Source organism: Artemia sp. Qi Xiang Cuo, chromosome 18, assembly GCF_049724085.1.
Source record: "Artemia sp. Qi Xiang Cuo chromosome 18, ASM4972408v1, whole genome shotgun sequence".
Taxonomy (NCBI): Eukaryota; Metazoa; Arthropoda; class Branchiopoda; order Anostraca; family Artemiidae; genus Artemia; species Artemia sp. Qi Xiang Cuo.
Genome location: NC_142811.1, coordinates 46,951,510 through 47,095,688, shown reverse-complemented (window position 1 = coordinate 47,095,688; position 144,179 = coordinate 46,951,510). Strand labels below are relative to the sequence as shown.

The 144,179-nt window shown below is 35.7% G+C and overlaps 1 protein-coding gene and 1 pseudogene across 2 annotated transcripts; both read left to right on the top strand.

The window, feature by feature from the left end:
• The first annotated feature begins 41,653 nt into the window (after positions 1–41,653).
• LOC148941571 (beta-1,3-galactosyltransferase 1-like) lies at positions 41,654–46,519 on the top strand (annotated as a pseudogene).
• LOC148941570 (uncharacterized) lies at positions 45,285–140,615 on the top strand. 2 transcript variants are annotated; one of them, XM_089104322.1, is made up of 3 exons: positions 45,285–45,312; positions 84,622–84,791; positions 139,941–140,615. In XM_089104322.1, exons 2-3 carry the CDS (start codon positions 84,631–84,633, stop codon positions 140,083–140,085), a joined length of 306 nt encoding a protein of 101 aa, XP_088960448.1. In that variant the 5' UTR covers positions 45,285–45,312; positions 84,622–84,630; the 3' UTR covers positions 140,086–140,615. The 2 variants fall into 2 exon arrangements, with proteins under 2 accessions (XP_088960448.1, XP_088960447.1); XM_089104321.1 differs by lacking the exon at positions 45,285–45,312 and adding an exon at positions 60,781–60,914.
• The last annotated feature ends 3,564 nt before the right edge of the window (positions 140,616–144,179 follow it).

The following is a 144,179-nucleotide window of genomic DNA, read 5'->3' as shown; positions in this document are numbered from 1 at the left end:
CGTGTTCCCTTTGTTTTGGCATCCCTGCGCTGCTACATTTGAATTTCTAGGAAACTCTTTCCCACGTTAATCTCTTCATCTATAAGATCAAAATTTTCTTCCCAACCGTTAATGTACATGTGAAAACTTTACCCGGAAACAATTCTCTTTGGAAACAACATATTAATTCCCCTTTCGTAAATCAACAATTCCCCTTAAAAACAGCAAATTAACTCCCCTTTCTTGAATCAATAATTCACCGTAGAAAAAACGAATTATTTCCCTTTCGTGATAAATCAATTAACCTTGACATCACCTGTTAATCTCATCTTGGTTTTATCTCTATTATTCAAATCCTCATTAAGAACATTCAGAGCAGAGTTGTGCAAATAGAATACCTTTTCGCAAATTGAGTTAGCTTAATGCAAATGAGATATCATTTCGATATCTCTAATAGTGTATGCGATACTAGACGAGATCTCAAATACCTTTAAGCTACAGATTATTAACCGGATTCCATAGCTGCAATATTCATCGCACCATACGTTATGTCTTGTAGAATAGCATGGGGATTCCTATAGCTTCAAGCAAAGTATTTCCGTCTTGTAGAATAACATCTGTCAGATTTTCTACTTGATATGTGTAGCCTACTGCCAGGAACCAGTGGGGGGATCCTCGCTCATAATTGCTAATCATTTTAACCCTTTTTCTCCATCGTCAAGTACATGCTCCGGAAATATTTTATTCAGAGATTTCATGTTAAAAAATTATCCAATCACTAATTACCCCTCTTTTTTTTCTTTTTTTTCCACCTTAATAGGATCAAAATCGTAAATCCTACACTCCAATTTGCAAATCTCATTACCCCTTTTTAAATGTTGAAGCATATAGTATGGGAATTCCTATAGGACCGGTAGAAGTAAAATGCCATGTGAGAGGATACTCTCTCTCTTTGAAAAGGTGTATACGTCTCGTAGAAATGTTTACCTATAGGACCGGTAGAAATGTCTTCCTATAGGACCGGTAGAAATGTCTTCCTATAGGACCGGTAGAAGTATAAGTTAACATACTACTCACTTTGACTCTTAAATAGAACAGTAAAAATTCTGATTACAAATCTAATGAGCCCCCTCCGAAGTATACGCGACCACCCTTTCTATAAGAATCTTATATGCCCTTTAGGCAGAACTTACAACCCTTGCCCTGAGGGCTATGGGGGGGAGGATTGTAATGCTCAAATGCATAATTTGCAGACCCTTCAACCAGGTTGAAAAAGTTACTATCTCAAAATTTTTTATTGGATATGCTTAAGGAAATGATGAGCAGGGAGGGCTGGCTGCTCTCAAGTCACTTTTGACTCTTAAAAAGGACACTATTATTTCCTATTTACAATCAAATGGACACAATCTGAAGTTTATACGACCAGACATTATATAGAAACATTATAAGCTCCCAGGACATAACTTATAACACTTGCCTCAGGGCTCTGGGGGCTGATTAAACCCTGTAGGCATTTTTATGTGTTCTTTTAACTATTTTGAACCAAATGGCTATTTCACAATTTCAATAAAATACGCGAGGTAAAAATAAGAGTAGTTGGGGGGGGGGCTAGTTGGCCTCCTTCACTTTTAACTCTTAAAAGGGAATCGTTGCCCACAGGCTATGGTGGCTTGTATTAAACCCATAAGCATTGATATATGATCTCTGGACTATTTTGAATAAAATTGTTATCTCAAAATTTATATTGGACACATATCTAATGAGCCCCCTCCGAAGTATATGCGACTACCCTTTCTATAAAAACCTTATATTCCCCAAGGCAGAACTTAAAACCCTTGCCCTGAGGGCTGTGGGGTTGGGGGGGGGGGTGAATTTTCATTCTCAAAGGCATAATTCGCAGATCTTTCAACTAGGTTGTAAAAAGTTGAGAACTTTTTCTACAACTATTTGAAAAAATAATCTGCAGTTTATACGACCACCCATTCCATAGAAACATTATATGCCCCCAGGACATAACTTATAACCCTTGCCCCATGTCTCTGGGGGGTTATGCTAACCCTGCAAGCATTTTTATATGTTTTCTGGACTATTTTGAACAAAATTACTATCTCTCAATTTGAGTCAAATGCGTTTGGTGAAAAAAGGGGTGTCGTATTTTTTTTGGGGGGGGGGGAGGATAGTTGCCCTTTATTCCTTTTGACTTTTAAAATGGAACTATAACTTCTAATTTTCAGCCAAACGAGCCTTTTCTTAAGTTTATACAATCATCCCATCCATAAAACCTTAAATGCCCCCAGGACATAACTTATTACCTTTGACCCCAGGCTCTGTTTTTTTTCTAAGCCCCAAAAGCCTTTTTATATGATCTTTGAACTGTTTTAATTAAAATGCCTATTTACAAATTTCCGTCGGACGAATTTCGGAAAAATATGACGTCAGGAGGAATAGCTGCACTCCAATCACTTTGACTCTTAAAAAGTACATTGAAACTTCTGATTACCAATCAAATTGACCCTTCCGAAGTTTTTACGACAGCCCTTTATATAAAAACCCTTTATGCCTCTAGGGCATAAGTTATGACCCTTGCCCTGAGGGTTCTGGCGGGAGGGGGTTGTCGTCCTCAAAGATATAATTCAAAGTTCGTTCATTAGTGTAAGATTAATGTAAATTATTTGAAGCTGATTTAGGAATGGTAACTATTATTTGGTTTAACCTTATGGTAGCAGCTTCTTATGAAAACAAATTTGCAAAATTTTTGAAAATCAGCCTGATAGTCCAAAAAAATGTGTCAGATTGAATGGAACCTGAACCATTCGAATCACCATTAGTATTGGGTGATATTGGATATCTTGACTTGACTTGCTTTATTTACTACTAATTAAAAAATAAACTATATACAAGCAGCCGCCCGGGAAAGGCTCAAAAAGCCTGATGAAGGACGGCTGCAATCCTCCAATTCTCAACCTTTTACAAATTTCAATAAAAAAAAAAAAAAATGAGCACTCAATTAACCATTAATAACAAAATCTATGAAGAAAAAAAAAGAAAAAAAACTGAGATTAAGAATAATAATGACAATAATAATAAATTATCTCCACTCTCCCAATAAATATTTTTTATTTTTACTCTAAACGACCCCAATGTGCAGCTTCCTGAGCTCCAACTGGGATATCATTCCAAATAGCCGGAGCCAAATACAGAGTTCTGAAACCTGCACGTGTGGTGTAAAATTTTCCGCTTCTCTAGTCACATACCTGTGGAGTGAACTATTTACGCGAAAAAAATTGTAAAGACTGGCAGACATATATCATTCCAACATCTATAGGCAAAAATAGCAGCTTAGTAATCGCGAATCTGACCAATGTTAAGCACACTTAATTTTTTAAAACATGACGCGGAATCATTCACATTTTCTATACAATTCCCAAGAAGACGTACTGTTTTGTTTTGTAAAATCTGCACGGTTTTGTATCAATATTGGTATATCGAATTATCGCACCAAATATCGATATCGAATATCAAAAAATAAATATCTATATCGAAAACGATATTATTTTGGCCTTTTTCTGGTATTTGAACATCCAGCAGAAAAGATACAACATAGAAAATTGTTTTGCAAATGGCAGAGAAGAAGAATAATCTATTCAATATACTGACTCATATATTAAGATACACAGCACGCATAGCTGTATCCACAGGAAAGCATAGCTCTTTCTGAAACTACATTCAGTGAGGTTGGGCTCTCAAATGATGTTGACAACCTCCAAAAGCTTGGCTAGATAAAATACCTCCTAGACTTGTAGGCCTTGATGAGATCACACTCGTGAAAACCGCCACATACCTCAATCCGCGTTTCTAGAAATTATAAATTACCCCTGACGATCCTCTCCAAGCTGAGAGTAATATAGCAAGGGACAGGGATTTGGCCTTTCTGATATTACTGTAAATTCCTAACAAATATAGTTGAAATAATCATCTATATAATGATTCCTTTTATTACTTCAGTTACTATGTGCTACAGTTTGTTCCTTAATGTAAACGTCATGACATCAAGAAGAGGTTTAAATTGTCTGCGTTAAGAAGACAAGCGACAATGAGAATCAATCTACAGAAGCCTGTCGCGTGCCACATACCTTTGTTAAAAGAAAAAAAAGTTTCGGAAATATGTATTTCATAATGAAGAAAGATAAGCCGAGGTGTAACGAACCAAACAATTGAAAATGATAGCGATGATGATTGGGTTTTGGATTTTTACAGGGAAAAAGTCATCAATACCTACCATACTTTTGAAAATCAAAAATATGGACTGGATAAATCATTGGAAGAAAAAGATATTTTTGTCGCACCACCTGAACAATTAAAAAAAATAAAAGGTTTGCCGATAAGTCTTTCATATTGAAAAAAGACAAGCCAAGGCAAAAAAAGAAGTTTTTGTACCATCATCTGAGCAAGTAAAAGAAATAAATGTTGTCGTCAATGCCTTCCATACCTTTGAAAATAAAAAAAAACCTGTACTAGATAAATTGTTGGAAGAAAGAGAAGTTTTTATCCCAACACCTGAATAATTGAAAGAAACAAAGGTTCGGCAATTTTTTCTTCATAATAACAAAAGACAAGCAAAGGCAAAAGTTAAGGTTCCAATAAAAAAATGCAATTTTACAAGGGCAACACTTTGTGAGAATGTGGGAAAGCCATCATAACCTGACTAAATTGTAAAAATAGCAAACTATGACTTTTGAGTAATGATAAAAGTAACGAATTATTAATTTTCTTTGTGTAAGGAAAAAAATAACATTATATTTGAATAAGAGTACCCTTGATCCAACAAGGACCATAAAATGTAAATACAAGACCAGACCCCTTCAAACTCGAGGGGTCAACGACAAGAGATATTACGCAATTTGAATCACATGACAGAACAGGGTTTTTCATAGGGAAAGCGGGAACTAACTTTTTGAACAAAATAAATATTATTAGGATTACATCAAAACTGGTCTCTGGCCAATAAGAGACAAAAAATGACAAACTAAGACAAAACTTAAAGTAGGGATTCGGGAAGGAAAACGGGGTAGTCTTTTTTGGACCTCACAACGAGTAAGTGTTTTACTTTGTAATTAAGGTAGACTACCACTGTCTGTATGAATTCCCCTTGGAGATAAAAGTTTGAAGATAAAATTAAAATAAGAAGAAAACCTCTAAAAGATTTCTGTCAATTGGAGATCACCTTAATACCTATTTAGGAGAAAATAATAAAAACTAGTGCTGAAGTCTAAGATTTTACTATAAGTTGGTTGGGTTTATAATTCGGTAGTATTTTCACTTAGCCAAGACTTGAGCTATTTGGACAAAACAGCATTTTAAAGTTAGAATAAGCAACAAATAAATTTCTTCCCAGGAATTTAAATTTGTAGAAATTTAAGCTTCAAATAACTGAGGGTTCAAAGAGGAAAGGAACTTTAACCAAGAAGTCAGCGTTAGAAGAGCCCTTTGTGCTCCCATTTTTCAGCCTAGAGTTTCTTGGAACTTGGCTTGACTTTATAAAGACTTTATATCCGAAAATTGGAATTATCAGACAACAACATTAATTCTCTCCCCACCCTTGTGCAATCTTCAGACGTTTATACGAAGGAGAACACTGTTCCCTTTTTAATTATTCTTTAATTTCGTTAAACCCGTACTGCATGTTTATGCAAAGGTGGCCTCGATTTTTATACAGATAGGTTAAGGGAAAAAGGGAAAAATATTTTCAATTTAAGAATTTCCAGATCTTTATGTCCAGATATATCCAATTGAGAGTTTTCCCTGTTAAAGTTAAAGCTTACTAAAGGTTCAAGGAACACAAAGCCCTTTTAAAGAAATAATAAGAAGATCTCTTGGTTTGGGCTAATGTAAAGTAGAATAAAATCAAGTACGGTTATTTCCTAGCTTAGCTCAGCAATACCTGAACTAAAGAACTTTAACACCCAAAAACTCAAGCCTTGACTAGCTATTCAAGTGTAACTCTTTTAAGTAGAAACATTCGATAGCCTAGAATTAACTTAATCATTTTCTTTTCGGTAAACATTGGTGGATTGAACAAGTAGACCATAGACATTAGACCTAGAAGAGGGTTAGAAATATTCAACATAATCAAAATTAGAATAATTTTCTTTTTACCTTCTTTTGTAATAAATATCAGTTGTCACTGAATTCTGAGTACCGATTTCTCACCCAAAGCCTTTGTTTGTAACACGCTACCAAATTTATTAGCCCTGATAGTAGGAGCAGCCTTTACAACTGGTTGCTGTGGTACTCAAGTTCGGTGCAACTTTTGTTTAAGTGGGGGAGGATTAATAAAATTTTTAAATTTTGGTAAAATTTAGTCCTCTGTTCCTCACAAGAAAGTCTGTGTTCAATTTTTCAAACCTATCAGAGATAGACAAGTTTGAAAAAAGGTTCATTAAAGAAATTTTTAACCTTAAAGGGAAGTTCAAACCACCTTTTAGTTTCCTAAGATTCTTTCTTTCCTCTCTGTTTGTTTCTCTTTGTTAGAAGTTCTAGTGTCCGTATCATCTGTAGCTTGCTCAAATCCTTTTTAACACTAGTGTCATAGTTTAATCATCTTCAAAAGAGTAATCATACTACTAGCCTTGAGGGTTAATTTAAATCAAGATATTGAGCTAATTCTTACGCAATTTATAAACTAACTCATTTTAGTAGTTTAAAACAATTTAAAGGTTCAAAACGTTTCCCATTATTAAAAGTTTATAAGGATAGAACAATCATGAGTTCAAATGAAAACAAAATCAAAGAGTTAGAAATTATACCATAACAAGCGCAGTCTAGAATAAATGCTCTAGAAGGGCAATATAGAGATGCCACAGTCACAAGTAGGGTTCAAAGCCTATTTGTGGAACAAGCGCCTCCCATCTCGTTACAGACATATCCAAATGAAATCCATTCATGGATTACCACCCTTAAACAAATACAAAGGAGTTTAGGGAAAGATGATATTGCTATGATAAATCAAGCTATTTGTTATACAGGGGGAGAAATACAAAGATTCGCAACAAGCTTAGACATTCCTAAAAAGAAAGATATGTCAAGACCAACTAGGGGTAGTTATTCCAGGAATAAATTTAGTGAAAGAAAAAACGATCCCATAAAATGCTGGACTTGCGGGGGTCCAAAGAAACAATCGGAATGTGAAAAACCTCCAACCTGTATCCGCTGTGGTGAAACTGGACACAAAGCAAAATATTTTTTAGCTCCAACACCTATAAACCAACCCCAAGAAATTTTTAGGGCAATTTTGCCGAAAACACTGCGGCCTCCAAGTGATGGTTAGGGAACCACCGGAAGGCAGATGCCCAGATTCCATAGTTTTGCAGTAGGTTAACCGTTAGGAATAGACCTAGTGTGACTAAGAGTCACGAACATGTCATGACAGGGAGTCATGTACTTCAGAGGGATGTTGAGAGGACACCTCTCAAGGATACAAAAATGGGTTGCGTCAACCTCTTAATGATGCAAGAAAGGGTTGCGCCTACCTCTTAAGGAAGCAAAAAGATGTTTGCATCCATAGGGATACGAAAAAGGGTTGTATCCCAACGTGCAAAGGCTGCAAATGCATATACTAGAATCATTAATGACGGATAACACAAAACGAAACAAACGGATTCTATTACGATTTTTGGGACTAAATATTGTGGGTCAAAGGACTAGCAACGGAAAAAAATATAGAACAATTCTTCATCAAGTAGAATATTTAACAAAAAAAATGAAAAGTTAAGACACATATCCAACCGATCTATATCATTAGTGAGTGACCTCGACAGAGAATTAAGAATGGAAAGAGACAAAAGATTAGAAATTTTGGGAAGGAGTTCCAAGCGAATTATCGAATATATATCCAGAGATATTAATGAGATAAATTTCCTAAAATTATAGATAAACAAAGAAATGACAAAAAGTTCAATCCAAATAAAAAAGTTAGTAAAGAAAATAGAAACAGTAATCTTTTCTATTCTTCAAGCAGAAAATAAAAGTTTCCCATTCATTGTTACAGATCTGGCAGCCATGCTTAGAAAAATTTTCGAAATTGAAAATTCACTACCAATAGGCTATAGAATATCGGTTAATTATAGACGTTACGGCTTACTGGCACTTTATAAATCGACTAGCTGCAATGTGGCGACACAACAATTGAAATTGTTGATTATTAGTCATTTCTCAATATAAAATAAACAAGATGGGTTCAGAATGTTCGAAATGTTCAGCATTCTATTCCCAGTGTCAAACACTTTGTATTTCTTTCAAATAGAAAACGAGTTTAAATATTTTGGGTTGAGTAAAGATCAAACGAGATATTTCTTGGAAGCTTACAATATTGAAAAAGATTGTAACTTAAAGGGTATACCACTATTTTGCAACCACCAATTTCTTGTTAGAAGAACACAATTGAACACCTGCAGCTTAGTAAACTACATGGAAAATAATGCATTAATTAATAAAGCGTGTGAAACCAAAATTATAAAAGAAAATAAAATCTTAATCAAAACAATTGGAAGGGAAAAGTATATAATCACATCTCCTTTCAAAGAAGAAATAAGAATACATTTCGAATGAAAAACCGAGAAAAACAGTAAATTCACATATATAAAGGGCAGCTCAATAGTGGAATTGCCAGAAGAATGCTCTCCAACTGCAGAGTTGTTAAAAATAAACAGGATATTTAGGGGACAGATTCCAAAAGAAATGGCACCTTCAAACATATGTATAATTAGCCTAAAAGGGAACATATCTATGCTGGAATAGAATAGAAAACGCTATTCTGTCACTTCTTGTTTCGAAACAAGATTTCTGTCACTTGAAGATAACTTTAATACGTATGTAGGAGAAAATAATAAAAACTAGTTCTGAAGTCTAACGTTTTACTATAAGTTAGTTGGGTTTATAATTTGGTAGTATTTCCACTTAGCCAAGACTTGATCCATTTGGACAAAACAGCATTTTAAAGTTAGAATAAGCAACAAATAAATTTATTCCCAGAAATTTAAACTTGTGGAAATTTAAGCTTCAAATAACTGAGGGCTAAAAGAGGAAAGGAACCAGAACCAAGAAGTCAACGTTAGAAGAGCCCTTTTTGCTCCCCTTTTTCAGCCTAGAGTTTCTTGAAACTTGGCTTGGCTTTATAAAGACCTTATATCCGAAAATTGGAATTACTGGACAACAACATTACTCCCCCCCTTGTGCAATCTTCAGATGTTTATACGAAGGAGAACACTGCTCCCCTTTTAATCATTCCTTCATTTCGTTAAACCCGTACTGCATTTTTATACAAAGATGGCATCGATGTTTATACTGATAGGTTAAGGGAAAAAAGGAATAATATTTTCAATTTAAGAATTTCCAGATCTTTATGTCCAGATATATTCAATTGAGGGTTTTTCCTGCTAAAGTTAAAGCTTACTAAATGTCAAGGGAACACACTTCCCGTTTCAAGAAATAATAAGAGGATCTCTTGGTTTGGGGCCATGTGAATTAGAATAAGATCACGTACGGTCATTTCCTAGCTTGGATCAGCAATAGTTGAACTAAAGGATTTTAATACCCAGAACTCAAGCCTTGACTAGCTATTCAAGTGTAACTCTTTTAAGTAGAAACATTCGATAGCCTAGAATTAACTTAATCTTTTTCTTTTCGGTAAACATTGGTGGATTGAAAAAGTAGACCATAGAAATTAGACCTAGAAGAGGTTTAGAAATATTCAACATAATCAGAATTAGAATATTTTTCTTTTTATCTTCTTTTGTAATAAAAATCAGTTGTCACTGAATTCTGAGTACCGATTTCTTACCCAAAACCTCCGTTTGTAACACGCTACCAAATTTATTAGCCCTGATAGTAGGGGCAACCTTACAACTTCTAATTTAAGGTCCATTTGGACGTCATGACATCAAGAAAAGGCTCAAGGTGTCTGCGTTTAGAAAACAAGCAACAGTGAGAATCTACATGTAGAAGTCTGCCCCGTGCCGAGTGCTGGGAGCCGGTGACGACGCCGCAGGGCTTCCGGTACTTGGCGCACGGCAGGCTTCTATAAATGGATTCTCTTTGTCGCTTTACTTCTAAATGCAGACAAAATGAGCCTTTTTTTGATGTCATGACGTTTCAAATAGACCTTTTATTAGCATCAGTGCCTTTGGTAAAATTATGTTTTTTTCTTATTGGACCTTTAACTTTTTCCTCGGCTTGTCTTTTGTCATTATGGAAGACATTACGCCGAACCTTTGTTTCTTTTAAAAACTCAGGTTGAGGTAGGTATGGTAGGCACTGATAATAAAAAAAACATCACTCTAACAATAAAGAGTTACGTTGGTAGTTGTCAGAGCTTCCTTCTAGAATTCATTATATGTTCTTCGTCATTTTCAAGTAGTAGCAGAAATTTTAAGCTACGTTGTTTTTTCACAGGAGAGAATGCAACGCATAACATGCCATGATTAAAAACTCAAGTACTAAGGTCGGCGCCCACAAATTGGAAAGTTTGCCCTTGCGACTTATGTATAGTCATGGGAAATGCGGTTCGAATTCGAAATTGATGTCGTTGAACAGTACATCCAAGTTTACCTTTACTAGAGTCCACTGTAACTCAGGATATGTCGACTTCTTTTCCTGACTTTTTCCGAGTAATTATATTTACCTTAATTATGTTGTTACATAATTCAGTAATAATAACACGGATCCCATTACACATCCCTTCTGAAATATTATTTGAAAAAAACTACGTTTTCTGAAGAGTTAAAGAGGCTGAGTTACAAGGTCGAACCTTAAAACGTACAGGGATTAGAAGGCACAGTTGGGGGGCTGCCGCCCCCCACAGCCCCCGCTTTTGCAGCCTCTTTTGTTAAGTTTTTTTAAGGTCTCCCCCCGCTTTTGCTCTTGCGAAGAACTGGTTTGCAGCACAAACGACAAACGAAGCCTGCTGTAGTTTTTTACCATAAAAACAACTATTGCATCTTTTATCGATGAGGGCTACCGCCCCCCGGTTTTGCCCTTGCAAAGTACTGTTTTACAACAAAAACAAAGTCTACTTGAATTTTTTACCACAAGAACACCCTTTTGCATTTATTTGATTAAAAACCCGACTGAGAATTTTTATTTTCCGTTTCCTCAGGAGATTTTTCCCTAACCAATAACAAGTTATACTGTGATGAACTTTAACAATTTTGAATAGAAAAACAGGGAGCAGAAGAAGGGCTCAGAATAAACTAGCAGTTCAGGTTCATTTATTTTACCATCTTACATGATGACACTGAGTACATAACACTACCTGGCACAGAGACAAGTTTGTAGTTATAACTGTAACAGACTGACTAGTCATTACCAAATCCTCAGAAGATATTAAAAAGATGCCATTGAAACAGTTTCATTCGTATTGGTACGACCAATTGATTGCAGGGTACAGGACTTAAAAAACCTTAACAAAAATGGCTGCAAAAGCGGGGGGTTTGGGGGGCGGCGGCCCCCCAACTGTGCCTCCCTGTACGGTTTAAGGTTCGACCTTGTAACTCAGCCTCTTTAACTCTTTAGAACACGTAATTTTTTTCAAATAATTTCTGCACGTTTTTGTACAGTTTATTACTTATTATTGCTTGACTAACTGTTAGATGATTATGTAACATTCTTTTCTTTCTCGACAAGGTGTTTTCAAGAAGCCTTTTGCTGAAATTGGGAAATGTCAATTCGGGGGATAATTTTTTCGGTCTGAAACTATCAAAAGGCCCTACTGGGTCGAATTCCGGTTCGACTGAGTCTTCATTCACCCGGATCCGTTGCCAACTGTGGCCTGTAGGCGTGGCTGATAAAAAAAAGAGAAATGAACATTAAGTGGCTACATTTGTTTTTTGGAAAACAGGGAAGGAGTGATTGGATTGAGCTGAAATTTAGAGGATAAGCGGATTTATAAAAGAAACTGAGTTTCTTTTTTAAACTTTAAATTCAGTATATAAAAAATTGTCTCTGACAGGCAATCGAACCCGGATCTTCCGCCTGACAGTCAGGAACAGCGACCATTGTACCACAGAGACACTTGTTATATTATTTCAGTCTCCCGTATCTATCCCGTATTTTTGACGCAAGCAAATCCCCACAAAACTTGATATTTGGTTTTTGGAAAATAGGGAAGGAAGGATCGGATTGAGCTGAAATATTGAGGATAAGCTCCCAAGTTCCAGGAAAACTTATCCTCGAAATTTCAGCCCGATCGGCCAACATTAAAGGGGGCTGTGGTGGGAAAAATTAACATGGGCTCTTATAGGAAAACGAGGTTTTTCTTAAATGTAAATTCGGGGGATATTTTTTCGGTCTGAAAATATCAAAAGGCCCTAAAAGGTCGAATTTCACTTCGAATGAGTCCTCATTCACCAGGATCCGTTTCCAACTTTGGCCTGTAGGCGTGGCTGATAAAAAAAAGAGAAATGAACTTTAAGTGGAGTAGAAAGACCTTATTGACTCCGACGAGTACAATACCCCTTCGAATCCCGATCCGGACACTTTTTTTTAAAATTCCCACGAGTACACCATATATGAGCATGGAGCCCCTAGGGAGAACACCTGTGCTGTCAGTCCTGACCCTACACCAAATATGGGCATGGAATCCCCAGGGAGAATGATTTACATAATCGAGGGGAAGGTATTGATTCACGAAAGGGGAATTATGGGTGATGGTCAATTTATTTGATGTTTTTCATGGATGTCAACAGCAATTCATGTCTGTTTTATGGTTTTTGTCAGTGAGAATGAAAAAACAGCAACTTTCTCACATTTATGGATGTCAACAGCAATTTATGTCTGTTTTATGTCTGTTCGTTGTCAGTGAGAATGAAAAAACGGGAACTTTCTCACATTTATGGATGTCAACAGCAATTTATGTTCCTGTTTTATGGTTTTTTTCAGTGAGAATGAAAAAACAGGAACTTTCTCACATCTATGGATGTCAACAGCAATTCATGTCTGTTTTATGGTTTTTGTCAGTGAGAATGAAAAAACAGCAACTTTCTCACATTTATGGATGTCAACAGCAATTTATGTCTGTTTTATGTCTGTTTGTTGTCAGTGAGAATGAAAAAACGGGAACTCTCTCACATTTATGGATGTCAACAGCAATTTATGTTCCTGTTTTATGGTTTTGTCAGTGAGAATGAAAAAACAGGAACTTTCTCACATTTATGATTCTCAACAGCAATTTATGTTCCTGTTTTATGGTTTTTGTCAGTGAGAATGTACATGCTCGACACGAATGTTATGAGTTTCCAGGAAACATTTAGATCACGTGTTTCCTTCTCAGCCAATCAGCGAGTCGGTTACATATCCTTTCTCAGCCAATCAGAGGGCTTGCTTACATATTAGCGGCGGAGGGAATATAAGAAAAGGATTTTTGCCAAAGTTTTATTAGTCTGTGAATAGAATTCAAAGGAGTGAGAAGAAGAACAGTTTGACTTTACTCATTTGGATATATATTTGTGATGGCGATAAGTGGAATGTTTACCCTATTAGAAGTTGATAGTGGAGTTGATGATAATAATACAAGAGCACCAAATATTGCAGTGGAAATCACGAAAGGATCACGGCTTTGTCTGGAATGGGATGCAGTATATGCAAGATGTGTGATATCCTTGAGCAAATTTAAAATGGAGGATCAATTATGTTTCGCCGCTAAAGTTGATATAGCAATGTGAATAGACTTCAATGTGCTTTAAGTGCATTGGCGAAACATATTGAAGACAATAAACAGTATCGCTAATTGTACACGCATAGTATTATTGTTGTTATAATTATTCAATAAAATTGTTTCGAAATCGAAAATGTTCCCTTTCTTTTCTGGTCAGATTAGGCTAACGAATCAGGGTCAGTCTAGAGTGAATCCAAATGATTTACCAGCATTAGTGGTTCACGTCAGTTGCCTATACACCGAAGAAGAAGAAATCTAAAGTGAAGATTTAAAGACATTATTGTATATATATGCATTTTATCAATAAACAAATTAACAAAAAAACAATATTCAGATATTTATTCTATTGTGATATTTACCACTGTTTTTATGTATTCTATCTCAGGAGGTTCAATTATTTGAACATCCTCCTCCATAGGTATGATATTTATGAGGGAGGGTGTCTCCTCAGATTGAGACACCTCCGCATATAAATCAGCTCGCACTCTAAGTATAGGGTTCGGTAGTCGATCCGAAGACCCATGTCGCAATAGATCCTCTGATCTACATGTACATAGGAGGAGCTCTTCCTCCTCCTCAGGTGTAATCTCGATGTCATCTTTCCCATTACAAGCAGCTAGAAGCTCTTCCTCGTCCTCCATCGTAAGCACCCACACATGCCACACATCCTAAAAAAGATTGAGAACACTATGATGCAAATATAAATAAAAGCTTAAACAATGTTGTGGGAGAATGGTTCTTGGAAATTTTCGGTTTGATTTTGAAATAAGAAAATTTTTAAAAATTTGAAATTTTTTGCAATTAAAAACGAACAAAAATTAATTAAAAAAACTTTCCTAAAAATATGTTTTTAAAAGAAATTTAAAGGAATTTTTAAAATTAAGCTCGGTAGATACAAATACATTTTAAATTTTAAAATTAAAACGACCAGAAATTACTATGAAAGAATAAATGAAACCCAAAACGAACAGAAATTAAATAAGCAATCATAGCAAAAACAAACAACAAATAATAATATAAATGAATAAATAGATCTCAAAGCGAGTAATGCTTAGATTGAATATGAATATCAAGCTTAAAATGAAAAAAATATTTTCCTATTGAACTATAAATGAAACTTAAAACGAACAGAAATAAAATAAAAAATAAATGCAAACAAACATACAATAGATATTAATGTAAATTAATAAATAAATCTTAAAACGAGTGAAACTTAAATTGAATATGCAAATCAAGCTTGAAATGAACAAAAATAACTACAAACAAGAGTTTGGGTATGACCTCCTTCTCTCACTGTAAAAGTCTAAAACCTACTGCGTCATTGGCACTTTACTGAAAACTATATGCGTCTTGAACAGTATTGGAAAGTATGAACAACATCAAATTGAATATTTGATGAATAATGATATTAATTGTTGAAAGATCCATCAGTTCAAGAATTTATTTCACTGTAATTGTATTTTTATTTCAATACTGTAAGAACTGGAAAAGAAATATTTGTAATAGACCCCTCTACTCAAGACATCTCTCTTTACACAACTTTTTTTAGAATTTAAAAACAAAGATTATTATTATTAAAAATGTTGAATGAAACTTTTTCACTTGATTATCTGAAGCTTAGTTTAATGTTTTACTTTGAACAAACTACTTTACAAATACTTTCACGAAAAACACACGCCTTTGGGTATGCGATTCTTTCCCCTCCAATATGCAGTGAATTTCGGGATATTTCCTACATTTTTTTGTATTCCCCATGAATTCTCTATTCTTATGTTTTTATGCTATGTTCCTCCTTCTTCCCGAAACAAAATAATGAAATGGATTAATAGAAAACAATTCAGAATACTCTTTCAACAAGAGTTACTCTTGAAAATATATATTCAAATATGAATTCAAAACGCAAATTAAAATGATACAACTTGAAAAAGCATCCATCCATATTAAGTTCTAAAACAGACAAGTCAATGCTTCAAAAACTCAAAGGAACCTCCACTTGCTTCTCACAACTAATTGACCTAATTCAAATCAGGCCATTGGCACTGAAGGTTTCTTTACTGATTCCAAAGTAAGGAATACAGGAGATAGAAAGGTTTACTTCTCTTTATGAAGGAGCTTTTCAGCAAGTGCTGTGTATTTAAAATGATACTTAGTAACATTTTCGAACCATACATCACTGGAAAACAACAGGGAAAAAGTTGATATCAACATATTCTGTATCAAGCTCGTCAGACTGAAGGCAAAACTAAGAAATGCAAAAGAATAACCGCAAAGTAACTGGAGAAAAGAAGATCACGTCCCGAAAAAGTAGCTTTCCAAAATATTGGCTCCTAATTTTGAGTGATAAAATTGAATCATCTTAGTTATGGCTAAAACAGGTATGAGTAGGAGACAATCCCAACCACTTTGATTGGATAAGCATGATGACTTAGAGTTAAAATCAGTGAGCAAACAGAATATGGATTTGGTTTGCTCTTGCCTCAGGTCAATTCAAGCATAAAACAATCAGAAATTATAATGAAAAAAATCACGTCAGCCCCCCCTCAAAACCCCTAATGACTAAAGGGGCCTTTGTGCTTTAATGAAAACTAAACAGATTATTTCGAAATTCTCAATCGACCTCTCGATTTTTTTATTTAGTGTCCATTTTTTATGCTTGGCAACTAAATGGGAAAAAAACATAAGTTTGAGCAATAAAATAGATTAACATAACACTTTACAGTACCGAGTGTGAAGTAATTTTTTTCGTATCGTTACAAATATCTTTTTAATATAATATTATAACAAAGACCCGGGGCGTCGCTTCAGGGGGGGGGGCCGAGGGGCAGCCGCCCCCCCCAATAATCTGAAGAAAAACAGTTATATAGCCCCTTCTCCTTGACTATCCGGAGATGGACCCTCTTCCCCCCTCCCCCAATAAAAATTCTCGAGCTGCTCCCTTGCCAAGGATAATTATGTCTAGTGACCTTTATGTAGCAAAAGTCCATTTAAGGACCGAAATTCGTCCCAAGACTCGCTTTAGTAAAACCTAATTAAAAACGAAGCCATATTACGACGACAAAAAACATCGTTATCGTATAAACATCGTTCCATGAAACTTATAAAACTCAAGAATATATAAAGAATTTTAGGGGGAGTATTTTAAAGAGTTATATAATTTCTATACAATTATACAGTTTTCCATCAATTGGCTATCTCAGATTACTTACTTGGGGGCCTTTTGGCCATTTTGGGCTAAATTTGTTAATTGGTGCAATAAGCAGGGGCGACCCACGGGGGGGGGGGTGGAGGGCCCCCCCCCTCCCACCGAGTTGGCAGTCCGTAAAATTTTCGCTGAAGGCCAAAATGTTGGCACAAATTGTGGAACATCAGCCGCAAGTTAGCAAAATTCTTGATTCCTGCCGAAAATTCAGCATAAATCAGGTAGCGATTCGGTAAAATTTACGAAGATCGCCCCCAATAAAATGAGCCTCAGGACGCCCCTGGCCATAAGATGGTACTTTGTTGCGGCGAAATTCTTATTGTGACTTAAAAAGAGGGTGCTAGAACTTTTAATTTCCGTTCAAATGAGTCCCTCCATGATTACGTACGATCCATGTGTTCGATACGTTCACCGCCAAAGCAAAAGAAGGGGACACAACAGTCGTCTTACACATGCTAAAATGCGATTTGCCTCAGTTTTGGAGATGAAGAGCTATAAATCTCCAGTTCGGAATTTTATACCATGATAAATCGCTTGGCTATTTCATAATTTGCATTCTCTGGTATGTTGAAGCATTCTCTGGTATATTGGAGAAAAAATTATTATTTTGCAACACAAAATAGTAGAATACGACACTTTGCAGTGGTCAAAATATTTATTTACTTATAAAGAGCAGTAGATATTTGTATTTCCATTCAAATTAGTATTCTTCCTGGTTCACTCGTTATTATGTAGCAGTAGCTGCAACAGTGGGTTGCACTTAAGGCTGTAGCATTCCTCAATAAAGTTGCGACAGCCCAACTCTTAGCAGGGCTGACGCCCCCCTGCCTTCTGAAGACCAGAACGTAATTTGCACTTTACTGAAGAAAGAAAAAAGGAATGTGGATTGACAGCTTAATATACATATACTGATATTTATTCCTAAAAGTTTTGATAATTTTTGATTTATCAAGTCAAAAAAGCGTTAAGTTCTTAATATTTTTTTATTTATCAAAGCCAAAAAAGAGAAAACATTTAAAATGTATTTTGTTTTAATTAAAATGCACATTATATTCTAGTCTTTAGAAAGCATCGGGGGGGCATCAGCCCTACTTATGTTAATTTCCGCTTGTTTTGAGTTTGACTCGGTTATTTGTAGTCATTTTAGTTCGTTTCGGGTTTCATTTACTTATTGATCGTTATTTCCGGTAGTTTCACGGTTGGAAAATTATTTGACTTTATTTCTGTTAATTTTTGGTTTAATGGGGCTCTTTACTTTTTTTTGAAAAACTTTTTTAGCCGAAAAGTTTTTTTTTATTAGTATCAAACAATAACCTGCGTGAAAAAGGTAATTCAATCGCACTTTCTAGGGCTATAATTAAAGGCCCCTTTAGTCATTAGGGGTTTTGAGGGGGGGGGGCGGACGTGATTTTTTTCATTATAATTTCTGATTGTTTTATGCTTGAATTGACCTGAGGCAAGAGCAAACCAAATCCATATTCTGTTTGCTCACTGATTTTAACTCTAAGTCATCATGCTTATCCAATCAAAGTGGTTGGGATTGTCTCCTACTCATACCTGTTTTAGCCATAACTAAGATGATTCAATTTTATCACTCAAAATTAGGAGCCAATATTTTGGAAAGCTACTTTTTCGGGACGTGATTTTCTTTTCTCCAGTTACTTTGCGGTTATTCTTTTGCATTTCTTAGTTTTGCCTTCAGTCTGACGAGCTTGATACAGAATATGTTGATATCAACTTTTTCCCTGTTGTTTTCCAGTGATGTATGGTTCGAAAATGTTACTAAGTATCATTTTAAATACACAGCACTTGCTGAAAAGCTCCTTCATAAAGAGAAGTAAACCTTTCTATCTCCTGTATTCCTTACTTTGGAATCAGTAAAGAAACCTTCAGTGCCAATGGCCTGATTTGAATTAGGTCAATTAGTTGTGAGAAGCAAGTGGAGGTTCTTTTGAGTTTTTGAAGCATTGACTTGTCTGTTTTTGAACTTAATATGAATGGATGCTTTTTCAAGTTGTATCATTTTAATTTGCGTTTTGAATTCATATTTGAATATATATTTTCAAGAGTAACTCTTGTTGAAAGAGTATTCTGAATTGTCTTCTATTAATCCATTTCATTATTTTGTTTCGGGAAGAAAGAGGAACATAGCATAAAAACATAAGAATAGAGAATTCATGGGGAATACAAAAAAATGTAGGAAATATCCCGAAATTCACTGCATATTGGTGGGGAAAGAATCGCATACCCAAAGGCGTGTGTTTTTCGTGAAAGTATTTGTAAAGTAGTTTGTTCAAAGTAAAACATTAAACTAAGCTTCAGATAATCAAGTGAAAAAGTTTCATTCAATATTTTTAATAATAATAAGCTTTGTTTTTAAATTCTAAAAAAAGTTGTGTAAAGAGCGATGTCTTGAGTAGAGGGGTCTATTACAAATATTTCTTTTCCAGTTCTTACAGTATTGAAATAAAAATACAATTACAGTGAAATAAATTCTTGAACTGATGGATCTTTCAACAATTAATATCATTATTCATCAAATATTCAATTTGATGTTGTTTATACTTTCCAATACTGTTCAAGACGAATATAGTTTTCAGTAAAGTGCCATTGACGAAGTAGGTCTTAAACTTTTATAGTGAGAGAAGGAAGGATCATACCCAAACTCTTGTTTGTGGTTATTTTTGTTCATTTCAAGCTTGATTTGCATATTCAATTTAAGTTTCATTCGTTTTAAGATTTATTTATTAATTCACATTAATATCTATTGTATGTTTGTTTGCAGTTATTTTTTATTTTATTTCTGTTCGTTTTAAGTTTCATTTATAGTTCAGTAGGAAAATATTTTTTTCATTTTAAGCTTGATATTCATATTCAATCTAAGCATTAATGGCTTTGAGATTTATATATTCATTTATATTATTACTTGTTGTATATTTTTGCTATGATTGTTTATTTAATTTCTGTTTGTTTTGGGTTTCATTTATTGTTTCATAGTAATTTCAGGCCGTGTTTTATTTGAATTTTAAAAGGTATTTTTATATGATGATCTCAAGTTTAAAATTACAATTAAATCTATTTGAAAACTACTTCTTATGGAAGTTTTTTAATTAATTTATGTTAGTTTTTAATTTCAAAAAATTTCAAATTTTTAAAAATTTTCTTATTTCAAAATCAAACCGAAAATTTCCAAGAACCATTCTCCCACAACATTGTTTAAATTTTTATTTATATTTGCATCATAGTGTTCTCAGTCTTTTTTAGGATGTGTGGCATGTGTGGGGGCTTACGATGGAGGAAGAGGAAGAGCTTCTAGCTGCTTGTAATGGGACAGATGACATCGAGATTACACCTGAGGAGGAGGAAGAGCTCCTCCTATGTACATGTAGATCAGAGGATCTATTGCGACATGGGTCCTCGGATCGACTACCGAACCCTAGACTTCGAGTGCGAGCTGATTTATATGCGGAGGTGTCTCAATCTGAGGAAACACCCTCCCTCATAAATATCATACCTATGGAGGAGGATGTTCAAATAATTGAACCTCCTGAGATAGAATACATAAAAACAGTGGTAAATATCACAATAGAATAAATATCTGAATATTGTTTTTTGTTAATTTGTTTATTGATATAATGCATATATATATATACAATAATGTCTTTAAATCTTCACTTTAGATTTCTTCTTCTTCGGTGTATAGGCATCTGACGTGAACCACTAGTGCTGGTAAATCATTTGGATTCACTCTAGACTGACCCTGATTCGTTAGCCTAACCTGACCAGAAAAGAAAGGGAACATTTTCGATTTCGAAACAATTTTATTGAATAATTATAACAACAATAATACTATGCATGTACAATTAGCGATACTGTTTATTGTCTTCAATATGTTTCGCCAATGCACTTAAAGCACATTGAAGTCTATTCACATGGGCTATATCAACTTTAGCGGCGAAACATAATTGATCCTCCATTTTAAATTTGCTCAAGGATATCACATATCTTGCATATACTGCATCCCATGCCAGACAAAGCCGTGATCCTTTCGTGATTTCCACTGCAATCTTTGGTGCTCTTGTATTATTATCATCAACTCCACTATCAACTTCTAATAGGGTAAACATTCCACTCATCGTCATCAACACAAATATATATCCAAATGAGTAAAGTCAAACTGTTCTTCTTCTCACTCCTTTGAATTCTATTCACAGACTAATAAAACTATAGCAAAAATCCTTTTCTCATATTCCCTCCGCCGCTAATATGTAACCAAGCCCTCTGATTGGCTGATAAAGGATATGTAACCGACTCGCTGATTAGCTGAGAAGGAAACACGTGATCTAAATGTTTCCTGGAAACTCATAACATTCGTGTCGAGCATGTACATTCTCACTGACAAAAACCATAAAACAGGAACATAAATTGCTGTTGAGAATCATAAATGTGAGAAAGTTCCTGTTTTTTCATTCTCACTGACAAAAACCATAAAACAGGAACATAAATTGCTGTTGACATCCATAAATGTGAGAAAGTTCCCGTTTTTTCATTCTCACTGACAACGAACAGACATAAAACAGACATAAATTGCTGTTGACATCCATAAATGTGAGAAAGTTGCTGTTTTTCATTCTCACTGACAAAAACCATAAAACAGACATGAATTGCTGTTGACATACATAAATATGAGAAAGTTCCTGTTTTTTCATTCTCACTGACAAAAACCATAAAACAGGAACATAAATTGCTGTTGACATCCATAAATGTGAGAAAGTTCCCGTTTTTTCATTCTCACTGACAACGAACAGACATAAAACAGACATAAATTGCTGTTGACATCCATAAATGTGAGAAAGTTGCTGTTTTTTCATTCTCACTGACAAAAACCATAAAACAGACATGAATTGCTGTTGACATCCATGAAAAACATCAAATAAATTGACCATCACCCATAATTCCCCTTTCGTGAATCAATACCTTCCCCCTCGATTATGTAAATCATTCTCCCTGGGGATTCCATGCCCATATTTGGTGTAGGGTCAGGACTGACAGCACAGGTGTTCTCCCTAGGGGCTCTATGCTCATATATGGTGTACTCGTGGGAGTTTTAAAAAAAAGTGTCCGGATCGGGATTCGAAGGGGTATTGTACTCGTCGGAGTCAATAAGGCCTTTCTACTAAGTGGCTATATTTGTTTTTTGGAAAACAAGGAAGGAGTGATCGGACTGAGCTGAAATTTCGAGGATAAGCTCCCGGGTCCTAGAAAAGCTTAACCTCTAAATTTCAGCTTTATCGGACAACGTTAAAGGGGGGTTGTCGTCGGAGGGTCGAAACTTCCGGCCCACTTTTACCTATGAAGATAAAGTCGGAGGGGGTGAAATTTTGCACGTGTTTTAGTTGGAGCTTGGGCTACAATATGCGATCACCGCTGTCTCTCTGCGACCGCTAGGACTGGAAATCGTTTAACATTGTGGTGGGTCACCTCTTTATAGAGGCACAAGTGTGCCTCCTTGATAAATTTACCCAAAAGCATAACTATCGTATTTTTCTTTATTTTTAAGTCATGTGGTTGTAAATCTGCTGTATCAATTGAACTGAGGAATTCTGGAGTAAATTCAATTTCTCCTTTACCTTTATCTTTTACAGAGTCGTAACTTTTATACGATTTGTATTCTCCTGGAAGGTGATCGAAAATTTTCGCATTTAGTTGACTAACTACTTTGTTGATTGAAATTAAAATAACTCGATCCTTCATTAAATTGAAACTTTGTTTAGACAAACATTCTCCAAATACTTTCTCAATTAAATTTCCACTGGAAATTATATCTTCCGGTAATTCAATTTCATTAAGCTCATTTTTAGTAATATTTCCATTTCCCAGTTCGAGGGTGTACTTTGCATATGCTTCCTGTTGAGGATCGATCCGCATATTTTTCTCAAAGGAAATACGTTTGAAATTCTTACAAAAATGAATTATTTTATTGATAGATCGAATGTTTCACTGCGGTTACTTCGGGGTCGAACTGGAAAACACTGTCGGAAATCACTTCCAGCCAATACAATTTTCCCACCAAAGGGTAGGTTTGCATTTGTAATGGACCGCAACAACTGATCCATATTTTATAAGCCATACTTGGGAAGCATGGGTGTTTCATCAAGTAGGAAAACATCTATTTGAGCTAGTTCTAAACTTCTGCTTGAACAAGGTATTATACAGGAACCAGAATCTGAGGAAAGTCGAACTTTCAAGCCAAAGGTCTTGTGTGTTGTTAGTCCAAATAGCGTTAAGGTTTCTGCTATCCTGTATAAGCCTTACATTGTACTTTTTAGTTTTTTCCACACAGAATTTGATACGAGGTTTTATAAACAATTATATTTACCGGTGCCACCTGGTCAACCTATGAGAAAAACATTTTTCCCAAAAATAATTAGGATCATTGACAGCCAGTAGAATATTGTCAACTATTTCAAGCTGTTTCCCTTGTAGAAGCTGATACATACTATCTTCAGTAACAGATGACTCACTAGAATTGGGAAATTCCAAGCTTTAGTCATTTTCATAGGTCTCAAGGTTGTCCATGCCATATCGTTCCCCCAAAAAACTAAAATTGCGACCTTCTATTGTTTATCGTATTTAACTTCGATGCAATAATACAATAAGCACGCTTTACTACAAGATCTTTAAATAAATTATTTCGTCTTGCATGCAAAATGAGACCGTCTGTCAACTGATTTTTGAATGGTTCCCAAACAGCTTTTGGATCTGCAGGATTACCAAAAACGAGAATATGTGTGAAGAGTATTCGCATTACAGAAGGCATTTTGGACAGTGTAGATTCTTCTACGGTTTCGAACCACTGTTTATCGTCAAATTCAAAGCCATGATCAAGGCATGCTTTTTTGAATGTGGAATATACAACGTTGTCAACTGTTTTAAGATCTTCAAAACTTGTTGCATTCTTCAAATGATCCAAAAGTACTTGTTAATAGAAGTACTTGGTAAAAGCTACAAAATTTACGTTGTGAATTCGTCCAATGTAACTTAATAGACGGATTTTCGTTCCCATGTTTTGGTAATACCATTTCATTTATAGTGTTCAAGCATTTCCCAATAATAGACAAATTCTTTCTTTTTCATTTGTTTTAACTTCTTGTTGTGATGAAATACGCTTCCAATATTGAGCCTTGTTGACCAATATCTGCCATATCTTCTTGTGATTGGACGATATTTTGCATTAGATAAAGTCCTGGCAAATGAAGATTTAAACGTTGAACGACATGGCTCTTTTTTGTGACCCTCTCTCATGTCCACCATTTGCCCAAACACATCCAAACAAAATTTTGAGAAAGCCATTTTTTTTCACCGTAGTTGAGAGTTAAGGAAATTAGGTCTTTAAGGATAAGATAAGATAAGATTTATTGCTGAAAAATGGCTATCACAAGCCCAAAATGGCCGAATTCACACTTTAGCGTCAAATGCAGCGAAAAAATAAAAATAAAAACAAACAATCAAACAACAAGAGAAAATTATAAAAGGGTCAATGTCAAATACGTAAAAACGCTAAAAACAAAAACAAAGTACAAAGTAAACTCATAAAATTAGAAGGTCAATGTCAAGTCAGCAAAAATGCCCCCTTCAAAAAAAACTCGTAAAATTAACAAGGGGATAAAGTAAAATTAAAACAAAAACATAAGTTAGTTGGTGACTAACAAACATGTATATAAAACTCTAACTTTTCAAAATGGACATTAAAATTAATAACTATGAGGTAAATAGTGAGTGAGGGGGGGGGGGTAGAGGAGATTCAGTGGTTGAAAATGTCAACTATATAAGGGATAAAAGTTCTTCTATATATTTCAGTGCAAATTCTTATTGGGGCAAGAAGGAGGATTTTTGTTGACACAGAACGCGGGAGGCGGGGTCGAAGGGGTGAATATTGACCAGGGAAAAGGTGAGTTGTTCAGGGGTTATGAAGGGCATTGTTAGCAAAACGCAAGGTAATTTTTGCTCTCCTTTCCTTAAGGGTGACAAGATTAGCTCTCCTAAGAAGGGAAATATAAGGTACTTTACCCTCATTGATGATAATTCTTAGACACCTTTTTTGTACTGCCTCTATTCTGTCCGACAATTCAATGGAAATGCCAGGATGCCAAACAGGACAGGCGTACTCAAGGGTTGGGCGTACAATGACAGGAAAATCCTCAAACAGTGGGATTTAGGGCATTTAAATTTTTTAAAGAGTTTAAGGAGGGAAAATGCGGCATTTGCAAGTTTTAAGATGTCATTAATATGACAATCCCATTTTAAGTCGCTTGAGATGGTAACGCCCAGTAATTTCATAGTGGTAACAGACATTTTAAAGGGGATTAGACAGGAGAAAGAAGGAGGAGTTTTAAGGGAATTAATAGTAAGAACAGTTTACTTTAAAGAGTTGACTTTCATATCATCAGTAAGAGCTTCGGCTGATATCGATTCCAAGATGTACATTGGGTTGCCTTTGGAATTTTTGGAACATGTCTCTAAGACAGTTAGATCATCAACGAATTTCCATCTATCCGGGAAATAAACACCAAGGTTGTTTATCATTGTAAGAAATAAAATTGGACCAAAGAGGGTTCCTTGGGGCACAACATTATAAATTGGGAGGGGGTCAGAATATACATTCAGGTATTTCACGACTTGCGTTCTGTTAGAGAGGAAAGACACAATTATTCTAATTAAATAAGGGTCAACTTGAAAGTCATTAGATAGCTTTTCTAATAGTATATTGTGGTTGATTAAATCAAAAGCTTTTTGCAAGTCAAAAGCGATAGCATTGAGCCAGGTATTGGGTTTTTCGAGTGTGTTACATATTGTGTCCTTAAGGTGAACAAGATAGTGGGTAGTAGATGTAGAGCGTAGGTTTACGAATTGTCTTTGCTCAACATTTGGGATTATTTTTACTTTCAACCACTCAGCTAAAAAGCTTCCATATAAGTTTTACTTTTATAGCTTTAAGAAATCAAAAATTAATTTAGTTTTTAAGGAATATCAGCATATGCATATTAAATGAAATACACATTTTTTTCAATAAATTCATTTTAATTTTTTTCAGTAAAGTACAAATTATATTCTTGCTTTTAGAAAGTATGGGGTTTAAAACCCTAATCATATTAATTTCTGCTCGTTTTGAGTTTGACAGTTGTTTATTTTAATTTCTGTTTGTCTTGGGTTTCATTTATTTATTGATATTGAATTGTGGAAGTTGTATGCTTGGTAGATTATTTGATTATATTTTTGTTCATTTTTGGTTTAATGGAGTTTTTTACTTTTTTTAGAAGAACTGAAAAAAAAATTTTTAATTGATTTTTGAACGACCTAACCACATTAAAGTACATTTCAAAGGCGTTTCAAACCTTATTGAATGCATTTTACCGTGACCGCTGCTGAAACCAAAGTTATGGTGGGTGTCCAACCTCAATATAGATATTATTTAAGTAGTTAAAATTAGATATTTTGTATTATCCCAAAAAAATTGTATTCACTTTTAAACTTTTGTTGTTAAAGGAATAATCAATTTTAAACAAGTAAGTTTTCCAATATCCGAAGAAGACAAAAATAAAAAATAAAGTCTGATGTAATAAGGGAGCTCTGAGAAAATCATATGTTTTTAGGGAGCTGTAACCTGAAAAAGATTGAAAACCTCTGCTGTAAGCCTTCAATTAGTGTGATGAAAGGTGGTGCGAGATGTTTGCTGGATATTTGCCAGGATATAGCGCTAGATGTTTACATCACATAAAGCAAGTTTTTTTTCACAACTAAAATCGCTTAATATAATTTTACTTAGTGTACTTTTTACTTAATAATTTTTACTTATTATAATTCTTTTTCTTACCTTATTTAATATCATATAATTTTATCTCTTAATATAATATATATTCAATATATTTCAATTAATATATTCTGCTAGAATCATTATTCTTCCCAGTTTGAAATGATAGATTTAATAAGACAGGTTTAATATTGAAATGTTTAATAGTCAAGGCTCATTCAAGGTCTTTTCTGCCCCCTCCCCCTCAGTAACACCTTTAGAGCTAGTTATCTCCATTTTTTAATTATTCATATTCCCTCATACTCAAATATTCAAATGTTTAATATTCAATAATTTCACTGCTAGAGTTCAGTACTCAAAATTATAGCGTCATTGTCAGTGGCAAATTAAGTAATGAAGTTAGAAATATAGTACTATAAATGAAATGTATCATTTAGTCACAATTACTAGCAAATTTTTGGTTTCAAGAATTCTTTAAAGTTAAAATCAAGTCTTCACAAAATAGGCCAAGGTTTGCATGGGAAAATTTTGTCAGGCTAGTCTAATATAAGCTTGTAGGCTTAATGGTGATAGGTTTTTGCCTTTTAAAACCCTTCGATTCATTTTCAAATATCCAAAATGACAATTCTACACTAATTTAGGGTAAAAACGTAACGTCAAACGCTAGATGGTGTTCGAGAATTTTCTTTTCAACACTAGTGCCAGTTTCCATTCTTCATATACCTCCAGTTTTTTTCATACCATAGCTGTTTTGTCTTGAAGATCAATCTGTCATCTCTTCCATCTCTAGACTCTTCATAAAATCACAGAGGCCTTCATATCTCAGGCTTTTGTGAGGGGTGTGTTATTAAAGAACCCCAGTCATGAATTTGACAATTGAGTTTTGGACTTTCAGTTTAATTTTTATCCAGCAAAAGCAGATTATTTTTCATCATTTGGGCCTAAGCTAGATAACGAGGCTCTTTTCGAAAAGTACCAATCCATAAAATCTCAATATTTTCATGATTTTCCCAAGAATTCTCTATATTTTTCATACAATGTATTGGTTTTTGAGTTTTTTCCAGTTCCATTCTCCTTCCAGCGAAGTAAATTATGTTTTTAACAAAACATTGTAGAAACTCCGGGTTGTTTGTTATATCCTGGTTGGTGTTGAAAGAAAAAAAACAAATGACAATATAAAGAGCTTTTACAATTGCCGCTTAGTTTGAATATCTTATTTGAATTCCTTTCTTCTTATCCGTCTTAGTAATGATGGAATATTTTATCTGGAGTATTTTACCTGGAATATCTTCTTTTATCCGATAAAGGTTAAAGCTTTCATACATATTTTTTTTCAGTGGCAATACACCAAATCAATCATAATCCTTTAGCATTAATTTATTGGCTCGTTAAAATCAACTGATGCCTAATTTATGCAGGGTTTTTCATGCTGCTGCACTGGCTCTGATCACCCGGCTGCAGGCTCAATGCAAGATAGATATTGTTTTGAAAGCAGAGGATGGCGTAATCTCTTCTAATTGTCTTAGTTAAAAAAGGCCAAGTCCGTTATCTTTAATTTGTTTATAAACTTCTTATGGTGTTGAAACACTTGGGACTCTTATTACACTGATTAAGACATGGCTAAAGCATGAGGGTGTAAAGAGCAGGGGTATAGACTTAGTATTTGTTTTATGTTGTGCTAAGGTAACTTAACACTATAGTAAATTTTTATTTGTGGTATTAAATATGGTCCTTCGTTGGTGGTGCGAGCCCGTATTTAGGATTTTTGTTCGGGGAGGGGGAGGGGTTACAAAAAACCTTCGAAAACGCATCAAAATGTGTTTTTATTCATTTTTTTTATGTTTTACGCGTCAGACAATAATATCAGGGAGGGGGCTCTAATCCTCTAAAGCTTCCCCCTGAATACGGCCTTGAGGTGATGTAACTCTTTTCTTCGCCAAGGTTGCGGTAATTCTGTGTATTCATTTGAGGTTTCTTTCTTATCCCTTTTTATATCTTGAACTATTGCGCGTTTTAATAATAATATCTTTTATAATTTTCTTTTTATTCACTATATGATTTATTTTATTTTTAGATTAGTGACATACCATCATGGATGTTTTTGAGTTGGGACAAACAATTTTTTGCTTGGCTTCCGTCGAAGATCCAACAATGGATTACTCCTTTAGTAATCATGCTCTTTAAGGACTTCCGATCCGTTTTTGTATGCGGTTACAATATCAGTAAAGAAAGCTGGAATTACAATGTCAATCACAAGACCCACAAGGATTGAGTATCTTCTTCGGTCGTCTGCCCTTCAAAAAAAATTCCTTGATGCTTTGCAGCATGGTGGACTTCCTAGCGTTCTTGCAGAGACGTTTTTAGCTTCTGCCAAACGCACAGGAGACTTCGAAAAAGCTTACGATTTACTCAAAAACACGATATTCTCAGAGGGTTGTGAGACATGAGGTATATTATACAGAAAATTTACTTGCAAGTGGAAAGCCAAATTTACCAAAACTTTTAAAGATGAAAGGCCTACGATGAGTTCCATTAATCAGCTTGTATTGGATATGAAAAAGGAAAGTAAAAAAGCACCTCAGAAGTTTTTACTGAAAGATTTAAGCTCATGGCTAAGTGAATATAGAAGACTTGGGCTTTCTGAATCAAAAGAGTTGCCAGGGCAATATGGAAATGTAATGAAACCCATGCCAGAATACCATATATATATCGAATCCTTCGAACATGAAGTTAAGCCTTAACTGTTGGTCTTGTCACTACCTATTTTTATATTTCAACGCTATATTTTAATCTCACATGAGTTCACTCTAAATTCATGTGAAGTTTATTCAGTGGTGTAATTTCTTAAAATTCCTAGGGGGGAGCAAGTTGGAGCCAATTTCCCAAATCAAGTGAAAATGACAGAGAAAACTAAAAAATAAGCCGTATAGTACCATAAAGGCAAAGATATTCTAAGTAAAACTGACCCATTTCTGTAGATACTTGAATTATGCAGACTTATCTCAGTTTTGACAAGTTTTTTGAAGGAACTAAATTTCAGATGGGGAGGGTGGGGGGAACTTGGATCTTTGGGAAAGGTGCTCCCGTGCCCCATTGTAAATTATGCCCCTGGTTTTCTTTAAACTGACAAAATAAATAAACATCTGAAAACGGCGTCTGTACTTTTGGATTGCTGCAAATCGTTCTGTAAAATTTTCATTCAGAATTCTTATTAAAATACAGAGGATCAATTTCTGACGATTAAATAAAAAAAAACAAGTTTTTTAAACTGAAAGTAAGGAGCGATATTAAAACTTAAAACGAACAGAAATTATTTCGTATATGAAAGGGGCTGTCCCCTCCTCAAAGCCTCTCTCTTTACGCTCAAGTTTTTTATTGTTTTAAAAAATAAAGTTGTGAGACAGAGTCAAACTTTAGCGTAAAGAGCGAGGCGTTGAGGAGGGGACAGCCCCTTTCATATACGAAACAATTTCTGTTCGTTTTATGTTTTAGTGTCGCTCCTTACTTTCAGTTTAGAAAAGTTGTCTTTTTTATTTAATTTCTGATCGTTTTTTAGTTAATGCAGCTTTTATTTTGGCTCGCCGTCGTTGAATAAGTAAACAAAATTTCCATAAAAAATTTACTTTTCTTTTGCTAAATGGTTGTCTCTAAATTTGGTTCTGACGTAATTTACGAATTAACTTACGTAACGAACTTCTATATTCGTATATTTTTCTTCTGGAAAAAATACAAAGTTGCAGATTTTTGCAGATATGAGCTTGAAACCAATGTTATAGGGTTTTCTGATACGCTGAATCTGACGGTGTGATATTTATTAAAATTCTTTCACTTTTAGGGGATGTTTCCCCCCTCTTTAAGAAATCAGGTAAATTTTCTCAGGCTCGTAGCCTTTGATGAGTAGGCTAATACTAAACTTAATAAAATTCATATATTTAGAATCAGCATTATAAGCCCATTCTTTTGATACATTTATTGACATCAAAGTTCCGTTTTTAAAAGTTTCGATTGCTATTGAGCCGTATCGCTTATTTTTCTTATTGTTTTTTTTTATTACGTATATATTATTGCGTATATGATGGGTTTTCCCCTTAGTCAATACCACACTCTTTACGTTAAAAGTAAAAAAAAATTTAATTCACAAACCCCTGAATCACAAAGGCCGTTTAATTAAAATAGATAGCTCTTTTGAAAGCACTAAAAAAACTGTAGCGTAAAGAGTGAGGCATTGACTTGGGGGAGAGCCCCCTCATATACCTAATAATTTCTGTTTATTTTAAGTTTTAATGTTGCTCTTTACTTTCAGTTGAAAAAACTTGTTTTTTTAATTTAATTTCTGATCGTTTTTTAAATAATGCTAGAAAATACGGCGCCCCCTTCATAGAAATGTCCCTTACCCCAAAAGAAACACCCTCCACGGAAAGATTTTCCCAAGTTACCCCCTCCGCCAGCCCCCCCACCGGAAAAAAAATTCTTCCTGAAAATGTCTGTATACTTCCCAATAACCAATACAATATGTTAGCAATGGGCAAAGTTCATAACTTGCAGCCCTTCCCCTGGGAACTGTGGGGGATTAAGTCATCGTAAAAGACATATTTATTAGATTTTAGACTATGCTGAACAAAATGTCTATCTCAAAATTTTAATTGGGTGACTTTGAGAAAAAATGAGCGTGGGAGGGGGCCTAGTTACCCTCCATTTTTTTGGTCGATTAAAAAGGGCACTAGAACTTTTAATTTCCGTTCCAATGAACCCTCTTACGATATTCTAGGACCACTGGGTCAATACGATTACCCCTGGGAAAAAAACAAAAACGAAACAAATAAACACGCACCCGTGATCTTTCTTCTGGCAAAAAATAAAAAATTCCACATTTTTGTAGATAGGAGCTTGAAACCTCTTCAGTAGGATTCTCTAATACGCTGAATATGATGGTGTGAATTTCATTAAGGTTCTATAGCTTTTGGGGGGTCTTTCCCCCTTTTTTCGAAAATCAGCCAAATTTTCTCAGGCGCGTAACTTTTGATGGGTAAGATTAATATTGATGAAACTTATATATTTGTAATCAGAATTAAAATCCGATTCTTCTGATGTATCTATTGGTATCAAAATTCCGTTTTTTAGAGTTTCTGTTACCATTGAGCCGGGTCGCTCCTTACTTACAGTTCGTTACCACGAACTGTTTGACTATAATCTGAAAAATAAATCACAAAAGCTACAAATGGCTTACGATTAATCAATGAAAAGAAAGAACGGCAAATATGTAAAAGAAAAAGTTGAAAATAAAGATTCTACCGTGCTATTTAAAGATATTTTGTCTTTCTTATAGTTTTATTATCCAATTATTGCTGCTGTTTGTGAAGGAAGAGTGGAAGTGTCAATTAATTCGGATGCTAGAAAATACTTATCCATTTCGACTCTAAAGTTTTAGCGGATGATATTTGTGATCGTTCTCCATGATGATTGTTAACTTATGTTAGAAAAGAAACGCATTGCAGTTCGAAGCGAACCGTCGCAATATGAAGACCAATAGACATCACAATCGTCAGACGGAAAATAACAACCATAGCTTTAAATTTAAATTGAAGTTGTATGTTTGCAAGGTGAAGAATCTTTATGAGTCCTGTGGCTTTTTACTGTCCAAAAAGTTTTAACAGTTCTTTAGAAAGTGTTTACAGATAGATGCTATAATGAAGACCGTCAATTCATTATTACCCTTAAATTTATCAAGGAGGCACACTTGTGCCTCTATAAAGAGGCGACCCACCACAATGTTTAGCGATTTCCGGTCCTAGCGGTCGCAGAGAGACAGTGGTGATCGCAATTTGTAGCCCAAGCTCCAACTAAGAAACGTGAAAAATTTCACCCCCCTCCGACTTTATCTTCATGGGTAAAAGTGGGTCGGAAGTTTCGACCCTCCGACCACAGCCCCCCTTTAACGTTGTCCGATTAGGCTGAAATTTAGAGGTGAAGCTTTTCTAGGGCCCGGAAACTTATCCTCGAAATTTCAGCTCAATCCGATCACTCCTTCCAAAAACCAGATATAGCCACTTAAAGTTCATTTCTTTTTTTTATTAGCCACGCCTACAGGCCACAGTTGGCAACGGATCCGGGTGAATGAGGATTCATTCGAAGTGGAATTCGACCTGTTAGGGCCTTTTGATATTTTCAGACCGAAAAAATTATCCCCCGAATTTATATTTACGAAAAACCTCGTTTTCCTATAAGAGCCCATGTTAAATTTTCCCACCACAGCCCCCCTTTAACGTTGTCTGATCGGCTGAAATTTAGAGGATAAGCTTTCCTGGGGCCTAGAAGCTTATCCTTGAAATTTCCGCTCAATCCGATCACTCCTTCCCTGTTTTCCAAAAACCAAATATCAAGTTTTGTAGGGAATTGTTTGCGTCAAAAACACTTCGCACAGAATAAAAATAATGTAAGGTTTCTTTGGTACAGTGGTCACTACTCCTTACTGTCAGGTGGAGGACCAGGGTTTGATTCCTCATTAGAGAAATCTTTTTACATATTGAATTTAAAGTTTAAAAAAGAAGCTCAGTTTCTTTTTTAAATCCAATCTATTAAATCCTTCGGCTCAACAGGCGTCTCCAGAAGATCTCTTTAAAGAGGCAAAAGTGTGCCTCCTTAATCTTAAAGAGCGGGGGGCTTGGGGGGTGGTAGCCCCCCAACTCTAACTCCTGACATGATCAGCTAACAGTTAGTCAAGCAATAATAAGTAATAAACTGTACAAAAATGTGCAGAAATTATTTGAAAAAAAATACGTTTTCTACAGAGTTAAAGAGGCTGAGTCAAAAGTTCGAACCTTAAAACGTACAGGAATTAGGAGGTACAGTTGGGGGGCTGCCGCCCCCAAACCCCCGCTTTGGCAGCCTTTAAATACTTTTTTTTAACTGAAAGTAAGGAGCGACATTAAAACTTAAAACGAACAGAAATTATTCCGTAAATGAAAGGGGCTGTGCCCTCCTCAACGCCTCGCTCTTTACGCTAAAGTTTGACTTTCTTACAACTCTTTTTTTTAACAATAAAAACTTTAGCGTAAAGAGCGAGGCGTTGAGGAGGGCACAGCCCCTTTCATATACGGAATAATTTCTGCTCGTTTTAAGTTTTAATGTCGCTCCTTACTTTCAGTTAAAAAAAATTTTTATTTAAAGGCTGCGAAAAAGGAGGGTTTGGGGGGCGGCAGTCCCCCAACTCTACCTCCTAATTCCTGTACGTTTTAAGGTCCGAACTTTTGACTCAGCCTCTTTAACTCTTTAGAAAACGTAGTTTTTTTCAAATAATAGTATTTAGAGTCTGAGGAAATCTTTTTACAAGCTCCTTTTTGCAAGCTCTGTTGTGCATTATAATTTATATTTTGAATCTCAGAAAAGATAATTTCGATGCACTTGAAGAAGGATTATATGCTTTTTCTTCTCTAAACTAAATTGGCTATTTTTAGAATTTAAATGGCCAGAACTAAAGTCAGCTCTTCGATATCTCTGTCGGGTCTTCTTTCATCTATAATCGGAGCAACAGGATACTAATTCCCGTGGTCACGAAAATCAATATTGGAGAATAAATAAAATTTCAGCGTATCCACATAGGAAGGATTCAGGTGGGATAAGTCCTTGCTAAAACTGTTATGCCAGGAAAGCAAGAGTCAATAGTAAACATGGAAAAAACTGATATCAAATACATTTTTTTTGCACCCCCTGCACCCCCCCCCCAAGGCCCAAAAATGAATAGTCAAAAGAATTAAAAATAAATTTTCATGAATTATGGTTTTTGTAACCAGATTAAAGGTGGAAACATTGTCCAGAGGCCCCACCCCTTGAAACCAAAATAAAAGACTTGTCAGAATAAAATAAGGATTTAATTGGTTCAGTTTCCAAGGAGCACACAGACCGCCCTATATAATAGCCAATACTATAATACCCTTTTTCATTTATTAATTTAAAAAACTTTTTCCACAAATTGAGTTTTTCAAAGAAAAGTAAAGAACTCCATTAAACAAAAAATTAGCAAAAATAAAATAAGATAATCTACCAAGCGTGAAACTACCCCTAGTCAGCATCAATAAATGAATGAAACCCAAAAAGAACAGAAATTACAATAAAGTTGGTCGCAAAAAAAGTTGGGCGCAAAACCCCTATGCCTTCCCAAGGCCAGAACAAAATTTGCACTTCACTGAAAAATTATAAATGTTTTTACTATTATAACTTTAATAAATCAAATAATATAAACATTTTGAATTCTAAAAATCAGTTTATGTGTATTAAACTGACAATGCACATTCATTTGTATTTTTTCAGTAAAGTGCAAATTTTGTTCTGGCCTTGGGAAGGCATAGGGGTTTCGTGCCCAACTTATGTTAATTTCTGCTCGTTTTGAGTTTGACTCGGTTAATTATTGTAATTTCTGTTTGTTTTGGGTTTAATTTATTTATCGATGCTTATTTGTGGCAGTTTCACGCTTGGTATATTATTTTATTTTTGCTAATTTTTTGTCTAATGGAGTACTTTACTTTTGTTTCAAAAGCTTATTTTGGAAAAAAGTTTTTTTTAATTAATTTCTGTTTGTTTTATATTGACTTAGTCTTTTCAGGGAAAAAGAAATAATACTTTAAATCTTTTCGTTTTTTAAGACTATAGTTTGGCCTGCAAAATTTTGATTGGATGTGTCTTGGAAAATGGTGTGCGTGAGAGGAGTCGCTTTCCAATCACTTTCAACTATTAAAAAGGCACTAGCCATTTCAATTTCCAATTGAATGAGCTCTTTCGATGTTTCTACGACAAGGTTTTCATTAAAAACTTTATATGCCCCAGGGCATAACTTACAACCCTTGCCCTGAAGGCTGTTGGGGGAGGTGTTGTCATCCTTAAAGACCCAATTTCCAAAACTTTCAACTACATTGAGTAAAAGGGCTATCTAAAGATTTGGATTCGATGTGTTTGGGGAAAATGTGGGCGTGAGAGGGGGTTTAGTTGCCCTCAAATCACTTTCGACTATTAAAAAGGGTACTATCTCTTTGAATTTCAAATCGAATGAGGCCTTTTTCAAGTTTCTACGACAAAGATTTCAATAAAAACCTTATATGCCTCTAGTGCATAACTTATAATCTTTGCCCTGAGGGTTATGGGGGAGAATCCTCCTCAAAAATACATTTTCTATCTAGAAATCAACTACGCTAAACAAAATGGCTATCTAAAAATTTTTATTGGATGTGTTTGAAGAAAAGGTGGGCGTGAGAGGGGATGGTTGCCCTCCAATCACTTTCGACTATTAAAAAGGGTACTATCCCTTTGAATTTCATATCGAATGAGCCCTTTTTCAAGTTTCTATGACAAAGATTTCAATAAAAACTTTATATGCCTCCAGGGCATAACTTATAATCCTTGCCCTGAGGGTTGTGGGGAGTGTCCTTCTCAAAATTATATTTTCTATCTGGAAATCAACTACGCTGAACAAAAAGGCTATCTCCGAATTTTGATTGGATGTGTTTGGGGGATGATGGGCGGGAGAGGGGGTTATTCGCCCTCCAATCACTTTCGACTATTATAAAGGGCACTAGCCATTTGAATTTCCAATAGAATGAGCTTTTTTAGAGGTTTCTAAGACAAGGTCTTCTTTTAAAACCTTATATGCCACCAGGGTAGAACTTAAAACCCTTGCCCTGAGGGCTGTGGGGGAGTGTCCTCCTTAAAAACATATTTTCTATCTGGAAATCAACTACATTGAACAAAATGGCAATTTCAAAATTTTGATCGGATGTGTTTGGGGAAATGATGGGCATGGGGGGGGCTAGTGTCCCTCCAATCTGTTTTGACTATTAAAAAGGGCTCTAGCCCTTAGAATTTCCAATCGAATGAGCCGTTTTTGCAGTTTTTACCACAACGCCTTCTACAAAAACATTATATGCCCCCAGGGCATAACTTAAGACCCTTGTCCTGAGGGTAGTGGGGGAGTGTCCTCCTCAAAAACATATTTTATATCTGGAAATCAACTACGCTGAACAAAACGGCTATCTCAAAATTTTGATTGGATATGTTTTTAGGAATGATGGGCGTGGGGAGGGCTAGTTGCCCTCCAATAACTTTCGACTATTAAAAAGGGCAATAGAACTCTCAATTTCCAATCGAATGAGCCCCTTTTGAAGTTTCTACGACAACCCATTCCATATGAAGTGCCCTGCTCTAAAGGATTAAAAAATAATACATAGTACATTGTGCCAACATCGTTCTTATAGGCCCTCAGTGCACAACTTAAAACCCTCGCCCCGAGGTTTATGGGGGAGTACCCTCCTCAAAAATATATTTATCTTTCGGAAAATCAACTACATTGAACAAAATGACTAAATCAAAATTTTGATTGGATGTGTTTGGGTTAATGATGAGCGAGGGGGGGGCTAGTGGCCCTCCAATCACTTTCGCCTCTTAAAAAGGGCACTAGCCACTCCAATTTCCAATCGAATGACCCGTTTTCGAAGTTTCTACGACAATGCCATCTATAAAAACCTTATATGCCCCCAGGGCATAACTTAAAACCCTAGCCCTAAGGGCTGTGGGGGAGTATCCTGCTCAAAAAAATATTTTCTATCTGGAAATCAACCACGCTGAACAAAATGGCTACCTCGAAATTATGATTTGTATCTTTGGGGGAATGATGGGCGTGGGGGGGGGCTAGTTGCCCTCTAATCACTTTCAACTATTGAAAAGGGTACTGGCCCATCGAATTTCCTATTAAATGATCCTGTTTTGAAGTTTCTTCGACAAAGCCTTCTATAAAAACCTTATATGCCCAAAGGACATACCTTAAAACCCTTGCCCCGAGGGTTGTGGGGGAGTGTCCTCCTCAAAAAAGAAATTTTCTATCTGGACTTCAACTACGCTGAATAAAAGTGCTATCTCAAAATTTTGATTGGATGTGTTTAGGGAAAAGGTGGGCGTGAGAGGGGGTAGTTGCCCTCCAATCACTTTCGACTATTAAAAAGGGTACTATCCCTTTAAACTTCAAATCGAATGAGCCCTTTTTCAAGTTTCTATAACAAAGATTTCAATAAAAACCTTATATGCCTCCAGGGCATAACTTACAATCCTTGCCCTGAGGGTTGTGCGGGAGTGTCCACCTCAAAATTATATTTTCTATCTGGAAATCAACATAGCCCCCTCCCCTGGGTGGGGGAGGGGGCTATTTGCCCTTCAATCACTTTCGACTATTAAAAAGGGCACTAGCCCTTTGAATATCCAATCGAATGAGCTTTTTTAGAAAAGTTTCTACGACAAGGCCTTCTTTAAAAACCTTAAAATCCATGCATAAATTAAAATCCTTGCCCTGAGGGCTGGGGGGGAGTGTCCTCAAAAACATATTTTCCAGCCGGAAATTTACTACGCTGAACAAAATGGCCATGTCAAAATTTTGATTGGATGTGTTTGGGGATATGATGGGCGTAGGGGGAGGCTAGTGTCCCTCCAATCACTTTCGACTATTAAAAATAGCACTAGCCCTTTGAATTTCCAATCGAATGAGCCGTCTATGAAGGTTTTACGACAACGCCTTCTATAAAAACCTTATATGCCCCCAGAGCATAACTTTAGACCCTTGCCCTGAGCGTAGTGGGGGAGTGTCCTCCCCAAAAACACATTTTCTATCTGGAAATCAACTACGCTGAACAAATGGCTATCTAAAAATTTTGATTAGATGTGTTTGGGACCATAATGGGCATGGGGGGGGTGGCTCGTTGCCCTCCAATCACTTTCAACTATTAAGAAGGGTACTAACCCTTTGAAGTTTCAGTCGAATGAGCCTGTTTTTAAGATTCTACGACAACGCCTTCTATAAAAACCTTATATGCCCCCAGGGCATAACTTAAAACCCTTGTCCTGAGGGTTGTGGGGGAGTGTCCTTCTGAAAAACATATTTTCTATCTGGAAATCAACTACGCTGAACAAAATGGCTATCTCAAAATTTTGATTGGATGTGTTTCGAGGAATGATGGGCGTGGGGGGGGTAGTTGCCCTCCAATCACTTTCGACTATTAGAAAGGGCAATAGAACTCACAATTTCCAATCCAATTAGCCCCTCTTGAGGTTTCTACGACGACCCCTTCCATATGAAGTGCCTTTCTCTAAAGGGAAAAAATAATACATAGTACATTGTGCCAACATCGTTCTTATATGCCCTCAGGGCATAACTTAAAACCCTTGCCCCGAGGGTTGTGGGGGAGTATCCTCCTCAAAAACATATTTATCTATCGGGAAATCAACAACGCTGAGCAAAATTGCTATCTCAAAATTTTGATTGGATGTGTTTGGGGGAATGATGGGCGGGGGGGGGGATAGTTGCTCTCCAATCATTTTTGACTCTTAAAAATGGCACTAGCCACTCTAATTTCCAATCAAATGAGCCCTTTTCGAAGTTTCTACGACAACACCTTCTATAAAAACCTTACATGCCCCCAGGGCATAGCTTAAAACCCTTGCCCTAAAGGTTGTGGGGGAGTGTCCTGCTCAAAAACATAATTTCTATCTGGAAATCAACGACGCTGAACAAAATGGCTCTCTCAAAATTTTGACTGGATGTCTTTGGGGGAATGATGGGCGTGGGGAGGGGGGCTAGTTGCCCTCTAATCACTTTCGACTATTAAAAAGGGTACTAGCCCTTCGAATTTCCTATCGAATGAGCCTGTTTTGAAGTTTCTGCTACAACGCCTTCTATAAAAATCTTATATGCCCCAGGGCATAATTTAAGACCCTTGGCCTGAGGGTAGTGGGGGAGTGTCCTCCCCAAAAACACATTTTTTATCTGGAAATCAGCTACGCTGAACAAAATGGCTATCTCAAAATTTTGATTAGATGTGTTTTGGGGGGGGGGGGAAATGGGCATAGCAGCCTAAGTAAAGAACGATGTGGCCACAATGTGTTTTTTTTCTTCTTTCTTCGACAGGCACTTCGTATTGAAGGAGTTGTCGTAGAAACTTCAAAAATGGCTCATTTGATTTGAAATTGGTGTGGCTAGTACCCTTTCTAATAGTCGAAAGTGATTGGAGGGCAACTAGCCCCCCTCCCCCCACGCCCAACATTCCCCCAAACACATCCAATCAAAATTTTGAGATAGCCATTTTGTTCAGCGTAGTTGATTTCCACATAGAATATTCTTTTTGAGGAGGACACTCCCCCACAACCCTCGGAGCAAGGGTTTTAAGATATGTCCTTGGGGCATATAAGGTTTTTATAGAAGGTGTTGTCGTAGAAACTTCAAAACAGGCACATTTGATAGGAAATTCGAAGGGCTAGTACCCTTTTTAATAGTCGAAAGTGATTAGAGGGCAACTAGCCCCCTCCCAACGCCCATTATTCCCCCAATGACATCCAATCAAAATTTTGAGAGAGCCATTTTATTCAGCGTAGTTGATTTCAAGATAGAAATTATGTTTTTGAGCAGGACACTCCCCCACAACCCCCAGGGCAAGGGTTTTAAGTTATACCCTGGGGGCATATAAGGTTTTTATAGAAGGTGTTGTCGTAGAAACTTCGAAAGGGGCTCATTTGATTGGAAATTGGAGTGGCTAGTGCCATTTTTATGAGTCAAAAGTGATTGGAGAGCAACTATCGCCCCCCGCCCATCATTCCCCCAAACACATCCAATCAAAATTTTGAGATAGCCATTTTGCTCAGCGTTGTTGATTTACCTATAGATAAATATGTTTTTGATGAGGATACTCCCCCACAACCCTCGGGGCAAGGGTTTTAAGTTATGCCCTGAGGGCATATAAGAACGATGTTAGCACAATGTTCTATGTATTATTTTTTTCCTTTAGAGAAAGGCACTTAATATGGAAGGGGTCGTCATAATAACTTCAAAAGGGGCTCATTGGATTGGAAATTGAGAGTTTTATTGCCCTTTTTAATAGTCGAAAGTGATTGGAGGGCAACTAGCCCCCCCCATGCCCATAATTCCTCCAAACACATCCAATCAAAATTTTGAGATAGCCATTTTGTTCAGCGTAGTTGATTTCCGGATAGAAAATATGTTTTTGTGAAGTACACTCCCCCACAACCCTCAGGACAAGGGTTTTAAGTTATGCCCTGGGGGCATATAAGGTTTTTATAGAAGGTGTTGTCTTAGAAACTTCAAAATAGGCTCATTCGACTGGAAATTCGAAGGGTTAGTACCCTTCTTAATAATTGAAAGTGATTAGCGGGTGACGAGCCCCCCCTCCCCTCATGCCCATTTCCCCCCCAAACACATCTAATCAAAATTTTGAGATAGCCATTTTGTTCAGCGTAGCTGATTTTCAGATAAAATATGTGTTTTTGGGGAGGACACTCCCCCACTACCCTCAGGGCAAGGGTCTTAAGTTATGCCCTGGGGCAGATAAGATTTTTATAGAAGGCGTTGTAGTAGAAACTTCAAAACAGGCTCATTCTATAGGAAATTTGAAGGCCTAGTACCCTTTTTAATAGTCGAAAGTGATTAGAGGGCAACTAGCCCCCCTCCCCACGCCCATCATTTCCCCAAAGACATCCATTCAAAATTTTAAGAGAGCCATTTTGTTCAGCGTAGCTGATTTCCCGATAGAAATTATGTTTTTTAGCAGGACACTCCCCCACAGCCCTTAGGGCAAGGGTTTTAAGTTATGCCCTGGGGGCATATAAGGTTTTTATAGACGGTTTTGTCGTAGAAACTTCGAAAAGGGCTCATTTGATTGGAAATTAGAGTGGCTAGTGGCATTTTTAAGAGTCAAAAATGATTGGAGAGCAACTATCCCCCCCGCCCAACATTCCCCCCAACACATCCAATCAAAATTTTGAGATAGCCATTTTGCTCAGCGTTGTTGATCGCTATCTATGATCGCTTGGCTCACCTCCGTGGATCATCTTCTCTTGCGGTTGCTAGTCATTGTAAGCAGTGCTCTTTTGGTGTAGAGAGTCCAATCAACTTTTTATTGCGTTGTACGTTATAATGATCTCTGGTTTACTGCTCTCGTGGTCAATTATAGCTGAAAAGTGGATCGACAAAGCAAGAACGATTGCTTTATTTTTCGTTGAAACATACGACACCGGGTTCAGATGCTCTTTAAATCCGAAGATGGATGAATTGGGCTCCCTAGTACGACCAGAAAGGAAAGAGCGTAAAATTTCTCTTTTGTTCTTTTTAACCTTGCCTATGTAGGTCATTCCCGAGAGACTGAGCACTTCAATGGGCTCCTATGAGGTGAGCCAGTTGTCGGCTTTGATGTTACGATTTGAGCCCTTCAAGTGATCAAAGGTTTATGGCAGTTCACGTCGGAACATAAGCATTCTGGATTCCTACAATAGGGGTGTTTCCTTTTCAGTGTAGATAAATGCGTTAGATAGATAAAATGTCTTCGAGTCCGCAAGACAATGAATCTTGATTCCATACTTGTTGGGTTTAGAGGGAATGATCATTTTGAATTTGCACCGTCCAGTAAATGCAACTAGCATTTCATCAATCGTCAAGTGTGTGCCTGGTGAGTAATTTGCATTGTAGTTCGCGATGAAGAGATCTAAAGCCTCTTTGATGGGAGCTGGATTGTAGCACGGACGTGACATGTGTGCCTAAGATCGAGCCAAAGACAGTTTTCCAGATACTGGAATAATTTCAGGCTCATCGTGGCAAAGAAAATGTCTCACCCGGTTGAATCAGCTACAAAGAGACCTTCAGAATCTTCAGACATTCAAATTTAAAGGTCGATCTGTCAATATATAATTTAATTGTTTGTGTTAATAATCGTTTATTGCAATAATTAAATAATTTAAGTTAATATTATACTAATGAACGAACTTTTAATTATGTCTTTGAGGACGCCCCCCCCCAGAGCCCGCAGGTCCCGGGGCATAACTTTTAACCGTGTGGCCTAAAACGTGTTTATATATAGGGCGGTCGTACAAACTTTGGAGGGGTCACTTTGATTGGTAATCAGAAGTTTCAATGTACTTTTTAAGAGTCAAAGTGATTGGAGGGCAGGTAACCCCTCCTGACGTCATATTTTCTCAAAATTCGTCTGACGGAAATTTATAAATAGGCATTTTATTTAAAATAGTTGAAAGATCATATAAAGAGGCTCTTGGGTCTTCGGAAAAAAAAAACAGAGCCTGGGGTCAAAGGTAATAAGTTATGTCCTGGGGGCATTTAAGGTTTTATGGATGGGATGGTTGTATAAACTTAAAAAAAGGCTCGTTTGGCTGAAAATTAGAAGCTCTAGTTCCCTTTTAAAAGTCAAAAGGGATGTAGGGCAACTAGCCCCCCCCCCCCAAAAAAAAATACGAAACCCCTTTTTTCACCAAACGCGAATGACTCAAATTGAGAAATAGTAATTTTGTACAAAATAGTCCAGAAAACATATAAAAATGCTTACAGGTTTGGCATAACCCCCCAGAGCCCCGGGACAAGGGTTATAAGTTATGTCCTGGAGGCATATAATGTTTCTATGGAATATGTGGTCGTATAAACTTCAAATTACTTTTTCAAATGGTTATAGAAAAAGTTTTCAGCTTTTTCAACCTAGTTGAAGGGTCAGAAAATTATGCCTTTGAGCTTGAAACTCCCCCCCCCCCACAGCCCTCAGGGCAAGGGTTGTAAGTTCTGCTTTGGGACATATAAGGTTCTGATAGAAAGGGTGGTCGCATACACTTCAGAGGGGGCTCATTAGATTTGTAATCAGAATTTCTACTGTTCTTTTTAAGAGTCAAAGTGATCAAACGACAGCTATCCTCCACCAAAAAAACACACACACGTTGTGTTTTCGCAAAACGCTGAGTTTCAGAAATTTTGAGATAACAATTTTATTCAAAATAGTCCAGAGATCATATATCAATGCTTATGGGCTTAATACAAGCCACCAGAGCCTGGGGGCAACGATTCCCTTTTAAGAGTTAAAAGTGAAGGAGGGCAACTAGCCCTCCGCTTATCATTTCCTTAAGCATATCCAATCAAAAATTTTTAGATAATAACTTCTTCAACCTAGTTGAAGGGTCTGCAAATTATGCCTTTGAGCTTGACAATTCCTCCCCCCCCCTCTACAACCTTCAGGGCAAGGGTTGTGAGTTTTTTCCCAAGAGCACATAAGGTTCTTATAGAAAGGGTGGTCGCATATACTTCGGAGGGGCCTCATTAGATTTGTAATCAGAATTTTTACTGTTCTATTTAAGAGTCAAAGTGATCGGACGAAAGCTACCCCCCCCCCCCACACACACAGACACACATATTGTGTTTTCCCAAAATGTGTCCAATAGAAATTTTGAGATAACGACTTTATTCAAAATAGTCCAGAGATCATATAACAATGCTTATGTCAATGGTTTTATACAAGTCACCAGAGCCTGGGGACGGCGGCTCCCTTTTAAGAGTTAAAAGTGAAGGAGGGCAACTAGCCCTCCCCCCTCGAACTACTCTTCTTTTCACCACACACATTTTATTGAAATTGTGAAAAAGCCATTTGGTTCAAAATATTCCAAAGAACACATGAAAATGCCTACAGGGATGAAACAACCCCCAGAGCCCTGTCGTAAGGGCTGTAAGCTATGCCCTGGAGACATATAAGGTTTTTACGGAATGGGTGGTCACATAAACTTTAGCTTGGGGCCTATTTGATTTGAAATAGAAGATTATAGTGCCCTGTTAAAGAGTTAAAAGGGATTTGAGAACAAAAATCCCCCCCTACCCATCATTTCCCAAGAAGAACATTCAAAAAAAGTTTCGGCGCATCTTTTATTCCGATGTGCCTGGGAAAATTTGCCCTATTTCCAATAAAAGGGGAAAACACCTTTTAAAAGTCACAAAACCTTAATGAAAATCACACCATCAGATTCAGCGTATAAGAGAACCTTACTGTAGGGGTTTCAAGCTCCTACCTGCAAAAATGTAAAATTTGTTATTTTTTGCCAGAAGAAAGATTATAGTAATTGATGAACTCCTACCCATATTAATCTATATCTTGTCAAATTATTACAGACATACAGTTTTACTGTAACATCATTTATGGTTGTAACCTACGATTATGACATCATTCATCATTATTATATGAAGAAGCATTGTTTTGTCAGAAAATTTTTATTATTTAAAATTTTTAGTTTTGTTACGTACAAAAGCCACTATATATAGCTGTTTCCTGTAAAATAAGCCTTTAAACTGTTCTCCATGGTGTTTTAGTGTACTGCATGCAGTGGAGAGAAATAAAACAGAAAAAACGGGACGCATCAGAGCTACCCACACAAAAACGCAATTTTCATTGTTTTTCAAGCCAAGAATTTTCTGCCATTACAACTCGAATGTTGCTGGTTGTGTTTCAAAATCATATGATTTTTAGGATTTCAGGTCTTTTTTTATACTCCCATAAATTTACTTTTACAGTAGTGTTTTATTTTTAGGACATTTTTAGGATTGCTTACATGCATTTATAAATCTGTTGAACCATAAATTTCTAGTGCCTTATTATTACTTTCAAAAAAATCTGTATATTCTTGCATCGGTTTAATACTTGTACTTTTTGGCTTTTCTGATTAATGTTAAATTTGTACAAATAAAAGTCAACTGCTAAATAAAAGGATATTGAACTGTTATTTGTACGTCATGGAAAGGAGGTTGAGTTTTTGAAATAAGTATGTCAAATTTGTCTTCAAGATATTCTTTTAGTGTTAGAAATTAATTCAAAATTGCAAAAGTATTCTCAACAGCATATTTAAAAAAGTCCTTATTTTTTACTGCTAGTTTGATATCATGCTAATTTATAAATGACGCTAAACTAACTTGAAATTGCTTTGAGGGTAGTTTCACTGTGAAACAAATATTTATTGGTCTCAAATGAGACTATTTTTACAATTAATATTATTTGTTTACTGTTTAGAAGGAGCGCCTTTGAATCTTAACTAGAGTCGTGACTTAAGCAAGTACATCATGCCAGAAAAAATTACAGCCTTTATTCCCAACGAAGGTCTATGTAAGACAGCACTGCCATATATACTAGTCATTGTCCCATCTGCTTTTGTCAATTTCGATAAACGTTCTGTTATTCGTGAAACATGGGGCTCTGCTTTTAAAAATTATAATTATAAAGGATACAAGTTAGTTTTAGCTTTCATTGTTGGGAAACCTCCAAATTTTAGACTCTTAAACCAAATTTTAGCCGAGAGCAATGCTTATAATGACATTATACAAGAGGGCTTTATTGATAATTACCAGAATCTTACTCTCAAGTCAGTTATGCTTTTGAAATGGGTTGACAGATATTGCAGGGAAGCTGAATATGTGGTTAAAGTTGACGATGATGTTTATTTAAATTTGGATAATTTATTGAGTCTTCTGAACATACATGGAAAGAAAATGTTGATTGGTGGCCACTTGAATTGCTATGCACAGCCAGTGCGCTCTAAATCTTCAAAATGGTACGTGCCTTATGATGTTTTTCCAGGCTCTGTGTATCCTCCTTACGCGTCAGGCGCTGCATATGTTTTGAATGGGAATATAATTCAGAGCCTCTACAAAACAGCGTTATCAACACCCTTAGTGCACGTGGAAGATGTATTTTTAACAGGTGTTGTTGCTAAGAAATTAAACATTTCCCCAGTTCGTTTTGGTCCTTATACTTATTTTAAAAAGGAGATCAAAGCTTGTGAATACAAAAAGTATGTTTTTATAATTGAAATGAAACCTTCTGATATAAAATTTCTATGGAGTAAACTCAACCAACAGCAACCTGCTGTTGAATGTGAGACACCAGATTTTCAAACAATGAAAGTCACCGAGTGTAATTAAAACACTTCTAAACTGCGAAAATTAAATCCTATTAAAAAACTAGATTATAATTAGAGAACAGCTTAGTAACCACAATTTTTTTAAGTTTACCTGTGTTTAACATGTCTTGTTGTTTTTAAATTTTTCCACTTAGTCAATTGAAACAACCAAACTGTTTATGGACTGTTTTGGGTATCCGTCTGACTGACCGTATTTCAAACAGTAAGCTGTGCGAAAAACGTTGTTCTTTCCCAATTTCAGGGGATATAATAAAAAACAGGTTGAGATGGCTAGGGTATGTTCTGTGTTAGCTGTGTTGGTCTCAGGTGACTTGGTGCTGAAATGATTTGTCAGAAGCAATAGTAGTTGATTTAATTTTCACAGCTAAAATTGCTCCTCCTCCGTCCCAATCGATTCAAAGCCTCCCTCTTTGCAGCATCCCAAGAAGTTCCAGTTTTCTTTAAATCTTTCATTTCTACAACCTCCCAACCCGTTCGAGGATGACCGGATTGTTTGGCCCTAAATGGTTTGCCGAAAAGGGCAATATTTGAAAAATGCTGGCACCGTTTACGGGATGGATCAAGTTATTTTTGCTGATTATCCACCTGGTTTCGCCTCGGACTCTTGCATATTTCTCTATGCATCCTTTGTGGAAACGTCGAGAGTCGGTAATTCAAATGTCCCCTTACTAGGTGTTCTTGAACGAAAAACAACTCATGAACTTGTTCATCACTATAATATAAAGCATCTTCAGTATGTTCCTGTAAACACTTCGTATTTGGAACCCTGCCAGTTAACACTAAGAAGTGAATTGGGTGATCCTCTAGCAATAACAAAAGGCTTAGCAGTGATTACAGGTCATTTTCGACCCATTGTCAACGACGGCACAATCACCCAAAATGAACGATAGAAGAATTCCATTTGTATGTCCTGATATTGATTGTTATGTTGATGCTCTGAGTCCATATCAATTTAGTAATAAATTAGACTATTACATGGGCCGTACTCCAATGTCTGGGTATGGTCTTGGTAGCTTGTTCACTAGGTTATTTCACTCTGAACTACACCTTGCCAGAAAATATATACTGCCATCTGACTCAAATTTTGCTGCTTCCACAATACAGGACTGGGGGTCGGGCAAGAATTTCAAGGAGAGTGTTAAGGAAAATATTAGATCTTCAGCAAGAGCCGTTGGTGAACAACTAAAATCTTGACAAAATGGATATGGACTGAAAAGGATGCGTTCACTTAATTCACCCATCAGTCTCCTTCCAGGGAAATAGATGGACATCAACAGAGATTGTGAGAAATAAAGCAAGAACTGCCACTAAGACGCAATAGAAAAATTGTTTATGATCAACGAGAGATTTCTTGCCTTAAGATGAAATGTTTCTCCCACAAGGAAACACATCCATCAATCAGTTCCTCATTGAATCTGTTCAATGCTGAAAATGTTGGTGTCAGTGTCAAGCATGGCTACTATGAACAGTTTCATCCTCAACAACCCATCTTGGAAAATATAAACTTTCAGATATTTTCCAATGAAGACTATTTCATTGATTTGTCGTCATTATTTATTGATTTAAATGTTGTGGTGAAGAAAAAGTCAGATAATACAACTCCAAATGCCGGTGATTGTCTCTCCTATGAAATATGTATTCTGCCCATCCTATTTAAGAAAAGTGATGCATTTATGAATTAATGAATGGTGATCGCTCGCACCAATTTATCAAACTATGCTAACTACACACAATTTCTGATGACGGCTAAATTGGTGGACACGGAGTTGAGAGAGCGGACATTGGGCTATTAATATCAAACAGATGTTGATACAGATGGTGAGTTGACTACTGCAGTGTCCCAGGAGTATCATCTGGTTGGAAAATTACATCAGGAGATATTCAATATATCCCTATGGCTACCCCCCAATGTCAAGATTGACATAAAGTTACAAATGGCCCCATCGAATTTCATTTTGAGAAAAACACTTCCTGCAGCACCCGATGCAAATGTCATTATCACATCGGCAATTCTCCGTGTCCGAAAACAACAGGTTATGAGCTCTGTTGCATTGGCAGTGGAAAAGCTAAGAGCCAATGGCAACAACATTAAACAACTTGTCCCCCATACAATCACCAATCAACGTCACATTGCCGCCGGTTCTCGTAGCTATAGTGATTCATCATTTATCAATGGAGAAATCCCATTAAAATTGGCTTTGGCCTTTGTGAAGAGTGGCAGTGCCGTTGGATCCTGGACTGAATCCCCCCATGATTTTAATTTTTTCGATCTATCCAGCCCTGTGTGCAAAGTGAAGGGTATTCCACTGTACACTCTATCATTTGACAAAAAATCTTATAGAACTCTGTACGAGTTAACCATGCAATCCCTAGATCATGACTCTCAAGTATTTGAAAATGGAATAACTGATTCAATGTTTTCAAAAAACATGGGGTTATTGTTTTGGACTTGTCAGGCACACAGGATATGAGTATAGTACGAACTGGGAATGTAAGTTTAGAGTGTACATTTGCCAATGCTCTGACTGAGAGTATCACGCTAATATCAATGAGTCAATTTGAAACCTATTGGGAAATCACACCCGACGGCAGTGTTCTACTAGACCTTGCACCATGAACACAAACCAAATAATCGATGTATTTAGTAAGGATCCGTACATGTCCCAGTACAAGTCCCATTGCATACCTTTGGACTTCATTGAAAAAATTCCAAGCGTTAACAATACCCTAATCATTGTTAATAGCAGTCCATTGTCTTTCAATATCGGCCATTGGCTATAGATCTTTCAAACAGCGAAGAATGTAGAATTTTTTTATCCTTTTAGCTTATTGTATAAATTCTACACGCCATACATCAGCAACTTTATTGAAAGCAGTGGGAAAACCATTATTCAAAATCAACTAAGAGTACAGGATTTAACGACTAAGACATGTGGCTTTCATGCACAACTCTTTTTCATTTTCAGATGCCGTGGCTATACCTACAAGCAGTTTCTCAACATCTACGTTGACTTACCTCGATTGAACGACTTTCTAGTGCAGAATATACTTACAAGTGTATTTATTATTGATTTTAGTGCCCTGAGAATAAAATGTTCTAAAAATGTATGTGAAATTGTTTATTAATAAAAAAAATTTTTTATATACATGATAAAACGACTTTTCTGCTCTTTAGATTTCATCCAATACTAGGTATTTGTCGACAACAACTAGTGCAGGTAGATTATCTGAATTCACAGTGTACTGATCCTGATGTACTGCAATGTCAGGCTCACATTTTCTACAGTAGAGTGTAACTTCACTCTTGTCATATCTCTTTGTATAGTCAATTACACTATTCCCATTCATTCTATAGAATTCACATGTTTCAATTTGCGTATTTGAAGCAATTTCATAAACAGTGTCCTCAAGTGTCGAATCACATTCCGTCACAGCCAAATAAAAATCAGTGGGTTTATAATCAAAACGCCCATTGTCTTCACAACAATGACGTAGAAACCATATTTTCTTGTTATTCTAATAGTTGAATCGCTGACCCGGTTCCTCCTCCCAGAACAATCTAAAACCGCGACGATACAAATCTAGTAGCAATAAACTAAAATCACGGTCAGGATTCTTTCCAATCATACCGGGATATGTACTCTCCCACTGCTTACATTTATCATAATGACAATTGGAGCATAGGTAGCCTCTAGGATGAGAGTCACATACTTCTTCAAGACAGGAATTACAACCTTTAATTTGTACAGCATATCCTCTATGCAATTTACACGGGTTGCATAATCTACACTTTTCATCATACTCGTCAATCATTGTTCAAGTCTTAAGTGACGACTAGCTGCCTAGCGAGTGCATACATAGTGGACAGTTATGGAGCACTTTGTCATGTGTTTGCACTCTCACTGCCACAATGAAGCTGAGCTAGTACCCTCAAAAATTGTCCGAGATAGAGAGAGAGAGGAGTAAATCATCCTCGAGTACCATCTTTTTCATGAAAAAAAGTCCTAAATTTCTAAACTAATGTTTAAAAGCATATCCACAATATCATTTTGTCGTGTCGTGATCAATATATCAATAAATTGTGTAAATGCATTTGGACCACAATGTAGAAGCTTCATGCAATAGTCTAATGATGGAGAATCAGTTTTCATTATATCGATAAGCATTCCCCGAGAAAATATCTTCCTTTCAATAGACAGCTCTAGAAAATCGTCATCTAGAATCAAATGTTTTTCCATAAACACTAGATTCCCCAAGATTCGCTCTTTCTCAAATCTATCCATTTTTTAGAGTCCTAACACTCTCACAACCAACTTCAGACTAACCAGAATTTTTTCTACTCTAAAAAATATACGCTAGTCTACTATAGAAAGAAAATACCATTGATTTAGAAACAATTTTATTGAACATAATTACAATAATAACATTCACTGATGCATTTTGTTCTCATCAATATATTTCGATAGGACATCTAATGCTGACCGAAGTTTATTTATATGGAGAATATTCACTTTTCCAGCAAAACATAGCTGCTCCTCCTGCTTAAATTTGCTTAATGATATCACGTAGCAGTACCACATTGGGTACTCGTGCATCACTGCTGCTGTTGTCAGCTCCATCATTAATCTCCAATAATGTATATGCACCACTCATTTTTTCCTCTACTAACATCCACGCAAATAAACTATTCTCTTTGAATTCAAGTCTCTTACTAATATGAACTGTAAAGAAAACTAGTCCTTTTATTCAAATCCCAGTCACCAGTCAAGTTATGCTTGCTCTCTTTGAAAAGGTGTCAAGCTTCTATTGAATAATGCTGAAATTGCTATATGTCTACGCAAATCCAGAAGGTCATGTGAGGGAGCACTGAATCTCTTTGAAATGGTGTAATATCTCGTAGAAGTATTACCTATAGGACCGGTAGAAATGTCTTGCTATAGGACCGGTATAATTCCATAGATACTTACTACTCTCAGGGCTCTGGGGGCTGTTTCAACCCTGTAGGCATTTTCTTGTGTTCTTTGGACTATTTAAAACCAAATGGCTATTTCACAATTTCAATAAAATGTGTGTGGTGAAAAGAAGAGTAGTTGAGGGGGGGCTAGTTGCCCCCCTTCACTTTTAACTGTTAAAAGGGAATCGTTGCCCCCAGGCTCCGGTGGCTTGTATTAAACCCATAAGCATTGATATATGATCTCTGGACTATTTTGAATAAAATTGTTATCTCAAAATTTCTGAAACACAGCATTTTGCGAAAACACAACGTGTGTGTGTTTGTTTGGGGGAGGATAGCTGTCGTTTGATCACTTTGACTCTTAAAAAGAACAGTAGAAATTCTGATTACAAATCTAATGAGCCCCCTCCGAAGTATATGCGACCACCCTTTCTATCAGAACCTTATATGCCCCAAAGCAGAACTTACAACCCTTGCCCTGAGGGCTGTGGGGGGGGGGAGTTTCAAGCTCAAAGGCATAATTTTCAGACCCTTCAACTAGGTTGAAAAAGCTGAAAACTTTTTCTATAACCATTTGAAAAAGTAATCTGAAGTTTATACGACCACATATTCCATAGAAACATTATATGCCTCCAGGACATAACTTATAACCCTTGTCCCGGGGCTCTGGGGGATTATGTCAAACCTGTAAGCATGTTTATGTTTTCTGGACTATTTTGAACAAAATTACTATTTCTCAATTTGAGTCATTCGCGTTTGGTGAAAAACGGGTGGCGTATTTTTTTTGGGGGGGGGGCTAGTTGCCCTAGATCCCTTTTGAATTTTAAAAGGGAACTAGAGCTTCTAATTTTCATCCAAACGAGCCTTTTTTTAAGTTTATACAACCATCCCATCCATAAAACCTTAAATGCCCCCAGGACATAACTTATTACCTTTGACCCCAGGCTCTGTTTTTTCTTCCGAAGCCCCAAGAGCCTCTTTATATGATCTTTGAACTATTTTAAATAAAATGCCTATTTCCAAATTTCCTTCAGACGAATTTCGAGAAAATATGACGTCAGGAGGGATAGCTGCACTCCAATCACTTTGACTCTTAAAAGTACATTGAAACTTCTGATTACCAATCAAAGTGACCCCTCCAAAGTTTGTACGACAGCCCTTTATTTAAAAACCTTTTATGCCTCGAGGGCATACGTTAGGACCCTTGCCCTGAGGGCTCTGGGGGGGTCGTCCTCAAAGACATAATTCAAAGTTCGTTCATTAGTATAATATTAATGTAAATTATTTAATTATTGCAATAAACGATTATTCACACAAACAATTAAATTATATATTGACAGATCGACCTTTAAATTTGAATGTCTGAAGATTCTGAAGGTCTCTTTGTAGCTGATTCAACCGGGTGAGACATTTTCTTTGCCACGATGAGCCTGAAATTATTCCAGTATCTGGAAAACTGTCTTTGGCTCGATCTTAAGCACACATGTCACGTCCAGGCTACAATCCAGCTCCCATCAAAGAGGCTTTAGATCTCTTCATCGCGAACTACAATGCAAATTACTCACCAGGCACACACTTGACGATTGATGAAATGCTAGTTGCATTTACTGGACGGTGCAAATTCAAAATGATCATTCCCTCTAAACCCAACAAGTATGGAATCAAGATTCATTGTCTTGCGGACTCGAAGACATTTTATCTATCTAACGCATTTATCTACACTGAAAAGGAAACCCCCCTATTGTAGGAATCCAGAATGCTTATGTTCCGACGTGAACTGTCATAAACCTTTGATCACTTGAAGGGCTCGAACCTTAACATCAAAGCCGACAACTGGCTCACCTCATAAGAGCCCATTGAAGTACTCAGTCTCTCGGGAATGACCTAAATAGGCAAGGTTAAAAAGAACAAAAGAGAAATTTTACGCTCTTTCCTTTCTGGTGGTACTAGGGAGCCCAATTCATCCATCTTCGGATTTAAAGAGCATCTGAACCCGGTGTCGTATGTTTCAACGAAAAATATAGCAGTTGTTCTTGCTTTGTCGATCCACTTTTCAGCTATAATTGACCACAAGAGCAGTAAACCAGAGATCATTATAACGTACAACGCAATAAAAAGTTGATTGGACTCTCTACACCAAAAGAGCACTGCTTACAATGACTAGCAACCGCACGAGAAGATGATCCAGGGAGGTGAGCAAAGCGATCATAGATAGCTGGATTCAAGGCCAATGTCTTTCTGAGCTACTCAACACCCAAAGTAAATGCTGATAGAGCTAGGATGATCCCTCATCGAACCACAGCTTAGGATTAGAGCGAACCTACAAACAATCCCACGACTGCCGCGAGACGTGATCGACAATTTTACAGGTTTTTCAGCTAAAAATGTCCCCCCTGGTGTCTTTTTTAGGTTACAATGATCGAAAATGTCTATTTATCATTTGCCCCCAAAGCAAGGACAGAAAGTTCGATTATACTGCAATTCGTGCCAAAAAAAATTGTGTTTGAAACATACCGAGTTCTTATGCCCCAAATGGGAGCAATGGAATTATTTTGGCGGTTAAGTGTTTCTATCTGATATGTCTGAATGTGCTTCAAACAAAATCGCAATTAATTTTTCCTCGAATTTTTAAAAACTGGAGTCCCACAGACCCCACCCTGCAGTTGGTGTAAATTTTTTTCAACCTGATAGTTAAGGGTTAATTGGTACCTTACCCCTCCCTCACCCGCACACCGTGCTCTAGCCACCTCAACCTTTCTTTCATTATAGCCCAAGTGAGCGATATTGAACCATATTTTTGCGTTGCCTATTGATTGAAATACGGTCATGCAGCCGTGTACCCAGAACAATCCTTAAGCGACTTCTCTGGAAAACATCTAGTAAATCTTCATTCGCTTCTCGGAGCGCCCATGCTTCAGAGCCATATTTGACCACTGTCATCATTGTAGGTTCTAATATTCTAATCTTGCTTTGCATTCTTATTCTTCCAAACTTTTTTTTTAACTGTAGAAAAAAACCTGTGAAATAATACTACCAAGGTAAGTGAAGCTGCTAACCTGATCAATCTTTTTATTACCCAACGTCAACTTTTCATTTTCACTTATTCCTAGCCCCAGTGACTTAGTCTTCTTAACATTAATTTTCAAACCTATTCAAGCACCCTGAGCTCGCAAAACCTCTAAAACTTCATTAATTGCTCACACTCATTTAGGATGCTTAAATTATAAGCATAATCTGAGTCCAGGAGACTTTTTCCTCCCCATTTGATTCGGTGGTCTCCCATTGCTTTTCAGTGCTTCTTCAGACGAAGTTCATCAAAATAATCGATATAGAAGGGGATAGAACACAACCCTGCATAACTTCTGATTTAATACAAAACCAGCTGCCAACCTCATTTTGTACCTTAACCACAGCAGTGTTATTCTCGTGCATAGCACTAATCACTTTATTGTATTTGTCAGGTATACCATACAAGGATAAACCATGTAAACATAAGTGCTTTACCAAAGCACTTCTATCAACAGAATCGAACGCTTGCTCATAATCTATAAAACTAAGGACCAGAGGTGTTTGAAAACTCAGGCACTTCTCAATTATTAGCATAAGAGTGAAAATTTGGTCGACACATCCTCTACCTTTTCTAAAACCACACTGTTATTCTCTTAAAATTTTTTCTATGGTATCTCTTAGTCTAAAAAATATCATATTACTAAGTAATTGACTACCTACAGAGACCAGACTAATGCCTGGATAATTACCACGCTCACTTTTATCACCTTTCTTATAAAGTGGCTTACTTAAGGTTTTCCTAACATCGTTAGGTACTTCCAAATTTTCAAAAATCCTATTCATAATCTTCAGTGGCTTATGTCTAGCCTCAGAGCTACCATATTCATTTACAACCCTATCAGCAGCTGGAGCCTTATTATTTTTTAATCATTTTAGTACTGTCGCTAATTCCTCCTCACAAAACAAATCTTCCTTAACATCAAAGGTATCACAAAATTTTTCATTTTCCTCTATTTCTGTTCCTGCAACTCTATCTCGGATAAACAAATTCTCAAAATGTTCAGCCCATTTCTCTTTAGTTTTTTCCTTTTCACTAATTGTGGCCCCATTCCTATATTCAACTGGGCCAAGTCCGGATTGACTACTCCCTCTTAATTTGTTAATATGCCAGACAATATTTTACTATTATGTCGTCTAGCAGCATCTACCAGATCCTGGGCAATTTTATCCATGGTCTTCACTTCACACCTCTTTAATTCATACTTTAATGCTTTCTCGGCTGTCTTTAAATGCCTTTTGTTTTTATATGATCTATCACTCAGATAATTCTTGTACAAGTCCTTTCTCCCTTCTATTTAACGTATAGCTTTTTACTAGTATTCTTAGCTGCAGTTCTAGCTTTCTTCCCTAAGACACCTTCAGCAACTTCACAAATTATTTTTCTAAAATTATTCCAACTATCTTCCAAATTATCAAATTCTAAACTCTCAAATTTAGTATTTTTTATACAGTATTTAGTATTCTAGACACACTAGTGTTTAATACTTCTTTATTTTGTATTATTGATACATTTCCATGGTTTATTTATTTGTTTGTTTTCTAGCCCATTACTACAAAAAAGCAAGAAGACGGAGTACAGCATAATACACAAAAAAAAGAAAAGAGAAAAAAATACAATACAGAACAAATACTTAAAAGGACTAAATCAAGACTACTGCCGCAGGAGAACGATCACTCGTGCAACAGCCTCGCATTAAAATTGTCAGACTGTTTTATAACGGCCTGATTGGGTTCTTTATCTTTATAATGAAGGCTAATATATGAGTCACGCGTCCACAAAGGTAGTCTCAATAGATACTTTGCATAACGAAAGTAATAGGACCGAATTTGCTTAATTGCCTATTTCTGAAGCATTCTCCACAAAGATGCAATATATAGAATACGTGGCAGCTCGGTTGTGTTATACAATCTTGCTAAAATCATGCGATTAAAACGGAGTTTGTCTGCCCCAGTGTTACCATATGAAGCCTAAATAAACTTTTGAAGGCGGCTAACTATGAGCGAGTGGGTAGCTCGCACTGAAATCCCGACAGGAAGGCCCGAATAAGTTAACAAAGATACAGGTTTGCCAATAATATCACAAAGTCTAATAGATACATCAGTCAAATCTTTCCAATTAAAAAGAACAATTTCGGATTTAGCTGTATTGAAGCTAACACCAATTGTACGGTATTAATTATTTAACATTTTAAATTCTCCTCGAGGCACGCCATGGTCCGACAAGGCAATAACACATCATGACCATAATAAACTAGTCTTATATTCGAACCGTGAACTATGTATGAGTATTCAATTTGTGATTGTGGATCTATTATTGCAGTGTTGAAAAAATCAGATGAAACAATAGATCCCTGTCTTACTCCCTTATAAACCGTTAAGACAACATAAATATCACTCATACCATGAATATAAATACGAACCACGAAATCACCATGTAAATCCCGATACGGTCTTATCACCAAGGGTTGACCCCCCTCTTATATACGGAATACAAAATATATTCGCAGACAAGCGAATCAAATGACGGTGCACATCGTGGCATCCAAGACCTACGCTTCGGATTTGTTAAAGGGTTGTTCTTTGATGAAACGTGTTCGGGACTCGCAAATCGGCCACTGACAGCTTCATTTGTAAACGAAGTGGCTTTATGCCCATTTTTATGGCACTTGTAACACTTGAGAGAAAAAAAAAGTTTTTTCACATTGAATCGTTCTTTTCCAACCATTGGCGGGCTGTCGATGGCAAATTTGATGTCAGCTGCAGTTTCGAAATAGAGTTTAAATGTATGTGTAGTACCATAGCGTTTGACTTCAATTACGCCCATGAAGATGGCCTTAAATTCCTCCTCTGTAACATTCCAACGCCCTTGCGTAACAATACCAACGTATGATGGGACCTTGGCACGGGCTTCTAAGTTTGGACTTTACTATTTTTTTCGGTGATGCGTGTGGCGGCCTTTTTGTTCTTAATAAGTAGCTTAGTTTTGGTTTTTAAACACTTCAGTTCAACAGCTTCATCACAGTCACTTTTGCACAATTGGGTAATAAATCCCTTGCGGGATTTGAGATTTTTTAATTCACGTAGAAAGTTTTTTAATACTACTGCAGCGTAGGATAACGGTTGGGGAAGGGGGACGGAGGTTTTTGAAGTCTCGATATGTAGTTGACTGAATTTTTGCTAGCTTGGTCATTCTATAAATCCGTCTACCTTTCGGCACATCTCATTGACAAGGGTAATTACGACTGCACTGGTTTCATTTGCAGTTGTAGGAGTTTCTTGTGGGTCTACTATTACAAACTTTGGAAGCCTATGTTTCTGATTTTTCACCACTGAGACCATTGTACAACATAGTTCTTTAACGTTATCTTCATCTTTGACTTTCATAGACAACCGCTCGATAGAAACAATTTCTTTTAGAACTAAAAATTTTTCATTATAATGACAATATATCTGCTAGAAGTAACAAACTTTCTGTCAAACATACACAATTTTTCTTAGAGCTAACAATTTTTTCATTATAATGACAACTTATCTGCTAGAAGTAACAAACTTTCTGTCAAACACACACAATTTTTCATAGAAGTAACAATTTTTCGTTATGATAACAAGTTTTTTACGGGAAGTAACAATTTTTCCTTAACACTAATAAATTTTTCCTTCAAAGTATCAACTTTTTTCCTTAATACTAACAAACATTTTCTTAAACACTCATATTTCTCTTACAAGTAAAATTTTTCATTGGTGATAATACGTTTTCTGCTTGAAATAGCTTGAAGTTTTCTGTCAAAGATACCAAATCTTTTTCTTTTAGTTAAAAATTTTTCGTTATGGTAACAAGTTTTCTGCCAGAAGTAGCAAGTTTTCCTTAGCACTAACACATCTTCTCTTTAAAGCAACAACTTTTCCCCTGAATACCAATATACTTTTGCTTAACACACTGAAACTTTTTAGAAGTAACAATTATTTTTTCTTAAGAGTAACAAATTTCTTCTAATAATACAAAGTTTTTCGCCAAATCTAACAAATTTCTCATAGAAGTAACAATTTTTGTTGTGAAGTCAATTTATCTGTTAGTAGTTACAAGTTTTCTGTCAAACATACACAATTATCTTAGAAGTAACAATTTTTGTTATGATAAAAAATTTTCTGTCAGAAGTAGCAAGTTCTCCTTAACACTAACAACTCTTCTCTTTGAAGCAACAACTTTTTCTCTTAATACTATCAAACTTATATTCAACACACTCAAATTCTTCTAAGTTCATTTTGAGAATTTTTCCTTGTTGAAACACGAGACTTGAAATATTTTTTCTAGTTTTATTTCATGATTTACCTCGTCATTGAAAAAATTTGCTAATATTTGGAAGTTCATTTTAGAATTTTTTGGTGAATTCTAAACTTGAAATATTTTGTAGCGATTTACCATTTCAGTGTTGTCATTCTGTTGGTGTTTCAAAGTTCGTTTCAAGGTTTTTTTTTCGTTGAAATGTTAGACTCGGAATAATTTACTAGTTGTTTACCATGCCACAGTTACATTCTCTAGATGTTTGAGAGCTCAGTTTGGGATTTTTTCATTGAAATGTAAGACTTGGAAATATTTTTTGTAGTGGTTTAAATATCAAAAGTAGCAAGTTATCCTGAACACTAACAAATCTTCTTATCAAAGTAACATCCTTTCCCTTAATACAAACAAACTCTTACTTAACACACTCAAATTTCTCTCAGAAGTAAAAAAATTGTTCTAATAGCACCAAGTTTTTCTACGTTTAAGTTAGTTTCATCTAGCCTGGATTATCATGATTATCGTGCGTTAAGTAAAAGTTTGTTTGTATTAAGGGAAAGTTTGTTACTTCTATGAGAAGATTTGTTAGTGTTAAGGATAACTAGCTACTTTTGACATTGTAAGCCACTACAAAACATATTCTAAGTCTGTAATCTTAACAAACTAAAATTTCTCTCAGAAGTAACAAAATTGCTCTAATAGAACCAAGTTTTTCTACGTTTCAGTTAGGATATTCTACCCTAGATTATCTTGAGCGCTCATGATAATCTAGTTTAGATGAACCTATCTTGACCGTAGAAAAATTTGGTGCTATTAAAACAATTTTGATACTTCTGAGAGAAATTTGAGTGTGCTAAATAAAAGTTTGTTTGTTTTAAGGGAAAGGTTGTTATTTTGATGAGAAGAATTGCTAGTGTTAAGGATAAATAGCTACTTCTGACATTGTAAACCACTACAAAACATATTCCAAGTCTTACATTTCAACAAAAATCCCAAACGGAACTTTGAAACATCTAGAGAATGTAGCAGTAGCAAGGTAAACCACAAATAAAATATCCTAAGTCTTACATTTCAACAAAAAGAACTTTGAAACACCAACAGAATGTAGTACTGACATGGTAAATCGTTACAAAATATTTTGAGTCTTACAATTCAATGAAAAAATTCTAAAATGAATTTTCAAACATTAGCAGATTTTATCAATGACAAGGTAAATCATGAAATAACACTAGAAAAAATATTTCAAGTCTCACGTTTCAATGAGAAAACTTCAAAATGAACTTAAAAAAATTTGAGTGTGTTAAGTAAATGTTAGTTAGTATTAAGGGAAAAGGTTGTTGCTTCAAACAGAAGAATTGTTAGTGTTAAGGAGAACTTGCTACTTCCGAACGAAAATTTGTTACTTCTAACAAATAACTTGACATCATAACGAAAAATTAATACTTCTATGAGAAATTTCCTAGTTTTGACAAAAAACCTGGTGCTAATAGAATAAATTTGTTGCTCCTAAGAACAAAAACCCTTACCTTTAAGAAAAATTTGAGCGTTTAAAGTAAAAGTTTTAGTATTGAGGCAAAAAGTTCTTTCTTTGAAGAGAAGACTTGTTAGTGTTAAGGAAATTTGCTACTTCTTACAGAAAACTCGTTTTGATAATGAATTATTGTTACTTCTAAGAAAAAAATTTGGTATCTTTGACAGATAACTTGCTATTTCAAGCAGAAAACCTGTATCGCTGATGAAAAATGTTACTTCTAAGAGAAATTTGAATGTTTATTGAAAGTTTCTTAGTATTAAGAAAAACAGCTGATACTTTGAAGGGAAAACGTGTTACTCTAGGTTCACACAGGAGCAAAATTTTCCCTTCGCTGCAATTTAGTTGCCAACTTTGGCAATTTTAGTTGCTTTGTCAAGCAACTACCCAGAGTTGAAAAAATCCAACTTTTATCCGGCAACTGAGCAATTTTTCGAGCAATTTTTTCAAAACAACAGCAACGATGGGAGAAACAAATGAAAACGATCAAACTGAGAAGTTAATTATGGCTGTCCAGTTTAATAAAATTATTTTTGAAAAGAAGGAAAAGGGACATAAAAATGCAGTTTTGGTCCTGAAAGCATGGGAGCAGGTGTCTAGAGCGACAGGATTACCAGGTGAGAACCATTAGCCTGTGTCAGTGTGGGTCCACCTTTTTTGTTACTGCAGTTGCAAGAAAGGCATGTAATATAGCACAGTAAAGTTGCAGAGACCCCTGATAAAATCACTTTTTTCCTACTGTTTATTATTCAGTCTATTGGGCTAAAGGTGCATAGGCCTAGATGCTTCTGAGCAGAAGCAGGATATTAACAACTTATTTCTTACTGTACATCCTGTTCTATTGGGCAGTATCTCTGCACCTTTACCATAGGGGTTCCTTCTATTTTGTTCAACTCACTGTATTTCTCTTCTTCTTTCGCCTTCTGACAGCAAGGGAAAGAAGTAAAACATCATTCTGATCCATTTCAACCACACTCTTTTAATTTTGAATATTTTGTGGGTAAAAGTTGGACGACGTAAAAATCCTGTGTGAACATAATGGTGACTAAAATTGCTCATCGATGCAATTGACGAATATTGCCTATCGCAGCAACTGCTTATGTGTGAACCTAGAGTTAGTTTTAAGTTAAAAATTGTTACTTCTGGCAGAAAACTTGTTATCATAAAAAAAACATTGGTACTCCTAAGAAAAATTGTGTATCTTTGACAGAAAGTTTGTTACTTCTAGCAGATAATTTGTCATTATAATAAAAAAAAAATTTTGTTCTAAAAGAAATTGTGTATGTTTTACAGAAAGTTTGTTACATCTAGCAGATTACTTGTCATTGTAACAAAAAGATGTTATTTGTAAGAGAAATTTGGTATCTCTGGCAGGAAACTTGCCAGTTCAGGCAGAAAAAAGGTTATCAGCGACGAAAAATATTGGTTTGAAGAGAAAGTCTGTTAGTGTTAAATATAAAATTGTTAGTATTAAAATAAAAGTTGATGCTTCAAATAGAAAATCCATCAGTGTTAAGTAAAAGTATGCTAGTATTAAGGAAGAACGTTGATACTTCGAAGAGAAGACTTGTTAGTTTTAAGGAAAACTTGCTACTTGTGACAGAAAAGTTGTTATCATAATCGCAAAAAAATGTTACTTCTAAGAAAATTTTGGTATCTCTGGCCGAAAACTTGCTAGTTCAAACAGAAAACTTGTTATCACTGACGAAAAATGCCATTTCTAGTAGAAATTTGATTGTTTTAAGTAAAAATATGTTAGTATTAAGAAAAAAAGTTTATGCTTCAAAGGGAAAATCTGTTAGTGTTAAGTAAAAGTTTGTTAGTAGTAAGGAAGAATACACAAATAATTTTAAAATCACAAATTTTCTAAGCTCTGGTAAAGATAAAACCCCAGTTACTCGCCAAAGAGGAGTCTATCAAATACCATGCCAGTATGGGCATTAAAATCACATGTGCTTGGGGTGGATTTTTATAGGAAAAATCTTCCTTGGGTAGGGAGATTTCTGGGGGGTGGTGAATATTCCAGGGGGAATGTTAAACTGGGGTATTTGACATTATTACTAACATATACAAAATTCTTTTTAATTATCTTACCATAAAATACCGTAATAAAATACCAAGTTTCTACCTGGGATCCTCTCTTTTTGTCCCTGTAACCATAAATTATTTTTAAGTTATACAATTATTATGTAACCATAAATACAATTCATTTGAGCAGTTACTATCTCCGTCAATCAGTTTTGCAGTTAGTCGTCGGTTGATTATACGGATTGAAAATCCTTGATTCAGATTCAACAAGTGGTAAAACATTTTTCTCTCTCCTTTAAAAGTATCTTAAAAAGTATGAAGCTCATATTTTGGAATGGGTTGTTTCAATAGTTTAGTGCCTGAGGGGTCGTATTGCACCAGGAGACATATTTTTTTTGCTTTCGATCATTTTGGTTGAAATTGTAATCCCAAAATTCCGATCTAATACCATACAAAGTCAGTGGAATAATAGGGGTGGATAGGATGATTCAGTGGCCTCTGATCTGTTTTGCAATCTTTCATTTCTTTTTCATTTACTTCTAAAGTAAAGATCAACATCACTATCTAGCGGCGTCTAGAGTTAACCTAAGGCTGAAATTTAGGAAGGGTAGCTATCTTCTGGGAAGTTATGATGTTCGAAGACTCCAGAATGAGAATTTGTGAGGAACTATTCAGGAGCAGTTAAATATGAGACAGGAGAATCTATGTAGAGAATCTGATGTAGGGTGTAGAGTAAATACACTCAAGGGCATTCTTATGCCCCACCAATAGTGCGACAAGCTTGATAAAGCTTGCCGCATTTTGGAATTAATAAACAAAGAAAGTTAAAAAAAAAATAATCCTAATTAAGGGGTAAGATTCTAATTTTGCTTAAGTCTATAATGATCATCCTGTGTCTATTCCATTGGTTGTATCCTATAAGGTTTTATCCAATTAGGAATTTTGCTTGCTTTTCTTTCATAATAATGAAACTTAACTTTTAGCTTAAACCTGAACGGGAATTTAGTCAAGATACCAGAGTTTGCGAATACTATGTAATACTAATACTTTGAATACTATGTATGTAGAACACACCAGAATTTAGAGAAGCGCATACAACAGCATAAAGATGATATAGTCAAAGCTCTAGATTCTAAAATTTCTACGGTTTTACTTGATTCTGCATTAGGCACAATACATCCACAAAATCCTAGCCACAATATACTTTTTGATGAATCCACCCTTATTAGCAATGACCTAGGAGTAAAGCAGGTAGTCTGAGAATCAATTGAAATCAGACTTAAGATTTATAATAATATTTTCTTAAATAAAGACTTGGGGAAATACGCACTAAATGCTCTATACAAAAATTTAATTAAAAATTATCTAAAAAAAAAAACAAAAAAAAAAAAAATAGACATTAACACAAAACCGGTTACAAAAAGACCTTTGAGGTTAGCGCTGTCAAAAAGACTGGATTAGCAATAAAAACAAGTTTTTAAATTATTTTTTGTGTATACACTCAAAACTAGCAGAAATTATCATAAGTTGGGTGCAAAACCCCTATGCCTTCCCAAGGCCAAAACAAGGTTGCACTTTATTGAAAAAAATATATATGTTTTTACTTTTATAACTTTAATAAATTAAATAATATTAAGATTTTGATTACTAAATATCAGTACATTTATATTAAACTGACAATGCACATTCATTTGTATTTTTTTCAGTAAAGTGCAAATTGTGTTCTGGCCTTGGGAAGGCATAGGGGTTTTGAGCCCAACTTTATGTTAGTTTCTGCTCGTTTTGAGTTTGACTCGGTTATTTATTGTAATTTCTGTTTGTTTTGGGTTTCATTTATTTATCGATGCTGATTTGTGGTTGCTTCACGTTTGGTAGATTATTTGATTTTATATTGCTAGTTTTTGTATAATGGAGTTCTTTACTTTTCTTTGAAAAACTTGATTTGCAGAAAAAGTTTTCTAATCAATTTCTGTTTGTTTTATATTGACATAGTTTTATATTGACATAGTTTTGTTTTGACATAGAGAAAAAGAAAATGACACTTTAAATCTTTTCGTATTTTTAAGAATTTATACTTTGGCCTGCTATTTTTATGATGGAGAAGAATTTTCAGCAATTTTTAACAGCATACACCCTCTTAAAATCGGGACACAAATAAAAGTATTTAATTTAGTTTCATACCACCTCTAGTTGACCTGAAATGGAAAACTTGATACCATTCGCAAAAAAATCTGTTTACTTTCTTTGATAGCTTGAATACACTTACGCTATTTTGATTTGGTTAAATTTTAAGAGCAGAAACAGCCCCAAAAGTTTAAACATAAAACCCTCAGTCGTTCTTGGGATATTGCTGAGATGCCTTATTGAGAATTAGCATTAACATAGTGCATTTTGATTTAATCCAATGGCAACATTTAGTTTTTAAACATAAAGTCTAATGGAAGGTGGGCGTGGGAGGAGGATATGTTTATCTCAGATCACTTTCGACTCTTAAAAAGGGCATCAGCCCTTTCTGTTTTAAATTGAATGAGCCCTTTTCAAAGTTCCTACGACAACTCCTCCGATACAAAGTGCCCTGGTCTAAACAACAACAACAACAATAAAAATAATACATTAGGCCCACATCGATCTTTACTATAAAAAATGTCAAGCGTTCCAATCACTTTCGACAATTAAAAAGGGCACTAGGCCTTTCGATTTCCAATCGAATGAGCCCTTTTTGAGTTTCTACGACAATACTTCCTATATAAACCTTATATGCTCCCAGGGCATAAATTACAACTCTCGCCCTGAGGGCTGGGGGTGGTTGTCATCCTCACAGACCTAATTTCCAGAACTTTATACTACGTTGAACAAAATGGCTATCTGAAAATTTTGATTGGATGTGTTTGGGGGAGTTATGGGCGTGAAAGAGGGGTTAGTTACCGTCCAATCACTTTCAACTATTAAAAGGGGCACTAGCCCTCTCAATTTCCAATTTAATGAGCCTCTTTTCAAGTTTTTATAACAACTCTATCATTAAAAACCTTATATGTCCCTTGGGCATAACTTACAACCTTCGCCCTGGGGACTCTGGGGGTTCGTCATCCTTAAATACATAATTTACAGAACTATCAATAACTTTGAAAAAAACGGCTATCTCTAAACTTTGATTGAATGTGTTTGGGGAAATGGAGGGCGTATGGGGGGGGGGGTAATTACTCTCCACTCACTTTCAACTATTAAAAAGGGCAATTTCTATTTCCAATCAAATGACCCCTTTTGAAATTTTTACAACAACTTTCTATATAAACCTTATATGCCCCCAGGGCATAACTTACAACCCTTGCAGTGAAAGATTAAAACCTTGTCCTGAGGAATGTGGGGGAGTGTCCTCCTAAAAAACTTATTTTATATCTGGAAATCAGCTATGCTGAACAAAATGGCTATCTAAAAATGTTGATTGGATATGTTTGGGGAAGTTAGGAGCGTGGGGGGGGGGGACTTGTTGCCCTCCAGTCACTTCCAACTATTTAAAAGGGCACTGGCCATTCCAATTTTCAATCGAATGAGCCCTTTTCGAAGCTTCTACGACAACTCCTTCGACACGAAGTGCCAGGGTATGGAGAACAAAAAAAAACACATTGTGCCCACATCGTTCTTTAATTAGGCAGCGCTAGCGCGCTGCCTATGATATAATTTGGTCTTGCTGAGGACGGACCTTGGACATAGGGCCAAAATATTCATTAGAATTATCTCCACTGTCTTGCAAAAATTCCCCCTATTGTTCTTCGTGCTTTTTGTTGTTTGTTATGGAAAGGCAGTGTGGTCTTCGTTCCATTTTCGACTGAAAGCAAAATGTATTCTACTGGTATTATTTTTATTATTATTATAGTTCTGCCTTGCTGAGTTTTATCATATGCTGCCTTAAACGACTATCTGTAAGCTAAAACTTATCAATATAGTGAATTCACTTAAGTAAATTGAATATATTTACATGACAGATTTGTCAACTTAATCAAACAGTTCGTGGTACCGGTAACAAAATGTAGGTAAGGAGCGACCCGGCTTAAGTAACCAAAACTCTAAAAAATGAAATTATGATACCAATAGATACATCAAAATAATTGGATTTTTATGCAGGTTTAAAATATTTAAGTTTCATCAAGTTTATTGTTACCCATCAGAAGTTCCGAGCCTGAGAATATTTGCCTTATTTTGGAAAAAAGGGGAGAAGCACCCTCTAAAAGTCATAGAATCTTAATAACAATCACACCATCAGATTCAGCTTGTCACATGACCCTGCTGTAGAGGTTTGAAGCTCCTATATGAAAAAATGTGCAATTTTGCATTTTATGCCAGAAGAAAGATCACGGATCGTGTTCATTTGTTTTTTTTTGTTTTTTTCCAGGCGGTGATCGCATCGATCCAGTGGTTCTAGAGTATTGCGAGAGGGCTCATTCCAGTGGAAATCAAAAGTTCTAGTGCTCTTTTTAAGTGACCAAAAATTTGAGGGCAACTAGGCCCCCTCCCACGCTTTTTTTTCAAAGTCACTAGATCGAAATTTTGAGATAGGTTTTTTGTTCAGGATTGTCGAAAAATGTAATAACTATGTCCTTAGGTATAAAATAACCCCACACAGTCCCCAGGGGAAGGGCTGTAAGTTGTGAACTTTGCCCATTGTTTACAAATCGTATTTGTTATTGGGAAGTATATGGCATTTTTTTTTTTTTGGGGGTGGGGGAGGATGCGCTTAGGGTGGATTTCTAAGGGGGAATCTTATTTGGGGAGTGAAATTTCTGGGGAGTGAATATTCTAGGGGAAATGTTACGCTGGGTTGGTTTTGACAGAATTACTATAAGAAATTCTTTTTAATTGTCTTAAATTCTCTTTGCCAAATTTTTATATGAAAATGTTTCAGGGGAATGATTCATGGGCTTTTTCCGCACGTTTTGTTTTCTGGGGAATAATTTCCATTGAAGGAGGCAGTTCTGGAGTGATCGAGGAACCGATTATAGATTAGAGTCTTATTCCAATGAAAAATGATAAGGAGAATTTTCAGGGTGAATTGACCAAAAGCAATTTTACAAAGAGAGGGGATTCTCGGCTAGGAAGGAGCTGTCTTGAGGGAATTTGACCCGGGGGATGCACTTTACTTAAGTTTTGTTTTAACTGAAAGTAAGGAGTGTCTTTGAAACTTATTAAATAAAAAAAAACAAGTTTTTTAAACTGAAAGTAAGGAGCGACATTCAAACTTAAAACGAACAGAAATTATTCCGTATATGAAAGGGGCTGTCTCCTCCTCAACGCCTCGCTCTTTACGCTAAAGTTTGACTGTGTCTCACAGCTTTATTTTTTAAAACAATAAAAAACTTTAGCGTAAAGAGCGAGGCGTTGAGGAGGAGACAGCCCCTTTCATATACGGAATAATTTCTGTTCGTTTTAAGTTTTATTGTCGCTCCTTATTTTCAGTTTAAAAAAGTTGCTTTTTTTAATTTAATTTCTGATCGTTTTTTAGTTAATGCAGCTTTTATTTGCATAAAAATTTTACTTTTCTTTTGCTAAATGGATGTCTTTACAAATTAACTTACGCAACTATCTATATTCTATATTATATCTATATATCTATATTCTATAACTTCTATATTTGTATATTTTTTACAAAGTTGCAGATTTTTGCAGATATGAGCTTGAAACGTATGTAATAGGGTTTTCTGATACGCTGAATCTGACTGTGTGGTTTTCATTAAAATTCTTTCACTTGTAGGGGATGTTTCCCCCCTCTTTAAAAATCGAGTAAATTTTCTCAGGCTTGTAGTCTTTGATGAGTAATACTAAACTTAATAAAATTTATATATTTAGAATCAGCATTATAAACACATTCTTTTGATACACTCTTTTGATACAAACCCCTGAATCACAAAGGCCGTTTAATTATAATAGATAGCTCTTTTGAAAGCACTAAAAAAACTGTAGCGTAAAGAGCGAGGTATTGACTTGGGGGAGAACTCCTTCACATATGTTATAATTTCTGTTCGTTTTAAGTTCTAATATTCCTTCTTACATTTCAGTTGAAATGTAATTATTCCGTATATGAAAGGGGCTGTCCCCGCCGCAACGCCGCGCGCTTTCCGCGAAAGTTTTTTTTTGTTTTTAAAAATTAATTTGTGAGACAGAGTTAAACTTTAGCGTAAAGAGCGAGGCGTTGAGGAGGGGACAGCCCCTTTCATATACGGACTAATTTCTGTTCGTTTTAAGTTTTAATGTCGCTCCTCACTTTCAGTTTAAAAAACTTGTTTTTTTTTATTTAATTTCTGATCGTTTTTTTAGTTAATGCAGCTTTTATTTGCATACAAATTTTACTTTTCTTTTGCTAAATGGATGTCTTTATAAATTAACTTACGTAACTAACTTCTATATTCGTATATTTTTCTTCTGACAAAAAATAAAAAGTTGCAGATTTTTGCAGATATGAGCTTGAAACCTATGTAATAGGGTTTTCTGATAAGCCGAATCTGACGGTGTGATTTTTATTAAAATCCTTTCACTTGTAGGGGATGTTTCCCCCCTCTTTGAAAAATCGAGTAAATTTTCTCAGGCTCATAGCCTTTGATGAGTAATACTAAACTTAATAAAATTTATATATTTAGAATCAGCATTATAAACACATTCTTTTGATACATTTATTGACAGCAAAATTCCGTTTTTAAAAGTTTCGATTACTATTGAGCCATATCGCTTGTTTTTTTATTGTTTTTTTTTTATTATTGTGTGCGTGATATTATATATATGAGGGGGTTCTCCCCGTAGTCAATAACACGCTCTTTAAGTTAAAAGTTAAAAAAAAAATTGATTAACAAAAACCTTAATCACAAAAGCCGTTTAATTATAAGATAGCTCTTTTGAAAGCACTAAAAAAAACTGTAATGTAAAGAGCGGGGTATTGACTTGGGGGAGAACCCCCTCACATACGTTACAATTTCTGTTCGTTTTAAGTTCTAATATTCCTTTTTACATTTCAGTTGAAAAAACTTGTTTTTTTATTTAATTTCTGATCGTTTTTTAAATAATGCTTGGAAATCCGGCGCCCCCTTCATAGAAATGTCCCTTACCCCCAAGAAACCTCCTCCATGGACCTATTCTCCAGAGTGACCCCCTCCTCTAGCCCCCCCCTCCAGGAAAAAATCCTTCCTGAAAATGGTTGTATACTTCCCAATAACCAATAAATAATGCTGGCAAGTCCGGTGCCCCCTTCATGGCAATTTCCCTTCCCCCATGAAAACTTCCTTCATGAACAGATCCTCCAACATAACCACTGACCCACCCTTCCCTCCCACTACCAGAAAAAAACCTCCTGAAAACTTCTGTATGCTTCCCAATAACCAATACTATATGTTAACATTGGGTAAAGTTCATAACTTTTAGCCCTCCCTCTGGGGGTTTCGGGGGATTAAGTCATCCTGAAAGACATATTTATCATATTTTCGACCATGCTGAACAAAATGGCTATCTCAAAATTTTGATCGGGTGACTTTGGGAAAAAAATAAGCGTGGGAGGGGGCCTAGTTGCCCTCCATTTTTTTTCGGTCACTTAAAAAGGGCACTAGAACTTTTAATTTCCGTTCCAATAAGCCCTCCCACGATATTCTAGGACCACTGGGTCGATGCGATCACCCCTGGGGAAAAAAAAAGAAATAAACACGCATCCGTGATCTTTCTTCTGGCAAAAAATGGAAAATTCCGCGTTTTTGTAGATAGGAGCTTAAAAACTCTAAAGTAGGGTTCTCTGATACGCTGAATATGATGGTGTGATTTTCATTAAGGTTCTATAATTTTTAGGGGGTCTTTCGTGCTTTTTTTGAAAATCAGCCAAATTTTCTTAGGCGCTTAACTTTTGATGAGTTGCACTAAACTTTATGAAAGTTATATATTTGAAATCAGCATTGAAATCTGATTCTTTTGATATATCTATTGGTATCAAAAACCCGTTTTCTAGAGTTTCGGTTACCATTGAGCCGGGTCGCTCCTTACTTACAGTTCGTTACCACGAACTGTTTGAAAACCAACAGAAATTATTGCGTTTATGAAAGGGGCTGTCCTCTTTTCAGCGCCTCACTGTTTACGCTGAAGTTTGACTCTTTTTCACAAGTCTACTTTTTTAAGCAATAAAAAACTTTAGCGTAAAGAGCAAGGTTTTGAGGAGGGGAAAGCCCCTTTTATATACGGAATAATTTTTGTTCGTTTTAAGTTTTAATGGTACTTCTTACTTTCAGTTAAAATAACTTATTTTTTTTATTTAATTATCTAAAAACTTTAACTGACTAGTCAGATTTGTTAAAATGATGGATATGATTATGCTCAACCATGGAAGGGTAACTAAAGACTAGTTGTGAGAAATTATTGCGAAATTTCAGTTTATTATGTCTTTGGAAATATTAAAATGAATATTTTAAGTTTTTAAATTGCTCTTTACGTTCCATTGAATATCAAAACAAACAAAAATGTATAGATTTAATTCAAAATTCATCCCCTTAAGCAATCACAAGAAGTTACATCTGGGCAAGTAAGTAGAGATGGGGGTAACAGCGCGAACACTCACCCCTGCTGCCACCTATAACTTTTTTGCACCCCAAATATGGGCATAGCCTCCCTAGGGAGAACACGTGGTTAATGGGGTCAATGACCTCTTTCTTCATGGTCTCTTTCTCCAGGTGTGTTTTTGGCACGTCTCAGCGAATGTTATGCCGTCCAGGAATTTGGAACACCTGTGCTGTCGACCTCAATTCACCTATCGTGAATCAATAATTCCCCTTAGAAACAACAAATTAATTCCCCTTTCTTGACAGATCAATCAACCAATGTCATCATCTGTCAGACTTTAAAAATTTTCGCCTAGAAACGATTCTCCAGGAATAGATCCAAGTCATTAATGTCTTTGCCTCGGAAACAACTCTTTTGGTCGAACTCCAAAGGATATTAATAACCAAACGCCATGGAAACAATTCTCCAAGAAACATCTTAGCGATGAATTGTTTTAGCGCGGGAATCAGGTTTCTTATTAATTTGAAATGCATGAGCGCAGAGATGCCAAAAAACAAAAGGAACACGCTGAATTACGTTTAGGGATTATTTGGGCGAAACCGTTTTATCCATTTTATGGGATTATTTCGGCGAAACACTTAGAGACATTTTGAAAGAAGATTTTAGGAAAGGTTTTAGAAGAGAATTTGAGGGTGAAACTCTGTGGTCGTTATAATACACAAGTTCCATTTGAACAGTGTTGTGAGGTCCTCTACCCCAACCCCAAAGGGTTCCGATCCCCCACCCCAACCCCGAAGGAAGCCCCCGGTACTCAAAGGTCCCCCAAGCTCCCAAAGAGCCCCAGCCCCCCAAACGCCCTCCTCAGACCCTCAAAGGCCCTCCTCTGGTCCTCAAAGGGCCCCCGGACCCAGAGTTTTAGTTTAGTTTTAGTTAAGAGTTTGGTGTTTTACCTTAGAGTCTTAGCTTAGAGTTTTAATTTGAGTTCTAGTTTAGTTTAGTTTTAGTTAAGATTTTAGAATTTTAGCTTAGAGTTGTTTTTTTGTTAGAGTTCTATTTTATTTTAATTTTAGCTAAGAGTTTGATTTTTTTAACTATGAGTTTCAGTTAGAGTTATAGTTTAGTTTTAGTTAAGAGTTTAGAGTTTTTAGCTTAGAGTTTTTATTGAAGTTCTAGTTTAGTTTAGTTTTAGTTAATAGTTTAGAGTTTTAGCTTAGAGTCTTAGCTTAGAGTTTTTGTTATAGTTCTAGTTTAGTTTAATTTTAGTTAAGAGTTTGATGTTTTACCTTTGAGTTTCAGTTAGAGTTCTAGTTTAGTTTAGTTAAGAATTTAGAGTTTTTAGCTTAGAGTCTTAGCTTAGAGTTTTTGTTTGTGTGTGTGTGTAAGTTTTTGTGTGTGTGCGAGTTTTTTTGTGTGTGCACATATCAATTCTATTTTCCTAAAATAATATAAAATTTTAGTGTGTGTATGTGTGTGTAATAAGTTTTTGTGTGTGTGTAAGTTTTTGTGTGTGTTTTAGTTTTTGTGTGTGTAAGTTTTTGTGTGTAAGTAAGTTTTTTTTTGCTTGTGTAAGTTTTTGTGTGTGTGTAAGTTTTTTGTGTGTATGTAAGTTTTTTGTGTGTGTAAGGTTTTTGTGTGTATGTAAGTTTTTGTGTGTGTGTAACTTTTTGTGTGTGTGTAAGTTTTTTTGTGTGTGTTTCAGTTTTTTTTTTTGTTTAAGTTTTTTTTGTGTGTTTGTTTTTTTTTTTGTTTTTGTAATTTTGTTTGTTTGTGTGTAAGTTTTTGTGTGTGTGTGTGTTTGTTTTTTTGTGTTTGTAAGTTTTTGTGTGTTTGTAAGTTTTTGTGTGTGTGTAAGTTTTTGTGTGTGTGTAAGTTTTTATGTGTGTGTAAGTTTTTGTGTGTGTGTAAGTGTGTGTGTAATAAGTTTTTGTGTGTGTGTAAGTTTTTGTGTGTGTTTTATTTTGTGTGTTTTTTAGTTTTTGTTTGTTTGTATTTTTTTTTGTGCGTTTGTTAGTTTTTTTGTGTATTGGTTATTTTTTTGTAAGTGTAAGTTATTTGTGTGGATGTTAGTTTTTGTGTTTTTGTTGCGTTTTTTTTTGTTTTTGTTTGTTTTTTTTTGTGTGGGTTTTTAATTTTTTGTTTGATTGTTTTATTTTTTTTGTGTTTGTTAGTGTTTTGTTTTTATTTAAGTTTTATGTGTGTGTAAGTTTTTTGTGTGAAGTTTTTGTGTGTATGTAAGTTTTTGTGTGTGTTATTTTTTGTGTGTGTTTTAGTTTTTGTGTGTGTGTAAGTTTTTTTTTGTTTGTGTGTAAGTTATTTTGTGGGTGTAAGTTTTTGTGTGTGTGTGTGTAAGTTTTTGTGTGTATGTGTAATTGTTTTGTGTGTGTGTAAGTGTTTGTGTTCGTGTAATTTTTTATGTGTGTGTAAGTTTTCGTGTCTGTGTAAGTTTTTATATGTGTGTTAGTTTTTGTGTGTGCGTAAGTTTTTTTATGTGTATGTTAGTTTTTTTGTGTGTGTGTAAGTTTTTGTGTGTGTGTGTTAGTTTTTGTGTTTGTGTATGTTTCTGTGTGTTTTTGTTTGTTTATGTGTGTGTGTGTGTGTGTGTGTTTAATTTTTTGTGTGTGTGTAAGTTTATGTGTGTGTAAGTTTTTGTGTGTATGTGAGTTTTTGTGTGTGTGTTATTTTTGTTGTGTGTGTGTTAGTTTTTGTGTGTGTAAGTTTTTTGTGTGTGTGTAAGTTTTTGTGTGTGTGTTAGTTTTTGTGTGTGTGTTAGTTTTTTTGTTTGTGTAAGTTTTTGTGTGTATGTCAGTTTTTTTGTGTGTGTGTGTAAGTTTTTTTGTGTTTGTTTTTTTTTGTGTGTGTGTAAGTTTTTTGTGTTTTTGTAAGTTTTTGTGTGTGTGTAAGTTTTTGTTTGTGTTTTAGTTTTTGTGTGTGTGTAAGTTTTTGTGTGTGTGTAAGTTTTTTAATCTGAGTATGTTTTTCTGTGTGTGTTATTTTTTGTGTTTGTGTAAATTTTTTTGTGTGTGTGTAAATTTCTTTGTGTGTGTAAGTTTTTGTGTGTGTGTAAGTTTTTTTGTGTGTGTGTGTAAGATTTTTTGTGTGTGTGTAATTTTTTGTTTGTGTGTAAGTTTTTTTGTGTGTGTGTGTAATTTTTTGTGTGTGTGTGTAAGTTTATGTGTGTGTGTGTAAGTTTTTGTGTGTGTGTAAGTTTGTGTGTTCGTGTAAGTTTTTTTTTTGTGTGTTTGTTTTTTTGTTTTTTTTATTTTTTGTTTTTGTTTTAATTTTTGTTTGTTTTGTATTTTTTTTGGGTCTGTTTTTTAGTGTTTGTTTTTTTAAGTTTTTGTTTGTCTGTAAGTTTTTTTGTTCATATATGATATTGTGTTTTATTTAGTTTTTGTGTGTGTGTAATAGTTGTCTTGTGTTTTTAAGTTTTTGTGTGTGTGTTAGTTTATTTGTGTGTGCGTGTAAGTTTTTGTGTGTGTTTAAGTTTTTGTGTGTGTGTTAGTTTTTTTGTGTGTGTAAGTTTTTGTGTGTGTGTGTAAGTTTTTGTGTGTGTGTAAGTTTTTGTGTGTGCACCCATATCAATTCTATTTTCCTAAAATAATATAAAAATTTCCACTTCAATTCAGATTTTTCTCAAACAGATGAAAGAATTTAAAATACTGTTCTAAATTTTTCATAGAAGATAGAAAAGTTCAAGTTCTCTTCTGAATTTTACCAAAGAACATAGTTCAATTCTATTTTCTCCAGAGAAAATAAAAATCTTCCACTTCAGTTTTAAGTTCACCAAGACATGAAAAATTTAAAGTTCACTTCTAAATTTTTCCATAGAAGATAGGAAAAGTTATACTATGATTCTGATTATTTTCCTTGAAGATAAAAAGTTTCACTTTAATTCTAAATTTTCTTAAATTCAATTCCGACCTTTCTCAAAGAGATGAAAAAATTTAAAGTTCTGTTCCAAATATTTTCCCGGAAGAAGAAAAGTTCAACTTCGATTCTGAATTTTCACAATGAAAATGAAATAAGTTATGGATCAATTCTATTTTCCCAAAATAATATAAAAAGTTTCCACTTCAGTTCAGATTTTTCTCAAAGAGATGAAAAAATTAAAAATACTGTTCCAAATTTTTCATAGAAAATAGAAAAGTTCAAGTTTTCTTCTGAATTTTACCAAAGAACACAATTCAATTCTAATTTATCCAGAGAAAATAAAAAGCTTCCACAGATTATTTTCCATGAAGATAAAGAGTTTCAATTTAATTCTAAATTTTCTTAAATTAAATTCCGACCTTTCTCAAAGAGATGAAAAAATTTCAAGTTATGTTCCAAATATTTTCCCGGAAGAAGAAAAGTTCAACTTCGATTCTGAATTTTCTCAATGAAAATGAAATAAGTTATTGATCGATTCTATTTTCCTAAAATAATATAAAATTTTACACTTCAATTCAGATTTTTCTCAAAGAGATGAAAAAATTTAAAATACTGTTCCAAATTTTTCTTACAAGATAGAAAAGTTCAAGTTCTCATCTGAATTTTACCAAAGAGCATAATTCAATTCTAATTTCTTCAAAGAAAATAAAAAGCTTCCACTTCAGTTTTAAGTTGACCAAGACATAAAAAATTTAAAGTTCAGTTCAAAATTTTTCCGTACAAAACAGGAAAAGTTATACTATGATTGTGATTATTTTTCTTGAAGATGAAAACTTTCACTTTAATTCTAAATTTCTTAAATTCAGTTCCGACTTTTCACATAGAGATGAAAAAATTTAAAGTTCTGTTCCAAATTTTTCATTGAAGATAGGAAAAGTTATACTTTGATCTTGAATATTCAAGTTCTCTTCTTAATTTTACAAAAACAAAATAATTCAATTCTAATTTCTCCAGAGAAAATAAAAAGCTTCCACTTCAGTTTTAAGTTCACCAAGACATAAAAAATTTAAAGTTCAGTTCTAAATTTTTTCCTAGAAGATATGAAAAGTTCTACTATTATTTTGATTATTTTCTATGAAGATAAAAAGTTTCACTTTAATTCTAAATTTTCTGAAATTCAATTCCGACTTTTCTCAATGAGATGAAAAAATTTAAAGTTCTGTTCCAAATATTTTCCCCAGAAGGAAAAAAGTTCAACTTCGATTCTGAATTTTCTCAATGAAAATTAAATATGTTATTGATCAATTCTATTTTCCCAAAATAATATAAAAAGTTTCCACTTCATTTCAGATTTTTCTCAAATAGATGAAAAAATTTTAAATACTGATCCAAATTTTTCATAGAAGATAGAAAAGTTCAAGTTCTCTTCTGAATTTTACCAAAGAACACAATTCAATTCTAATTTCTCCAGAGAAAATAAAAAGCTTCCACAGATTATTTTATATTATTTTTTATAATTAGGTTAGGTTAGGCTAGATTAAGTTAGGTTAGGTTAGGTTAGCCTACATACGCGCGCGTACGTAGGCTAACCTAACCTAACTTAACCTAACCTAACTTAATCTAGCCTAACCTAACCTAATTTAATCTTTTTACCATGTTTAAGTTAGGTTAGGTTAGCTTATCATGAGCGCTCGTGATAAGTTTACCTAACCTAACCTAACTTAAACATGGAGAAATGTTTCTAATTATTTATTAATATTTATTTATACCCAACCTAACCTAACCTATTCTTTTTGGTGGTTAGATGAATGAACTGAATTTAAGAAAAATTAGAAACAAAGTGAAACTTTTTATCTTTAAGGTAAATAATCACAATCATAGTATAGCCATTCTTATCGTCTGTGGAAAAATTTAGAATTGAACTTTAAATTTTTTATGTCTTTGAGAAATTAGGAACTGAAATGGAAGCTTTTTCATTTTCAATAGTAAATTTCAGAATTGAGCTAACTTTTTTTCTCTTCTCTAAGAAAATTCCGAAGAGAACTTGTAACATTTTGCACTTCTTCGAGAAAACTCAGAATTAAAGTGGAGCTCCATATCTTCATGAAGAATATTCACAATCAAAGTATAACTTTTCCTATCTTCTATGAAAAATTTGGAACAATGTTTTAAATTTTTTCATCTCATTGAGAAAAATCTGAATTGAAGTGGAAAATTTTATATTATTTAGGAAAATAGAATTGATCAATAACTTATTTCATTTTCATTGAGAAAATTCAGAATCGAAATTGAAATTGTCTTCTCCTGAAAAAATATTTGGACCATAACTTAAAATTGTTTAAACTACTTGAGAAAGGTTAGGAGTGAAATTAGGAGAACTTAGAATTAAAGTTAAACTTTGTATCTTTATGAAAATAATCAAAATCATATCATAAATTTTCCTATCTTCTATGGTAAAATTTATAACTGAACTTTAAATTTTTTATGTCGTGGTGAACTTAAAACTGACGTGGAAGCTTTTTATGCTCTTTGGAGAAATTAGAATTGAATTGTGCTCTTCGGTAAAATTCAGAGGAGAACTTGAACTTTTCTATCTTCTATGAAAAAATTTGGAACTGTATTTAAAATTTTTTCATCTGTTTGAGAAAAATCTGAACTGAAGTGGAAATTTTTTATATTATTTTGGGGAAATAGAATTAATCAATAACTTATTTCATTTTCATTGCGAAAATTCAGAATCGAAGTTGAACTTTTCTACACTTCTTTGAGAGAATTTAAAATTGAAGTGAAACTTTTTATCTTCATAGAAAATAATCACAATCATAGTATAACTTTTCCTATCTTCTATGTAAAATTTTTTTTATCTTCATGGAAAATAATCTGTGGAAGCTTTTTATTTTCTCTGGAGAAACTAGAATTGAATTGTGTTCTTTGGTAAAATTCAGAAGAGAACTTGAACTTTTCTATCTTCTATGAAAAATTTAGAACAGTATCTAAAATTTTTTCATCTCTTTGAGAAAAATCTGAACTGAGGTGGAGACGTTTTATATTATTTTGGGAAAATAGAATTGATTAATAACATATTAAATTTTCATCGAGAAAATTCAAAATCGAAGTTGAACTTTTATTCTTCTAGGGGAAATATTTGGGACAGAACTTTAAATTTTTTCATCTCATTGAGAAAAGTCGGAATTGAATTTAAGAGAATTTAGAATTAAAGTGAAACTTTTTATCCTCATAGAAAATAATCACAATCATAGTATAACTTTTCATATCTTCTAGGGAAAAATTTAGAACTGAACTTTAAATTTTTTATGTCTTGGTGAACTTAAAACTGAAGTGGAAGCTTTTTATTTTCTCTGGAGAAATTAGAATTGAATTATTTTGTTTGGTAAAATTCAGAAGAGAACTTGAATATTCAATATCAAATTATAAATTTTCATATATTCAATGAAAAATTTGGAACAGAACTTTAAATTTTTTCATCTCTATGTGAAAAGTCGGAACTGAATTTAAGAAAATTTAGAATTTAAGTGAAACTTTTCATCTTCACGGAAAATAATCACAATCATAGTATAACTTTTCCTATCTTCTACGGAAAAATTTAGAACTGAACTTTAAATTTTTTATGTCCTGGTCAACTTAAAACTGAAGTGGAAGCTTTTTATTTTCTCTGGAGAAATTAGAATTGAATTATGTTCTTTGGTAAAATTCAGATGAGAACTTGAACTTTTCTATCTTGAAAGAAAAATTCTGAACAGTATTTATAATTTTTTCATCTCTTTGAGAAAAATCAGACTTTCAGTGGAAAATTTTTTATTATCTTATGAAAATAGAATTGATTAATAACTTATTTCATTTTCATTGAGAAAATTCAGAATCGAAGTTTAACTTTTCTTCTTCCGGGAAAATATTTGGAACAGATCTTTAAATTTTTTCATCTCTTTGAGAAAGGTCGGAATTGAATTTAAGAAAATTTATAATTAAAGTGAAACTTTTTATCTTCATTGAAAATAATCTGTTGAATCTTTTTATTTTATCTGGAGAAATTATAATTTAATTGTGTTTTTTGGTAAAATTCAGAAGAGAAATTGAACTTTTCTATATTCTATTAAAAATTTGGAACAGTATTTTAAATTTTTTCATCTCTTTGAGAAAAATCTGAACTGAAGTGGAAACTTTTTATATTATTTTGGGAAAATGGAATTGATCAATAACTTATTTCATTTTCATTGAGAAAATTCAGAATCGTAGTTGAACTTTTCTTCTTCTAGGAAAATATTTGGAACAGAACTTTAAATTTTTGCATCTCTTTGAGAAAGGTCGGAATTGAATTTAAGAAAATTTAGAATTAAAGTGAAACTTTTTATCTTCATGGAAAATAGTCACAATCAAAGTATAACTTTTCCTATCTTCTACAGAAAAATTTACAAGTGAACTTTAAATTTTTCAAGTCTTGGTGAACTTAAAACTGAAGTGAAAGCTTTATCTTTTCTCTGGAGAAATTATAATTAAATTATGTTCTTTGCTAGAATTCAGAAGAGAACTTGAACTTTTCTATCTTCTATGAAAAATTTAGAACAGTATTTTAAATTCTTTCATCTGTTTGAGAAAAATCTGAATTGAAGTGGAAATTTTTATATTATTTTAGGAAAATAGAATTGATATGGGTGCACACACAAAAACTCACACACACACAAAAGCTTACACACACACACACAAAAACTTACACACACAAAAAACTTACACACACACAAAAACTTACACACACACAAAAAATTACACGCACATACAAACTAACACACACACAAAAAATGACACACACATAAAAAGTCACACACACACAAAAACTTACACACACAAAAAAAATTACATACACACACAAAAACTTACACACACACACAAAAATACTAACAGAAAAAATAACCCTAAAACCCCAACACACACACAACAGATCTTACACACACACAAAAACAATAAAAAACAAATACGCATAAAAACACAATCAAAATCTTACACACACACACACAAAAACATAAGCACACAAACACAAAAACACACACACAAAAAATCACACACAAACAAATAAACAAACACACATAAACAAACTAACACACACAAACAAACAAAAAAAAAAAAACACAAATACAAAAAAACACAAAAAATTACACCCACAAAAAAAATAACACACACAAAAAAAACTTAAAAACACACAAAAAATCTTACACACACACACAAAAACTTACACACACACAAAAACTTACACACACACACAAAATCTTAAACACACACACACACACAAACTAACACACACACAAAAACTGACACACACAAATAAACAGACACACACACAAAAAAAATTACACACACACAAAAACTAACACACACAAAAAAACTAACACACACACACAAACTTATAAACACACAAAAATTTATACACACAAAAACTTACACACACACAAAAACTTACACACACACAAAAACTTACACACATACAAAAAGCTTACACACACACAAAAACTTAAACACACACAAAAACTTACACACACACACACAAAAAAACTTACAAAAAAACATACAATCATACACAAAAAAAAACTTACACACAAAAAAAAACTTACACACACACAAAAACTTACACACACACACAAAACTTACACACACAAAAACTTACACACACACACAAAAACTTACACACACACAAAAACTTACACACACACAAAAGCTTACACACACATAAACTTACACACACACAATGACTTACACACACACAATGACTTACACACACACACACACACAGACACTGACACACACAAAAACTTACACACACACACAAAAAATTACACACACACACAAAAAATTACACACACACACAAAAACTTACGCAAACACAAAAACTTACACACACATAAAAAATTACACACACACTAAAACTAACACACACATAAAAACTTACACGCACACAAAAACTTACACTCACACACAAAAACTTACACACACACACAAAAACTTACACACACACAAAAAAAAACATACACACACACAAAAACTTAAACACACCCAAAAACTTACACACACAAAAAATTACATACACAAAAAAACTAACAAAAACACAAAAACATTAAACACAAAAAAAACTTACAAAAACACAAAAAAATTACACACACACACAAAAACTTACAAAAGAACAAAAAAAAATTACATACACACAAAAACTTACACACACAAAAACTTAAACACACACAAAAACTTACACACACACAAAAACTTATTACACACACATACACACAAGAAAATTTTATATTATTTTAGGAAAATAGAATTGATATGTGCACACACAAAAAAACTCGCACACACACAAAAACTTACACACACACACAAACAAAAACTCTATGCTAAGACACTAAGCTAAAAACTCTAAATTCTTAACTAAAACTAAACTAAACTAGAACTCTAACTGAAACTCAAAGGTAAAACATCAAACTCTTAACTAAAATTAAACTAAACTAGAACTCTAACAAAAACTCTAAGCTAAGACTCTAAGCTAAAACTCTAAACTATTAACTAAAACTAAACTAAACTAGAACTTCAATAAAAACTATAAGCTAAAAACTCTAAACTCTTAACTAAAACTAAACTAGAACTCTAACTGAAACTCATAGGTAAAAAAATCAAAATCTTAGCTAAAAAAAAAAAAAAATATAACTATAACAAAAAAAACTCTAAGCTAAAATTCTAAAATCTTAAATAAAAATAAACTAAACTATAACTAAAATTAAAACTCTAAGCTAAGACTCTAAGGTAAAACACCAAACTCTTAACTAAAACTAAACTAAAACTCTAACTGAAACTCAAAGGTAAAAAAATCAAACTCTTAACTAAAATTAAACTAAACTAGAACTCTAACAAAAAAACTTTAAGCTAAGACTAAGCTAAAACTCTAAACTCTAAAATAAAATTAAAATAAACTAGAACTCTAACAAAAACTCTAAGATACGACTATAAGATAAAACTCTAAACTATTAACTAAAACTAAACTAAACTAAAACTTCAACAAAAACTCTAAGCTAAGACTCTAAGCTAAAAACTCTAAATTCTTAACTAAAACTAAACTAAACTAGAACTCTAACTGAAACTCAAAGGTAAAACATCAAACTCTTAACTAAAATTAAACTAAACTAGAACTCTAACAAAAACTATAAGCTAAGACTCTAATATAAAACTCTAAACTATTAACTAAAACTAAACTAAACTAGAACTTCAACAAAAACTCTAAGCTAAAAACTCTAAACTCTTAACTAAAACTAAACAAGAACTCAAACACTGAAACTCAAAGGTAAAACATCAAACTCTTAACTAAAATTAAAGTAAACTAGAACTCTAACAAAAAGCGGCGCATCCCTGCGGCGCATCCTGTTGCGCTTCCCTGCGGCGCATCTCTGCGGCGCATCCCTGCGGCGCTTCCCCCGACCCGCGGCGCATCCCCCTGCGGCGCATCCCCATGCGGCGCATTCCTGGCCCGCGGCGCTTCTCGGGCCCGGGGGACCTTTGAGGATCGGGGGGAAGGTCTCTGGGCTCCGGGGGGGTGGGGGTGGGGGGCCCTTTGAGGACCAGAGGAGGGCCTTTGAGAGTCTGAGGAGGGCGTTTGGGGGGCTGGGGCCCTTTGGGAGCCTGGGGGACCTTTGGGGACCGGGGGCTTCCTTCGGGGTTGGGGGATCGGAACCCTTTGGGGTTGGGTAGAGGACCTCACAACACTGTTCAAATGGAACTTGTGTATTATAACGACCACAGAGTTTCACCCTCAAATTCTCTTCTAAAACCTTTCCTAAAATCTTCTTTCAAAATGTCTCTAACTGTTTCGCCGAAATAATCCCATAAAATGGCTAAAATAGTTTCGCCCAAATAATCCCTACACGTAAGTCAGCGTGTTCCTTTTGTTTTTTGGCATCTCTGCGCTAATGCATTTCAAATTAATAAGAAACCTGATTCCCGCGCTCAAACAATTCATCGCTAAGATGTTTCTTGGAGAATTGTTTCCATGGCCTTTGACTATTAATATCCTTTGGAGTTCGACCAAAAGAGTTGTTTCCGAGGCAAAGACATTAATGACTTGGATCTATTCCTGGAGAATCGTTTCTAGGCGAAAATTTTTAAAGTCTGACAGATGATGACATTGGTTGATTGATCTGTCAAGAAAGGGGAATTAATTTGTTGTTTCTAAGGGGAATTATTGATTCACGATAGGTGAATTGAGGTCGACAGAACAGGTGTTCCAAATTCCTGGACGGCATAACATTCGCTGAGAGCGTGCCAAAAACACACCTGGAGAAAGAGACCATGAAGAAAGAGGTCATTGACCCCATTAACGACGTGTTCTCCCTAGGGAGGCTATGCCCATATGGGGGTGCAAAAAATTTATAGGTGGCAGCAGGGGTGAGTGTTCGCGCTGGTACCCCCATCTCTACTCAAGTACGTTCAAAATGCAGATATCGATTACCTAAAGAGATATGGATGGATATATCCTTGTTTGGTTAACAGTAATCAAAATTTGTAAGTTACTCTAGACAGTGAACTGTCTTATTTTACCGTTAGAAATATTCAGTTTATAGCATTTTCTTAGATATTAAAGTGTATTTTTAACTTTTAATATTACTCTTTACTTTCCAGTGAATATCAAAACTAAAAAAAAATCTATGGATTAAATTAAAAATTCACTCTTAACAATATCAGAAAGTTCCATCACGATATGTACATTCAAGCTGAAGATATCACTTATGTAATATTTCCCGTAGATCTATCCATGGTTGGCTACTGGTAACCTAAATTTTGAAGTTTTTTGTCAGAATCTGATAACCTGTATATTGAACTATCCTGTTGTACTATTTGAAGCGGTCAGTTTAGAACATCTTTTGAAATTTTAAAATGGAAATTCAAGTTTCGTAATGGCTCTTTACATTCCAATGTAAACAACCATATCAAATATTTTTTTGATTCGTTTGGTTATCCCTCCTTTATATCATACTGCGTCATTTGGAGGGGATGTGTTTATGTTCAGTGTTTCGTTAATAATTGATATTAAATTAATAAATGAATAAACAAATATTTAAACTTAAAAAATATATTGATTAAATTGAACATTCAGCCCTCTTAATAATCTCAAAAAGTTTCATCTAGATAAGTTTATTCGATATGTAGATATTAGTTACTTAAGAGTAAGGGTGAAGATAATTTTTTTTAAGTCCTTAAGAAAAAAAAAACACTGTAAACGTAATATGTTTATATATCAACTAGGAGGTTTCAATTCCTAAATATCATATTTTTAAAATATAATTTTTGTCGGGGAGGGGGAGGGGAGGGCTATTGTGAAGGGAAAACTGAAAAAGTCTAGAATCAAAATTAAATGATATTCACCTTAAGGGTTAGTTTCGGAAACCTCTCGAAGGCTCTAATTGACCTTTTAAGGATTATATATTGATTTTTATTATCCTCTGAAGGTTCCAATTTAAAATAATCTACGGATTTAATATATAACTCATTCTTCGTCACCCCCCCTCCCCCCCCCCCCGAATTTTTTATCTTGAAAGCTCTAAATATATCTTATATGTTTATTACTGACTTTTCACTATATATGTCACCGTTTTTGACAATATCCATAACTCTTTTGTTAAAAACCGTTTTTGGCCAGAAAAGTTGAACAAGAGGCATACAAGTGGCAAACAATATTGATTTACAGTCCTCGTACGGTTGAGTACCATAAGATATGCATTTAAACATGTAGCCAGGCTTTAAAATGTTTTCCATTTTCAATGTTTTCTGAAAATTGTACATTGTTCTTTGAGCACTAACTTGTTTGATATTAAAGGACTTGCTCTTAAATTGTTATGTAATATTTCTTTCTTTTTTAAGCATGGTCGCATGAACCAAACAAAGCGCGAAACAGTTTTGCTTGAATTCTGCTCAGGATCTTCTTGTCTTCTAGTCACAACGGATCTTTTAGGTCGCGGTATCGACGTAAAGCAACTATCACTTGTGATCAACTATGGCTTACCAAGTCATAAGGAGAAATACCTTCATAGGTAGGTAGCTCAATTATTTTTCATGAGCCAGGTCATTTTCCTGAAGATGGGATATTATTAAGATCCTGATAATATGGATAATGTTTAGGAGAGACCAAATACATATGTTATTCTGGCTAGGGGTGTGTATTTTATTGTATAATTCAAGTCCAAAATGAATGGATTAATTAAAGCACATGTTTTCAAATCAAATCAAATTAATCTATTTAATATAAGAAATACAAACAATTTTACAGCAGCCATCTACAAAAACCCGAAGGTTTGTTTACGATGGCTGCAAATCCATTATTATAAAGCTCTACATTCACATAACAACTATCTCTTTGCGGAGAAAAATCAACATTTGAATTAAATCAACATAAAGAACATCTCCTACTCTAAAAGGATTACACTCTTTAAATCGCAAGTGAGAAATATCACCCATCATCCTTACAACATCCAAAAAAAAAGCAACAACAGAGGTAAAAAAAAAAGAAAAAAAAAAGAAGATATTTCTAACTAAATCAACTATGACAAAATAAATATCAGCTAGGCTATAGAGCCGACTCCGTGCACTTTGACTGTGTAAATTTGCGAAAATGCCACCTTTATCTGTCCAAACAAATTTCATACCAAACATTATTCAAATTTCTAATCATTCAAATTATAACCCACAAGGTAACGCTTCAATCTACTCTTCAGCTGGCTTACATTATCAGCTTGTCTAACAGCAATTCGGGAGGGAATTCCACACCCCCGGTCCCGCAAAACGAGGCAGAAACGCAGCACGTTAAGTACTCCGGAGCTCAGATGCAAGGTCATTCGCATTTTTAGTCTCATAACAGTGATAGGATGAATTAGCTTTAAAAATTTCCCAAAATACCTCCGGTGACCACTTATTCAAACATTGATAAATAAAAATTGCTAACTGGTAATCCCGTAACTGATACATATTTAAAATTTTCAAACTTTTAAAGCAATTCAGCGTGCTATTTTTGAACTGAATATAATTACCTAAAATACGAACTATTTTATTCAGTAAAATTTGGACCTTTCTAAAACTTGAAATAAAACTACTAGTTCATAGCATGCAACCATACGATAAATAAGGGCTAACAGTAGAATGATATAGTAAAAGTAAAACATTTGACGGTAGTTGATTTTTTTGTCTTCTTATTACACCCAACCCCCTTGAAATCTTAACTGCCACAATATCACAATGTGATTTCCAACTTAAATTAAAATCAAGACTAAACCCCAAGTATTAAGCACCATTTACATGCTTTAAAAATTCACCATTACAAACAATTTTATTATGTAAACCACATGAAACTCCATTTCTACAAAATGTCATGAAATTTGTTTTGGAAACATTCACTACCAAATAACTAGAATTTGTAAAACTTATCAATTCAGCGAGGGCCTTATTTGTCTTCTCAATTAACTGGTTCAGACAAGTAGCTGTAATGGTAAACACCGTGTCATCAGTAAAAGACGTTATCAGTGAATCTGATATATAAAAACGAATTGTATCAACGTAAATTAGATAAGGATATGGGGCAGGAAGGAAACCCTGAGGCGGGCCAGAAAGAAGAATACAATTTTCTTAAGTAGAATTTTGATCAAACAATCAAATAATGCACTTGTTAAGATGAGATTACAAAACTTTTCAGAATAACCCCTTGGATCCCTACACGGCTTAGCCTACACAATAAAATTTTATGAACCACCGTGTCAAAAGCCTTTCTAAAGTCTATAAATACTGAAAGTACCAGTACACTTTTTTCGAGAGCACCATTGATGAAATCTGTTAGGTGCTGGACTGCATGTATTGTAGTGTTTTATTCTGAATCCAAACTGGGTATCACTAAGAAAACCGTAAGTAGTCAGATGGTTATAAAGTCGCCGATGCATCCCTTTTTCATACAGCTTAGCAAATAGGGGCAATATTGAAATCGGCCTCCAATTACACGGATCAGTCTTTGAGCCCCCTTTGTGAAGCGGAATAACTTCAGCTTCTTTCAGCCGAGTAGGAAATTCATCTTTCTTCAAAGGAAGGTTAATCAAATAAACAATACAAGGCAACATATTTACCATAGCATGCTTCAACGTTTTCAGATTAATTCCATCATTCACTGAAGAACTTGATTTTACCAATCCTATTAGGCTATCTGTTTTATTCTTCAACGTTCATTTCATCAGCAGACATTTCCAATCCAACTCCCCTTTCATCAATAAACGTCTCATTAATTTCTTTATTTTCATCGTATGGATTCTCACTTATTGATTCACCAATCTCAGAAAAATATTCACCAAATAAATTAGCCACTTCATCTTTTCCATCAACCAATTTACCATCAAAGATCAGACTAGCAGGAATCTCGATCTCTTTCTTCTTATTTACGACTTCATTAATAATATTCCAAGTCGCGTTCGTATTGCCTTTGTTTTCCTTAAATTTATATACAATATATTCGCGGATGCATGACCGCCTTAGCCGATTTACTTTATTATGGATTTGTTTAAGTTAAGTTAGATATTGACTATGGTTACTATTTAAGTAACTCAAATACAATTTATTTCTCCTTCTAATTAAGTCTAGTAGCTCCATAGTTACCCAAGGTTTCCGGGGATCCTTTTTTCTCACCTTTATGCTCTTTACTGGGCAAGTTCTCTCAAATATTGGCTGCAATATGTCCATGAACTTATCGAATGCCACGGAAGCACTTTCAGATTCTTCATAAACTGGTTTCCATGACACGATACTTGGTTCCTCTCTAAACTTCTATAGGTTCTCCTTTTTTAGTTGCCTTCTTTTAACCTTTGTCCTGTTCTGCTTTATCACATATTGATATGAAGTCACTGCTACTATAGGAAAGTGATCGGAAGCCTCATTTACTATAACGTCAGCATAACAGCTATGTAATACCCGGAATCGCACTGAAATATTGTCAATAAGTATAGCTGACTGTCCTGTAGCACGAGTCGGAATCCCAACTAATGGATAAAAATCATAACTGGAGAAAAGGTTTAAAAAATCCAAATTATTATTATATAAACTTAAAAGATCAAAATTAAAATCTGCCAAGCAAATGCACTCCAGATTACTCAATTCTACTGCATCCATTTAACTACTGAAACCATTTTCAAACTCCTACCAAACTGTACTCGGCGGTTTATAAACCTCAGTAATCACTATATCCTTTCCACCAACCTCCAGCTCAAGAGTAAGAGATTCTACCTTACCATCTATCCAAACTGACAGGTTTTCCCTTATTTTACCAACAAAATTGTCCTTAACCAAAAATGCCAAACCTCCACGTCCAATTTTCTCTCTATTCTTTACAATAAGCCTGTATCCTGGAAAATTATATAACGACAGAACATGTTCAGAAGTTAAAAAAGTTTCACAAAGGCCAATTACATCAAATTTACTATTTACATTATCAATTAACTGGAGAATTTCAAAATATATTGAAGTTACATGGCAATTCCAATGTCACAGGCAAAACGAACTTACATTCACCTCTAATCCTGAAGAAATCACATCCACATAACAACTATATCTTTGCGGGGAAAAATCAGCATTTATACTTTCCGGAAGTAAATCATCACAAAGAACATTTCCCAATCTAAAAGGATTACGCAAGTGAGAAATATCACCCATCACCCTTACAACATCCACACAAAAAAATAAGAAATAAAAAGAGCAACAAAAGAGAAGAAAAGCAACAAAAACATAGATAAAAATAAGAAAAGAAAAAAAAGACACTACTTACTAAATAAACTATGAAAAATTAACTAAGTATCAGCTAGGCTAAAGAGCCGACGCGGTGCGCTTTGGCTGGGTAATTTCGCAAAAATGTGGCCTTTATCTGTCCAAACATTTTTCACACCAAACTTGTCCCGTGCACTATTTAATATTGCCTTTCTACGTTTCGTAAGAAATTCACTAACATAAATTCCAGATCCAGCTAATTTTTATGTAGTTTTAAACACTTTGTACCTAAGTTCTTTTGATACCAACTTCGCTAAAACTGGGGCCACAGGATCTGGATTTCTGCGGGCTAAATTTCGAGAATCTTCCATAGAGTTGAGTCTGAAACGCTGAATCGACACAAGATTTTCCCTAGTAATAGTTGAAACTCCCATAGTTGACTTAACAAGGCTTAGGACTGTCGTATCAAGATATGAGCCAGGAGGCTGTCTTATTCCTGAGAATATCAGACAGTCTTGCATAGTTTCCTGTTCAAAATCATCAAGCTTGTTCTCCATTGTAAAAATATGATTTTCTAGTGCTTCAATTTGACTCTTTAGTCCTTTAATTAGTTTTCAATGCGCTCAAACCTCGGATTAAAATCTAGCACTATATCATCATAAATTTCTGCAGTGATAATTTGGCTATTTATCTGTACAGCACCAGAAGACCCAGTTCCAATGTTTTGCGCTATTTTTTCTGCAACACATTTTTCTATATCTGCCACTAGCTTAATCTTAGTTATCGTAACTTCTTCTTGGGTCGCAGCTAACTGTTGAAAAAGTCCAGAAATACACGAACTAGGAGACGTCCCTGTTCGTGCAAACTCCTTGTATATATTGGGAATTACATTCAAACTTCATTTTTGCCCAATACCAAGTCCATTTATTGAAACGTCTTGCCATTTTCTATGTTTATTCTTGCGATGAATTTCATCCAAATCTGTCATATCACTGTCGTAAATTTTTACCACATTTCCTATTTCATACCTCTCTTATATGGTTGATTTTGAGGATAATTTTATCAAATTCTGACGTATCCGTGTTGAATCACACTTTATCCAACGTTTTGGTTTTGCAAAACTCTCCATGTTTATTCCTGCAGTCAACTTCAATCCCTATGTTGCCTGGTTGTGCGCATTTGCGCCATTTGGGTGTTTTTTCGAGTTGATTGTTCATTGAATTTTTTTAATTAGCGAATTGCGTCCATTTTGTGCACATCATAAAAATACGGCACACAATGGGCGCATTTTGCCTTCAAAATTACAATGACAAAACCCAAAATCTTAAAGTCTAGTGTTTACTGACAACTTCTACTGACAGATTCAGAAATCTGTCTATAAAAAAAGGTGGAATTTTCAAAACCCCGTAGGAATTCTCATATTGCATTCCAGGCTCCATGACGACCTAAATTTTAAATTATCAAAGCGTGCATTATCCTTAGCGTAAAAAACCGAATATGGGAAAGTCTTCAAATTTCGATAAAATCATAGGCAGCGTGCTAGCGCTGCCTTAGTAAAGACCGATGTGGGCACAATGTGTTTTTTTTTTTTTTAAGCCGGGCACTTCGTATCGAAGGAGTTGTCGTAGAAACTTCAAAAAAGGCTCATTCGATCGGAAATGGGAGTGGCTAGTGCCCTTTTTAACAGTCGAAAGTGATTGGAGGGCAACTAGCCCCCCCACGGCCATCATTCCCCCAAACACATCCAATGACAATTTTGAGATAACCATATTGTTCAGCGTAGTTGATTTCCAGATAGAAAATATCTTTTTGCGGAGGACACTCCCCCAAAACCCTGGGGGCAAGGGTTTTAAGTTATGCCCTGAGGGCATATAAGAACAATGTTGGCACAATGTACCATTTATTATTTTTTCCTTTAAAGCAGGGCACTTCATATGGAAGGGGTTGCTGTAGAGACTTCTAAAGGGGCTCATTCGATTGGAAATCGAGAGTTCTAGTGCCCTTTTAATAGTCGAAAGTGATTTGAGGGCAATTAGTCTCTCCCCGACGCCCATCATTCCCCCAAACACTTCCAATCAAAATTTTGAGATAGCTTTTTTGTTCAGCGTAGTTGATTTCCAGATAGAAAATGGGTATCTGGGGAGGCCACTCCCCCACAACCCTCAGGGCAAGGGTTTTAAGTTATGCCCTGGGGGAATATAAAGTTTTTATGGAAGGCGTTGTCGTAGAAACTACAAAACAGGCTCATTCAATTGGAAATTCAAAGGGCTTGTGCCCTTTTTAATAGTAGAAAGTAATTGGAGGGCAACTAGTTCCCCCCCCAAGCCAATCATTCCCCCAAAAACATCCAATCAAAATTTTGAGATAGCCATTTTGTTTAGCGTAGTTGATTTCCAGATAGAAAATATATTTTTGAGGAGGACACTCCCTCACAACCCTCTGGGCAAGGGTTTTAAGTTATGCCCTGGGGGCATATAAGGTTTTTATAGAAAGCGTTGTCGTAGAAACTTCAGAAAGGGCTCTTTCTATTGTAAGTTTACAGGGCTAGTGCCCTTTTCAATAGTCAAAAGTGATTGGAGGGCAACTAGCACCCCCCCCCCCTCACGCTCATCATTCCCCCAAACACATCCAATCAATATTTTGAGATAGCCATTTTGTTCAGTGTAGTTGATTTCCAGATAGAAAATATCTTTTTAAGGAGGACACTCCCCAAAAACCCTCGGGGCAAGGGATTAAATTATGCCCTGAGGGCATATAAGAACGATGTTGGCACAATGTATCATTTATTATTTTTCCCTTAAAGCAGGGAACGTCATATGGAAGGGGCCGTCATAGAGACTTCAAAAGGGGCTCATTCGATTGGAAATCGAGAATTCTAGTGCCCTTTTTAATAGTCGAAAGTGATTGGACGGCGATAGCTCCCCCCCCCATGCCCATCATTCCCCCAAACACATGCAATCAAAGTTGCGAGATAGCCATTTTGTTCAGCGTAGTTGATTCCTGAAAAAAAATATCTTTTTGTGGAGGACACTCCCCCAAAACCCTCAGGGCAAGGGTTTTAAGTTATCTCCTGGGGGCATATAAGGTTTTTATTGAAGGTGTTGTTGTAGAAACTTAAAAATAGGCTCATTCGGTTGGAAATTCAAAGGGCTAATGCTCTTTTTAATAGTCAAAAGTGATTGGAGGGCAACTAGCCCCCCCCACGCCCATCCATCCCCCCAACACAGCCAATCAAAATTTTGAGAGAGTCATTTCGTTCAACGTAGGCTAGTTGATTTCCAGATATAAAATATATTTTTGAAGAGGACTCTCCCCCATAACCCTCAGGGCAAAGGTTTTAAGTTATGCCTTGGGGGTATGTAAGGTTTTTATAGTAGGCATTGTCGTAGAAACTTCAAAACAGGCTCATTTGATTGGTAATTCAAAGGACTAGTGCCCTTTTAAATAGTTGAAAGTGATTGAAATTCAACTAGCCCCCCCCCCCCCCACGCGCATCATTCCCCCCAAACACATCCAATCAGAATTTTCAGGTAGCCATTTTGTTTAGCGTAGGCTAGTTGATTTCCAGATAGAAAATTCGTTTTTAGGAGGACACTCCCCCACAACCCTCAAGGCAAGGGTTCTAAGTTATGCCCTGGGGACATATAAGGTTTTTATAGAAGGCGTTGTCTTAGAAACTTCAAAACAGGCTCATTCAAATGGAAATTCAAAGGGCTAGTGCCCTTCTTAATAGTCGAAAGTAACAGGAGGGCAACTACCCCGCCCACGCCCATCATTCTCCCAAACTCATCAAATCAAAATTTTGAGATAGCCATTTTGTTCAGCGTAGGCTAGTTGATTTCCAGATAGAAAATATGTTTTTGAGGAGGACACTCCCCCGCAACCCTCAAGACAAAGGTTTTAAGTTCTGCCCTGGGTGCATATAAGGTTTTTATAGAAGGTGTTGTCTTAGAAACTTCAAAACAGGCTCATTCTATTGGAAATTCAATGGGCTAATGCCCTTTTTAATAGTCGAAAGTGATTGGAGGGAAACTAGCCCCCCCCCCACGCCAAACATTCCCACAAACACATTCAATAATAAAATTTTGAGATAACCATTTTGTTCAGCGTTTTTGATTTCCAGATTGAAAATATATTTTTGAGGAGGATACTCTGCCGCAGCCCTCAGGGCAAGGGTTTTAAGTTATGCCCTGGGGACATATAAGGTTTTTATTGAAGGTGTTGTCGTTGAGACTTCAGAAAAGGGCTTATTCAATTTGAAATTCAAAGGGCTAGAGCGCTTTTTAATAGTCTAAAGTGATTAGTGATATTTTTTGTTGTTGTTGTTGTTTAGACCAGGGCACTTCGTATCGAAGGAGTTGTCGTGGGAACTTAGAAAGGGGCTGATTTGATTGAAAATAGAAAGGGCTGATGCCCTTTTTAATAGTCGAAATCGATTGGATGGCAACTAATCCTCCTTCACTCCCACCCTCCCACCCCCCTACACAAATTTGCCCCTTATGTTTTAAAAATAAATAATGCCTTTAGATTAAAAAAAAAATCACTTTGTTAAAGCTAAATCCCAATAAGGCATCTCAACAGTATCCCAAGAACGACTGAGAGTATTTTGTTCAAACTTTCGAGGCTACTTCTGCTCTTAAAATTTAACCAAATCAAAATAGCGCAAGTGTATCCAAGCTATCAAAGAAAGCAAACAGATTTTTTTGTGAATGGTATCAAGTTTTCCATTTTAGGTCAACTAGAGGAAGTATGAAACTAAATTAAACAGTACTATTTGTGTCCAGATTTTTAAAAGGGTTTATGCTGTTAAAAATTGCTGAAAAATTTTCTCCAGCATACAAATAGCAGGCCAAACTATAAAGTCTTAAAAAACGAAGAAATTTACATTTCCTTTTTCCCTGAAAAGACTATGTCAATATAAAATGAACAGAAATTAATTAAAAACACTTTTTCCACAAAATAAGAATTCAAAGAAAAGTAATGTACTCCATTAAACAAAAAATGATCAAAAATAAAATCAAATAATCTATCAAGTGTGAAACTACCACAAATCAGCATCGATAAATAAATGAAACCTAAAACGAACAGAAATCACAATATATAACCGAGTCAAACTCAAAACTAGCAGAAATTAACATAAGTTGGGTGCAAAACCCCTATGCCTTCCCAAGGCCAGAACAAAATTTGCACTTTACTGAAAAAATAGAGAAGAATGTGCATTGTCAGTTTAATATACATTTACTGATATTTAGTAATCAAAATGTTAAAATTATTTTATTTATTAAAGTTATAAAAGTAAACCCATTTAAACATTTTTTCAGTAAAGTGCAAATTTAACAGTCAAAAGAGATCAGAGGGGGACTACTCCCCACGCCCCTTTTCCCCCAAATACATCCGTTATAAATTTGAGATAGCCATTTTCCTAAAAAAGAGTTCAAAGGTCAGATAAAAAAAAACTTTCGTGTCAACACAACCCCCCGGGGGCAGGTGTTGCAATTTATGCCCTGGGACATATATGGTTTTTATGGAAGGAATACTCGTACAAACTTCAGAGAGGGCTCATTTTATTGGAAATTAAAAGTTTTAGTTCACATTTAAAGAGTAAAAATATATCGACGGGCAACTAGCCCCCCCCCCCCCCACACCACATTTTTTCCTCAAATCCGTCCAATAAGAACTTTGAGATAATCTTTTTTAAAAACTAGTTGAAAGATCACATAATGAAAACTCTGGGGTCGACACAACCCCGAGGTCCCAAGGGAAGACGTTGTAAGTTATGCATGGGGGGATATATGGTTCTTATGGAGGGGATGCACGTAAAGACGTCAGAGAGGGTTCATTTGACTGGAAGTTGAAAGTTCTAGCTGAGCTTAATAAGTGTCAAAAGAGATTGGAGGGTAACTAGCCCCTCTACTACGCTCCTTTTTCTCCAAATGATTGCGATAACAATTTTGAGATAGTTTTTGTTGAAAATAGTTCAAAAGTCAAACAACAAAAACTCAGGTGTCGACAGTTGACACAACCCCTAGGGCCCGAGGGCAGGCGTTGTAAGTTATGCCCTTGGGGCCAATATGGTTCTTATGGAAGGAATGCTTGTATAAACTTCGGAGAGGGCTCATTTGGTTTGAAACTGAGAAATAAGAATTTTGAGAGAGTCATTTTTTTTAAATGGTTTAAAGATCATATAACGAACTCTAGGGTCGACACAATCCTTCAGGGCCCAGGGTAGGCATTGTAAGTAATGCCTTGGGCATATATAACTTTGATGTGAAGGACGCTTGTATTAACTTCGGAGAGCCTTGATTGGAAATTGAGAAATAAAAACTTTGAGAGAGTCATTTTTTCAAAATCACTCAAAGATCATATAATGGATTCTAGGCCGACACAATCCTTCAGGGCCCGGGTAGGTGTTGTAAGTAATGCCTGGGGGCATATATAGCTTCTATGTAAGGACACTCCAATAAACTTCAGAGAGGATTCATTTGATTGGAAATTGAGATTTTTAGTACTGATTTTAATTGTCAAAAGAGATCAGAGGGCAATCATCGAAACCACGCCCCTTTTCCCCCATTCGCATCCAATAAAAATTCAAAGTAGTTATTTTGTTCAAAATAGTTCAATGTTCAGATAAAAAATACTCCTCAGTTGACAAAACACCTCAGGGCCCGAGTGCAGGCATTGCAAGTTATGCCCTGGGGGCATATATGGCTCTTATGGAAAGGATGCTCGTATAACCTTCAGAGAGGGCTTATTTGATTGTAAAATAAAATTTCTAGTTCACTTTCTCAGAGTTAAAAGAGCTTGAAGGTCTCCTAGCCCCCCCCCCCACTAATGCCATTTATCAAACGCATCCGATGAAAATTTTGAGATATTTATTTTTTTTTAAATAGTTCAAAGGCCAGACAACAAAAACTCTGGTTTTTGACCAGAACTCTGGTTTTCGACACAACTCTTCTGGTCAAGCCATTCTAAGTCATGTCCTGAGGTCGTATATGATTTTTATGAGAGGTATACTCAAAGAAACTTCAGAAAGAGCTCATCTCTTTGAAAATATAAAGTTCTATTCCACTTTCTCAGATTCAAAAGAGATCGGAGGGCAATTAACTCCTCGCCCCTCCAAGCCTTTTTCTTTCCCAAACCCATCCGACAAAAGCTTTAAAGTGACTATTTTGTTAAAAATAGTTCAAATATGAAATATTGAAGCTCTGGGGTCGACAAAACCTACTTTGCTCGGGGATAGACGTTTTAAGCTATTCCCTGGGGGCATATATAGTTCCTATAGAAGGGATGCTCGTATATACTTCTGATAAAGGCTCATTTTATTGAAAATGGAAAGTTCTTTTTCACTTTTAAAAAATCCAAAGAGATTGAAGGGTGGTTAATCCCCCCCCATGCCCTGTTTTCCACAAATCCATCTGGTGAAAATTTTGAGATGGCCATTTGGTTAAAATAGTTGAAACATCAGATAAAAAACTCTGAGGTTGAAGCAAACGCATTTTTTTACTTTGATATTGTTACTTTGATACCAGTTGTGATAATTTGAAGAACATTTGAATTTGAAAAAAAAAGTTTGATTTGGAAATAAAGAATTTTTAAGAACTTGAAAATTTTTGCAATTAAAAACGAACAAAAACTAATTACAAAAAAAAACTTTCCAAAAAAGAAGTTTTTCAAAGAAATGTAAATTTTAAACTTAGGATCAGCAGATACAAATACCTGTTAAAATTCAAACTCAAAACAACCAGAAATTACTCTTCAAGAATAAATGAAACCTTTACTGAAAACGAATTTTATTAAAAATATTTTCTTTTTTACTTAATATTGAAAATCAACATTAAAATTTTGAACTGATGACCTTTCAGCTTTTAAAATCATTGTTAATCAAATATTCAGTTTAATTTATTAGTTCTTTCTAAAATTGTTCAAGATAAAAATAGTTTCGATTCAAACAAGAGTTTGGATTCTGCCCCCTTCCTTAACTGTAAAAACTAAAAGCCTACTGCGTCATTGACGCTTCACTGAAAACGAAATAAATTACAAATATTTTCTTTTCCAGTTCTTAGAGCATTGAACATGAAAATAAAATTACAGTGAAATAAAATCTTGAACTGATGGATCTTTCAACAATTAAAATCATTATGCATCAAATATTCAATTTGATTTTGTTTTTACTTTCCAAGACTGTTCAATACACATATGGTTTACAGTAAAGCGCCAATGACTCAGTAGGTTATAGACTTTTGGAGTAAAGGAAGGAGGCAATATCCAAACTTCGTTTGTAGTAATTTTGTTCGTTTCAGACTGGATTTGTATATTCAATATTATCTGTTGTATGTTTGTTTGTATTGATTGTTTATTTAATTTCTGTTCCTTTTGAGTTTCATTCATACTTCAATAGCAAAATATTTTTCTTTCATTTTAAGCTTGATTTGCATATTCAGTTTAAGCATTACTCACTTTAAGATCTATTTATTTATTTATATTATTACTTGCTGTATGTTTTTTGCTGTGATGGTTTATTTAATTATCTGTTCATTTTGGGTTTAAACAAATAGACTTAGACGAGATTGGCCTTAACTAAGCCCTTCCATAGAAGACAAGGTGTTATGGCTTACTTGCAACTAGCCGAAACAATAATGACCCATCTCTTTCAACAACCAGACTAATTAATGCCCGATTCATCAGATACCACTGTTATAACTAGCCGATTTATATTGACCCATCTAATAGAGATTTACAAAATTTCGCAGAATTTAATTTATTGATTTAAAAAAAGAGGATACATTTAGATATATTATGAACTTTAAAACCATTGACACTCATCTTTAGGCGAATCATCGAATATTCCTGTTATAGCTACCAAAAATAATAGCGGCTCATCTATTGCTAAAACTAGCTGCATAACTGCATATTCATCAGAAAACCCTACAACAACTAGCTGATTCAACTTCGACCCACCTATAAGTGTTATAAGGCATTTTATTCGTATTTACGCATCAATTGCTTCAGGATTTTGGTGTTAGTCTGTATATTGGGGAAACCACACCCTCTCCTAATTATCTGAGGAATTTTACCTGAATTTTCTCATCAAAGTTCCAGGACTATATTAGAGGGAGCTTGCCCTCCAATTGTGATTCGGAAAACCTTTGAAACAGTGAAATGCAAGATTTGACAATTCGTGATAAGGGTATTTTAAATCAAATACGCGACGGAGAAACTGAATTTCCAATACTTGCGAACTATTTTTCTAAAAAAGCATGCATTTAGAAGTGTAGAGCCTTTCAACAGATTCTTTAAAAGAATGTTGATTCCATTGCAATGTCCTTATTTAAAGGTGGAATCGCTGGCATCCACGATAATTGACTGTAGGATAATTTATAACATTTATTTTGCTTAGATGATCAGAAGGGGATAAAAAAAAAGCTTTCAGTTTTTGCACTTTCAAAATCACTTTCCAGAATATTTAGAATCTGAAGCGTATTCAACATGGATGAAAAGATACTTTAGGGTAGTTTTTAGCAGTAAGTTTCAAAATGCTTTCATGAAATGGAAAAACCAAAAGAGGTAATGAGCATGGTAATACTTCGCTCTAGTTTAAATCTAAACGAATATGTCCTTTTTTTATAAGGGTTAAGCCCCGTACTACCAATTATGTCATATATTACATAACCAATATGCATGACCCATTCCTCGTAGCTAAGACCATTTTAAAAGTAATGATCATCTTGAAAGATACTTAGAAAAGATACTATAGGGTGGTTTTCAACAGTAAGTTTCAAAATGGTGTCATGAAATGGAAAAACCAAAAGAGGCAATGAGCATGGTAATACTTCGATCTAATTTAAATCTACAAGAATCTGTCCTTTTTTTATACGGGTTAAGCCCCTTACTACCAATTATGTCGTATATTACACAACCAATATGCATGACCCATTCCTCGTAACTAAGACCATTTTAAAAGTAATGATCATCTTGAAAGAAAGCACGCATACCCTAATTCTTATACAAGACAACAGCTCATATAAGCAAAACTGAAGTTATAGAAAGGTTAACCGTTTACAGAAGTAGTATTGTGTTAATGCAAGGAAGTGGCCAGAACCCCCTTTATTCTTATATGCAGAAGAAGCGACCCAAAGGGCATAACCTTGAGTGGGCCCACAGTATTGTTTTAACAGTTACAAACGTTGCCCAGAGTTCCTATGACAGAAGAGAAAAAGACCGTCCAAGTTATTGCAAGCAGTTTAAGCGGGCCCTTATCCCACTAATAAAAGCGGGCCTATATCCCAAGATTCCTTTGACAGCCATCAAGTGTTATAAAAAAAAACGTCCAAAGTATTGTATGCAGGTTAAACGAGCCCATCTGGTTTTATCTTACTTCTGACGCGTTATGGAAAATTCTTGGAATTGCCGTTATCTATCGGTGAAATGTGTCTTTGGATAGAGGCGGCCAGGCACAGAGTACCCATCACGTGATCATTCATATGAATGTTTGATGTTGAGTTAGTTAGTATTTCAGTTCCACATAAACACTTGATTAGTTCACATTGTTTCCAGTTGAAAACAAACATTCAAATATTTTAAAAATGAGTTGTTTTACACAGTTGCAGCTTGAAGGAGTTGATAGTGATGTTACGAAGACAAGAGCTTACAATGTAGGAGTTGAAATTGGAAAGGATTGTTGACTAACATTGATGTCGACTAGGATTGTCGACCTGAGATATTAGTAGATGTATTATATCATTGACTATATTTAAGTCGGGCAAACAAGTATGTTTTGCCGCAAAAGTAAATATAATGCATATATCGAGACTACAACATGGGTTGAATGCAATCATGAAGCACATTGATGAAAGTGGATTGAATCGCCTAATGAGAAGAGAGTGGAAATATATTCTTTTATTACATTTCTGGCAATAAAAATGTTTTATAATGATTTGTTTTGGTTAGATATTTTATTTGATCGTTTACACCTCTTTACTGGGAGAGCAATAGGCGTTGAAAGTGTGCAGAAAGCAGAAACTAGCAATTGTTAGTTTAGTCTATAATTGGTCGTGGGAGTGTTAATAATGAAAATAGATCGACTTGAGAAAAAGAAAATCTTATGGAGTCTTGTAACACTGGAAGTGTTTGAATATAAATGTTCAATTTCAGGTGTTAACTGTACAAAAGAAAATATTCTCTAAAAAAAATACTTGAAATTATCGTGGAAAATGATTCTCCATCTTTGGACTCTTGCATAAGGCTTTTACGTGGTCAACCAAATGCATTTACTCACTTTATTGATGCATCAGTTGAAACAAAAGTTTTAACTTTTTCTTTTAACTACTACCTAGAAATTCGTTTATGACGACCACTTTATAAGTGTATGTGTTGTGTGTGTGTATATGTATGTGTGTTTATTTACATGTATGTGTGTGTATGTGTGCATCCGTGTGCATGCGTGTGTTTGTTTGTGTATGTGTGTGTAAATTATCTACATTTAAGTTAGGTTTATTTGAATTAATGTAGTTAACAGAAGTTACACTTCAGTTTTGAATTTTTTCGAGGAAGAAATAAAGTCAAGTTTTCTTCTGAATTTATCAAAGAAGAGAAAAATTTAAGAGTTCGATTCAGAATTTTCCCAAAGAAGAGAGAAAAATATTACAGTTTAGTTCTGAGTTTTCCTAAAGAAGAAGAATTTCAACTTAAGTTCGGAATTTCAATTTAGAACTTTCTAAGGGAAGAGAAAAAGTTCAAGTTCTCTTCTGAATTTTTTCAGTGAGGAGAAAGATGTCTCACTTCTTAATTTTTGGTAGAAGATGGAAAAGTTATACTTCGGTTCTGAGTTTTTTCTAAGAAGAAATGAAGTTCCACTTTAATTCTGAGGTTTCACAAAGAAGTGAGGAAAAGTTCAAGTTTTCTTCTGAATTTCCATAGTACAGAAAAACGTTAATTTTCAATTGTAAATTTTTTTCCAATTAAGAGAAAAATGTTAAACCTCGACTCTGAATTTTTGGCAAAAGACAGAAAAAAGTAACACATCAGTTCTGAGTTTTCCTAAGGCAAAAGAAAGTTCCATTTTGGTTTGGAATATTCTCAACGAAGAGAAAAAACTATATGTTCTCTGCTGAATTTTCTGAAGGAAGACAAAAAGTTACATTTTTTTCCAGAATTTTCCAGAAAATAGAAATAGTTTTAGTTCAATTCTGAATTTTTTCAAAGGAGTGAGAAAAAGTTTAAGTTCTCTTCGGAATTTTTCCATAGAAGAGAAAAATGCTAATTTTCAATTGTGAATTTTTTTCCAATGAAAAGAAAAATATTCAACTCTGAATTTTCGGCGGAAGATAAAAAAGGTACACTTCAGTTCTGAGATTTCCTTAGAAGAGAAAAAATTTCCCGTTAGTTTTAAGTTTTTTCAAGGAAGAGAAAAAAATTCCAGTTCTCTTCTTAATTTTCTCAAAGAAGAGAAACATTTACATTTCGATTCCAAATTTTTAAGAGAATATAAATAGTTCTAGTTCAATTCTGAATTTTTTCGAAGAAGAAAAAGAAGTCTCACTTCACTTCGGGATTTTCCAGCGGTGAAAAAAAGTCTCACTTCACTTCTGAATTTTGATAGAAGATGGAAAAGTTATACTTCGACTTTGAATTTTTTCTGTAGAAGGAAAAAAGTTATCATTTAGTTCTGAGTTTTCCTAAAAAAGATAGAGTTTCACTTTAGTTCTGAGTTTTCTCAAAGAAGTGAAGAACAAAGATAAAAATATTTCACTTCTGATCTGAATTTTTTGAAGAAGAGAAAATAAGTTCAAGTTCTCTTCTGTATTTTTCCATGGAATTGAAAAATGCTAAGGTTTGATTCTGAATATTTTCCAGAGAAGAGAGTAAATGTTAAACTTCCATTCTGAAATTTTCCAAGAATAAAAAAGTGACAAATTGGTTCTGAGTTCCCTCAAAGAAGAAATAAGTTCCAATTCAATTCAAAATTTTCCCAAAGACGAAATGAAAAATTCAATTTCACTTCTGAATTTTTTCCAAAGTCAAGAAAAATCTTATACTTCAATTATGAATTTTTTCAAAGAAGAGAAAAATATATACTCCAGTTCTGTGACTCACCAAAGAAAATAAAAAGTTCCACATCCGTTCGGAACTTTTAAACTAGAAAAAAGTTCAAATTCTCTTCTGGATATTTCCATAGAAGTGAGAAAACAGCTAAGGTTCGATTCTAAGTTTTTTCCAGAGAAGAGAAAAATGTTACACTTTAACGCTGAAGCTTCGATAGAAGATAGAAAAAGTGTGTAAACAAAAAATTGTTACTTCTAAGAGAAATTTCTTATCTTTGAGGGGAAACTTGCTGTGATTAGAGAGCATTGGTACTATTAAGAGAAAACCTGTTACTTTCAAGATAAATTTGATAGTATTAAGTAAAACTTTGTTCGTATTAAGGAAAAAGTTGTTACTTCTAAGAAAAATTTATTAATGTAAAAAATTTATTATTTTAAGAGTTAGCGTAAACAGAAAATTGTTACTTCTAAAAGTAAACTTGTTATCTTTGACGGAAAACTTGCTGCTATTAGAACAAATTTCAAACTATTAAGGAAAAACCTGTTACTTCCGAGATAAACTTGATAGTAAGTAAAACTTTGTTAGTATTAAGGAAAACTTATTTCTTCTGAGAAAAACTTCCTACTTCTAACAGAAAACTTGTAAGCATGAACAGAAAATTGTTACTTCTAAGAGAAATTTGTTATTTTTGACGGAAAAATTGCCGCTATTAAAAAAAATGTGCCACTTTTGAGACAAAAGTAGCACATTTATACTATAATATAGTACACATTCATACTACAAAAGTAGCAAATTTATAAATTTTATAGTATTAAGTAAAAATGCTTTAGTAATAAGGAAAAAGTTTGGTACTTCTAACAAAAAGTTTGTTAGCATTAGGAAAAATCTTGTTACTTCTAACAAAGAAAACTTGTTAGCGTAAACAGAAAATTGCTACTTCTATCAGAAAACTTGGTAGTATTACCAGAAGATTGTTACTTCTAAAAAAAAGTTGTTATCCATGAGTCAGCGGGTGCAACATAGCAGTAAAAGTGTGACATTGCGACGTGAATTGCTTGGAGTGTCACGTACTAGCAAGAAAATCGTGAGTTCCCGCTGTTCAAAAAAGAAAAACAGTGTTAAATTGACATTCTTGAGCTTATTTTTGGTGAAAAAGGTTGAAAATGTCCTGGGGGAGGGGTAATAATAGGTGGTGCAACATGGATGACGTAGGGGCAGACGTGATATGCCTTGGTGGTATGCCATGGCTTGCAAAAAACTTAAATCATCTGATCGAAGCATAATTTTTAGCAAGAAATGTCTGAAAAAATGTCTTGGAGGTAATGGGGTGATGTCAGAGGGTGCCATAGATCAGTATTAGTATGGCATTGTGGCGTAAATTGCTTGGTGTATCATACTCTAGCTATGAAATGCCGAGTTTTACTGTTCAAGTAAAAACAGTGTCTAATTTAAATTTACGAGTTGATTTTTGAGGGTAAAGGTTGAAAATGTCCTAATGGGTGATGAGGGGTGGTGCCACGTGGATGAAGGAAGGGGATATATGTAATGCCATGGCAGTTTGACTTGACATGGTGCATCACTTAGAGATGGGTTGCAAAAACTTGAATCACTGGATTGAGGCATAATTTTTAACAAGAAAAGTCTGAAAAATGTCTTAGGAATGATTTTTAGAGGGTATGGGGGCTGTAATATAATGGTGATGTGGCGTTAATTTCATCTGGTTAACGTGTTCTACAGTTTAAAAAGTTATGACGGAGGCATTAAAAGAATTTTTACGGTGGTGGGGGGGGGGTAAAAAAGATCTAGCATGCACTCAAATAAATGATTTATTTTCGTTGAGGGCAATAGTGCCAAAAATTTGCATCTAATATCAAACCTGTTTTCCGGAAATGATTGATAGGGAGGCGGGGTGCAGTCGTATATTGCCACGATGGTGTGAAATATGTACAGTCTTGTCCCATAGAAACGAGGCATTATCGTTAATAGCTCTAGGAAATTCTTCAATAATGCCAAACAATTTGCATCTAATATCAATCTTGCCCTCTGGAAATGATTGCTAAGGGGATGACAGTCATAAGACTCCAACTTCAGAGTCCTCTTTTAATGGCTCTTTTAACTAGACTTGTTATTTATAAATGATTTCAACTCTAATTCCTGACACTTTTGAAATTCCGAGTTCAACTCCAAAAAGATGGTAAATAATTATTTAAAACTATCAAGTGCTAGAATAGGCTTAGTCAAAATTGCTCCCAGATGTGTGTGAAAACAGTGTTGCAATGACTTTCCGCTCTAATGTTTGGATCTTGTACACCTTGGATTTATTAAACCCGAGGAAAATAACGAAAAATATTAAAATAATATCATAAAAACTCTCGGACCTCGGACCATAGGCCTTAGAAAATATTAAAAACAGGAAAAAATGTTAGAATATGGTAAATAATTGTTTAAAATCCTCAAGTGCTAGCTTAGCTCAAGGATCAGTGCTATAAGCTTAGCTCAAGGATAACGGGGGCATTTTCGTTAAAAGCTCTTAATAGGGCGTTAAAATTCACTTCTAATATCATTCTTGCCCGTCTGAAAATAATTGCTAAGATGTATTTTTCTTTAATGCATTTTTTTGCATCACCTGAATCTGTATAAGCTTTTTCACTTTTTTTTGTTTGTTGTGTTTTTAACTGCTTTTTCTTTGTTTTAACATTGTTGTAAATTTGTTTTAATCAATAAAATTTGTAAGTCACCCTAATCTTTTAGATTTATTGTTTAGGAGGATCAAGGTGTTTGTATAATTTAATTATGTGTTTCCCAATTATTACTAAAAATACCTTGAGAGAAATAGTTTTCTGACTGCGTCCCAAATTTCGGTTGTAAAATCTCTGTTCTAGCATGTGCGAAAAATTTGAAACCTCAGGTGTCGTGCAATAGATTATTTTTTGAATGTAGCTCTTGATACAGAAATAGCGGGAATAACAGTTTAGTCCTGTTGCATGGAGCCTTGTTCCAATGGAAGAAAATTGACCTTCAAGTCCTAGCGAGGTCAAAGAAAGAAAAAAGAAGCGCTTTGAATGTTTTGGCGGAAAATAAAATTGGGTCACCCATATTACACCTGACCGTTTAAGAGGTGAGAGTGTGTCGTTACCAGTATTCCCTTTAAAAGAACCGCTGACCGTATTACAAATGGAATAGTAGCCCCTATTGTCACTACCTGTGTATTACCCCAACCACACTCCGATTACTCATATAAAAATGCTGGAATCCCGCGAATCTTGTCAGGACATATTGTCGGAATCTTGCCAGGACATGTCATGACCTTACAGATCCCTCACGGGAATCTTACCAATACTTAAAAATACTGGAACACCTAGGAATGTCACGGAAAATTTGCCAGGGCTGTTGTGATGTCACAGGCTATGTCGTGGAAATCCTATTGGAAAGGGGAGGGCATGCCTTCGAAATCCTCTGGGGAAAGGGAGGGAATGTGTTTGAAATCCTATGTTAATTTTCCATGAATGTGCTTGAATTCAATGGGGAAAAGTATAGGGCTACGCTCGGAATCTTCCCAAATCTGAAACAAAGTTAAAACACCAGGAAACTTGCCACGGCAACTTGTTAGAAGCTTGTCAGTGCTGTCATCAGAATCTTGCTAGGGATATCGTGACGTAACAGGGTTGTCATCGGAATCCTATGGAAAAGCGCTCAAAAGCAGATTAGGGATACTACTAATCGGTTATAATATTGTAAATAACTCCCTGCCACTTTGAATAAGCGTAGTGCATTCTTGCTTAAGGGTTTTACTTTTCCCAAAGAATCTTAAAGTTTGTTTGTGTTTACAGCAGCCCTTCCTCCTGACATCTTAATGTGGGAACCAGTAATATTTGTACAAATACCGCTAATGATTTTGATAAAATTCGGATCTATATTTTGTAAAATAATTTTCTCAGTTTAGGCTTTGATTTAGACAAAACTTCCATAACATGGTAACGTTTCATCAAATTTTCAATTATATCAATTAAGCTATCTTTTCCTTGCACATGATAAATGAATAGTTACTTCTCTGTCAAAATATCACCTATGAGCATCTGGTTCATATCTTTAGCACATAAATCCATAATTTGGTAACCAAATGGGCACAAGATGGTATGGTTATAGGACTCAATAATTAATTGAGGGTTTGAGGGAAACACTTTCCTAGCTAGTAAAAATATTAAAGACACGTCTCTTGGATTTCGAAACAAAATGAAATGGAAGTTGTTGAAGGAAACTGTTCTAAAAGCTTTATTTTCAGTAAATCTGTTATGAGTAAGTTGCTAGCATACCCTAAAATAATGAAAACATAACAAAAAAAATATAACGAAATAGTCTTATATGAATACTGGCATATAGAATATCATCGTAAGAAAAAATTTATGCGTTAAATCCGTTCCACAAAATACTATAACGTTTTCTCTTGACGTGGTGCTTATTCCATTTTGAGGTCATGCTCGAGTTTTAATATGGTTTCAGATACAGCCTCGTCACACATTTCATCATTGGTATTATCTAGTTCATTGACTATATATGTTGGTAAACTGTCAATGATAATAGTAAAATTTTAAAGTGCTTTGTTTTTCATCAATACATAGTCCTTCATAGTCCTTTTTAGTCCTTTGCTATATTGTCTGCCAATGCCCATTTTACTTTACTTATGATTTCATCTTCAATTACGACATTATTTTTACATAGATTGCTGATTCCACACATAGATAAGACATGCATTATGGCATTGGTGCAGCAGTAGGCCTTTCTTTTCCCCCTTGCTTTAATTTGATTGCTAATACCAGAAAGATGGAGATAGGATCTACCAACAGGTAACGTATTACCAGATATATTTGCAAGAAGTTGCCCCTCGTGCTCAACTAATAGTTTTATATTTGCATTCTGTTTACATGCTCTCATTTCTGGGAATGTTACTCTCGCATACACATCATCGGTAATGGGATTTTTTTTTCTGGTAGTCCAAGGGAGTCTATTTTCTCACTGTCATGACAACTCATGCATACATTTCCGATAGTGATATAACTAGTACTTGTTTCATATTTAAAATATTTGTCTTTGTCAGCATTCAACGCTACGATAATTTTATCATATACACACAATTTCTTGAAATATTTCATCTTCACTTTTTTAAATATGACACAAGTGCTTACCCTTCCAGCATGCAATTAATATAGATCAGAATAGAAAATACGAGCTTAGCTCAAGGGCTAAACTCGTAGACCACCCCGAAGCAGTGCTTACGTTTTTTAGTTTTGACATTGCTATTTACCGGTCATACAAGGTCTACCCTCAAAGCTATTCCATGGATTGAATTCAATTGTTCAAGAATGGCTAGTTGGGAGTAGTGTTGTTTTTATTAGTTTTAAACTGGATAATGATTTCTCTTCAGAATAAACACTTGCTAGAATTGTTAAAAACAATTCACAATTTGAAATTTAATTGTTCACATTGATGGTGGCGTTGGGCGAAGGGCCAAACGAGGGGCCCTATCGGGCCAAATTGTTCCAAACCCTTTTTCCCGTCCTGCGTTTACACATACTACGCCTTTTAGAATGATAGACTGTGGGCCAAGCACGTGAGGGAAGACACAGCTCATTTTAAAAATATCAAAAATCCCAATTCTTTTATGATATCAATTCCTAGATGCATCATTTTCTGCTATTAATTAAAAAAAATTCCAGAAATAACTTTTTCAAAGAAAAGTAAAGGCCATTTGAAACTTAAGCTCAGCAGATACAAATACCTTTTAAAATTGAAACTCAAAACGACCAGAAATTACTAGTAAAGAATAAATGAAACCCAAAATGAACAGTAATTGAATAAGCAATCACAGCAAAAACATTCAACAAGTAATAATACAAGTGAACTAAAAGATCTTAAAGCAAGTAATGCTTAGATTGAATATGAATATCAAGCTTAAAATGAAAAAAATATTTTCCTATTGAAGTATAAATAAAACTTAAAACGAACAGAACTTAAATAAAAAATCAATGCAAACAAACATACAATATATATTAATATAGATTAATAAATTATTATTAAAACGAGTGAAACTTAAATTAAATGTGCAAATCAAGATTGAAACGAATAAAAATCACCATAAACAAGAGTTTGGGTATGACCCCGTTCTCTCACTGTAAAAGTCTAAAACCTACCGCGTCATTGGCGCTTTACTGAAAACCAATTTTAATACAAATGTTTTATTTTGTATTTAATATTGAAATTAAATATTAAAATTATAGTAAAATTTTGAACTAATGAGCTTTCAGCAATCAATATCATTATACATAAAATATTCAGTTTAATTTATTAGCTCTTTTTAAAGTTGTTAAAGACGAATATAGTTTCTCTATAGATAAGTGTTTTCATACTGCCTCCTTTCCTAACTGTAAATAAAAACCAAAAGCCTACTGCGTCATTGGTGATTTACTGAAAATGGATTATATTACAAATATTTTCTTTTCCAGTTCTTACATTATTGAAAATGAAAATACAATGACAGTGAAATAAATTCTTGAACTGATGGATCTTTCGACAATTAATATCATTATTCATCAAATATTCAATTTGATGTTGTTTATACTCTTCCAATACTGTTCAAGACGCATATCGTTTTCAGTAAAGCACCAATGATGCAGTAGGTCTTAGACTTTTACAGTGAGAGAAGGAGGTCATACCCATACTCTTGTTTTGTGGTGATTTTCGTTCGTTTCAAGCTTGATTTGCATATTCAATTTAAGTTTCACTTGTTTTAAGATTGATTTATTAATTTACATTAATATCTATTGTATGTTTGTTTGCTTTGATTGTTTATTTAATTTCTGTTCGCTTTAAGTTTCATTTATACTTCAATAGGAAATATTTTTTTTCGTTTTAAGCTTGATTTTCATATTCAATCTAAGCATTACTTGCTTTAAGATCTATATATTCATTTTTATTATTACTTGTTGAATGTTTTTGCTATGATTGCTTATTTAATTTTTTTTTTGTTTTAAGTTTCATTCATTCTTTAATAGTAATTTCTGGTCGTTTTGAGTTTCAATTTTAAAGAGTATTTGTACCTGCTGATCTTAAGTTTAAACTGGTTTTTACTTTTCTTTGAAAAACTTATTTTTCGGGAAGATTTTTTAATTAATCTTTGTTCGTTTTTATTGCAAAAAATTTCAAGATTTTAAAGATTCCTTATTTCGAAATCAAACTTTAAAAAAATCAAATATTCATCAAAGTATCAAAACCGATATCAAAGTAAAAATATTAAAGTGAAATAATGGGTTTTTGTTAACCTTGGAGTTTTTATTATCTGTTGTATGACCTATTTTTAACAAAATTTATATCTCAGAATTTTTATCGGATGGGTTTAGGGAAAAAGGGTGTGGGGGGACTAAACTAAGCTTTGATCTCTTTTGACTCTTCGAAAGTGAACAAGAACTTTCTAGTTTTAATCAAATGAGCCATCTCTGAAGTTTTCACGAGTGTCCCTTCTATAAGAACTATATATATCCCCAGAGCATTACTTACAACGCCTATCCATGGGCCCTGGGGGTTGTGTCGACCCTAGAGCTTTAATATCTGATGGTTGAACTATTTTTAACAAAATGGTCTCCAGAAATTTTTATTGGATGAGTTTATCCATCCGATACGCCCAAAGGCGTGGAAAACCGGAGGGTCTAGTTGCCCTCTGATCTTTTTCCACTCTGAGAAAATGAACTACAACTTTTAATTTCCATGAAAATGAACCCTCTCTGAAGTTTATACGAGAATACCTTCCATAGGAAACATATATGCCCCAGAGCAATACTTACAACGCCTTCTCCGGCCCTGGGGGGGGGGGGGTGTTGACACAGGAGTTTTTCTTATCTGTTCTTTGAACTATTTTAACGAAATGACCATACGTAAAGGTGTTTTGTTGTATGATCTTTCAACTATTTTTAACAAAATGGCTACCTCAAATTGTTTATCAGATTTATTTGGGGAAAAAGGGCTTGATCACTTTTGACTCTTAAAAAGGGCACTAGAACTCTCGATTTCCAGTCGAATGAGCCCCCTTTGAAGTTTATACGACGACCCCTGCTGTATAAAGTGCCTCTGTGAAAAAAATAAATGGAGTGTGGGGGGAGGCTAGCTACCCTTGGACCACTTTTAACTCTTAAAAAGTGAATTAAAACTTTTAATTCTCAATCAAATGAGCCCTCTAGGAATTTTATACGAGCATCCCTTCCATAACAACCATTTATGCCCACAGAGCATAACATACAACGCCTACCCTCGAGCCCTAGGGGGGTGTGTTGGCACCGGAGTTTTTTGTTATGAGAACTTTGAACTATTTTTAACAAAATGTGTATCTCAAAATTTTATCTGATCCATTTGGGGCTTGGAGGAGGAGGGGGCTAGTTGCCCTCCGATCTTTTGACTCTTAAAAAAAGAATAAGAACTTTCAATTTCAAATCAAATGAACCGTCTCCAAAGTTCATACGAGCTTCCTTTCCATAAGAACTATGTATGCCCCTAGAGCATTACTCATAACGCCTGCTTCCGGGCCCTTGCGGGTTCCGTCGACACAGGAATTTTTCTTATCTTACCTGTGAACTATTTTTAATGAAATGGCTATTATAAAAATTTATCAGATGGGTTTTGGGAAAAAAAGGTATGCGGGGGGGGGGCTAGTTGCCCTCGGATATCTGTTGAATTTTAAAAATTGATCTAGAACTTTTAATATCCAATCAAATGACCCCCCGCTGAATTTTATACGAGCATCGCTTTCATAAGAACTGTTGGGGTTCCACCCCTGTTTCTTTTCCTTTCAGATAAATGACCTTTTTTCGTTTTCTTAATTACATTTGCTTATAGTATAATTTCAAAAGACAGGTTAAATTGCGTTACTAAGCGATAGCAGTTTTGCAATAAGTAAGCTTAAAACTAAGTTCTATTTTCATACTTCCTGGTTTTGGGAGTCATTGAAAGATAAAGTCAAGAGGTAGAATTGGGTTTGAATGGGGATGGAGATGATTGGCTGGGCCAAGTGAAGCTCCACTCCTACGAATAGTGCTGTAAAAATTATTATTATTTTTTAGTCTGCGTTTAGTCCCTGTTCGGGGAGATATATTTTTGTGGGATTATTGTGACCCTTTTTGGAAGAATACAAGTAAGGTATTTTCTGCAAACTGTCTACTAGTTTCCGTAACCCAGGCAGGGTAGGAATAGAGCTACGAGGTACCGTCATTATTATATTGACAGGGAGGTTTGTTACCTCCAAGGAGTGAGTTAGAAATTTTTCTAGCCGTAACTTAAGGCGGGTACATTTGGCTTTAGAAAGTGGCCATTTGACCACTCGATCGCGTTATCATACCCTGGGACAGAGTATACTGTAAATAGGGTAGTACCAAACCCGATATTTGCAGAACCGGTGTGGAATCTCATTATAATTTGGGGCCGGGGACTTCCCCTCCAATAAGTGGTGACACCCATATATTACCACGCCAGTGGCGTTGTGGCCTACCGGTATAACACTGGTGCCAAAACACCACGAACATTGGTTCAAGCAACAAAAGATCCTATCAGTAAACCTGATAGTGATATTAAACGAGCCGTTGGAGTAAGTGCAGGAATCCCACTAACATTTGGGCCGACAAGGGGTTCTCCCCTGCGAGTAAGTGGCGTAGCAACCTTTTTGCACCAATACGTGGAGACCCCCGTACTTACATCCCAATAAAAACCATATACGCCCCCAGGACAACACTTACAACGCCTATCCCCCAGGCTCTGGGAAGTGTTTTGTTATCTAATTTTTGAATAACTTCCAAAACACTGGCTATCTCAAAATCTGTAGGGGAAGGGTTTGGGGAAAAAGAGCATGGGGGGGGGTAATTTAACTCTCTTGACTCTTAAAAAGTGAACTAAAACTTTCAATTTCCAATCAAATGAGCCATCTATGAAGTTTATACGAGCATCCTTTTCATAAGAACCATCATGCCCTTAAGGCATAAATTAGAACGCCTTCTCCTGTGCTCCTATTGACACCAGATTTTGTCTTATCCGACCTTTGAACTATTTTTAACAAGATGTCTATCTCAAAATTTTCATCAGATGAGTAGGGGGATAGCTGCCCTCGGATCTATTTTGACTATTAAAAAGTGAGCTCGAACTTTCAATATCCAATCAAATGAGCCCTCTCTGAATTTTATGCGAGCATCCCTTTCATATGAACAAAATATGCCCCAGGGCATAAGTTACAACGTCTGCCCCCAAGCCCTGGGGGGTTTTGACGACACCTGCCTTTTTGTTATCTGACTTTTGAGAAATTTTTAACTTAATACATATCTCAAAATTTTTATTGGATGCATTTAGTGCCCTCATATCTCTTTTGACTCCTAAAAAGTGAACTAGAACTTTCAGTTGCCAATGAAATGATCCTTCTTTGAAATTAATACGAGCATCCCTTCCATAAGACCCATATATACCCAGAGAGCATAACTTACACCACCTGCCCCCCGGCCCTGATTGGTTTTGTCAACACCGGAATTTTTGTTATATGATATTTGAACTATTTTTAACTAAATAATTTCTGAGACCAAACTGGCTAATCATGATAAAACAAAACAATAGTAAAAAAAGATAAAAAGGAGGATTATAAAAGCCAGTGAAAAACATGGACTAAAATGTAAATATTTCGATCAAGACCTCCGCTTGACCGTCCTCAGTGTAAGATAATAACATTAAAATTACTAATAAAAATCGATGGCTACTATAAAAAAATTCAAACCTTAAAACGAAGCACAAATATAATTTGAAGACCCTTTCTATGTAACGGTGAAAGGGCTAGTTGCCCTCCAATCACTTTCGACTATTAAAAAGGGTACTAGCCCTTTGAATTTCCAATCGAATGAGCCATTTTTGAAGTTTCTACGACAACGACCTCTATAAAAACCTTATAGGCCCTCAGGGCATACCTTAAAACCCTTGCCCCGTGGGTTGTGGGGGAGTGTCCTCCTCAAAAAGATATTTTCTATCTGTAAATCAACTACGCTGAACAAAATGGCTGTCTCAAAATTTTGATTGGTCGTATTGGGGGGACTGATGGGAGTGGGGGGGGGGCTAGTTGCCCTCCAATCACTTTCGACTATTAAAAATTGCACTAGCCCTTTGAATTTCCAATCAAATGAGCCTTTTTTGAAGTTTCTACGACAGCACCTTCTATAAAAACCTTATATGCCCTCAGGGTAAAACTTAAAACCCTTGCCCCGTGGGTTGTGGGGGAGTGTCCTCCTCAAAAAGATATTTTCTATCTGTAAATCAACTACGCTGAACAAGATGGCTATATCAAAATTTTGATTAGACGTATTTGGGGGAAGGCTGGGCGTGGGGGGGAGTAGTTGCCATCCAATCACTCTCGATTATTGAAAAGGGTACTAGCCCTCTGAATTTCCAATCGAATGAGCCTGTTTTGAAGTTTCTAAGACAACGCCTTCTATAAAAACCTTATGTGCCCCCAGGGCATAACTTAAAACCCTTGCCCTAAGGATTTTGGGGGAGTGTCCTCTTCAAAAACAAATTTTCTACCCGAAAATCCATTACGCTGAACAAAATGGCTATCTCAAAATTTTGATTGGATCTATTTGGGAGAATGATGGGCGTGGGGGGGGCTAATTGCCCTCCAATCACTTTCGACTATTAAAAAGGGCACTAGCCCTTTGAATTTCCAATCGAATGAGCCTTTTTGGAAGTTTCTATGACAACGCCTTCTATCAAAACCTTATATGGCCTCAGGGCATAACTGGAAACCCTTGCACCGTGGGTTGTGGGGGAGTGTCCTCCTCAAAAGCATATTTTCTTTTTGGAAATCAACTACGCTGAACAAAATAGCTATCTAAAATTTTGATTGGATGTATTTTGGGGAATGATGGGCGTGGGGGGGGGCTAGTTACCCTCCAATCCCTTTCGACTATTAAAAAGGGCACTAGCCCGTTGAATTTTCAATCGAATGAGCTTTTTTTGAAGTTTCTACGACAACGCCTTCTATAAACCATTATATGCCCCCTGGGCATAACTTAAAACCCTTGCCCTGAGAGTTGTGGGGGAGCGTCCTCCTCAAAAACATACTTTCTATCTGGAAATCAAATGCTCTGAACAAAATGACTATCTAAAAATTTTGATTGGATGTATTTGGGGGAATAATGGGCGTGAGAGGGGGGGGGAGCTAGAAGCCCTCCAATCACTTTCGACTATCAAAAAGAGTACTAGCCTTTTGAATTTTCTATCAAATGAGCCTGTTTTGAAGTTTCTACGACAACGCCTTTTATAAAAACCTTATATGCCCCAAGGGCATAACTTAAAACCCTTGCCCTGAGGGTTGTAGGGGAGTGTCCTTCTCAAAAATATATTTTCTATTTGGAAATCAACTACGCTGAACAAAATGGCTATCTCAAAATTTTTATTTGATGTATTTGGGGGAATGATGGGGGGGGCTAGTTGCCCTCCGATAACTTTCGACTATTAAAAAGGGCACTAGCCCCTCCAATTTCCAATTGAGTGAGCCCTTTTTGAAGTTTTAAAAAGTTTACTTGCCCTTTGAATTTCCAAACGTATGAGCCTGTTTTGTAGTTTCTACGACAACGCCTTCTATAAAAACCTTACATGCCGCCAGGGCATAACTTAAAACCCTTGCTCTGAGGGTTGTGGGGGAGTGTCCTCTTAAAAAAAAATTTTTCTCTCTGTAAATCAACTCCGCTGAACCAAATGGATGTCTCAAAATTTTGATTGCATGTATTTTGGGGAATGATGGGCTTGGGGGGGGCTAGTCGCCCTCCAATCACTTTTGACTATTAAAAAAGGCACTAGCCCTTTTATTTTCCAATCAAATGAGCCTTTTTTGAAGTTTCTACGACAACGCCTTCTATAAAAACCTTATATCCCCTCAGGGCATAACTTAAAACCCTTGCCCTGAGGATTTTGGAGGAGTGTCCTCTTCAAAAACAAATTCTCTACCGGAAAATCAAATACGCTGAACAAAATGGCTATCTCAAAATTTTGATTGGATCTATTTTGGAGAATGATGAGCGTGGGAGGAGATGGGCTTGGATGTTTTTGGGGGGCTGATGGGCTTGGGGGGGGGGCTAGTGGCCCTCCAATCACTTTTGACTATTAAACAAGCCAGTGAAAAATATGGACTAAAATGTAAATATTTTGGTCAAGACCTCCGTTTGACCGTCCTCAGTGCAAGATAATAACATTAAAATTACTAATAAAAATCGAAGGATACTTTAAAAAAATTTCAAACCTTAAAACAAAGCACAACTGAAATTTGAAGACCCTTTCTATGTAACGGTGAAAGGGCTAGTTGCCCTCCAATCACTTTCGACTATTAAAAAGGGTACTAGACCTTTGAATTTCCAATCGAATGAGCCTTTTTTGAAGTTTCTACGACTACGCCTTCTATAAAAACCTTATATACCCTCAGGGCATAACTTAAAACCCTTGCCTTGAGGATTTTGGAGGAGTGTCCTCTTCAAAAACAAATTCTCTACCCGAAAATCAAATACGCTGAACAAAATGGCTATCTCAAAATTTTGATTGGATCTATTTTGGAGAATGATGAGCGTGGGAGGAGAAGGGCTTGGATGTGTGTGGGGTGCTGATGGGCTTGGGGGGGGGGCTAGTGGCCCACCAAGCACTTTCGACTTTTAAAAAAGCCATTGAAAAATATGGACTAAAATGTAAATATTTTGGTCAAGACCACCGCTTGACCGTCCTCAGTGCAAGATAATAAAATTAAAATTACTAATAAAAATCTAAGGATACTTAAAAAAAATTTCAAACCTTAAAACAAAGCACAACTGAAATTTGAAGACCCTTTCTATGTAACGGTGAAAGGGCTAGTTGCCCTCCAATCACTTTCGACTATTAAAAAGGGTACTAGCCCTTTGAATTTCCAATCGAATGAGCCTTTTTTGAAGTTTCTACGACAACGCCTTCTATAAAAACCTTATATGCCCTCAGGGCATAACTTAAAACCCTTGCCTTGAGGATTTTGGAGGAGTGTCCTCTTCAAAAACAAATTCTCTACCCGAAAATCAAATACGCTGAACAAAATGGCTATCTCAAAATTTTGATTGGATCTATTTGGGAGAATGATGAGCGTGGGAAGAGATGGGCTTGGATGTGTTTGGGGGGCTGATGGGCTTGGGGGGGGGGGGGCTAGTTGCCCTCCAATCACTTTTGACTATTAAACAAGCAAGTGAAAAATATGGACTAAAATGTAAATATTTCGGTCAAGACCTCCGTTTGACCGTCCTCAGTGCAAGATAATAACATTAAAATTACTAATAAAAATCGAAGGATACTTTAAAAAAATTTCAAACCTTAAAACAACCCACAACTGAAATTTGAAGACCCTCTCTATGTAACGGTGAAAGGGCTAGTTGCCGTCCAATCACTTTCGACTAATAAAAAGGGTACTAGACCTCTGAATTTCCAATCGAATTAGCCTGTTTTGAAGTTTCTACGACAACGACTTCTATAAAAACCTTATATGCCCTCAGGGCATTAAAATTACTAATAAAAATCGAAGGATACTTTAAAAAAATTTCAAACCTTAAAACAAAGCACAACTGAAATTTTAAGACCCTTTCTACGTAACGGTGAAAGGGCTAGTTGCCCTCCAATCACTTTCGACTATTGAAAAGGGTACTAGCCCTATGAATTTCCAATCGAATGAGCCTGTTTTGAAGTTTCTAAGACAACGCCTTCTATAAAAACTTTATATGCCCCCAGGGCATAAATTAAAACCCTTGCCCTAAGGATTTGGGGGAGTGTCCTCTTCAAAAACAAATTTTCTACCCGAAAATCCATTAGGCTGAACAAAATGGCTATCTCAAAATTTTGATTGGATCTATTTGGGAGAATGATGGGCGTGGGGGGAGGCTAGTTACCCTCCAATCCCTTTCGACTATTAAAAAGGGCACTAACCCTTTGAATTTCCAATCGAATGAGCCTTTTTTGAAGTTTCTATGACAACGCCTTCTATCAAAACCTTATATGGCCTCAGGGCATAACTTGAAACCCTTGCACCGTGGGTTGTGGGGGAGTGTCCTCCTCAAAAGCATATTTTCTTTTTGGAAATCAACTACGCTGAACAAAATAGCTCTCTAAAATTTTTATTGGATGTATTTTGGGGAATGATGGGCGTGGGGGGGGGCTAGTTACCCTCCAATCCCTTTCGACTATTAAAAAGGGCACTAGCCCGTTGAATTTTCAATCGAATGAGCTTTTTTTGAAGTTTCTACGACAACGCCTTCTATAAACCATTATATGCCCCCTGGGCATAACATAAAACCCTTGCCCTGAGAGTTGTGGGGGAGCGTCCTCCTCAAAAACATATTTTTAATCTGGAAATCAAATGCTCTGAACAAAATGACTATCTAAAAATTTTGATTGGATGTATTTGGGGGAATAATGGGCGTGAGAGGGGGGGGGGAGCTAGAAGCCCTCCAATCACTTTCGACTATCAAAAAGAGTACTAGCCTGTTTAATTTTCTATCACATGAGCCTTTTTTGAAGTTTATACGATAACGCCTTTTATAAAAACATTATATGCCCCAAGGGCACAACTTAAAACCCTTGCCCTGAGGGTTGTAGGGGAGTGTCCTTCTCAAAAATATATTTTCTATTTGGAAATCAACTACGCTGAACAAAATGGCTATCTCAAAATTTTGATTTGATGTATTTGGGGGACGGATAGGGGGGGCTAGTTGCCCTCCGATAACTTTCGACTATTAAAAAGGGCACTAGCCCCTCCAATTTCCAATTGAGTGAGCCCTTTTTGAAGTTTTAAAAAGTTTACTTGCCCTTTGAATTTCCAAACGTATGAGCCTGTTTTGTAGTTTCTACGACAACGCCTTCTATAAAAACCTTACATGCCGCCAGGGCATAACTTAAAACCCTTGCTCTGTGGGTTGTGGGGGAGTGTCCTCTTCAAAAAAAATTTTTCTATCTGTAAATCAACTACGCTGAAAAAAATGGATGTCTCAAAATTTTGAGTGGATGTATTTTGGGGACTGATGGGCTTGGGGGGGGCTAGTCGCCCTCCAATCACTTTCGACTATTAAAAAGGGCACTAGCCCTTTGAATTTTCAATCGAATGAGCCTTTATTGAAGTTTTTACGACTACGCCTTCTATAAAAACCTTATATGCCCTCAGGGCATAACTTAAAACCCTTGCCTTGAGGATTTTGGGGGAGTGTCCTCTTCAAAAACAAATTCTCTACCCGAAAATCAAATACGCTGAACAAAATGGCTATCTCAAAATTTTGATTGGATCTATTTTGGAGAATGATGAGCGTGGGAGGAGATGGGCTTGGTTGTTTGTGGGGTGCTGATGGGCTTGGGGGGGGGGCTAGTTGCCCTCCAATCACTTTCGACTTTTAAACAAGCCAGTGAAAAATATGGACTAAAATGTAAATATTTTGGTCAAGACCTCCTCTTGACCGTCCTCAGTGCAAGATAATAAAATTAAAATTACTAATAAAAATCTAAGGATACTTAAAAAAAATTTCAAACCTTAAAACAAAGCACAACTGAAATTTGAAGACCCTTTCTATGTAACGGTGAAAGGGCTAGTTGCCGTCCAATCACTTTCGACTATTAAAAAGGGTACTAGACCTTTGAATTTCCAATCGAATGAGCCTTTTTCGAAGTTTCTACGATAACGCCTTCTATAAAAACCTTATATGCCCTCATGGCATTAAAATTACTAATAAAAATCGAAGGCTACAATAAAAAAAAATTTAAACCTTAAAACAAAGCACAACCAAAATTTGAAGACCCTCTCTATGTAACTGTGAAAGGGCTAGTTGCCCTCCAATTACTTTCGACTATTAAAAAGGGTACTATCCCTTTGAATTTCCAATCGAATGAGCCTTTTTTGAAGTTTCTACGAAAACGCCTTCTATAAAAACCTTATATGGCCTCAGGGCATAACTTGAAACCCGTGCACCGTGGGTTGTGGGGGAGGGTCCTCCTCAAAAACATATTTTCTTTTTGGGAATCAACTACTCTGAACAAAATAGCTATCTAAACATTGTGAGGGGATGTGTTGTGGGGAATGATGGGCGTGGGGGGGGGGGTAGTTACCCTCCAATCCCTTTCGACTATTAAAAAGGGCACTAGCCCGTTGAATTTTCAATCGAATGAGCTTTTTTTGAAGTTTCTACGACAACGCCTTCTATAAACCATTATATGCCCCCTGGGCATAACTTAAAACCCTTGCCCTGAGAGTTGTGGGGGAAAATCCTCCTCAAAAACAAATTTTCTATCTGGAAATCAAATACGCTGAACGAAATGGCTATCTATAAATTTTGATTGGATGTATTTGGGGGAATGATGGGCGTGAGAGGGGGGGGCTAGATGTCCTCAAAGCACTGTCGACTATCAAAAAGAGTACTAGCCTTTTGAACTTTCTATCAAATGAGCCTTTTTTGAAGTTTATAAGACAACGCCTTCTATAAAAAACTTATATGCCCCAAGGGCATAACTCAAAACCCTTGTCCTGAGGGTTGTAGGGGAGTGTCCTCCTCAAAAACATATTTTCTATTTGGAAATCAATTACGCTGAACCAAATGGCTATCTCAAAATTTTGATTGGATGTATTTGGGGAATGATGGGCGTGGGGGGGGGGGGGCTAGTTGCCCTCAAATCACTTTCGACTATTAAAAAGGGCACTAGCCACTCCAATTTCCAATTGAGTGAGCCCTTTTTGAAGTTTTTACGACGACTCCTTCGATACGAAGTGCCCGGGTATGGAGAAAAAACAAACAAAAACAACACATTGTGCCCACATCGTTCTTTACTTAGGCAGCACTAGCTCGCTGCCTATGAAAAGGTGGGCGTTAGAGGGGGGGTAGTTACCGTCCAATTACTTTCAACTATTAATAAGGGCATTAGCCCTTTGAATTTTTATTTTTTTTATCTGGAAAACAACTACGCTGAACAAAATGGCTATCTCAAAATTTTGATTCGATGTGTTTTGAGGAATTATGGGTATGGGGGGGGGGGCCAGTTGCCTTCCAATCACTTTCGACTTTTAAAAAGGGCACTATCCCTTTGAATTTCCAATCGAATGAGCCTCTCTTGAAGTTTCTACGACAATGCCTTCTATAAAAACCTTATATGCCCCCAGGTCATAACTTAAAACCCTTGCCCCGAGGGTTGTAGGGGAGTGTCCTCCTCAAAAAGATATTTTCTATCTATAAATCAACTACGCTGAACAAAATTGCTATATCAAAATTTTGATTGGACGTATTTGGGGGAATGATGGGCGTGGGGGGGGAGTAGTTGCCTTCCAATCACTCTCGACTATATAAAAGGTACTAGCCCTTTGAATTTCCAATCGGATGAGCCTGTTTTGAAGTTTCTAAGACAATGCCTTCTATAAAAACCTTATGTGCCCCAGGGCATAACTTAAAACCCTTGCCCTGAGGATTTTGGGGGAGTATCCTCTTCAAAAATAAATTTTCTACCCAAAAATCCACTACCCTGAACAAAATGGCTATCTCAAAATTTTGAATGGATCTATTATTGAGAATGATGGGCGTGGGGGGAGATGGGCTTGGATGTGTTTAGGGGACTGATGGGCTTGGGGGAGCCTAGTTGCCCTCCAATCACTTTCGACTTTTAAACAAGCCAGTGAAAAATATGGACTAAAATGTAAATATTTCGGTCAAGACCTCCACTTGACCGTCCTCAGTGCAAGATAATATAATTAAAATTACTAATAAAAATCAAAGGATACTTAAAAAAAAATTCAAACCTTAAAACAAAGCACAACTAAAATTTGTAGACCCTCTCTATGTAACGGTGAAAGGGCTAGTTGCCCTCCAATCACTTTCGACTATTAAAAAGGGTACTAGCCCTTTGAATTTCCACTCGAATGAGCCTTTTTTGAAGTTTCTACGACAACGCCTTCTATAAAAACCTTATATGCCCTCAGGGCATTAAAATTACTAATAAAAATCGAAGGCTACTATAAAAAAATTAAAACCTTAAAACAAAGCACAACTAAAATTTGAAGACCCTCTCTATATAACGGTGAAAGGGCTAGTTGCCCTCCAATCACTTTCAACTATTAAAAAAGGTACTAGCCCTTTGAATTTCCAATCAAATGAACCTTTTTTGAAGTTTCTACGAAAACGCCTTCTATAAAAACCTTATATGGCCTCAGGGCATAACTTGAAACCCTTGCACCGTGGGTTGTGGGGGAGTGTCCTCCTCAAAAACATATTTTCTTTTTGGGAATCAACTACGCTGAACAAAATAGCTATCTAAAATTTTTGATTGGTTGTGTTTGGGGGAAGGATGGGGGTGGGGGGGGGAGGGGGCTAGTTACCCTCCAATCACTTTCGACTATGAAAAAGGGCACTAGCCCGTTGAATTTTCAATCGAATGAGCCTTTTTTAAAGTTTCTACGACAACGCCTTCTATAAACAATTATATGCCCCCTGGGCATAACTTAAAACCCTTGACCTGAGTGTTGTGGGGGAGTGTCCTCCTCAAAAACATATTTTCTATCTGGAAATCAAATACGCTGAACGAAATGGCTATCTATAAATTTTGATTGGATGTATTTGGGGGAATGATGGGCGTGAGAGGGGGGGGGGTTAGATGCCCTCAAATCACTTTCGACTATCAAAAAGAGTACTAGCCCTTTGAATTTTCAATCAAATGAGCCTGTTTTGAAGTTTCTACGACAACGCCTTATATAAAAACCTTATATGCCCCCAGGGCATAACTTAAAACCCTTGTCCTGAGGGTTGTGGGGGAGTGTCCTCCTCAAAAACGTATTTTCTATTTGGAAATCAATTACGCTGAACAAAATGGCTATCTCAAAATTTTGATTGGATGTATTTGGGGAATTATGGGCGTGGGGGGGGGGGGGAGTTGCCCGAAAATCAAATTCGACTATTAAAAAGGGCACTACCCCCTCCAATTTCCAATTGAGTGAGCCCTTTTTGAAGTTTTTACGACGACTCCTTCGATACGAAGTGCCCGGGTAGGGAGAAAAAAAAACCACATTGTGCCCACATCGTTCTTTACTTAGGCAGCACTAGCTCGCTGCCTATGAAAAGGTGGGCGTTAGAGGGGGGTTAGTTACCGTCCAATCAATTTCAACTATTAAAAAGGGCACTAGCCCTTTAAATTTCCAATCACATGAGCCTTTTTGAAGTTTTTATGACAACTCCTTCTATAAAAACCTTATATGCCCCAAGGCCATAACTTAAAACCCTTGTCCCGAGGGTTGTGGAGGAATTTCCCCATCAAAAATATATTTTTATCTGTAAAACAACTACGTTGAAAAAAATGGCTATCTTAAACTTTTAATTGGATGTGTTTTGGGGAATAATGGGTTTGTGGGGGGGGGGTTAGTTGCCTTCCAATCACTTTCGGCTATTAAAAAGGGCACTATCCCTTTGAATTTCCAATCGAATGAGCCTCTTTTGAAGTTTTTACGACAATGCCTTCTATAAAAACTTTTTATGCCCCCAGGGCCTAACTTTAAACCCTTGCCCCGAGGGTTGTAGGGGAGTGTCCTCCTCAAAAGGATATTTTCTATCTGTAAATCAACTACGCTGAACAAAATGGTTATATCAAAATTTTTATTGGACGTATTTGGGGGAATGATGGGCGTGGGGGGAGTAGTTGCCCTACAATCACTCTCGACTATTGAAAAGGGTACTAGCCCTTTGAATTTCCAATCGAATGAACCTGTTTTGAAGTTTCTAAGACAACGCCTTCAATAAAAACCTTATGTGCCCCCAGGGCATAACTTAAAACCCTTGCCCTGAGGACTTTTGGGGAGTGTCCTCTTCAAAAACAAATTTTCTACCCCAAAATCCACTACGCTGAACAAAATGGCTCTCTCAAAATTTTGATTGGATCTATTTGGGAGAATTATGGGCGCGGGGGGAGTTGCCCTCCAATCACTTTCAACTATTAAAAAGGGCACTAGCCCTTTGAATTTCCAATCAAATGAGCCTTTTGAAGTTTCTATGACAACGCCTTCTATAAAAACAATATATGCCCCAAGGCCATAACTTAAAACCCTTGTCCCGAGGGTTGTGGAGGAATTTCCCCCTCAAAAATATATTTTTATCTGGAAAACAACTACGTTGAACAAAATGGCTATCTTAAACTTTTAATTGGCTGTGTTGGGGGCTCCAAGGGGTGTGGGGGGGGGGTTAGTTGCCCCCCAATCACTTTCGACTTTTAAAAAGGGCACTATCCCTTTGAATTTCCAATCGAATGAGCCTCTCTTGAAGTTTCTACGACAATGCCTTCTATAAAAACTTTATATGCCCTCAGGATATAACTTAAAACCCTTGCCCCGTGGGTTGTGGGGGAGTGTCCTCCTCAAAAAGATATTTTCTTTTATAAAAGGGCACTTTCGACTATTAAAAAGGGCACTATTCCTTTGAATTTCCAATTGAATGAGCCTCTCTTGAAGTTTCTACGACAATGCCTTGTATAAAAACCTTATATGCCCCCAGGGTATAACTTAAAACCCTTGCCCCGAGGGTTTTATGGGAGTGTCCTCCTCAAAAAGATATTTTCTATGTGTAAATCAACTACGCTGAACAAAATGGCTATATCAAAATTTTGATTGGACGTCAAAAACATATTTTCTATCTAGAAATCAACTACGCTGAACAAAATGGCTATCTCAAAATTTTGATGCCTTCTTTAAAAACCTTATATGCCCCCAGGGCATAACTTAAAACCCTTGCCCCGAGGGTTGTGGGGGAGTGTCCTCCTCAAAAAGATATTTTTGATCTGAAAATCAACAACGCTGAACAAAATGGCTATATCAAAATTTTGATTGGATGTGTTTGGGGGACTGATGGGCGTGGGGGGGCCTGGTTGTCCTCCAATCACTTTCGACTATTAAACAAGCCAGTGAAAAATATGGACTAAAATGTAAACATTTCTTTCAACACCTCCGCTTGACCGTCCTCAGTGCAAGATAATAACATTTAAATTAGTAATAAAAATCGAAGGATACTTTAATAAAATTTCAACCCTTAAAAAAACAAAGCACAACTAAAATTTGAAACCCCTCTCTATGTAACGGTGAAAGGGCTAGTTACCCTCCAATCACTTTCGACTATTAAAAAGGGTACTAGACCTTTGAATTTCCATTCGAATGATCCTTTTTTGAAGTTTCTACGACAACGCCTTCTATAAAAACCTTATATGCCCTCAGGGCATAACTTTAATCCCTTGCCCTGTGGCTTGTGGGGGAGTGTCCTCCTCAAAAAGATTTTTTCTATCTGTAAATCAACTACGCTGAACAAAATGGCTATCTCGAAATTTTGATGGGACGTAAATGGGGGAATGATGGGCGTGGGGGGGGGGGGGGTAGTTTCCCACCAATCCCTTTTTGACTATTAAAAAGGGTACTAGCCCTTTGAATTTCCAATCGTATGAGCCTGTTTTGAAGTTTCTACGACAACGCTTTCTATAAAAACCTTACATGCCCCCAGGGCATAACTTAAATCCCTTACCCTGCGGGCTGTGGGTGAGTGTCCTCTTCAAAAACAAATTTTCTATCTGGAAATCAACTACGCTGAATAAAATGGCTGTCTCAAAATTTTGATTGGCTGTATTTTTGGGAATGATGGGCGTGGGGGGCTAGTCGTCCTCCAATCATTTTCGACTCTTAAAAAGGGCACTAGCCCTTTGAATTTCCAATCGAATGAGCCTTTTTTGAAGTTTCTACGACAACACCTTCTATAAAAGCCTTATATGCCCTCAGGGCATAATTTAAAACCCTTGCCCCGTGGGTTTTGGGGGAGTGTCCTCCTCAAAATAATATTTTCTATTCAGAAATCAACTACGCTGAACAAAATGATTATCTCAAAATTTTGATTGGATGTTTTTGGCGGAATGATGGGCGTGGGGGTGAGGGGGGCTCTAGTTGGCCTCTAATCACTTTCGACTATTAAAAATGCACTAGCCCGTTGATTTTTCAATCGAATGAGCTTTTTTTGAAGTTTCTACAATAACGCCTTCTATAAAACATTATATGCCCCTTGGGTATAACTTAAAACCCTTACCCTGAATGTTGTGGGGGAGTGTCCTCCTCAGAAAGTTTTTTCTATCTGGAAATCAAGTACGCTGAACAAAATGGTTATCTCAAATTTTTGATTGGATGATTTTGGGGGAATGATGGGCGTGGGAGGGGGGGCTAGTTGCCCTCCAATCACTTTGGACCATTAAAAAGGGTACTGGCCCTTTGAATTTCCAATCGAATGAGCCTGTTTCGAAGTTTCCACGACAACACCTTCTATAAAAACCTTATATGCCCCCAGGGCATAACTTAAAACCCTTGCCCCGTGGGTTTTGGGGGATTGTCCTCTTCAAAAACAAATTTTCTATCAGGAAATCAACTACGCTGAACAAAATGGCTATCTCAAAATTTTGATTGGATGTATGTGGGGGAATGATGGTTGTGGGGGGGGGGGGGCTAGTTGCCCTCCAATCACTTTCGACTATTAAAAAGGGCAATAGCCACTCCAATTTCCAATTGAATGAGCCCTTTTCGAAGTTTCTGCGACGACTCTTTCGATACAAAGTCCCCGGGTATGGAGAAAAAACAAAAAAAACAACACATTGTGCCCACATCGTTCTTTACTTAGGCAGCGCTACCGCGTTGCCTATGATAGCTCTGCTCGATAGATCTGCGCCCCTCAATTCTAAAATCTAATCGTCTTTTATTTAATTTTATATTTTCTTTAATGCTTTTTTTTTATCTTTCTTTCAAGTCTAATTTTATTCAAATAATAATGAAAGTGAATCGCAGCAACAAGGGTATTAAGTTTGCGCACACGTCTGTTGCAGTATATGTGGCTCTTATTTATTTTAAATAAGAGTTACATTTTATTGCATGTAACTACCGATGCATGCAATTAATCTCTGCACACCTCTACTACAATCTTATCAGGCCTAGTTTTTTTCCAATCCTGTTTTGTCTTTCTCTCGAGTCCAAGTTTATTTAGATAGCAATGAAAAGTAATCCAACCAATAAACAGAGATCGATGCACACACTAAAACAGTATAATTGGTGCTTGTTAATTTTATATTGTTTTTAACAATTACCTTATCTTTATTGGGTCTGATTTATTTAGATAGTAATTTAAGCTAATCTACCCAACAGACCAGATGGATCTAATAGATCTGAACTACACCCACCTCTGCTACAATCTAAGATGTTATTATCACTTTCATATTTTCTTTAGCGCCTATTTCTATCTTTTTTACGAGTATGATTTTATTAAAATAGTAATGTAAGTTAAAAATAGACACAAACGCAAAAGATCGCGCCCTGTTACAATCTAATCAGCTCTTAACTTTATATTATGTTTTTTTTTCAATCTTGCTTTTATTTTTCTTTTGAATTAAATTTTATTTAAATAGAAATGGAAATTAAAACTTACAAAAAACGCAAAATATCTACAATCACTTGTGCTCCAACCGAATCACATCTTGTTTTTTTTTTTTCGAGTCTTCATCGGTACTGTTCCATCTGTCCCGAGTTGTCCCATTTAATCAAACTATCCCCAGCACCACACGTAGAATTTCTGAAAATTGCGAAATATTTGGATTTTGCCTCTGCACCCTCCTCTCTCTTCTTCTTTTTATTCAAATAATATAAATCCTTTTTTCCTTTGACACTATTTTTATTATTATTATGCATATCCCCAATATGCTTGTCAAACCGACTTAAACCTTAAATAGATCATTTACAATCAAATTTCACTTCCAAGGAGTCCTAACACATGCACGACTACCATTCCTTGACTTCTATCAGCTTAAGATACCTCAAAATAACAAAATTCACCAGCGCACTGAGCCCATTTTAACAAAAACTCCAAGGAGACTAAGACTTAAACGTCCGAGGAGACTTTCAGGAGACTCAGTTTTAGATTTATCTGTGGATAGTCAAATTGCATACTTTTATAAACTGATAAACTCTCTGAATAGTGAACAAAAGTACAAACAGGGTGAATGAAGACCCTTCTGTTAGTGAATTTCAAAAGGTGTTGGATAACAAAATTTTTCATCAAGTAGATCTAGAAGAAATCCATGCTAGTCCTCTTGGTGTATTAGGAAGAACTAAGACTGATTAAGCTGGATCTAAACCGTACAAATAAAAAAAAATTGCAAAGCGAGATATGAGGCAACATGATAACAATTGAGGCTATATGTGGCTATAAATTTAAGCTGTGGAGTATACACCTGCCTTATTGTTGCTAGTTTTAGCTTTTATTATTATTTAAATAATATGAGACTAGAAAGAAAGATAAAACTAGACTAGAAAAAAAAATAACAGATGATTGTATTGCAGTAAGGGTGTGTGCAGGACTTTCAGGTTTGTGGGTTGGATTAGCTTCCAGTGCTAATTCAATGATATCACACTCGAAAGAGAGATACAATTAAGCTATATGGAGATAAAAGGAGGGCAAACAGCCTTCTTGCCCTTTATAGATGCCCCTTTCCTTAATATTCATCCAAATACTGAAAAAAAAAATTTGAATATGGTCAAATAGTCTAATAACTATTCCTGAGGGTATATTATACCCCCAACAGTCCCGGGGCCAGGATTGTAAAGTACCCAATTTACCCATTGTTTATATGCAAGATTTATAGGGGACTTGCGCCCTTTTTTGTTTTGACAGGTTATAAATAAATTGAATTGAATTAGGGAAGAGGGGAATGTTTGATTCTGTGTCCAAAAATGCTAAGGGTATTAAAGTCAAATTTTAGGGAATTTTGTGTATGTTAAACTAAATCAAAGGACACTACGTGCATCCAGTTAATCAAGAAAGCGTATTTGCAATATATTAAGAATGGCTGGATGTATTAAGTTGAAACTTTCAGAGCATGTTTACAGGGATTTTTTAAATGAGCAGAGCCCCCTTTTCATGCCCTATTTATCTGTTTTCATCCTAAAGACATCCAATTAAAACTTTGAAATAGGAATCTTGTTGAAAATAGTCTGAAGGTCAAATAACTATTACTGTGGGATGACATAAACCCCCAAAGTCCTTGGAGCAAGGGTTGTAAATTACGCAAGTTGCCGATTACCTGTGCATAATGTTGGTTATTTAGAAAAGTTGGCATGTTTGATGCTGAGTCTCCAAAAAGGATAAGGATACTAAGGTAAAACTTTCAGAAAATTTTAAAGAGGATATTGAACAAAACCAAAACACACTTTATGCAGGATGATTGTCAAAAGGGCACAACAGCAATATTTATGGAACGGCTAAGGGTATTAAGTTAAAACTTTCAACACATTTTGAGGGGGATGTTGTAGAGTGATCGAATGGCAACCCAACCCCTTACCCTTTTAGATTTTCTTTTTAACAATGATAGACATTATGAACAGGCATTTTATCAAACAGTTGGTGGTAACGAACTGTAAGTAAGGAGCGACCCGGCTCAATGGTAACCGAAACTCTAGAAAACGGGTTTTTGATACAAATAGATATATCAAAAGAATCAGATTTCAATGCTGATTTCAAATATATAACTTTCATTAAGTTTACACGCCTGAGAAAATTTGGCTGATTTTCAAAAAAAGGGGGAAAGACCCCCTAAAAGTTATAGAACCTTAATGAAAATCACACCATCATATTCATCGTATCAGAGAACCCTACTGTAGAAGTTTCAAGCTCCTATCTACAAAAATGTGGAATTTTCCATTTTTTGCCAGAAGAAAGATCACGGATGCGTGTTTATTTGTTTGTTTGTTTGTTTGTTTTTTTTTTCCCAGGGGTGATCGTATCGACCCAGTGGTCCTAGAATATCGTGGGAGGGCTCATTGGAACGGAAATTAAAAGTTCTATTGCCCTTTTTAAGTGACCAAAAAAAAATGGAGGGCAACTAGGCCCCCTCCCACGCTCAATTTTTTCCCAAAGTCACCCGATTAAAATTTTGAGATAGCCATTTTGTTCAGCATGGTCGAAAGTATAATAAATATGTCTTTTAGGATGACTTAATCCCCCGAAGTTCCCAGAGGAAGGGCTAAAAGTTATGAACTTTACCCAATGTTAACATATAGTATTGGTTATTGGGAAGTATACAGAAGTTTTCAGGAGGTTTTTTTTCTGGTAGTGGGAGGGAAGGGTGGGTCGGTGGTTATTGTGGAGGATCTGTTCATGAAGGAAGTTTTCTTGGGGGAAGGGAAATTTCCATGAAGCGGGCGCCGGACTTGCCAGCATTATTTATTGTTTATTGTGAAGTATAAAACCATTTTAAGGAAGGATTTTTTCTGGAGGGGGGGGCTAGACGAGGGGGTTAATCTGGAGAATATTTCCGTGGAGGATGTTTCTTTGGGGTAAGGGAAATTTCTATGAAGGGGGCGCCGGATTTCCAAGCATTATTTAAAAAACGATCAGAAATTAAATAAAAAAAAAAACAATTTTTTTAAACTGAAATGTAAGAAGGAATATTAGAACTTAAAACGAACAGAAATTATAACGTATCTGAGGGGGTTCTCCCCCAAGTCAATACCTCACTCTTTACGCTACAGTTTTTTTTAGTGCTTTCAAAAGAGCTATCTATTCTAATTAAAAGGCCTTTGTTATTCTGGGGTTTGTGAATAAAAATTTGTTTTTACTTTTAACGTAAAGAGCGTTGTCTTGACTAAGGGGAGAACCCCCTCATATACGTAATAACATATACGTAATAAAAAAAAACAATAGAAAAACAAGCGATACGGCTCAATAGTAATCGAAACTTTTAAAAACGGAATTTTGATGTCAATAAATGTATCAAAAGAATGTGTTTATAATGCTGATTCTAAATATATAAATTTTATTAAGTTTAGTATTACTCATCAAAGGCTACAAGTCTGAGAAAATTTACTCGATTTTTTAAAGAGGGGGGAAACATCCCCTGCATTAACTAAAAAACGATCAGAAATTAAATAAAAAAACAAGTTTTTTAAACTGAAAGTAAGGAGCGACATTAAAACTTAAACGAACAGAAATTATTCCGTATATGAAAGGGGCTGTCCCCTCCTCAACGCCTCGCTCTTTACGCTAAAGATTTTTATTGTTTAAAAAAATAAAGTTGTGAGAAAGAGTCAAACTTTAGCGTAAAGAGCGAGGCGTTAAGGAGGGGACAGCTCCTTTCATATATGAAATAATTTCTGTTCGTTTTACGTTTTAATGTCACTCTTTACCTTCAGTTAAAAAAACTTGTTTTTTTTTATTTAATTTTCAAATAGACACAAGGTGTAACACTTATGCATTGGCCCTACAGACCATGAGGAATGGAACTTAAATTATGCAATTTGTCAGTTTTTTACATGTAGGATTTGTGTTGAAAAAGTGTGTTCAAAAACACTAAGGGTAAAACGAAAAAATAGTTTACTAAGGGTATTGTTGTGAAATTTTTGAGAATGTTAAGAGGTATGTTGAGATAAGTCAAAAGACACTAGGGAAGCCAAGTTACCAAAAAGGCGTGTCTGCAATATCTTAGGAACGGATAAGGGTGTTAACTTGAAACTTTAAGGGCATTACTACTACAACTGTTCTTGTGACTGCAATATGATTTGCCACTACTGGTGACTGTGACTGCAACTGCTTGTAACTGCAAATACCTTTACTTATAATTACTTTGAGAGACTTTTAAGGGGGATATTGATCAAAATCATAACGTACTATTGCTAAAATCAAAATGAAAAATTTCTGACTACTCTTCTAAATTTTAAGGGTGATATTGAACTAAATCAAAACATAGTATTTGCAAAATGGTTTCGAAAAAGGCGTTTGAGCAATTTCTTAGGGGCGGCTTAGGCTCTTCAGTTGAAACTTTCTGAGCATGTTAGAGGGATGCTAGAAAGTGACCAGAAGGGAAGCAAATCCCATCCCCAAAAACTAATTAGATACCCTTCCAATATTGATCAGAATTCCAAAAAGAAGCTTTTTGTTCAAAATAGCCTAGATGTCTAATGAATATACCTCCAGGGATACCAAGCTCCCGCAGCTCCCAAAGAAAGGGTTGTAGATTATTAGATTTACCGATTGCTTGTATACAGGATTTATGATGTTGAAAAGGGAATGTTTAATGTTAAAAAGAGAGTGAAGCACCCAGAGCTTCCAAAGAAAGGGTTGTAGATTATTAGATTAACCCAGTGCTTGCATACAGGGTTTATGATGTTAAAAAGGGAATGTTTAATCATGAGTGTGTCTGAAAAAGTTAAGGCTGTTAAGGTGAAACTTTAGGAAATTTTGAGTCGGACAAAAAACCCTGTTTGCACAAAGGGTAGTGACTGGAGGGATTTGCATTATCTTAGAAACGGCTAAGGGTAATAAATGGACACTTTCAGTGTCGCTACTAATACCACTACTAATACTATTACTACTACTACTACTGTGGCTTCAAATGTGACTAGTTCTAATTGAGACTGTGACTACTTTTGACCTCGTCCACTTGCATATGTGACTACATCGCTTTATGACCATTTCCAGGAAATCGATGAGGCGGATGGAGTTCGTCCGGAATGAGGCAGACTATGTCTGCTGACCACGTGCCTCTGGATAACCTCTAGGATAACCTCAATCCGTGCCTCTGCCTCTGGATGAATGTTTAATCATGAGTGTGTCTGAAAAAGTTAAGGCTGTTAAGGTGAAACTTTAGGAAATTTTGAGTCGGACAAAAAACCCTGTTTGCACAAAGGGTAGTGACTGGAGGGATTTGCATTATCTTAGAAACGGCTAAGGGTAATAAATGGACACTTTCAGTGTCGCTACTAATACCACTACTAATACTATTACTACTACTACTACTGTGGCTTCAAATGTGACTAGTTCTAATTGAGACTGTGACTACTTTTAACCTCGTCCACTTGCATATGTGACTACATCACCTTATGACCATTTCCAGGAAATCGATGAGGCGGATGGAGTTCGTCCGGAATGAGGCAGACTATGTCTGCTGACCACGTGCCTCTGGATATGGGGTTTTCCCTAACTAAACGCTCCATGTTAATGGGCAGCCTCAACCTTATGAGGTGGGTGGAGCCCACCCCAGGGACTTTCAGTATCTAGGCAAGTCCTATCTCTAATTAGATCCCAGGCCTAGGGTCGGTTGGGCCTGCAACCCTCCACCCGAAAATTTTACCGCAACGAAAAACCATGATACTGCCTCGGATGACCTACCCCCCCCCCCCCACTTTACCTTCCACGACCCCAGCATGTCCCTGGAACGATTTCAGACCATCGAATGAACCTTATTGACGAGGGTGGAATACGAATCGCCACCTGGGACGTACTCACACTCAACTTTCCTGGAGCTAAATCAGTGCTTGCCTATGAGCTAAAACGCTTCAATATAGCTGTGGCTGGCCTAACGGAAACCTGCCTTGTCGGAAGAGAGTCCGAGGACATTGGTGAAGGATATCACCTGATCTGGTCTGGTGACCCAAAAAGCAAGACAAATGGTGTAGGTCTCGCGCTGAACGCTAGAGCCAAGAGATGCCTTCTCTCCTGTAAACAAATTTCAGATAGAATAAGTGGCTTGATAGAATACTGATGGCTCAGCTCCAGCACAAGCATGGAAAGTGGACAATTATTGCTATGCTATGCTCCCACCAATCCTAGTCCTGCGGAAGTGAAGGATCAGTTCTATGCGGAGCTCTCAGCGACCCTGTCTAGAGTCCCACCCCACGACATCGTCACTTCTCTGGGAGACCTTAACTCGACGGTAAATGACAGGGAGGGCGTGTGGAGAAGTGTTCTCGGCCCTGTGACTTCAGATTCACTGAGTGACAACGGAAAAAGGCTCCTCCAGCTGAGAACAAGGTATATTCTCGTCATATCAAACACGTTCTTTCAGAGACGAGATATACACAAATATACTTTGTATAGTAACAAGGGCCAGACGAAGAAGATGATCGATTATGTTATGATCTCGCGTCATTGGCGCTAGTCGATAATAAATTGCTGGACTTATAGGTCGGCCGAGCTTGGAACCACTGACCATAGGATGGTAGTCGCCACACTCAGGCTACGCCTGAGAGCACAAGGACAAGAAAGACGGCCTCCCAAGCTCGATTTGAGTAGTCTGGCTACATCTCAATGCAACAGAAGTATGCTCTCGATATCTCTAACCGGTTTAGCTGCCTCCAAGTTCTGAACGACCCTGAAGTAGCATGGAAGTCTTTCAAAGATAATATACTCGATTCTGCTGGCAGTACCATTGGCCGTAGCAGACACAAGAATAAACCCTGGATATCCCAGGAGAATCTGTCTGTGATCGAGCTGTGCCGGAAGGCCCGCTTAGCAAAGAATATGCCAGAGTGCAGACGACTCAATGGCCTGCGCAATAGCCTACTGCACAGTGATAGGAAGACCTTTGTCGACAAGAAAGCCAGTGATCTTGAAGATGCCTCGAGAAAAGGAGACACCTGCTCCCTCTACAAACACATCCGCGAGCTGACGGAAGGGAACCACCGTGAGCCGTGTTTTTTCTGCTGACGGAAGCATACCGGATGACGATGCAGGCCAACTCTCTGCCTGGAGCAGTCACTTTTCAACGCTTCTGAATGCCGAGGCAGTTGCTCATCCCGACCCTGATCTGATTCAAGCAGCAATGACCACACCCGAGGCTACTTCCTACCTCGTATCGCAACCGTTTACCACCTTTGAGATCCAAAATGCTGTAAAACGGTTAAATAATAATCGAGCCCCCGGCGTCTGTGGTATTTCTGCAGAACTCCTCAAGTACGGGGGTGCAACGATGATTCTGTGGCTCCAGATAATCTTCTCAGCTGAATGGACGACGGAAAGCATACCGAATGACTGGCGTGCTGGCATCATATTGCCGCTCTGGAAATGTAAGGGCAGCCGTCAAATCTGCTCCAACTATCGTGGGATCACGCTTCTCTCCATTCCTGGTAAAATCTTTGCCATGTCACTCCTGAACAGGTGTTCCACCTTTTTGCGTAGAAAGAGAAGAGTCCAGCAAGCCGGATTGATGCCCGGCAGGTCGACGACGGAGCAAATGTTTACTATGCGCCAGTTGATCGAGAAGACGCGGGAGTTCCACCAAAAAGCGTACATCGCATTCGTAGACTTTAAGACTGCCTTCGATTCTGTTGATTGCCGTTCACTTTGGCTGATACTACGGGTCTACCCAAGAAATATTGCTCACTCTTTGAAAAGCTGCATGAGGATACGGAAAGCTGCGTGCAAGTCAATGGAAGACGCAGTCCCACATTCCCGGTGAAGACTGGCGTCCGGCAAGGTTGCGCCGCCGCTCCCGAAGCTTTTCAACTGCGTCATAGATCATGTTATGGCCAGCACGATGAATCGCCTTCAATTCGGTCTTCAGTTCGGAGACCGGGTACTCTCTGATGCTGACTTCACCGACGACATAGCGCTAGTTGCGAGCACCGTCGATAAGATGACCAAAGCTCTCCAGGTGCTCTCAGAGGAACCCTAGAAAGTTGGACCAAAGATTAACAGGCAGAAAACCAAAGTTATTCTCCTTGAGCCCCCCACATCCCATTTTACCAAAAAGGAAGTCAACATCGGAAGCAACCAAGTAGATGTGGTTGAAGACTTCACTTACCTGGGATCTATTTTGTCGAATGATTACTTGATCACAAAAGAGCTTACATCTCGAATAGCCAAACCTTCAGCACTTGTTGGGAGGCTTAGCAGCACCTGGCGAAAGCCAAACATAAGGCGCTTTTCCAAAATGCGCATCTAAAATGAGTCAGTCAGTGCTGTCGTACTGTATGGAGGGGAGACGTGGCCAGCTTCCAAATCTATCTTCAGCGCTGTCAATATGCCTTAGATGAAAAACCTCTAAAGAATTGAAAAACGTAACTGTACTGACTTCGTTAGCAACCAGACTCTCCTATCACGTACGGCTCAAACTCCTTTCTCGACGCAGCTCGCCCAGCATACTGTTCGGTGGTACGGCCACCTCCATCGCATGTCACGCGACGCCCGAGCACGGGTCGCATTCGACTTTGATTTTGACCCTACACGGATGGAAACGACCCAGAAGACGCCCACCCACTAGGTGGGAAGACAAAGCCGATGAATTCCTCACCCAAGCCCACATCCCGGTGGAAGAAGCTGCGATGCTGGCAAGCGATAGGTCAACCTGGAGGCGCCTAGTCTCATCGTTCTCAACGCCGAACCCTCGGCAGGAGCCTTAATTCAAGTTAATTCAAGTCAGGAAATGTTGAGGGGGTGCTGAACAAAATACAAAAACAAACTATGTGCATGCATATTGTCAAAAAGACGTATCAGCAATATCTCAGGAACGGTTGAGGCTATTAAGCTAAAACTCCCAGGGTTACTACTACTACTACTATCACTATTAACAAAATAAATCAAGAGGGCCTAAGTGCTTCCAGGTTGTCAGAATGGTATAGATACTTTCAGGATTATTATGTCTATCACGATTGAAAGTATTAGTAGAAGCTGTAATAGTAAAAGAATCAGTGGTAGTAGCAATAGCAGTAGTAGTATTAATATTAGTCAACTTTTTCATCAGATCACTTTTAGTAATTTTAGTTATTATGGTGTTATTTCTTATATTGTGAGAAATAAAAACACAGCTCGAGATAAATATTGTTTCCGGTAAAGGGCAAATTATGTTCTTGTCTTTAGAAGGCAAAGGAATGTTGGCCCTAGTCCCTTTTGTGGTATTTTTGGCTTGTTATTAGTTTGAATTGGTTATTTATTGTAATTTATGCTCATTTGGGCTTCATTTATTTATTGATAGTGCTTATTGTAACTTCACGCTTCAAATATAATTTGACTTTAGTTCCACTCATCTTTGGTTTAATTAAATAAAAAACAAGGTTTTTCAACTGAAAGTAAGGAGCAACATTAAAACCTAAATCGAACAGAAATTTTTACGTGTATGAGGGGGTTTACCCCCTACTCAATACCTCGCTGTGTGCGCGAAAGTTCAAATTTTGTTCCAATTCTTTAAGAATGACCCGCTGAATCACAAAGACCGTTTTATTAGAATAGATAGCTCTTTTGTAAGTACTAAAAAAAACTTAGCGTAAAGAGCGAGGCATTGACTAGGGGGCGAACCCCCTAATATGGGTAATAATTTCTATTCGTTTTAAGTTTTAATGTTTTTCCTTACTTTCTGTTGAAAAAAATTGTTTTTTATTAAATTAATTAAAAAGAACTTTTTCCACAAAATAAGTTTTTTAAAGAAAAGTAAAGAACCCCATTAAACCAAAAACGAGCAAAAATCAAATCAAATAATCTACCAAGCGTGAAACTACCACAAATCAGAATCGATAAATAAATGAAACCCAAAACGAACCGAAACTACAATAAATAACCGAGTCAAAATCAAAATGAACAGAAATTAACATGAGGGGGTTCAAAATCCCTATGCCTTCCCAAGGCCAGAACATAATTTGCACCATATGCAACCAGGGCATAGCTTACAACCCTTACCCTGAGGGCTATGGGGGGAGTGTCATCCTCTTACATATAGTTTCCAGAAATTTCAACCACTTTGAACAGAATTGCCATCTAAAAACTTTGATTGGGTGTATTTGGATAAATTGTAGGCGTGGACGGGGCGTTACCTTCCTTTCAATAACTTTTGACTATTAATACGTACACTAGCCATTTTAATCTCCAATCAAATGAGCCCTTTTTAAAGTTTCCACGACAACACTTTCTATATAAAACCTTATATGCCCAAAGGTCATAACTTACCACCCTTGCACTGAGGGCTTTGGGGGGGGGGGGTTGTCATTCTCAAAGACCTAATTTCCAGAGCTTTCAACTACGTTGAACAAAATGGCTATCTCAAAATTTTGATTGGATGTGTTTGGGGAAAAGATGGGGGCGAGAGGAGGTTTAGTCGCCCTCCAATCACTTTCGACTATCAAAAAGAGCACTAGCTCTTTGAATTTCCAATCGAACGGGCCTTTATTGAAGTTTCTAGGACACCGCTTTCTATAAAAAAAAAACCTTATATGCCCCCCGGGCATAACCTACACCCCTTGCCCTGAGGGCTGTTGGGGGAGTGTCCTCCTCAAAAACATATTTTTTATCTGGAAATCAACTACCCTGAACAAAATGGCTATCTCAAAATTTTGATTGGATGTGTATGGAGAAATGGTGGGCGTGGAAGAGGTGTTAGTTGCCTTCCAATCACTTTTGACTATTAAAAAGGGCAATAGCCATTCCATTTTGCAATCGAATGAGCCCTTTTCAAAGTTTCTACGACAGCTCCTTCGATGCAATGTGCCGTTGTTTAAAACCAAGAAACCAAAAAAAAAATAATACGTTATGCCAACATCGTTCTTTACTTAGGCATTGCTATTGCGCTGCCTATTATTTCTGATCCTTTTTGAATAATGCTGGGAAATCCGGCACCCCCTTCATAGGAATGTCCAAAATTCTGTCATTTCAAAATTCTATGTTGAAAGTTTTTTTTATCAATAATCGTATACGAAAATCAAACTAAACTATGTATATTGATAATTGCCAAACTATTATTTTTTTTATTTCGTAGTTAAGTTATATCTGCGATCTTCTCCAATAGTATTTCTTTTGATTTAATTGTCTTGAATTTTTGTATCTCTAATAGATTCTTTATTTATATTTGTATTCTCAAAACAAGAGAGTCTCACGAATCTCACCTTTTTCAATTAATATCGATTAATTTCAAAATTAAAAATTAAGACTAAACAGGCTAAAGGGTGAGTGTCATCGACAGATTTGTTTGAAGGAACTTCCTCATTTCCTTATCGTCATCTTTAGTTAGGAAATTTTTAATCAGTTTTGCACTTTACTGCACATAACAATAGTAAAAGTGTATTTTCTGTAAATGAAAGGTAACTTTTAGCAGAAATTACTTCTAATTATATTAATTTGTAACGAAAAGTATGCAATCAATTATAGTGTCAGGAAATAAAGAACGGATAAGAACTAATGAACTTGGTGATGCGAAGCTGAAATATATAAAATTGTCAGATTCAATTTTCTATCGGTTTGTGAAAAACAGGCTTGCTCCTGAAAATTATTAAATAAAAAAAAAAAAGTTTTTTTAACTGAAAGTAAGGAACGGCATTAAAACTTAAAACGAACAGAAATTATTCCGTATATGAAAGGGGCTGTCCCCTCCTCAACGCCTCGCTCTTTACGCTAAAGTTTTTTATTGTTTTAAAAAATAAATTTGTGATACAGAGTCAAACTTTAGCGTAAAGAGCGAGGTGTTTAGGAGTGGACAGCCCTTTCATGTACGGAATAATTTCGGCTTGTTTTCAGTTTTAATGTTGCTCCTTACTTTAAGTTAAAAAAACTTGTTTTTTTTTATTTAATTTCTGATCGTTTTTTAGTTAATGCTGCTTTTATATGCATAAAAATTTTACTTTTCTTTTGCTAAATGGATGTCTTTACAAATTAACTTACGTAACTAACTTCTATATTCGTATATTTTTCTTCTGGCAAAAAATACAAAGTTGCAGATTTTTGCGGATATGAGCTTGAAACCTATAAAATAGGGTTTTCTGAGACGCTGAATCTGACGGTGTGATTTTCATTAAAATTCTTTCACTTGTAGGGAATGTTTCCCCCCTCTTTAAAAAATTGAGTAAATATTCTCAGGCTCGTAGCCTTGGATGAGTAATACTAAACTTAATAAAATTTATATATTTAGAATCAGCATTATAAACACATTCTTTTGATTTATTTATTGACATCAAAATTCCGTTTTTAAAAGTTTCGATTACTATTGAGCCGTATCGCTTGTTTTTTTTTTTTTTTATTACGTATATGTTATTGAGTATATTATGGGGTTGTCCCCTTAGTCAATAAGACGCTTTTTAAGTTAAAATTTAAAAAAATTTATTATTCACAAACCCCTGAATCACAAAGGCCGTTTAATTAGATTAGATAGCTCTTTTGAAAGCACTAAAAAACTGTAGCGTAAAGAGCGAGGTATTGACTTGGGGGAGAACCCCCTCACATACGTTATAATTTCTGTTCGTTTTAAGTTCTAATATTCCTTCTTACATTTCAGTTGAAAAAACTTTTTTTTTTATTTAATTTCTGCTCGTTTTTTAAATAATGCTTTGAAATCCAGCGCCCCCTTCATAGAACTGTCCCTTACCCCAACGAAACATCCTCTACGGACCTAGTCTTCAGAGTAACCCCCTCCTCTAGCCCCCCTCCAGAAAAAATCCTTCCTGAAAATGGGTGTATACTTCCCAATAACCAATAAATCATGCTGGCAAGTCCGGTGCCCCCTTCCTGTCAAAGTCTCCTCCCCCCTGAACACTTCATTCCTGAACAAAGCCTCCATCATCAGCCCTGCCCCCCCCTTCCCTCCCACAACCCTAAAAAAAGACTTCTGAAAACTTCTGTATACTTCCGAATAACCAATACTATATGTTAACATTGGGTAAAGTTCATAACTTTTAGCCCTCCCTCTGGGTACTTCGGGGAATCAAGTCATCCTAAAAGACATATTTATCATATTTTCGACCATGCTGAACAAAACGGCTATCTCAAAATGTTGATCGGGTGACTTTGGGAAAAAATAAGCTTGGGAGGGGGCCTAGTTACCCTCCATTTTTTTGGTCACTTAAAAAGGGCACTAAAACTTTTATTTTCCGTTCGAATGAGCCCTTTCCCGAAATTCTATGACCACTGGGTCGATACGATCACCCCTGGGGAAAAGAAAAAAAACAAAAAAGCACGCATCCGTGATCTTTCTTCTGGCAAAAAATGTAAAATTCCACATTTTTGTAGATAGGAGCTTGAAACCTCTAAATTAGGGTTCTCTGATACGCTGAATATGATGGTGTGATTTTCATTAAGGTTCTATAATTTTTAGAGGGTCTTTCCCCCTTTTTTTAAAAATCAGCCAAATTTTCTTATGTGCGTAACTTTTGATTGGTATCACTAAACTTGATGAAAGTTATATATTTGAAATCAGCATTGAAATCTGATTCTTTTGATATATCTATTGGTATCAAAAACCCGTTTTCGTGAGTTTCGGTTACCATTGTGCCGGGTCGCTCCTTACTTACAGTTCGTTACCACGAACTGTTTGATTCTCGATAATTTACAATTTAACCGGTAATATTCTTAGATGTTTCCTTTCCTATCTCAAGCATATATTTTACGAGTTTGTATTTACTATACAAGCATTGTTATAATTTATTATTTTATTTATTATTCATCTGTTTTTGTCACTGTAGTGAAGATCTTTTCTAAAGCTTTAGTTTCACTTTATCTTTGTTGTTATTGGTCACTTTTGTCTTTGGTTGTTTGGCCCACACTTTTTATTTTGTCGTTGTCACTTGTATTTTCTTCTTTCAGAACTGGTCGCTGTGGTAGGTTTGGTCGTAAAGGTGTCGCTATCAACCTAGTGACAAAAGCTGACATCCCTGTTCTCAAAGGTATTGAGAAATACTACAGTACTATAATTGAAGTTCTACCTGAGGACGTGGCAGCCTACATATAAATATAGAAATTTTTTCAGAAGTAGCCACTGTTGAGTTTTGTCTTAACCCAAAAAAAGCAATAGTATGGGTTAATTACAGTGTGACTTTATGTGTATCTTAAAGGGTGTGGCCTAATTGATTATAATTATACCAATATATATAAAATAGACATATAAACATATCAAGCTAACTTATTGGGTTTCATTCTCTCTACACTCCCCTAAAATACAAAGGAAAAATAAGCAGCCGTTGGCATTTTTGAGTTACACAAAAAAAATGTATTTGAAGTAGTAGTAATTTGTTAGGGCTTAATGATTTTGGTATTAATACACATAATTGTACATCAGCTTAGTAAAAGATGAATAATGTGCTCTTAATTAATGGCAAAAAGCAGCTAGGCTTAGGAATCATTCCTATCAATGTCTTAGGATCTCACTAACAACGAACCATGTTCTGATTGGTGGTTATTATGACACTTGGGATAAATAATAAATAATTTAAGGGCATAAGTTTTGTCTTATACTTTTTTGTTGCAAGGTATTGCATGGTTGTTCTAAATACAGAAGCGTTGGTAAATATGAGCTCAAAAGGTTGTAGCCAGTTTCCCTATCCCTGTTACATTTTACAATAAAGTTACTGTAGTTCTGGGTCATGAGGCGTGGACATGCAATATCCCCGTTTGTTTAATTTCAGAGACAAATATGCCGAAAGGTTAATCATTAATGCTAAGCTAAAGCCAATAAACCATTTTCACTATTGCAAAAGTTACATTCTTCTTGTTTTCTAAGTAATCCCTTTCGTTCTTCTATTTTCAATAGGACTTTTCAAATAGGTATTCTCCGTATATTCCGCTCTTAAAATACAAATTTATACTAAAAATTCATACTAAAAATATGCTAAAAATTCATAAAGACATTTTTATGGTATCTTTAAAGATATTTCTCATTTGTAACAATTTGCTATTCTAAGTTTTTGAACTTAAGCACCAACAAACCATTTTTATAACAAAAGTTCACACTTGCTAAGAATTTAAGGATTTAAATAACACATTTCTTCAGGTAAGTCCTTTTTACTCTATAATTTTTTCATTTTTAACAATTAAAGATTCTTATTTTTGTATAAGCAAAACCCCTTTCATGTCGAGATTCCATTTGTCTTTAAATATAATGAATTAAATGATATACTTCTTCAAGTAAGGCCTTCCTTCTTAATTGATTTTTTTTTCATTTTATAACAATTTTGATTTTTTTCTAAATTTCAACATAAAAACTATTTTCATGACAAAGACTCACATTTAAATATCACATTTCTTCAAGTAAACCCTTTCTAGCTCATAATTTATTTCACTTTTTAACAACTTATGATTTTTACTATTTTAATTTCAATAGCAAAACTAAGTTTATGTCAAAGATACTAGATTTCTTGTAAATTTCAGCATTTCATCATCACATTTCTTCAAGGTCTTACTAATGAATAATTTACGATTCTTATTTTCAAATTTCAGTAGCAAACCCTCTTTCATGTAAAAAGCATCAACTATCAAGAAAATATCAGTATTTCCTTATCACAATTTTTTAAGAACTTTCTTTCTGATTCATAATTTATTTCAATTTCAAAAAACTTACGGTTTTTATTTTTTAATTTCAAAACTAAAACCCCTTTCATGTCAAAATTCAACATTTCTCTGAAATTTCAGCATTTTGGTCAGGGTTGCCACCGTCAGTAGGATTTTACTAGATCTATTAAAAAAAATCTAGTAAATTTAGAGGATCTAGTAAATTTCCCGAATCTAGTAAAAACTAGTAAAAAGTCATGATTTATAGTAAAGAAAACTTTTTTTTATTTTCCATGAATTCAGGGAACAAAATTATCGTAAACATATGACAATTTACAATTTTTACTTGTCTGTTTCAAAGTTTACAATTTTGCTTGTCTGTCTCAGAGAGAAACAAGCAGTCACCTTTTTTCACAACCATACCCTTCACTTCCGGCCTCTTAAGGTAGACAAAATCAGCTATCTGTGTATCAAACCTTACCAACTAAAAATGAAGCTATAATGACACTTGGATTTGTGATGATTGGGAACCTATTGGAATCAAAACTGTCGATGACACTCACTCTTTAGCCTGTTTAGTCTTAATTTTTAATTTTGAAATTAATCGATATTAATTGAAAAAGGTGAGATTCGTGAGACTCTCTTGTTTTGAGAATACAAATATAAATAAAGAATCTATTAGAGATACAAAAATTCAAGACAATTAAATCAAAAGAAATACTATTGGAGAAGATCGCAGATATAACTTAACTACGAAATTAAAAAAAATAATAGTTTGGCAATTATCAATATACATAGTTTAGTTTGATTTTCGTATACGATTATTGATAAAAAAAACTTTCAACATAGAATTTTGAAATGACAGAATTTTGGACAGTCCTATGAAGGGGGTGCCGGATTTCCCAGCATTATTCAAAAAGGATCAGAAATAATAGGCAGCGCAATAGCGCTGCCTAAGTAAAGAACGATGTTGGCACAATGTGTTATTTTTTTTTGGTTTCTTGGTTTTAGACCAGGGCACTTCGTATCGAAGGAGCTGTCGTAGAAACTTTGAAAAGGGCTCATTCGATTGTAAAATGGAATGGCTATTGCCCTATTTAATAGTCGAAAGTGATTGGAAGGCAACTAACACCCCTTTCACGCCCACCATTTCCCCAAACACATCCAATCAAAATTTTGAGATAACCATTTTGTTCAGCGTAGTTGATTTCCAGATAGAAATTATGTTTTTGAGGAGGACACTCCCCCACAGCCCTCAGGGTAAGGGTTGTAGGTTATGCCCGGGGGGCATATAAGGTTTTTTTTTATAGAAAGCGGTGTCCTTGAAACTTCAATAAAGGCCCGTTCGATTGGAAATTCAAAGAGCTAGTGCTCTTTTTGATAGTCGAAAGTGATTGGAGGGCGACTAAACCTCCTCTCGTGCCCATCTTTTCCCCACACACATCCAATCAAAATTTTGAGATAGCCATTTCGTTCATCGTATTTGAAAGTTCTGGAAATTAGGTCTTTGAGAATGACAACCCCCCCCCCCCCCCAAAGCCCTCAGTGCAAGGGTTGTAAGTTTTTACCGTTGGGCATATCAGGTTTTATATAGAAAGTGTTGTCGTGGAAACTTTAAAAAGTGCTCATTTGGTTGGAAATTGAAATGGCTAGTGCCCTTAATAATAGTCGAAAGTGTTTGGAAGGCAACTAACACCCCTTCCACGCCCACCATTTATCCAAATACATCCAATCAAAATTTTGAGATAGGAATTTTGTTCAAAGTAGATGAAAGGTCTGGAAATTATATCTAAGAGGAAGACACTCCCCCCATAGCCCTCAGGGTAAGGGTTGTAAGCTATGCCCTGGTTGCATATGGTGCAAATTATGTTCTGGCCTTGGGAAGGCATAGGGATTTTGAACCCCCTCATGTTAATTTCTGTTCATTTTGATTTTGACTCGGTTATTTATTGTAGTTTCGGTTCGTTTTGGGTTTCATTTATTTATCGATGCTGATTTGTGGTAGTTTCACGCTTGGTAGATTATTTGATTTGATTTTTGCTCGTTTTTGGTTTAATGGGGTTCTTTACTTTTCTTTGAAAAACTTATTTTGTGGAAAAAGTTTTTTTAATTAATTTAATAAAAAACAATTTTTTTCAACAGAAAGTAAGGAAAAACATTAAAACTTAAAACGAATAGAAATTATTACCCATATTAGGGGGTTCGCCTTCTAGTCAATGCCTCGCTCTTTACGCTAAGGTTTTTTTAGTACTTACAAAAGAGCTATCTATTCTAATAAAACGGTCTTTGTGATTCAGTGGGTCATTCTTAAAGAATTGGAACAAAATTTGAACTTTCGCGTACACAGCGAGGTATTGAGTAGGGGGCAAACCCCCTCATACACGTAATAATTTCTGTTCGAATTAGGTTTTAATGTTGCTCCTTACTTTCAGTTGAAAAACCTGTTTTTTATTTAATTAAACCAAAGATGAGTGGAACTAAAGTCAAATCATATTTGAAGCGTGAAGTTACAATAAGCACTATCAATAAATAAATGAAGCCCAAATGAGCATAAATTAC

Excerpts from the sequence above, each read along its gene's own strand:
- LOC148941570 (XM_089104322.1), top strand. The coding sequence starts at position 84,631 with ATGAACCAAACAAAGCGCGAAACAGTTTTGCTTGAATTCTGCTCAGGA. Across the intron at positions 84,792-139,940 it reads AAGGAGAAATACCTTCATAG|AACTGGTCGCTGTGGTAGGT; the intron begins GTAGGTAGCTCA and ends TTCTTCTTTCAG.